Source organism: Panthera leo, chromosome D4 (assembly GCF_018350215.1).
Source record: "Panthera leo isolate Ple1 chromosome D4, P.leo_Ple1_pat1.1, whole genome shotgun sequence".
Classification (NCBI taxonomy): domain Eukaryota; kingdom Metazoa; phylum Chordata; class Mammalia; order Carnivora; family Felidae; genus Panthera; species Panthera leo.
In genome coordinates, this window is record NC_056691.1 from 54,631,282 (window position 1) to 54,753,177 (window position 121,896).

Consider the following 121,896-nt stretch of genomic DNA (forward strand, 5'->3'; position numbering starts at 1 on the left):
TTACACATATGGTAAAATCTCAGCGCCTTCAGAAATCATGAAAGCCTCTTAGTTTTCTCGTTTCCCACAGAAGAACAGCATCACCTGCCCTATCTCCCTCAAAGAACTATCAGAAAAGCTGAATCAAATATATATTCATGCACAGTGTCAATTTTTATGTAAGCTGAGAGACCAGCAGAACACAAGTGACTGCGGATCATAAGGGGACCCGTATGTGACAGCAATGAGAGACTCTCATAACATAGTTAATTTATTATATTGTGAATTCCAAGTCAGCAAGTGTCTATATTTTGCAGGCTCTATCTTGAAAGCATTCGCTGTGATTTTGGTACCAAGAGATACCAGATACTGAGAACAATGGCGTGTAAGTGATGCACTCCTATGCACGTGTGTGACTAAACCTTCTGGTAAGTCATTAACTGAAACAAAGACAAGTCTCCAAAACATCAGCTTTCCTCTGTTGAGATATCATCATCCCTCCTTATTGTAGTTTTGATGTAATGACTCACATTTTCATTTTTCACTTACCTAGATGACCTTTATACTGTGGGGATTCACCACTAGTTTCTATAGGTACTTGGTCTTTTTCTTCAGGACTAAAAACCATGGAGAATCACAGAGAGAGTCAGATTTTCCCTGCTCCTCCTACCTCATGTGCATCAAGACCAAAGAAAAACACATCTGCTCTGAAACTTACTGCCAACTACAAAGAACTAATGAAAACCAGAGCCTCTGAACAGTACAATGCTAGTTACAGTCTGTATCTATCAAGCAATTCCTGGATGTGCAATGACCCATATGCTGAAACCTTCACATGGCCAGATGGGCGCTGCCCAAATTCAGAGAACCACTGAGGATCATTCAAAATCTCCATAACTAGTACCCTTGACATTTACCAAACCAGAAACTAAACCTGGCCCATGTGAAAAGTGATTAAGTGAAAATCATGAACACAGCTTTAATATTTCATAAGAAGCCTCTAATTCAAGGACAGCCTTTTGTTTCAACAGTAAACCAAAATGATCAGAAACCCATATGCATATGAGCATGATGAATGTTTTATTAATAACAAGTGGCCCAAATTGAGATCCAAACATAGCTATCTGTAAATGTCAGATGAACTAGTGGGAGGCCCAAAGGAACTAATTTGCATGAATCTGTTTGTAAGTGACTAGGGTTTTTGGGGTTGTGGGGTTTTTTGCCTTGTCTTGTTTTTTGGTTTGGACTAATCAAAGACGGAGGTTCTGTGTGGCACTTTAAAGAAATCTGAGAAACGGACAAGAGAATATAGTACATGCCTCTCCCCTTTGCCACCGGACCCATGAGCACAGGCGGAACCAGCTTGTGAAGCACAGGGATATATCAGAGCATAAAGACCATAGCTTTGATTCCAAGCGACAGAATGAAACCTTAAAACATACAGTCTCCCTGGCAATCAGAAACTGTGTTCAATAGCTTTTGTTGCTGTTACACTAACCCTTTAACTGTGTGCCTGGTCTATTTGCTCTGGTTCAGTGATCCTAGACAACAGACTTTAATGTGAAAAACAGGTAAATAGCTCAGCAATACTAGCTGAACACTGTAACAGTTTCTCCGAGGTTTGAGGGCATTCTTTGCAACCTGCATTTTCTCATAATAATAGCCAATCAAGGGAGTGGAGGAAATGAAGGAAGAAAGGTGAGAGAAAGAGAATGAGAGAGACTGAGCGGGATCTAAGAACTCAAAATTCTTTAAGTACTGTTTTTCAGTTAGTCTTCCTGATTTTTTTTCATTTCTGTTGTTTTCCTTTTTTAAACACTGATAAAATCCTACATAATTTTCTTTTTATGTAATTGCTCTCTTCCTAACCATAACAATGCCTGTGCTTCTGGTTTGGGTCACTACACCTCAGACACACACAGGCGCATCCTTCTCTTGGTCTTTTCAGGACTGCGGCACTGACCCAGGAGCCCTCTCCCGCCCAAGAGATGTGCATATTCTCAGCAGATCAACCGCCCGGAAGTGAGGAGGGCAAGGTCATGCCCCTCAGTGTCATGGGCCCTTGGAAAATGTGGACATTCCCACTGCAACCTGCAGTCTGATCCAGACAGACTGACCCTTGTAACACAGGAACCAGGAGCTCCCGGAGACACTCAGTTCCACAGCAGGTTAGTCTGGAATAAAGGCTCAAACTTTCAACAACAAACTGCAGAGAGGAAGAAGACCACCGGACACAGTTAAGGCAGGCACTGCTTTGTTCTCCAGGGGAGTTTTCAGTAGGATGTATACACATCGCACTTGCAACCATTTATAAAACTTGTAGCACAGCTGCCTTGGTGGTCAGAAGTCTGTAGTCACGGACTTGTTGCTTTAATTATGTTTTGTCACTGACATCACTCATCTGTTACACACCAGTATAATTCCAAACTCTACTGCAAACCGCCACTCCCAGGACTATGAGATGTGGTAAAATCCTCAGGTCAGCCTCCACAGGCTGAACCATTTCAAGGCAGATGCCACTTGTTTCTTCTTTTTTTTTTCTTTTAATTTTTATTTTGATGTTATTACTTATTTTTGAGACAGAAAGAAAGCACGAGCTGGGGAGGGGCAGGGAAAGAGGCAAACAAGAACCAAAGTGGGCTCCTCGCCAACATTACAGAGCCCGACGCAGGGCTCAAACTCACAAGCCATGACATCATGGCCTGAGCCAAAGCCGAACCCTTAGCCGACTGAGCCACCCGGGTGCCTCTCACTTGTCTCTTCTTAGTGAGGGAGCTTGTAGTTGTCTCCCATGTGTTTCTGAATAATGTTCCTCCTGACACCTCCCTGAATCCTCCATTCAACTGCCGCTGGCACTCAGGGAAAGTGATGCTTGGTGCCATCCATGGAATGTCTTTTCCACCAAAGGTGAGTAAAAGAGACCGATGTTCTCCATACCTTACCCCTGCCATAATTCCCTGTATTCTGCTTTATCTACTTTAATACCACCCTCTGAAAAACAAAATCTCCTAAATATGACAATCTTTGTCCTAGGTTTATGTCTTTTTTTTAATTAAATGTACATCTTGCCTCCCATGTTTTAGTATTCTAGTACCCTTGAGTAGCAAGGGTCATAAATTATAGCCAATAACATTAGAGAAGCTGGGCTCTAGTCTGGGCCCTGCCACCTTCCAGGTGGGTGATACTGGGCAATAATTTCTATCTCAAGGTGCTCACCTATATGGGGTAATTATCCTACCTCAAAGGCAGTTGTCAGATTATCTGTTATATTGTCAAATTCCCTCAGACCCTACGGAAGTCCTCTAATTGAACACATCTGGGACTAGAAGTTCATAGGTTAATCAAAAAAAGCCATAAATATGGAGAAATCTTATGAATTAATAATACATACTGTGGTAAGCAGAACAGTTGGCCTCCCAAAGATGTTCGCATCCTAATTTCCAGAACTTGTAAGTATGTTGTTATGTGACCAAGAGGAATCAAGATGGCAGAAGGAATTAAGATTGTTAATCAGATGATCTTAACATGGGAAGATTATCCTGGATTATCCCAGTGGACCCAATGTAATCACAAGCGTCCTTAAAAGTGGGAGTGGGAAGAGTGCCTAGGTGGCTCAGTTGGTTGAGTGTCCAACTTCAGCTCAGGTCATGATCTCATGGTCCGTGAGTTCAAGACCCACGTCAGGCTCTGTGCTGACAGCTCAGAGCCTGAAGCGTGCTTCAGATTCTATGTCCCTCTCTCTCTGTCTCTCTCTGCCCTCCCCTTCTTGCGCTCTCTCTCACTCTCAAAAAAATAGAATAAACATTAAAAAAAAAAAAAAAGTGGGAGTGGGAAGCAAAAGAGGAAAACCAAAGAGGTGAAAGCACGAGAAGGATTCAGCCTCGCATTCCTGTCTTTGAAGATGGCCACAAGCCCAGTAGTATAGAAGTCCCATAAAAGATGTAAAAGGAAGAGAAATGGATTCTCCCCTAGACCTTCCACAAGGAAGGCACCCCTGCTGACACTTTGATTTCAGCCCAGTGAGACACATTTTGGATGTGTCAGTCACAGACCTTTAAGATAATATATTTGTGCTGTTTCAAGTCTCTATGTTGTGTACTTTGTCACAGCAGCAAAAAGAAACTAATACATATTAGTAACATTTCAGATTAAAACATGTAATTGTTCATTCACCTGCCAATCTTTTGATTTGACTATATATCAGAGATAAGAGTTACACAAAGTCCTTTTTTATTAAATAACATTCATATATTTGGCTACAATTTCCATTTTGGTTTCTTAAAATGAAGCAGGTATCTGCTAAAAGACTGTATCCAAATATAAAACTAACTCTTACAACTCATTCAGATGATAAAAAACAAACCAACAGAAAAAAGGCAAAAAAGTAGACATTTCACAAAAGAAGTTATAGGAGTAACCAAAGAGCATGGGACAAGATGCTCGACATCATTAGTCATCAGAAAAATGCAAATTAAAATCACAGTGAGATAAACTGCATACCACTAAAATAACTAAAATTTAAAATATTAAGTACTGTCAAGGAGTAGAGTTTCCATTACACTGCATTTTTATTTTTATTTTTATCTTTAGCTTTTTAAAAATTTCTTTTTAAATAGCTTTTTAAAAAGTAGGGGGCTCCTGGGTGGCTCAGTTGGTTAAGTGTATGACTTCAGCTCAAGTCATGATCTCACAGTTTGTGACTTTGAGCCCCGTGTCAGGCTGTGTGCTGACAGCTCAGAGCCTGGGGCCTGCTTCCAGAATCTGTGACTCCCACACTCTCTCTGCCCCTCCCCTACTCATGCTGTCTGTCTGTGTCTCTCAAAAAATAAATAAACGTTAAAAAAAATTTTTTTTTAATTTTTTAAGTAGGCTCTAGGCCCATCGTGGGGCTTGAACTCATGACCCCAAGATCGAGAGTCACACCCTCCATCCAGGACCCCCTCTGCAGCATTTTTTTTTTAATTTTTTTTTTTAATGTTTTTTATTTATTTTTGAGACAGAGAGAGACAGAGCATGAATGGGGGAGGAGCAGAGAGAGAGGGAGACACAGAATCGGAAGCAGGCTCCAGGCTCTGAGCCATCAGCCCAGAGCCCGACGCGGGGCTCGAACTCACGGACCGCGAGATCGTGACCTGAGCTGAAGTCGGCCGCTCAACCGACTGAGCCACCCAGGCGCCCCAGCAGCATTTTAAATAATATATTTTGTTATCTATTCTTAGAAGTTTCAGCAATGGTTCAGCTGACTCTACAACTTACTCAAGAAGCAAACTGATGGATTTTCCAAGAGAAAATTGATACATATTTTTAAGACTAAAGTTATCTTTAAGATGTATATTCAAAGTAGGGCGCCTGGGTGGCCCAGTCAGTTAAGCATCTGACTTCAGCTCAGGTCATGATCTCCAGGCTCTGTGCTGACAGCTCAGAGCCTGGAGCCTGCTTCAGATTCTGTGTCTCCTTTTCTCTCTGCCCCTCCTCTGCTCATGCTCTGTCTTGCTCTGTCTCTCAAAAATAAATAAATGTTTAAAAAAAAATGTTTTTTTAAAAATATGTATATTCAAATAAAAATAGATCCGATGAGCATGAGATTTCTTTCCCATAATAGTATTTCAGGAAACAAAGTAGCAATATCAATAGAGTCTCAAGGAAAGAATATTGTGACCCAGAATTACTGTTCATGTGAAAGGGAAAAAAAGAAACCAGTGAAGAAATGGTAGTGAGCCATGTAACAGGAAGGAAGAGGACGAAGAAGAAGGGGAGGAGGAGGAGGTAAGAGAGGGAGGGAGGAGAGAAAGCAATGAAGGAAGGAAAAAGTGAGGGAAGAAGGGAAGGCGGAAAAGGACATGTATCAAAAATAATCCTTGAGAAAAGGAAATGTGACCAAAAATTAAGTAATAATTACGTGGATCTAAAATATTATAGGGGTACCTGGGTGGCTCAGTTGGTTAAGTGCCTGACTCTTGATTTCAGCTCAGGTCATGATCTCACAGTTCGTGAGATCAAGCCCCACATTGGGCTCTGTTGCTGACGGCACGGAGCCTGCCTGGGATTCTCTCTCTCCCTCTCTCTTCCCCTCCCCCCACTCTCTTTCTTTCCCTCTCTCTCATAATAATTAAACATTAAAAAAAATAAAAATAAATAAAATACTACATATGTTTTAGGGGCATCTGGGTGGCTCAGTTGGTTAAGCTTCCGACTCTTGATTCCAGCTCAGGTCATGATCTCGTGGTTCATAGTTCATAGTCTCAAGCCCCACGTTGGGCTCTGCACTGAGAGCACAGAGCCTGGTTGGGTTTCTCTCTGTCTCTCTCTGCCCCTCCCCTGCTTACATGCATTCTCTCTTCTTCTCTCTCAAAATAAATAAACTTAAAAAAATTAAATAAAATAAAATAGTACATAGTTTTCATATCTTAGGATATAATTAACGATGTGAGAGGAGAAAGTAAAAGCACACTAAAAGTTCTCAGCTTTTACTCTCTGTCATATGTGAAATGTTATAAAATTTCCAAAAATTGAGGACTTTGATACAATGATATGTTATATAGTCATTAAAAGTATGTAGTTCTGATTAAAGATAGCACAATAAACCCATTTCCCTCAGGTCACATGGACCAGACATGGTTCCCATGCCCAAACCTGGGCCCATTTGCAAAGACCAATCGTGAGGCATTCTGGGTTGGGAGTGAGGCTGACCTTCTTGGAGAACAAGAGGGCTTTACTAGCCCCACGTCATGGTTCTGTTTTCAGGAAAGAAAAGATGGAAGGATTGGCTGTTTAGAAACCAGTGGTTAGTGTCAATGTCCTCCAGCCCAAGATCACAAGGAACACACCCAAAGCTGAATGAGCTAAGTTTAGCACTCATTGCAGTGAGGGAGAAGGCACGGCATAGGGGACCGCGGGGCATCTCAGTAAGAAAGAGTGAGAAAGGACTAATTACAGAAGTTAGCCAAGGGCTAGGTGATTTGGGGGAGGGCTAAAGGCAGCAGGGTTCACAATGGATTGGATGCTACCAGGAAACGAGGGCAACTCTAGCCTTGTTGTCCTAGTAAATCTGACCTATCAGGCAAGCGATATAAACCAAAGCCAGAGCTGTGATAGCCACTCATATTAGCCAGGAAAGGAGGATGTTCAGTACTTTTGTGGTTTGTTTTTGTCTGTACTTGGAAAATGATCAAGTTCTCTCATGTATGTTTTCTCTCATTTCACCGTGGTCACAGAATTCCCTTGTGTGACGTGGATAGATGTTCGGTGAGGTCATTTGTGTCCAACAGGAGAACACTGTGGCCTCATTGTTCAGTGTCCTGCCAGTCCCTGAATGTCAGGAGTGCCTTGCCTCCTTTTCCACAGTTTTATCCAAATGGCGGGGTTGAGGGGAAAGCTAATCCTGATGCCATTATTTGTACCTATTACTTTTGGTGCTGTTCCATATGCCCAGTAAGAGGCACAAATGTGGCAAGATTTCAGTAACAACTATTTCAGTTTACATAGTTTGTGTGTAAACTAATGAAACAGTTCATTTTCTCTGTGTGGGAAAATGACCCCCTCCCACCCCTCGGTTCCCCTAGAGCACCACTAGGGTGTTTCTGTTTGCAATAAACATATCGGGTTTTATTTACTTGGTCCTCCCTAACACTCACAAATATTGATTTATATCAGTTGGTTTATTTAACCGGCAAGCAAAAGAAAGCTTCCCCAAATGAACATCTCTAAGCCAAGTTTCTGGCCGGAGGGAATATGCTTCCCTTTCAGTTATAATTCTCTCCCAACAAGGTACTATCAGGGGAAGCCTAAGAAACAGCATGTGCCACTCAGCTCATTGTGGCTTTAGATCAAGCCTCAGCTGTAACCAGAGCTGAGTTACAAAATACAGATACCAATGGAAACAAAAGGTTCCATTTCCACTGGAAAGAGTAGCTTCCAGATCTCGGTGGGCAACAAAGAGAAAAGAATACTTCTCAGAAATTGAACATGAGGCTTTTTCTCTCTCCGGTTTACCTTCAGAGCGCTGCCATTCTGAGTTTTCCACCCATTTGAACCTTCTCAGCTCAAGGAAGACAAAATAAGACTAAACTGGCAATCGTTGAGTCAGACAAATAAATCGGGCAACTATCTTCTACAGTCTCCTAAGTGGGACACAAAAGACAGCCAGAGACACAAGTCAGGCTAGCGTGCCTCCGGGGAGCTAGAGAGCCCCAAAACCAGGAAAGAGTTGGATCTCGGCTGTGCCTGCCCACCCAAAAGAGCAGAGACAGCCAGTAGGCAAAGCTCACTTGTCTGAGGATGTGTTTTGTGGAACAAGCGAAAGTTGGAGAAATCACTCTCCTCAGATTTCCATCCTTTTCCCATTCCCTGCCACCTGCACTATCATAGGCTTCTCTAACCCGGGTCAGTTGGTCAGAGAGGCCCTTCCTTCTGGTTTCCAGGACAGGATTCCATGACAGAGCCTTCCAGGAGAAACTTCACAAGAGGTTGAGCCCCGCTTTGTTTGTCAGCAGGAATCCCACCACCTCCCCCCCACCCCCACCAGCCCCTGACAACAGGAATACCTGATGACCCATTTACAACCCTGGGTCTAATGCAGCAGGGGTCTAATGAAGAAAACACATGACTCTTCATCTCAGGGTCATGAGTTCAAACCCTACATTGGGCCTAGAGCTTACTCTAAACAAAAACAAAAACAAAACAAAACAAAAATTGCTACAAATCTCAAGGTGGTGCCTGATCCTGACCCTGTCACCCAGGCACTTAGGATCTGCCCTGGGCCAGGTGGTAGACCCCGTAGTCACAGCTTCCCTTTCTGTCCTCTCTACCCCACCCCATCCCTTGCCCTGTGTAGGGACCAAGGGCAGTACCCCAAAGGCCACTTTGGCATGATTATTTTGAATTAAAAGCAATCAAAAGCCAACAAATTCAGAAGAAGCTCTTTATCTCCCCTTCAACTAACAAAAAAGAATTTAGACAGAAGACATTCCTGAGGAAGAGAACTATCACTATAGACAACTATATTATAATATGAACTAGGTATAGTAGACAGGGAGGAACCTAGTGAGGCTTGTTTCATCAAAGTCCTCTGTGTCCTGTCATTTCCGAGCAGCCCAGCAAACACTTGGTTACCATTTATTCTTTTTCATCTTCCTGTGAGTTGCATTCCTTCCCTTTGAAGTCTCAGACCCCTATCCCCTTCTCCTTAGTTCAGAATGACATAAATACCTCATTTTGCCTGCCTTTCTAATTTCATGTCTGTGTGGCTTCCTCATATATACAAAATTAAATTTTATTTTCTCCTGTTAATCTGTCTCATGTTAATTTGATTGTTAGTCCAGCTAAAAGGACCTTCACAGACAGAGGAAATTCTTCCTCTCAACACCTGAAGCATTGATCCAGACTCTGGGACATGACTTTTTCCTTGATTTTCCTGCCTTACACTCCCACTGTTCCCTAAGGCCACCTGAGCCCAAGGAAGCCTGATTAAGACCCAAAGATCATGCCAGCCTCTTCTGGGAGACTGGGTACTATCTCAGCTCCCTGCCTCTGGCTAAGCACCTAGTTTAAACTGACCTTTCCTTACCCCTTCCAAAGCCAAACCTGTCACATTTATTCTGACCTGAACCTGAGGTCTCACACCCCTCTATTCTTCATAATATTCTGTACTGATTGGTAAACAATAAAAATCAGATTCACAGTCTCAGCTATACAAACCTCAAACTAATGAGGTGATATAATCATGTCACAGTGAAAAAAGGATACGGGGTACATGTAAGAAGAAATCATTTGCTGTAACAAGTCTGAGCCCAGTTTCTACCCAATGTTGGTTGTGTAGGTGGCCCTTGACAAACGGGGAGCACATACACATAAAATCAAATGCCTGCCTGGAAAATATCTGCATGTCAATCATGTGATTAATCAACTCCGCATCACGGCCACATTATATATGTCATTTTATATGTTAAAGTTTAAAAAATGCGGACCCTTCTAATGTGCAGTCTCTCCCATCCTCTGCTGAGTGGTAAATCATGGTTCCAGGAGCTTGCACTTCCTCTCCCTCCCCCTTTCTCCTGGAGGGTTCTGAGGGTTACGCATTTGCCCTTCAGCAGTGATGAATGGAGTGTTGTGCTAATGCTGGGCGCCACCATTATTCATGTCCCCATCCTCTGTCCAGGCCTTTAATTGCAGCATGGTGCAAGTAGAAGCAAAAACTGTATTACAGAGGAAAACTTTCATCTTCCTGATTATAATAGCTGACAAAAGGCAGGCTCTTCTATTAATCTTGGGCACCTTCCACCAGAGGGGCATCCATTCACTCACCAGATTCATGCAGGACCCATATCGAGCCAGCATCACACGGAAACAGAAGATGTGGCTCTTGGGACCCATAACTTCAGCCAGAAGAAGCTGAGCTGATAATCATATCACTCTGTGGTCACATCCTTAATCGGCCTATTATGGGGCATAAATTAAGAATTTTACCGGAGAGAATCTAGGTCTCAGAATTCCTGACTGCAGGGACCCAGATGAGCTCTGCTGAATAAAAAGTTTTCCAGCATATTCTAGCTCTCTCACTGCAGCCTATTATAATCCAGTTCACGCTTATTCAGAAATGCCCTGGATTCGTCAGAGTCCTCTCTTTCCTCCCTTTTTAGTTCTTAAAGCAATATTCAAAAGACGGTATTCAGCTACACAAATCATATCTAAAGGATATTGGCCAAAGATCTATTGTTCCATATGTATAATTATAGTGATTTTTTGTCATAATTAACAAAGAGACAGACAAGTGGCAAGCCCATCAGACCACAATAAAAGCATCAATTTGGGGGGCGCCTGGGTGGCTCAGTCAGTCAGTTAAGCATTGGACTTCGGCTCAGGTCATGATCTCACCTTTCATGAGTTCGAACCCCACATAGGGCTCTGCTGACAGCTCGGAGCCTCAAGCCTGCTTCAGATTCTGTGTCTCCCACACTCTCTCTGCCCCTCCCCTGCTCATGCTCTCTCTCTCTCTCTCTCTCTCTCTCTCTGTTGAAAATAAGTAAACATTAAAAAAAAATTTCAAAAATGAATAAATGTTAAAAAAGTTTTTAATAAAAATGAAAAGCATCAATTTGGGTTACAAGACAGTCCATTACTGTAGTTGATCATGGTTTCTATGAAGTCTTGGAGCCACAAAGGTTGTAGTGTCAGGAACTGACCATTTTCAGACAACAAGCCCCCTTTTCTCAAGAGCTAAAGATAAATCTTTTCCTTTGGTATCTGGGACAAAATTGGCTATGCCACCTCAAGGTGGGACACAAAAAGAGGCAGTCAGAAGAGGTGTCCAGGGGCTCCTGGGTGGCTCAGTAGGTCGAGCGTCTGACTTCGGCTCAGGTCATGATCTTATGGTTCGTGGGTTCAAGCACCATGTCAGGCTTTGCACTGACAAGCAGAGAGGCTGCTTTGGATTCTGTGTCTCCCTCTCCCTCTACCCCTCTCCACTCTCTCGCTCTTTCTCTCAAAAATAAATAAACATTAAAAAATTTTTAAAAGGGGCACCTGGGTGGCTCAATCGGTTAAGCATCCGACTTCAGCTCAGGTCATGATCTCATAGTTTGTGAGTTCCAGCACCGCATCAGGCTCTGTGCTGACAGCTCAGAGCCTGGAGCCTGCTTCAGATACTGTGTCTCCCTCTCTCTCTGCCCCTCCTCCTCCTCCTCTCTCTCTCTCTCTCTCTCCAAAAATAAACATTAAAATTTTTTTAAAAGATTAAAAAAAAAAAGAAGGGGTGCCCGTTGGTGGAAAGTGCCAATTTTGAACACTTTGAACAGTGGCTTCTTATTCTATCCTTCCAATCTCCTTTTTTATAGAAGCTATAGCACGTGCCTGCATGCGTGCGTGTGTGTGTGTGTGTGTGTGTGTGTGTGTGTAGAGAGACAGAGAAAAAAAGTTAAAACAAACTTTAGAGAGTTTCTATCCCTTGCCAAGCATCTCACAGTCTAGCCAAGGAGATGGACAAAAATTGCACTAATTGCGAAACAGCATGTTACACTTTACGATGGAAAGGTCGTGCGGGCACCAAGGAGGGAGTGGTAAACGCTGTCAGGTGAAGGCAGAGAAGACTTCATGGAAAAGGTGATGAATAAACTGACTCCTGAAGAATGAGTAGGAATTTCCAGATTCCTTATGGGGTTAAGGCCATTTCTGCTTAGCTTGGGTGAGCAGTTCTCAAACTTTAGTCTGCAAGTTTATTAAAGCACAGATGGCTGAGCCTCACCAGCAGAGTTTCTGATTGAATAGGTCTGAAGTGGGCTCACAAATTTGCATTTCTAACAAGCTCACAAGTGATGCTAATGCTGAGAACTGGGGCTTAGGTGCAGGGTGAGGAGCAGAAGTGGAGAAAGATACGCTGGAAAATAGGCATGGCCTGGATCATAAGGGACCCTGGGGTCCACAGGGAGACCAATCACTCTCTGGACAGTAAAGACCCACTGACACGTGTTAAGCCACAGACTGGAGTAACTGTAATTGTGTTTTCAGAGGTCACCTTTGGTGCAGGTGTACAGGAACAGGGTGGTTATAACTGGGTCTCACTCAGGAAATGAAGTTAGAACAAAAGCCCCAGGGAGTGATAGGAACATCTAGGAAGGATGTGAGGTTACTTTATGTGAAAATGAGAACACTCGCCTGGTCTCCTGAGCTCTCCTCTCAAAGCAGGGAAATAAATCAACTGTCTCCTTTGCCTCTAGAAACTCTTATTCGTTTTCATCCCTTATTAAAATATGCATGATGTATCTTCTGGGAATGGACACACAGGTTTCAGTATCATTTACTTACCTGCCATAGTTTGTTAATTCTTTTTTTCCAAGAAATAAAAGGAAACATCCTTGTTTACTGAAGTCAGAGTATCCTGGTGGGTCTTTCACATGCACCTCTGTTACCTACAAAGCCCTGGGTTAAGGGTGCCTGGGAGATGAAAAGGGTAGGGTTAGGGGAGCCTTTGTGTTTCCAGTTTGGGCAGAAGATGACCAGAAAAGGTTGGAGCAGCACAGACTAGCCATGTAGAGGAGGCGGGTGTGGGGGCCGGTGGCAGTGGCAGAAATATCAAAGGTTGGTGCACCTGCAGGGAATAAAATGAGGGTTTCTAGGAAGCCCCAGAAGTATTTGGTAGGCGACTGACTTTCTTCTAGAATATGTTGGATGGAGGAAATATACAATATTAGCAGTAACATTAAAAAAGCTAACATTTATTGATGCTTACTGTCTTAGCCTGGGTTCCCCCTAAAGCAGAGCATGAAACAAAGGCTCACCTGATGGTGGTTTGGGAATTGGGATATGAGAAAGCAGGGGTGCAGCACAGGGAAGTAGCTTGGGAGTAGAAAAAGCCAGTCCCAGCTTCGGATAGAACTGACCCCTGCCGTGGGCCGCCGCTCACTTGACTCACAGGACCTCCTGAGAAGATTTTTTTTTTAATTTTTTTAACACTTATTCATTTTTGAGAGACAGAGTATGAGTCGGGGAGGGGCAGAGAGACACAGAATCAGAAGCAGGCTCTAGGCTCTGAGCTGTCAGCACAAGGCCCAACGCAGGCTCGAACTCACGAACTGGGAGATCATGACCTGAGCTGAAGTCGGATGCTCAACCGACTGAGCCACCCAAGCTCCCCTAAACCTCCCAATAAGCTTTATGAAATGCTTATCAAATGTCTGTCCAGGCAAGAAAAGGGGCAGGTTTCATTCAGACATTGGCCACCTTCCCCCAGTGGTCAAGGGCTGGCCTGCAAGACATTATTAAACCCCTTGAACTTCTGAGTCACACACACAGGAGCACCCACAGCAAGTATCAGAGAAGACTGGGCAGAAAGTGGGAGTGCTGAGGGGCTGTCAGCCTGCACCTGCACCCAGTGGGTGAGGCCTATGTGGAGCTGGTCACCACACAGCAGCATCGGGGGTGAGGCTGAGAGCCTACGTGATGGAACGTGAGTGTCCAGTACACTGGTGATGGGCCAGGTCCAGGGCTAAGGGCCTCACATGCATTCTTTCATTTAACCCATAAAACAACGCTGTAAGGCAGGCATTGCTATCCCCACAGTACAGATGAGGAAATGAGGGTTAGAGACTCAAGACGGTTAGCAAAGTTAGTTAGGCGCGAACTCAAATCTACTTCTGGCTTCAGAGGTCATGCTTTCCCACAATATTAGGCTGTATCCAACACATTCAGCTGGATGGTAACTCAGAAGGTCAGTTTAGGAAGCCATATCAACAATCTTTAAAATGCTTATTAATTGCATTTCTATCCTAGAAATACGACTTAAGGAAATCATCAGAAATGTGCACAAAGAATGATGTTTACCCCAGTCTTATTTATAATGAGATAGGTACATGTATGTATATGTATATATATGAGTATCATGCAATTATTTAAAATGACTATGAAAAAATATAATCCAGTAAAGAGAAAAAATATAGCCCACAGAACATATGTAATGAGCTTAACAACATAGAAAACATAAAAATATAGAGAAAAAACAGAAAGGAAAAGTAAAAAAATGTGAAAGTAGGTAGTAAGATCATGTTAAAACTTTTTTCTTTCTACTTCTCAATAGTTTTTAAGTTTTCCACCAAAAAACAAAACAAAAACAAAAACAAAAACCTATTATTTTGCATTGAGGAGGGCACTTGTTGGGATGAGCACTGGGTGTTGTATGTAAGCGATGAATCATGGGAATCTACTCCCAAAACCAAGAGCACACTATATACACTGTATATTAGCTAACTTGACAATACATTAAATAATTAAAAAAACCCTATTACCTTTGGGATAATTGGCATTTTTTATTTTATTTTAATAGGCAGTGGGGGGAGTGACTGCTACCCACCAGTGGCTCACCCCCAGGGGCTCTAGGTCACCTTCCAGGACCAGCGGGGTTGGGTTGTCTGTCCATCCTGCAAGTTTGCTGTCCCTGAGGAAGAAAGGGTCCTTTGTAGCTGAGAGAAGGTTTTGTGTGCTTTACAAATAATCTCCTTCAAAACCTTCTGCTTGGAGCCTAGACCTGTATCTCCACTCCCGGGCTCCAGAGATATCTCTGTCACCCAAGGCTGGGCACCACCGCAGCCTGGGCTCTGCTCTAATAAGTCGTGGAATGCTTGTGTCCGAGATCTTAACTGGGGGCAGCCCTGCTGAAATGAGCTCTGTCCCAGGTGAGGACAGAACTGTTTCTGTGGCATTCCCTGAAGTCCAGGAGTCCTCCTGGTGGAAGAAGATGGGAATGTGGGACGGGAAAAGGGCACGGGATCTGCACCTTCCTACCCTTTACTAATATCTCTAGTGCTAGTTTTACTTTCACACCCTGGCCAGCCCAGTCTCCCTCACTCCCAATGGAGAGAGAGATTCTTACACCAATACGATTTCCCACTTCTGAGTCTGCCAATTAAGTCCCTCCCTTCTCTTTGCTTTTTTTAGGGATACAGGTGACCCTTGCTACATTTTACTCATAATTGCCATGTGGCCACTTCCATTATTATTTTGTTTGTGGAGTCTTATTCCCTCTGCTTACCTCCTAGAAATAAGTCCTGGAGACCCAAAACTAGAAGACTACATGCTCAGAATGGTCATGGCCCAGTGCTTCACAGTGATGTCTCAAAAGCCCACATGGTTCCCTTTTGTTCTTTACTAAATAATCTGGGCTATTTCAGGGAAAACAGTTGCTTGGTCAGGTGTCCAATGGAGGAGACAAGGCTGTAAATTCTGGCTATCACCCGAAGCATATCTGTAGTTCTATCTTTCTCTACATTATCAGACATCAAAAGATACTTTGACAAGAGAATCATTTGGAAGAAATCTTGAAACCAATCATTTGCTAGTTCAGTGGAGGTACAGCATATTTTAAACAGCATTTCTGTGTCTACAGGATTTCACACATTATGAGGCCCATGTTCCCCAAGGAGATGTGAGATCAATCTACCCAGCATCCTTTCCAGTAATATGATGGTAAATATTTCACAATTAGTTTTCCAGGGGGGGGGCAAAAAGCCCTGATTTGTATCACTTGCCAATTTTCAGGGTGTAAATACTCCTAGTAAGGCCATTTCAAATCACCAATAATTTTAAAACTGGCCCATAAAAATCCTTGAGACTTAACATTCAGCTCTCAGAAGCTGGTTTGAGCCACTTCAACAGACCACTGGACAGGCACATGACTTAGACCCTGTAAACAGATGCACCTGCATGAAATGAGCTTTGAAGAGAAAAATACTAGGAAGCAGTCTCCACATGGACTCTATCTTTTTGCAATGTGGCAGAGGAAGTGCCCTGTTGTGGAGTGTGGAAGCCTGGTTGTGGTGTCCAGTCCGAGCACCAGCAGTGTGAGCTGCTGTGTCTGTTCCCATGGCACCGGCCCTAGGGTCGGCCCTGGAGCAGACCTGAGGTGCACCTGAGTGTTGTTCCTGACTTCATGGCCTCCTGGCTCACCTACAGGTTCTGTGAACTTGCTCATCTCCTTTAATAAATCTCTTTTGTGGTTTGCCTGAATAGAGTGAATTCTCGTATTTGCAAATATGAGCCCTAGCTGCTTCTGTTTGAGGCAGAGATAGATTCTTGGAAGCGTAATTAAATATTGCTTCCATTACATCTGTCTTCAGAGTTTATGATTTTCCCCGTCGGGGTGAATTCAGGTTTCATTCGATCCCCTGCACTCCCATTGATGGCAATCGTGGACAGAAACCTCAAACTCGGATTACTCAACAGCTCCTGATGCAGGAAGGGTTCGGCTTTACTGTGCAATGAAGCATCTAATAAGAAGGCCTTGCTCTCCCAGAAAGCCTCAGGGAGAGGGAGGGATAATTCCTTTGACCTCAGCAGTGCCAGCTCTCACATTCACCAAAGACACTGTGGAAAACTCTCTGAAGAGCAACACAGGAACCATGCAATTATCCACTACGTACATTTTGATAACCGCTCCCAAATCATTGATTCATCAAACTTTACCTTAGATATTATTCTAGCACTTTAGGAACCTCCCACCCGCAAGGCACCTTCAATTCTTGCTAAAAATTATATATGCCTTGCCAGACCTCCTGAAGACCAGGAATTTACATTTTCAACTTGTCCTTAAAATTTCTGAGAGCCAAACTTATTTATGATCAATATCACACAAAAAAAGGGCAACTCCCCCCCCAAAAAAAGAAAAAAAAAAAAAAAAAAAAATATATATATATATATATATATATATATATATATTTAAAAGTTTAACAGAAATTCCTAGGTATACAATACAGATTACATCTTTAGACATTCACGCATAACATTATCATGAAATGATTAATAAATAAATTTTAACCCATAGTTTCAGGCCAATAAAGTTCTCCAAAATGCCTCACGTGGGTGAAGAGAAGCTGAGTGGAACCCAGTGCATTTCCTGGAAGTCACCACCCTCCCCCAACTTTTTCTCCGTATCTACAGACCTTCTGTCTCCCGTGGTAGTTTCCAAAAGAGAACTCTACCCAGCAGTTTTGAAATTCTGCTGCTTCTCATCATGCCTGAAAGATATGGTGGAGTTAAAAATAACAACAGCTGAGCTTGAAGGTCTGTTTAAAAAACACCAGGCTAAGCACTTTGAATGGATTATTTCATTTAATCCTCACAGCTCTGTGGTGTAGGCACAGTCATTATCCTCATTATATAGATGAGGAAACTAGACACAAGGAAATTGTCCAAGTTCTCAGGAAGGTAATGGCAAAGGGAGGATATGAACTGTGGGAATCTAACTCCAGAGTCTATACTCTTTTTTTTATTATTATTTATTTTCAATGTTTATTTATTTTTGAGAGAGAGAGACGGTGCAAGCTGGGGAGGAGCAGAGAGACAGAGGCAGAGGATCCAAAGCAGGCTCTGCACTGTCAGCAAAGAGCCCAACACGGGGCTCAAACCCATGAAATGCGAGATCACGACCTGAGCTGAAGTCAAATGCCTAACCAACTGAGCCACCCAGGCGCCCCTGGAGTCAATATTCTTAAGGACTGCACCACACTGATAGTAGCTGACAGTGGTCAGATCAAAGACAAGCCAAAGCAGTCTTAAGAAAAAAGAACAAAGCAGGAGATATCACGCTCCCTGGTTTCAAACTATACTATAAAACTATAGTACTCAAAACAGTGTAGTACTGGCATAAAAATAGATACAAAGATCAACAGAATAGAATACAGAATCCAGAAATAAACCCAGCTTATGTGGCCAATTAATCTTCAACAAAGGAGGTAAGAATATACAGTGGGGAAAAGACAGTCTCTTCATTAAATAGTGTTGGAAAAACTGGACAACTATACTCAAAAGAATGAAACTGGACCATCTTCTTACACTGTACACAAAATAATGTAAGTAAATGTAAGACTAGAAACCATAAAAATCCTAGAAGTAAACATAGGCAGTAAGCCCTTTGACATCTAAGCAGTATTATTCTGGATCTGTCTCCTCAAACAAAGGAAACAAAGGACTACAGCTAGGTGTATCAACTAGGACTACATCAAACTAAAAAGCTTTTGCACAGCAAAGGAAACCATCAACAACACAAAAAGGCAAACTACTGAATGGGAGAAGATATTTGTAAATGATATAATCAATAAGGGGTTAATAACCAAAATGCATAAAGAACTCACATAAGTCAATATCAAAAAAACAAACAATCCAGGCACCTGGGTGGCTCCATCAGTTAAGCATTTGGCTCTTTACATTTCGACTCAGGTCATGATCCCAGGGTTGTGGGATCAAGCCCCATGTCAGGCTCCATGCTCAGCATGGGATTCTCTTTCTCCCTCTCTCTGTGCCCCTACCCTGATCATATGCACACACTCTCTCTTTCAAAATAACCTTTTAAAAAAATAATCCAATTAAAAAATGCTCAGAGGACCCAAATAAACATTTTTTCCAAAGAAGACACACAGATATCCAACAGACATATGAAAAGATGCTCAACATCACTCATCATCAGGGAAATACAAATCAAACCACAATGAGATATCACCTTATATCTATCAGAGTATTCTGGCTATTATCAAAAATATAAGAAATAACAATTGCTGGCGAGGATGTGAAGAAAAAGGAACCCTCCAGCACTGTTGGTGGAAATGCAAAATGAGGGCAGCAACTATGGAAAACAGTATGGAGATTCCTCAAAAAATTAAATATAGAACTACCATATAACCCAGCAATTCTACTTCTGGGTATTTGTCAAAAGAAAGTGAAAAATTCTAATTCAGAAAGATATATGCACCCTTATGTTTACTGCAGCAATATTTACAATAGTCAAAATATGGAAACAACCTAAGTGTCCATCTATAGAAGAATGGATAAGGAAGATAAAATATACACACACACGTGCACACACACACACACATACACACAGGAATATTACTCAACCATAAAAAGGAATGAAATCTTACCATTTGCAACAACATAGATAGACCTAGTAGGTATTATGATCAGTGAAATAAAGGCAGAGAAAGACAAATACCATATGATTTCACTTATATGTAGACTCTAAAAAAACAAACAAATGAACAAACAAAACAGAAGCAGACTCATAGATACAGAGAATAATCTGATAGTTGCCAGAGAGGAGGGGGTAGGAAGATGGGTGAAATAGAAGAAGGGGATTAAAAGGCACAAACTTCCAGTTATAACATAAATAAGACACAGGGATACAATGTACAGCTTTGAGAATATAGGTAACAATTGGCAGCTTTATACAGCGATGGATGGCAGCTAAGTTCACCATGTTGATCACTTCATAATGTATCTGAATGCTGAGCCACTATGTTGTATATCTGAAACTAATATAATATTGGGGCTTTTTTAGTTTCAAGTTTTTATTTAAATTCCCATTATTTCACAAAAACAAATATTACATGTCAACTACACTTCAATAAAAAAAGAAAGAAAGAAAAAGACAGAGGTGGGACGCTGGGGAATGACAAGTGCTGCAAGGAAGCTGCTTAATGTACACAAAAGGACCTCCCAGAATGTCCAAGGCTTGCAGAAAATCTTGGAGGGTTTTACAGGGGCTGGGTGTCCTCATTAGCTAGTGAGGACTAGTCTGTGACACAGGGATGGGAGCAGCAATTGTGACCCCACTCACAGTTTGTGGCCCGAAGAGTCAGTAAAGTGGCTACAGTTCTTGCTACAGAGAACAGATTCTGTCATTGTCATCTGATCCATTTGTTGTCTTTGTTATAAAAGCCAGGTGTAAGAATACTTTCTAGGGTTTCTGCTGAAAAGCGTTGACCCGGGGTGCTCACTGAAGCAGTCCCAGACTCAATTCCACCTCCTCCACTGTCTTGCTTTTCAGGTTTCACAGGAACTAAAACCGTTCCCTTGAATCAGGGCAGCACAGACCTGGGCTCAAATCCTAACTCTACCACACAAGGTCCGAAACCTCGGGCAAGTTAATTGACCTCTCTGAACCTGGTTTTTCATCTGTAAGAAATTGATGAACATTCTTAACTCACGGGAATGAGCATGAGAATTAAATGAAAACAGCATTTAGCAAAGGTCCTGGCTACGAGCAAACGTTCAATAAATAGTAATTACTTGGACCATCACACAAGCGCACACTTCTTCCCAAATCATTTATTCATTAATTCCTTTATACACAAGTCCCTTCAACAAACACTTCTGAATTCTGTACTTTTGCTTTGTGTACACACATATCAACGGGACGTGGATAGATGGAGGGTGTGGGTATGTGTCATCAGGCCTGTGCTTACTTCCTTTGCAAAAGCAGTATCTGGAAGGTATAACGCCCACAGTGCAGTCTGTGTTCAGACAGACATGGACTGCAGTCAGGCCTAGGGCATCCAGGGAAGCAAGCTATCTCTTCTTCTGCATTCCCTACCTTTTCTCTCCAAACAGCAAGAACAGGGTTTCTTTTCACATGGGAATAAATGAAATGCAGAAAGTTTTGCTTCCATTCACAGCCTCCCTCCCATCCCTCTGCCATCTGAGCACTGACTGCCTGGCTCTCTGTGTGTCTCCACACTGTGCTATATTGAGACCCTGCCTGTAATAAAGAGAAGTAAATCAAGTCCATATTCAAAAGCCACACTGAAGAGCAAAACAAACTCAGACACAAGACTGTGCCCATTCTAATGAACGAGGACTGCCAGCCTGGTGGGTGAAGGTAAGACTGAATGATGCCTGTACATAGATTTCATTTTCTGCCTTTCCCCCAGGGCCTCTTAGCTTGGCGTTTTTCATGTATATTTTTGACATTTATTCATAGGGATAAATGGACTGTTTGATCTTTCTGGATTTCCCTTTCAGTGACTAACCAAGACAGGAAAATATAGAAATACATAATTTCGAGCCCTCAAACCACTGGTTGTATCTGCAAAGACGCAGATAAGAAATGAATACTCTCTTCTTTGACCAATATTTATCATGTCTTCTACAGCTTGCTGCAAGCTCCCTGCCCTCAGATTTCATGGACTACAGCAGGGCTTTGCAGCCTCAGTACTATTTGGGGAGGGATCATTCTTTGCTGTGGAGAACTGTCCTGTGCATCGCACGATCTGGGCAATATCTATAGTCTCTACTACTCACTGACGCCATAGCACTCTCGACCAGAGCTGTGCCAACCGAACTATCTGCAAACGTTGCCAAAATGTCTCCTGGGGGACAAACCCCCCCTCACCCCGGTTGAGAACCACAGGACCAGAGAGACATGTAAATGAATACCTATCATGAAATGAGAAGGCGGTGACTGGCAGAAACGTGTCAAGTGCTACAGAAAGAGAAACTCCTTCCACCAGGAAAAATAAGGAAAACAGGAGACGACAGCTGAAGCTGAGCTTAGAGCTTTCGTTGTCAGAAGTAACTCCCCATTTTGAACTCAGATTCGCCTTCTGACACCACTACCATCCTTTGGTCTAGTTCTCTCATTCGATACAAAAACGATTTGCCTATACAAGTATTTGCCAGCTCGCATGATACTGTCTGGGTTTGCTACTCTGGTATTAAAGGAGAATTCCCAGGAATGGGGTGGAAAATCACCGGTGGAGCCTCAGCCATGGTCCATGAAGACAGGAGGGCAAAGAAGAATGCAGATCCTGGGAGACAACCTGAGGAAACAAAAGCGTATCATCTATCACTAAGCATAAGCATCTATGTTTACTATAAAAACAAAAGTCCGGACAAGAACTTCAATGATCCTTTGCAACTACGTGGATGGAACTGGAGGGTATTATGCTAGATGAAATCAGTCAGAGAAAGACAAATATCATGACTTCATTTATATGAGAACTTTAAGAGACAAAACAGATGAACATAAGGGAAGGGAAGCAAAAATCATATAAAAACAGGGAGGGGGACAAACATAAGAGACTGTTAAATATAGAGAACAAACAGAGGGTTACTGGAGGGGTTGTGGGAGGGGGGATGGGCTAAATGGGTAAGGGGCACTAAGGAATCCACTCCTGAAATCACTGTTGCACACTATATGCTAACTACCTTGGATATAAATTTTAAAAAACAGTAATAATAAAAATTTTTAAAAAGAACTTCAATGATCCGATACATTTCTCTACTATGAAATGAAACAAAAGTGAGCTCTAGCTATTGAGTTTTCTGAAACATCATGAGTTTAAGCTAGTGAATTCAACACTCAGAAACCCTACGCATGTGGCCAGTGCTGCTTGCAGTGGTGTTCCCTTTGCTCTCCTTCCATGTTGTAACTGTTTGCTCCTCTTGAAGCTAAAAGAAGTTCCAGATGAAATGGCAGGTGCTTAGACACTCACTGCCAGACGCCATTCACAGCAAGCAGCCCCACAGCCACATTGTCCCATGTGAGCAAATTTGTGTGGGTGCACAGGAGCCCATTTAATTGACTTTTAATGCTGATAAATCCACAAAGTAAACATGGAGGGACTGGAGGGAGGCACTCCAAATAATGGAGCATGAACCTCTAAAGATCCACTCATGTCAAAATTCACTTTTTCAGAACTCCACAAATCAAAGGCTCACAATGATCCAAGAAGTATTTATTGAAGTACTGAATCTGGGTAAAAAGGGTGAGCTTCATGGTATTTGAACTTGTCCTATCACAACCCTATTTTGAATCAGAAAGTTTGCACCGTTATTTGTTGAACAAATGGATGCAGTTTGCTCTGGCTGATTAAGCATCAGTTGGGCTATAAGATGGCTGAAAAATCTGCATTAACAGCAAAGCGACAATTTCACCATCCACAAACCCAGCTTTGGCAGTTACGTTTCCTTCCACTAAGAGAACTGACACAGCAATTTTTCTTGTGGCCTAATGGAGCTCACGTAGATCCTAGGAGATGACTTTAATAAGGAGATAATCTGAGGGGCGCCTGGGTGGCGCAGTCGGTTAAGCGTCCGACTTCAGCCAGGTCACGATCTCGCGGTCCGTGAGTTCGAGCCCCGCGTCAGGCTCTGGGCTGATGGCTCGGAGCCTGGAGCCTGTTTCCGATTCTGTGTCTCCCTCTCTCTCTGCCCCTCCCCCGTTCATGCTCTGTCTCTCTCTGTCCCAAAAATAAATAAAAAACGTTGAAAAAAAAAATTTAAAAAAAAAATAAAAAAAAAAAAAATAAGGAGATAATCTGAGGGGCACCTGGGTGGCTCAGTCAGCTATGCATCTGACTGCGGCTCAGGTCATGATATTGCGGTTTGTGAGTTCAAGCCCCACGTTGGGCTCTGGGCTGACAGCTCTGGAGCCTGGATCCTGCTTCGGATTCTGTGTTTCCCTCTCTCTCTGCCTCCCCCCTGCTCACACTCTGTCTCTCTCTCTCTCTCAAAAATGAACATTAAATTTTTTTTAAAAAAATAATGTGATAATCTGAAAGCTTAAGGTTAACACCACACGTACTGACTGCTTTGTAAATTCTTGACGTGCTATCATCACTAGTTTCACTAGAAAATGTGTCCATGGGCTTTTGACTGGGCTTCTGCCACTGAGCTTAGAATTATAAAATAAGAGTTGCAGGGGAAGCAACAAATAACTCTCCTCTGTAACTACTACTCCTGCTGGGATGTAAACCCTACACCCGAATGAAAAAAACAAACGTTAAATTGCCTACAACTGTTAGTTGTAGTGATTCAGGACTTTTCACACCTTTCTTTTTTCTTTTTTTTTTTTTTCCAATTCTTTTGCCAAGAGTATAAGTCCCTCTTACATTATCTCTGACTACATTGGTTGCCATGGTTTTCTAGCTTTCACTACTTCTGGAAATAAATAACCCATTAGATGTATGTCATTGTTAATTTGTCTCTTTGTATCACACAGATAGGTGATTTGTAGCCTGGACATCAGCACTAGTTATCCTGAGTCTCTCTTAGTGAAAAGTTGGCGCCAGAATGTTTTAGCAAAATATATAATACCCCGACTTCCGTTTAGGAGATCTGTCCTCATGAAAAGGTGAGTATTGTTTCTTAGTAGTGAGTCAATCTTACTTGCTTCTATTGTTACTAAAGATAATTTATTTTATTAATAACGTTTTGTACATTTTCTGTACTATCTTATGTCCAGGCCCCCTTTTTTATAGACACTGTAAAAATTAAAATTAGCCTCAACTGTTTCAAAACATCACAAATTCCAAAGTGATAGACTCCAAAGGAATGTTTAAAAAAAAAATTACATGAAAATGGTTATTACAGAATATCTGGGTGGTTTTTTTTGTACCTTCTGAACTGTTTTTACTCATGACACTTCTGACATCAAATATATGGGTTTGTTTTTTTTTTTTTCCCCACACCAACCAACTCTCCAAATCTCCAGACACTAACTGGTTGCCTACAACTCAATTCAGTCTTGACATGGTCTGGAGTCCACTCCTGTCTGGAATTAGAAGAGATCCCACAGGCGAAGGGTTCAGCCCCATAAGACTACCCCCCACTTCAAATGCCAATCACAAGAAATGCCAGGGCCTTCCTATACTTTTGACTGACCAGCTATAAATCAGAGGTCCCCATGACCCCCTCATCAGTGTCAAAGATGATTTGCTAGAACAGCTCACAAAACTCAGGAAAACAGTTTACTATTACTGGTTTATGATTTTCAAAATGCAACTCTGAAACGGCCAAATGGAAGACATGCATAGGACAAGGTATGGGGTGAGCAGCGCAGAGCCCCCTCCAGGCATACTGCCACCCTCCCAACACCTCCAATGTGTTCACTAACCCAGAAGTTCTCTGAACCTCGTGTTTTGGAGGTGTTTATGGAGGTTTTATTAAGCTGGCATGACTGACGAAATCACTGGCCATTGCTGAGCCCCTGTCTCCTTCCCAGAGGTCAGGGGATGAGTATGAAATTTCCAACACTCACCACGCCTTGGTCTTTCTGGCAACCAACCTCCATCCCGAAGCTATCTTGGGAGCCCAGCCATCAGCCATCTCATCAGCATACAAAAAAGACACTCTTATCACACCAAAGATTCCAAGGGTCTTAGAAGTTCTTGTGTCAGGAAGGAGGGAATAAGACAAACATATAACATAAGATGTTTTTATCATCCCTATCACTCAAGAAATTCTAAGTTTTAGGAGCTCTGTACCAGAAACTGGGGACAAAGACAGATGTATCTATCTATCTATCTATCTATCTATCTATCTATCTATCTATGTAGAGAGAGAGAGAGAGAGAGAGAGAGAGAGAGGGAGAGATCTTATTATTTCATGGTATCACAGAGGTACATCAATTCTTTCAAGTTGCAGAGATAATCAGTCTACAATTTGGTGGGTATGAGTCTCCCAAATGACCTCAGCCCCACGCAGTCCAGGATCCAAAGAGAATTCAGCATGAAAAAATACGGTTTTGTACCCACTAGCAAGAAAGGAAGATGGGGCAAAAGTTAATCTCCCAAGGGGCTAGATCCTATTTCTTGTCAAAAGTATCTCAGAAGCTCCTAAATCAAGACCATATTCCCTTTTGGTGTCATGAAGAACTTTGCACAAAACCTTGATGTTGGGACTTCCCATACATCCACCCACCCCACCTACACCATCTCTAGCTCAGTGGCACCCTTGACACATAATACTTGTTAGTGGCTTTAGGCCCTCATCCTTGCACTATCAGCACATACCACAGAAAGCTCTCAATTGTGTTGAAATAAACAGGACTGAAGTTATTTGTTAAATGAGCTGTTTATGCACAAGCCTGTAATCATAACAACTTGAATGCAAAGTGAGACATCTGAGGGAACAATAGGTCATTGTGCCTGTCCCAGGCTAAACCCAGTCAGTCTGACAAAAAAAAAAAAAAAAAAAAAAAAGAATAGCAGAGCTGAGGGGAATGGCCAAGAATCAGAACCTTCAGGGAGGTCACATACACCTAGGCCACTGGCCAATCCAGAGAGAGTTCAAGAGGCAACAACACACATTAAGATTATTTGCCTTCCCCATTGGCTTGGGACATAGCCTTGACTTCCAATGTTCCCTGAATCTGTTTATTCTTTGATTCAACATTCAGCAAGTCCATATGCAAAACCGCCTTCTGAGAGATACAGGGATAACTAAGGCTTTCTAGAGCCCACAGAGATCCTCTGGAGATGGACATAAGTAGCCACAACACAAAATCAAATGGGCAGAGGTCATAAGAGGGACACAAATGAAGTTCTCCTTGATAAGAGATCTGTTAATAACCATCTTCCAACCTGATTTTCATGAAAGAAGTTCTTTCTCACTTGTGACTTTCTGAATATATCTGCACAGAAGAAAGGAATTATGAAGGCTGCTCAGACTGGTCCCTCCCCAGTCAACTCCACTCATCATTAGGTCTCAACTTATAAGTCACTTCCTCCAAAATATCTTCTTCGATCCTTCCTAGGTCCCTGCTACATTCTCCAAGGTCCATAGGATTTTCCTAATCAGATACTTAATATTCTGCTTAATTATTTGCTTAATTTTCTGTCCCTATAATTAGATTAAATTCCATGAAAGGAGAGCTGCGCCCTGTATCTCTGCTCAGGGTTTGGTGCACAGTAGGCATGCAGTGAACATTTTATACACATTTATCAATCAGTCAACACATAGCACATTTAAAAAGCCTCAGCAAAAATCAAAGGGGAGGAACACTGAGCAGCAAAACTGCTCAGCAATCTAACTGGACATGAAAATGGATTAATGCAAACTTTTAACACAAAATATAGAATTATAGACTATAGGCCCTGCCCCTCATGCATGGAAAGAGGTTCAATGGTGCTGGCAATAAATCACAGATCGTTTGAAACCCAAAATTATTCAACATTTTTTTTATCCCTACCTACCATTAGTTTCCCCCCCCCCCACACACACACACACACAATACTTTTTAATAGAACCACTAATAAATTAGGAGGAGAAACCATGCTCTGACTTTCATCTCCTCCTTCTTCTGCCTTCCACCTTCTGGGAGGCTTGAGAGAGAGACAATAGCCAGAAGAAGAAGGAATAAAGAGAATGAATAATCCCTGTGCTTCAGCTTTTAGCTGTCAGTCTCTCACTAAGGATCAGAATCCTGCCCAAGATCTGAAGAACCTGGGGTTCTGGCATTCAGGGTTCTGTATCCCCAGTCCTGGACCCTCTGCTCAGGAAGCTTCCACATAAAGGCTGCCTCTCCACCTAAGAACAAGGCTGCCAGGGGATGTCAGGTCCAGCCAGCATCCATCAGCATCACTGAGTGTCATACATACCTGGACAGCCACTGAACATGACCCTGAGCAGGCAAATTAGCACTGGGATGCAAAAAAAAAAAACAACCTGTGCTGCACTTTTCAATGAAAATGCTCCCGTTTGATCTCTATCAGGAACAGTGCTTTTCTACAAGCCTGTCACTGCATGTGATGCCTCTATTACATACACAGCCTCTGGCAACATGGACAAGGCTGAATCCCTGCCCAAAATCAAAATGTGCCAAGGCAGATCAAAACATGAAGCAGTGCTTAAGTTGAGGTGAAGAGCAATTCACGAGCACAGACATCTAACTCTTAACTCTTTCTTTGCTTCTATCCTTAGTTTCCAGTTGGACTGTGGATACCACAATACCACCCTCCTCCCTGCTCCTCAAACCCATATCACCACCAAAAATCACCCAGATTCCACAACATCATACAATGCATTCATTGGATTCTAGCAGAGAGGCAATGGAAACACAACATGACATCTTCCATTTCCAAACAGAGCCCAAGGAAAGCATTGCCCCATTGACAAATGCTTGCTTTCAGGCGCTCCCGCTATCCCCAGGTGGTTCATATGCACACCCAGTGGGAGACCGGCACTTTCCAGTCTAGAACAGCTGTTCCACTGAGCCACCCCCAGAAGGATGCCTCAACCAAAAGCCAATTTTTTATGGCAATGCCCACTGATTAATAAAGCATGTGCAAAGAGACAGCCCTCCAAATAATTAGCCTTCCTTTTGCAGATCTTGGGAAGTCATGCCCGATCCAAGCCTGCCTGCAATTCTGGCTCCTTAACCAGCACAGTTGTGAGCAAATAAGAGCTTTTGTTATAAACTTCAGGTGTCTTTGCTAAAGCACAGGTGAGAAATGTAGGACAGAGTAACTTCCAGCTCTTACCAGAATGCAAACATGCTTCTCTCTTGAAGCTGGAAGGTACCAGTGGGGTGGCCATAATGCTCCTAACTAAAATGAAACCACATTTGGGGAGGAGTGAGAACAAGGACTGATGTTAGACCTTCCTGAATCTATATTTGAGGAGACATGAGAAAAAGGACTGACAATGAACCTTGTTGGGATTGATTCTTGCAGACGTTTAAGGAATAATGGGATTTTTTTACTACAAAAGGAATTAATGTTCACTGTAGAAATACAGACAAGCATGGGAAGAAAAATAAATTAGTGATAATCCACTTTCTAAAAGTAATCACTATTAAGATTTTACTGTAATTCCTTTCTTCCACGCATGAGTGTATGTGTGTATGTGTATTTTTTGTTGTGAGTACTATTTTGTAACTGGTGTTTTTACTTAATAAAAACTACTATGTTAATTTTTTGCACAATTTTTAAATGTTGTTCTATTTATTTATTTTTGAAAAAGAGCATGAGTGGGGGAGAGGTAGAGAGAGGAGAGGAGGACAGAGGATCTGAGGCAGGCTCTGTGCTGACAGCAGTGAGCTGTATGTGGGGCTCGAACTCATGAACCATTAGATCATGACCTGAGCCGAAGTCAGACACTCAACCAATTGACCCACTCAGGTGCCCTGTTCGTTTTTTAAAGACCACATTTATGGGTACTAAAAATAGCTCACATTTATTAAACCAGGAACACTACTGTATTATCTCTTGCTAAAAGACAAACTGAGGCATATTAAAAATTTTAAGAGTTTATTTGAGCAAAAAATCAGTTCAAATTGAACAGCACCAAGCAGAAAGTGGACAGGAGTTCTCCACCAACAGGAGCCAAAGGAAAGACTTATATGCATAGAGAAAATGCAGAAACAAAGTAAAGGAGTTATTGATTGGCTACACCTTGAAGCCTGGCTGGCTATTTGGGACTGGTTGTCCTCAGCATTTTGATTTCATAACTGAGGCATTTACAGACTTAGATTTTGGTTTGCTTGCAGAGGGTTAGAACCACATCAGTCTAATGGTCTCCTTGTTTATTTAACCTAACATTCTTAATCTTCACAAGGACTCTCTGAGTTGGATACTATTAGATTTTGCCATTTTTTTAGAAGTTTTATTTATTTGTTTTGTAAGGGAGCATGCATGAGCAGGAGAGGGGCAGAGAGAGGGGGAAAGGGAGAATTCCAAGCAGGCTCAGGTTGTTAGTGCATAGCCCGACTCAGGGCTCGATCCCACGAACCATGAGATCATGACCTGAGCTGAAAGCAGGAGCTGGACGCTTAACTGACTGAGCCAGTCAGGCACCCCAGATTTTACCATTTTTCAATGAGGATACAGAGATGTAGAAATAAGACAGGTGGTGTCTCTTGTCTGCTCCTCCTTTCCTTCTCCTCTTGCCCTTATTCCATCCTCACATCAAGAGACAGAGACAGCTTCCGGTGCCTTCTCACAGCTCCACAAAACCAGCTAGATGAGGCCATGTGGAAACAGGTCACCAGAGAGATCTTCCAGGACCATCTCTGCCAGGGCAAAGCAGACCTCCAGGAAACTCAGCCGTCAGACTTCCAATGACAGCTTCCTGAAGGCTCTCTGCCCTGCTTCCACCCAGTGTGGGACCTGGACTCAGTTTAATACAAGCGGGGAAGACACACAGCACCAATTTCTATGCGTGCTCTTTCTGGCTTTTTAGCTCTTGTTTTGAATTATTTTATCTCTTGTTTTGATTTCTTTGTCTTCTGTTTCTCTTCTCTTTCACTCTATTTTCATTAGCGCTTATGTCTTTGAAAGACAACTTTTGTTTCCTTTGTTCACTGCACCTCTCCCCCAGCTCACCCCAGTCCCCTCCACCAAGCAAGGGTTTCTCAGCTTCAGTTTCTATAGATCTCACTCTGGTCTAAGAGGTCCCCTTCCTTTTTCCCTTGGTTTAGCATGCTCAGTCAAGGCTGCTTCTAGTACCTGCTTCTGGAGAAGCCAATGACACCAAAATGGACAGATCACTGTTCCAGTGTAATAAAGAGATGGTGGGAAATTATCCCACCAGGAAGAAACTGCTAGATGCGCGCACACACACACACACACACACACACAAGCACACACTCCCCTTACCAAGTGAAAGCTGTTTCCCTTACTTTGAATTTATCTGCATCTTTCCAGCTCTCATTTGTTCCGATGCAACCCAACCCAATGTGATGTTATTACACTAAAGGGTCTTTCCTAGAGCCTCTCAGTCAGCATTTTGCTTCACAACAGGTTATATTTCACAAATGCAAATATAAGTAATGTGTGCAGAAAGATTACAATGCACCCTACAGGTACCATCTGGAGTCTGTTCTGCTTAGCTTCCCAACAAAGGCCGAGGTATTCTAAGACATTTCACTGCAGTCCAACCTGCTACCTAGAAACCAGGCTGCCTAATTTCACTTGTCACCAATAACTCAGGTTTAGGAGTCAGAGCACTGCAAGCAGTTTAGAGTGAGGGGAGGGGGGCAGTCTAAATGCAATTCATTTTCCTTTCTGGGCTGACTCTCCAGCCAAGCATTAGGGAGCACTTGTTTTTCACTTTGATTATATTCCCTTACCATTCCAGGGTCTTCAGCTCCTCCCATCCCTTCTCTGTGCCCTGCCGCCCCCCCCCCATTTTACATATGCATACACACACACACACACACACACACACACACACATACACACACACACACACACACACACACACACACACGAAAATCTACACCTAAGATTCCAAGGACTTTCAAAATGTACTCACTGATAGGAACCAAGTGCTGCTTATAATGGGTTTTTTGTTGTTGTTGTTGATGTTGTTGTTATTTTTACTATAATAGAAAACAGAGAAGAGAATTAAAGACAGATAGAGCTTATAATAAGGACAAATCCCTACGTAGCTGCTGAGACTTGACCACTGAAAATCTCCTAAGAGGCCTGGCAGCCTCCATGGGACTCATCTCAAAGGTTTGATGCATTAGGGTCCTGAATTATTGGCAGCATCTCCTGAAAATAATGAAGGATCCAAGAATGCAGATTGTGCTATTCACTGGGTCTGCTTTCTAGAAGTATATCCAATCCTGACCTATCCTCTAATGCTAACGTTGGGGAGCTATTTCATAGACATTAGTGTTGCAGTGAACAGTGAAGAGGCTCCCGTCTGAATAATGTCAGATCAAAATTGTGTTGCTGCTTCACCTCAACACACAGTCTCCAACTCCAGACAAAATGATAGTGGCACAACTCTGCTTTGCGTTGAGCTAGGAAAGAATCTGCATGATTTTTTCAAGGATGACAGAAACATCCAGAATACGTCAGGACACAAATATCTCACTGAAGACAGAGTGCACAGGATTAAGACAAAGTCTACAGAGAAATCAGAAGAATCATTGATTTGGGAAGCTTTCAAGCAGGTAGGAGCAAGAGGCAAGGCTTTAAATAGCTACTGCTGGCTATAAAAATAAGTGAACTGTAAATTCTTCTGACTGGAGGTTTCCTAAAACAGCAGAAATAGAAGTATTCCTAAAATCCTAATACAGGGAAAGTCACTCAAAGAAATACTTCTTAAGGGAATTGATGCATTAAGAGGAAGCATTTGCAGACTAAAAGCCACATAATACACAGGGGTTGCATCCTGACAGGATACTTGTTAAAAGAATCCATTTGCGGCTCCAATATTGAGGGTCAGTAATTTCTCGGAAAAAGGTTAATGGAAACAAAACAGAATTCAGGGCGCATTCTCCCAATCAGTGTGCAGAAGTATAAGCAAAAGTACACCCTTAGCATACCCTCAGGCTATAGAAAGCAAAATTATTGCAACATTCTATTTTGTAGAATGTGCAATCAATACCATGAAGAAGAGAGGGAGGCCAGATGTAGGGGGACACTTGTGTGTGTGATTAGGCAGGTGGACAAAATCACCCTGTCACTTCCAGAGAGGCTGCAGTGATGCCCTTTTTGAAGGCAGAGAGAACGAATGTGAATAAACCAAGTGGTGACTGGATGGAGCTAAAGAAACTTTCTCAAACCAGCTTCCAGCCCCAGAAGCTACTCCGAAAAATTTATAAACATGTCACAGATGAACAGAGATTAGGGAAAGCTGATGGAGAATGAAGACATGAAACCTAATGGCTGTGGTCCATATCTTCCCTCCTGGAAAGAAAGGGAAACGTGATCTGAGCCACAGTATTCTAGAAAGGTTGGGACGGGGGAGTCTGGCTTGGCTTTCATGGTATAAAGCAGCAGTGTTCTTCTCTGGAACATCACAAACAACGAAAGTACCAACAGAACAAGAGAAGGATCAAGCTAGAGAAGATGCGAAGAGAGTCTAGAATCACCAACAGGACACAGGAACAACGAACACAGAGGTTTGGAACAGGATGAATAAGCAAATATGAGGCTAGAGGGAACCCTTCCAGAAGGGGATATCAAAGTTAACCCGTGTCCAAGGACTTTTGAAAAAGACACCACTGCATTCAAGAGGCCATATGGATATCCACACAAGTCAGCCACAGCAGATAATCTGTGTCCTTTGGCTAAGGGTGGTGCAGGTGCAGGCTGACCATGCATGGCTTTCACCACCTGCTAGGCTCAGGGCCAAGTGTTCTGCATGCAACATGTTATTCAGTCTTCCCAGCAGTCTCCCACCCTCATCAAACCCCTCAGTCAGAGAAATAACATCCACAGAGAATTGATGGATTCTGAATTGTATCCTTCTGTTAAACTAAACAATCAGAAAGCTACACTACAAGGGATGTTTTGGGATACGTGGTGCTCACCCTCCACCTTCCACCTCAAATTCCTTTAATTAAATCATGCTGTGGGACTACCCATCAGCTGACACTGTAAGCAGTAGTCCTGTGAAAAATATCACTGGGTTAATGTAAGGGTATTACCTATTGGATTACACAGTATCCCCTTCATGAGTCCCCAAGAAACACAACTCCTGACCTTAGTATTAAGGATTATTATAGTTTCCCTAGCACAGGGCATGCTTTTACTTTATAGACACTGGGCCATGCAACTAATCCTGTTTGCTGACTTGCATGGGCTGCTAGGAAGCTCCAGGCCAGATTTGTGGCTCAACTCAAGGCATGCTATTACTCTAACTTCATTCCATTCTTTCTTGCTCCACTTTTCAAATATTTATGCTTATCTTTTTATCCTATAAAATTATATACATTTTTTAAAACCCAGTTTGTACAAGATCAGGTATAAACACATACATACATACATACATACATACATACATACATACATTCACATGTACAGATCTAAAAGTGCTATGGCCAAATTGCAAAAACAGTGCAAGTACTATGAGGTTCATGTACATATAATTGAAATTAGAGAAAATCCTGTCCCCTGCTAAAAGTATTTCTTATTAAAATTTATAAGTAACCCAGTTCTCCTGCTTCACATTTTTATTGAGCAAATCCATTTTCAACTTGCCAGAAACCTGAATTTCTTTAGTCATCATAGAGGAGCCAAGCCTTCTGATTTATATGGAACAATCTCTCCATCTATTGGCACAATTTAATATTGCAGATGATATCTTGAAATCAAACGTTCCCTTATTACTTTATGTAGATTTTGTTTCCTTCATTAAGTCTCTCAAAAAGTTTCCACTGTCAATAATTAAATTCATCTCCCCTGAATTAAGCTCTTTGCCTGCCGGAATTAATAAACCTATAGAAATTAAAATCACAGCATTATCACTGAGCTGAGAGGCTTCCTGGATCACAATCTTCAACTCCTAAAGGAGGTCAGGCCAAATTTTCCAAAATAAGATATAAAAGAATGAAGAAGTATTATGCATATATTTAATATAAACCATTTTAGGATGTGATCATCATTTTAAAGTCATGTTTAATGGTTGAGTGAAAGGTTGGACATGCCAACATTTTAATCCTCATTTGGAATAGCTCATAAGAGACCAAACATATGGGCATCCAAATGTGCCGATCAGATTTAAAAGTCTGTATCATAGACTGATATTGACTTGAGACAGAACCAGTCTCACCATTCCTCGCCCACCAGCGAATACCTACCTTTGAGTAAATCCCTTCACCTGACAAGGCAATCCCACTCGTTAACAAAATACATCACCCTTGAAGTGTTTTTAAAGCATAAAATGTTCTCAAAAGTCTCTGTAATATTGCAATCTCTCTATGACTCTATATATCTGCAGTGAATTTATTTTTATGTACATCTCTCGTATTACTACCCTACAGATCTAAGCTTAAAACCCAGTCTTCCACTTATACAAAGCATGTAGCCTTGAGTTAGTTTAACCTCCATAACCTTCTTTCCTTATGTATATGCGAATATAATACTAATTACCTTATGGTGAGGATTAAAAAAGATAATTTAAAAAAATATATGTGGCATTCAGCAGACACTAAATAAATGGTAGATTTTAGTAGTTGTTGCAGGGAGAAGAAAGGGCTTTGTCACATTTTTCCCCTAAGTCCCTTAACAATTCAGTACTTTTCAAATTGAATCTCTGGCCTGAAGAAACAACTTTAAGAGGATCTGAAAGCAGAGAGGTTCACCAACAGCAAGAAATAAGGGCCTTAATGAAAACTCTGAAGGAAGGAAGAAGCAAATGGAAGCAGAATGAAAAATAAGAGCAGAAATCAGTAAAACAGCACACAGGAAATCAATAGAGAAAATCAGCAAAACCCAAAGTTGGCTCTTGGAAAAAAATTCAAAAAAATTGATAAGTCTCTAGCCAAGGTAACTAAGCAAAAAAAGAGAGAAGAGACAAATTACTAATATCAGAAATGGAAGATGGGACATCACTCTAGATCTCACAGAAATTGAAAAGAGGTCTCACAGACCTAAATGTAAAATCAAAACTATAAAACTCCTAAAAGATAACATAGGAGAAAACCTAGATGCCCTTAGGGATGGCAATGATTTTTAAAATACAAAACCAAAGACTTGCTCAATGAAATTAAGAATTGATAAACTGGACTTGATTAAAATTAAAAACTTCTGTTCTGTAAAAGACAATCTCAAGAGAATGAGAATACACACCACAAACTAGGAGAAAATATTTGCAAAAGACACAATTTATAGAGGTCTTGTTATTCAAAATATACAAAGAACACTTAAAACTCAATGATAAAACTCAATAAACAATCTGATTAAAAATGAGCAAGACCTAAGAGACACTTCACCAAAGAAGAAATACAAATTGACAAGTAAGCACAGGAAAGATGTTCAATATCATATGTTATTGGGGAAATGCACATTTGCACAACAATGAGATAACAATACTTATCTATTAAAATGACTAAAAGCCAGAACAGTGACAACACCAAATGCTGGAGAGGATATGGAGCGAGAGGAATTCTCATTCATTACTGATGGGAATGCAAAATAGCACAGCCACTTTGGAAGACAGTTTGCAATTTCTTACAAAACTAAATATATATTCTTTCACAAAATCTAGTAGCTGCACTGCTTGGTGTTTACCCAAATGAAATGAAAACTTATGTCCACACAAAAACCTGCATACAGATGTTTAAAGCAGCTTTATTCATAACTGCCAAAACTTAGAAGCAACCAACTTGTCCTTCAATAGGAGAATGATGAATTAAACTGTGGTACATCCAGAGAGTGGAATACTACTCAGCACTAAAAGGAAAAGAGCTACCAAGCCATGAAATGACATGGAGGAAACTTAAATGCATATTACTTCATGAAAGAAGCTGATCTCAAAAGGCTGTATGATTTCAAATACATAGCATTCACAGAAAGGCAAAACTCTGGACACAGTTAAAGAATCAGTGGTTGCCAGGGATTAGGGGAGAGAGAGTGATGAATAGGCATAGCACAGAAAACTTTTCATTTGCCTTTCCATATAAATTTTAGAATCGGCTTATTAATTTGTACAAAAAAAAATCCTGCTGGATTTTATTGGTTTTGCATTGGATCTCTAGTTCAATTTGAATAGAATTGACATTTTAACAAGTATGAGATTTCAAATCCTTGAACATAGTATTGTTGCCCATTTATTCAGCTCTTTCCTTGATTATATTCATCAGTGTTTGGTAGTTTTAGCATATAGATCCTATCCATATTTTTTGAGATTTATACCTACGTTTTGTATAATTTTTGTGCTATTGCATATAGTACTCATCTTTAATTTCAACTTCCAATTGTTCATTGTTAATACATAAAAATGTAATTGAATTTTATATATTTACCTTCTATTCTAAAATCCTGCTAAACTGGGGTGCCTGGGTAGCTCATTCAGTTGAATGTTCGACTCTTGATTTCAGGCCAGGTCATGATCCCAGGGTCATGGGATCAAATACTCTGTCAGGCTCCATGCTGAGCATGCAGCCTGCCTAAGATTCTCTCTCTCCCTCTGCCCCTCTCCCCCACTCATGCACTTTCTCCCTAAATAAAATATTTAAAATAATAATAATAAAAATACAATCCTGCTAAACTTGTTAGTTCTAGTAATCTTTTTGCAGACTCTTTGAGATTTTCTATATAGTTGTTCATATCAGCTGCAAACAGATTATAGTTTTATTTAACTTTCCGGTTTGTATGCCCTTTATCTTTTTGGACCCAGAACAAAACTGAATGGAAGTAATGACAGGGGACACTCTTGCCTTTTTTCTGACCTTACAGGGAAAGCATTCAGTCTTTCACCATTAAGTGTGATGTTTCACTCAGCATAATATTTCAAGATTTGTCCATGGTGTAGCATGTATCAGTATTTCATTCTCCAAACAAATGGATTTATGGATTGGAAGAATCGACATTGTTAAAATAGCCATATTACTGAAAGTGATCTATGAACTCAATGTAATCCCTACCAAAATTCCAATGGCATTTTTCACAGAAATAGAAAAAGCAATCTTAAAATTCATATGGAACCACACAAAAAAAACTCCAAATAGCCAAAGCAGTCTTGAAAAAGAACAACAATGTTGGCAGTATTACACTTCCTCATTTGAAACTACATTACAAAGCTAGAGTAATAATAACAGCATAGTACTAGCTAATCTGACACTTTAAAAATATCAGATTTTCAGCTTTTGCCCTTATCTCCTTAACAGCATATAATGACTATCTCAGTGCTTTATACTTTCAGACCATCCATGCCAGCAATTTTTTTTTTCTTTCCTGCTACTGAAATGTGTGGCACCCGGTTTCAACTATAATTTTGATCAAGGCTAAATCAGGAATATTTTGGTCTTATATTTACAAATTAATATTCAAGAATATACACTTTTAATGAATATCAATTTCTCCCATTAAGTTAACAAAAAAAAAATTATTGGTAGTATCCAGCATTGTGATGGATCCCAAAAGACAGTTATTCTGTCTCAGCCAGTGGAAATTTGACCTAATACAAGTTCTCTAAAGAATGATTTGGGGGCACCTGGGTGGCTCAGTCAGTTAAGCATCCGACTTCATTCAGCTCAGGTCAGGATCTCATGGTCCGTGAGTTCGAGCCCCGCATCGGGCTCTGTGCTGACAGCTCAGAGCCTGGAGCCTGCTTCCGATTCTGTGTCTCCCTCTCTCTCTCTGACCCTCCCCCGTTCATGCTCTGTCTCTCTCTGTCTCAAAAATAAATAAACGTTAAAAAAAATATTTTAAAAAAAAAGAATGATTTGGGAACATATTTTAAAAGTTTTCAAAGTGTGCAAACCTTCAACCCAGCAATTCTTCTTATAGGAATTTGTGCTAAGAAAATAATTAGATATTTAGTCAACATTTTATGCATAAAAATGTTCATCTGTTCATAAGGGAAAATAAGAAATTTTTTAAATCGCTAAACATGGGAAATGGTCAAGGGTTAAATAAAATACAATCTATTTGTGTGCTATAATATTATGCAATACAAAAATCATGCTTTCAATTCAGTTTCAATGACCTGAGAAAAGTTTCTAATGTTATGTTTTGAAAAAAAAAATGCAACATATAAAAAACAGCTACTATGCACTCCCTACTTATTGAGGTAAGCCGGAGACTGATAAAATGAAACATATTAACAGTGATAACTCATCATGGGTGATAGGATTACAGGCAGTTTTTAATGGAGTGTGTGTGTTTGTGTTTGTGTGTGTGTGTGTGTGTGTGTGTGTGTACGCACACATCTAAGTATATTTTCAAAGTTTTTGGCTGTGAACATGTTTTACTTTTATACGATGGTGAAAGTGATGTACAGAAGTGTTCTTAATTTGACCTCTGTTTAAACCACTTCTTTATTTTACTGCACAGCGATAAATGTCTCCTTCAATAATACCTCATTTTGTTTTCTCCAAAAGTTGCAAAAACAACTTAGATAATGAGCAGTTTATTTGCAGTAATAATGTATTGGCACTACTTAGGGAACTAGTTCACAGAACTTTTCCCTATGGCAAAACAAAAATGTCATACACAGAGGTATTACAGTGTTTATGCTAACTCTGGCATTTTATACGCTTGAGCTCATTATTATTCTCATTAATTTTGTGATTGTTAATAGCACTGCTATTTATATGATGACTTAACCTTTACAAATTTATATCAAAGATTTCAAAATTCAATGGAGAATGTGTCTAGAATGTAAGAGGATGTATCTCTGAATGATTTTCCCCAGTGGGGAGCATATTTTGATCCTTAATGTATTTAAATAATTGGGACGCCTAACTACAGAAAAATTGAGAAACACTATTTTATCAGTAAAAGTATGAAAATTGGAAATGATTAACTGGCTTTCATAAAAATACGTATGAATGTCAAAAATATATATGAAATGAAAACAACCCAAGGGAGTATTTTCTACATGTTCCCTTTTGTGAAGGTGATTTTCAAATAAGCAAAGAATATGAACCTTTTAACAAAGAGCCCTTATTTTAAAGCAAAAGCTATCCTAGGGTTAAATCTGAGCAAGACAAACTGAAAAATTCAACAGGATAAAAATAGGGAAGATCCTCTATTTTAATTGTTAGGAATGCAGTGAGGACCCCGCTGTTCACTTTTGCCAACAGATGGTTTAGGCAGTCTTGCAGTCATTTTATCCCTGGTCACAGAGTTGTTCTGTGTCAGCTGTGTTTCTGTACAGTTGTCAAGTGTTTTACAAGCATTGTTAAAGCCATTGTATATGATGAGCATAAAAGCAGTAGGAACCATTATATCTTCCATCTTTTTCTATACTTTAGAAGAGTTCATAAAGCATGATAATTACCTGTTGTTGAAAAGTAGAATCTGAAGGCAAAAATGTAAAGTCTAACAAAATACCAGATCTGTTGCTGAGCCCATGGGGAAACAGGGCCTCTGTGGGAGAAATGCATAACGGGGCCTCCACACCTACAGACAGTTGACCAGCAGAGATTATAACCTTGCTGTCTCTCAGTTCCTCTCTTACTCTGCTCGCTGATGCTGGGCCAGGCTTCTCAAGCCACCTTTCAGGCTCGAAGTCAGGATGTATGGCTGGGGGCACCAGAGGGAGTCTGAGAGGCTGGAGGAGGAGGCTGGAAGGGACTGGCTCCTTCCTGCCTGTATCTGGGGGGCTTCCTGTTTGCTTGCAGTTCCCAGGAGACTGCGCTGTGATGCTTTCCACCCTGACAGCACCAGTACCTTCCCAAGTGGCAACCAAATACAGTTTTCAGTCTTCCCCATAGTTGCAAACTCCTATCTCCCAAAGAAACATCAGAATCAGGGGCACCTGGGTGGCTCAGTCGGTTGAGCGTCATGATCTCACAGGTCATGATCTCACAGCTCGTGAGTTCGAGCCCCGTGTCGGGCTCTTTGCTGACAGCTCAGAGCCTGGAGCCTGCTTCAGATTCTGTGCCTCCCTCCCTGTCTGCCCCAACCTACTCACATTCTGTCTCCGTCTCTCTCAAAAATAAATAAACATTAAAAAAATAATAATAATAAAAAAAAGAAACATCAGAATCAGCTGGCTACCGCCTTCTTCAAGATCCGGGCCCTGTTTCAAACTCAGAACCACAGCACCAGGGAAGCAGCACCACCTCCACAGAGGTCTGAGTTGCCATTCCATGGGATCCCTCCTCAAAGTTTCCTCAGCCGTGGGCTAGTACAGGCTTCCAACATCTGCTGCCTTTTTGATTCCCTGAAGTTTTCTTTTTACCCTTTCAGCGATTTAATTAACCCCATACCTAGTGAACAGTTCTTTATATTAAATTCCATCGGTTGAAATAACTGATGTGGTTTGTTTCCACACTTGACCTCATCTTTGAGTCAGTTTGGGCTCTATAGCAAGTTACCATAGACTAAGTGGTTTAAACAACAAGCATTTAGCTCTCACAGTTCTAGATCCTGGAAGTCCAAGATGAAGTCAGTCGGTCCTGAGGAGGACCTCCTTCTAGGCTGCAGTCTGCTGACACTGCATCCTCGAGTGACAGAGAGAGCTCAAGCTACCTCTCCAGCTCCACCCTCTCCAGTCACCTCCCAAAGGCCCACTTCCAACTACCATCACATTTGGTGGGGAGGCCAGGGGTCATCAAGATTTCAACATATGAATTTGGAAGGACACATTCAGTCCACTGCACACCCTAACTCACACAGTCAAGAGTTTGGCAATATGTAGAAAATTGACATGGACTCACCCTTTGACCCATCAATACCACGACTGGTTCTCCAAGCAAAAAGACACAGGGTCTAGGATTTTCTTTGAAGTGCTATTTGTAACAGCAAAGATTGGAAACAAAAATGTCTATCAATGGTACATGCACATAACAGAGTATTATAAAGTCATAAAAAGGAATGGGAAAAGTCTCCATATACTGCTACAGGGTCATTTCCATGAGAAGTGGTTAGGCAAAAAAAAAAAAAAAAAATTTGTTTTAAAAAACTATGGAGGAGAGGAGAGAGGCACCTGGCTGGCTCAGTCAGTTAAGCATCTGACTCTTGATTTCATGATTTCATGATTCGTGAGATCGAGCCCCATGTCAGGCTCTGAGCTGACAGCACTGAGCCTGCTTGGGATTCTCCTGCTCTTCCTCTCTCTCTGCCCCTCCCCAGTGCACATACTCTCCCTCTCCCTCTCTCTCTCTCTCAAAATAAATAAATAAACTTAAAATGGGGAGAAAATATGCATAGGACACTTCTATTTACCTATAAAAGAAAAATATAAAAGCATATTCACCCATTTGCTTTTGTTAAATTAGGGACACCTGGGTGGCTCAGTTGGTTGGGTGACCAACTTCGGCTCAGGTCATGATCTCGCAGTTTGTGAGTTCGAGCCCTGCATGGGGCTCTGTGCTGACAGCTCAGAGCCTGGAGCCTGCTTCGGATTCTGTGTCTCCTCCTCTCTCTACCCCTCCCCTGCTCACAGTCTGTGTCTGTCTCTCAATAATAAATAAACATTAAAAAAAAAAAGGAAAAAAAAAAAGAATGTAGGGGCACCTGGGTGGCTCAGTCAGTTAACCATCTGACTTCAGCTCAGGTCATGATCTCACAGTTCATGAGTTCAAGCCCCGCATCTGCCTCTGTGCTGACTGCTCAGAGCCTGGAGCCTGATTCAGATTCTGCATCCACCTCTCTCTGTTCCTCCCCCACTCGTGCTCTGTCTCTGTCTCTCTCTCTCAAAAATAAACAAACATTGAAAAAAAATGTTTTTTAACAATGTAATAGACACCACTTACTCCCCCTCAGGTTTCTCTCAGGAATTTGACAAAAGACCTGACTTAAAACAAGTAGAACATAAAACGTATGACCCACAAGGAAAGGTATGGCCCCCTCATACAATGGAAACAAGCCAGTCAAAAAGAAATGACTAGGCAATAGAGTTACCTAGCCACTAAGGGTCAGATCTGAGAAGGAGGGAAGGAAAGGGACAGACCAAAACCCTGTAAAACAAAGTCCCTTGCTTATAGTCGTTGACATTCACTTTGGAATGCCCCCTCTCTGTAAAGAGAGCTTTCCTACTATTCTTACTTTCTGATCTTACATTCTAATAAACTTTTGCCTGCTGCTCATTTTATTTTGTGTCCACCCTTTCATTCTTCGAAGCAGCAAGACAAGGAATCCCAGGCATTAAGGTAAAAAAAATCCTCCAACGGTAGGAAAGAATAGGTTGAAGAAGATTGAGATAGAAGCTAGACTTCTCAAAATACACCTTGTTTTATAGATTTGACTTTGAAAGGTTCTGGTACCAATTCCAACATGGGTGTGGGTGTGTGTGTGTGTGTGTGTGTGTGTGTGTGTGTGTGTGTGTGTGGTAGTTGGGGAGGGGTTTCCCACACCATTAAGCAATTCTCAGACAGCACCTGGGTGTCCCACAATTTAACTCGATTCTGACACTAACAACCCGGAGATAGCATCAAATCTCACAGGTTAAGGGCTCAGTCCTACAACACTTCCCCCACCCCACCCCCATTTCAGAGGCCAGTCACAAGTCCAGGTTGTGACCTGTGCTTCTGACTGACTGGTCATATGTACTGGAGGTTCCAACAACCCCCTTCTTAGATTCAATTAATTTGCCAGAGCACACAGAACTCAGAGAAACATTTTACTTTCTAGATCACCAATTGATTACAAAAGGATATAACTCAAGAAGAGCCAGATGCAATAAAGCATAGAGCAAGGTATGGGGAAAGGGTGCAAAAGCTTCCATGCTCTCTCCAGATGCACCACTCTCCTCAAATCTCCACATGTTCACCGAGTCTGAAGCTCTCCAAACCTTGTCCTTTGGAGTGTGAGTTTTACAGAGGCTACATTACATAGACACTGCTGATTAAATCACTGGTGACAATTGATTCAACCTCCAGTCCCTCCCTTCCCAGGCCTGAAAGTTCCAACCCTAATCACATGGTTGGCTCCTCTGGCAACCAGCCCCCATCCTGAGATGCTTTCCAAAAGCTGCCTCGTTAATGTAACAAAAGACACCTTTATTGCTCTTATCATTCAGTAAATTCCAAGGGTTTTAGTTGCTCTGTGCCAAAACTGAACAAGGACCAAATGCATATTCCTCATCTCAAATCACAATATTACAACTTTGAAACAAAAAATAATTTGCATAATCATAAATCATACTCTTAACTAAAATTGACATTTTTTAATGATGTATTTTATAAACAAACAAAAACGCCATCCACTGAAAAGGCATTGTTTCTACAATGCCAACCCCACAGCCAGAAGCACCCATAGGGTGCAGATTATGTCTCTAAATACCATTTTCCAGTAACAGGTACAAGGTTCTAGATCTGAAACAGAAAATATACAAAGTGAATGAGGAATCTCCTATTATACCAGAAAGCAAGAAAGATATCAAACACAGCTAGGTTATGTCAAAAAGACTCAGGAGCCAACTTGAAGATATTCTATTAGAACTTCTTCAATTCCAACCCCTAATGATTAATGAGTCTAGGAAATGATCATCAAGACCTACTAACATCATAAAAAACAAAAAAGAGAGACAACCAGATGTTACGTACTTCCTAATAAAAGTATACAATATCATCTATGAAGTATTCTTGTGCAAAACACACAAGCATAATGTAATCAAGCTTCAATATACATGTACCTATGTGCAGGAGATAGAAGAACATATTAAATGACACAGTGGAGATGCAATTAGCAAAATCCAGGTGGTAGAACACCACAGGACAATTATTTCAACAAACAAATTGCAAGAAGAAAAGAGAATGTGTAAATTAACAGAAAAGATAGCAGGTGAAACTTAAACAAACAAATTGTTTTTATAAGACAATTGGGGAAATATGAATACAGGCGGCATATTATATATTTTGGGATTATTTTACTGTTTACTATGTTAATATAATAATATTGTGGTTACATTTTTAAAACAATTTATGATTCAAGAATGAAATTGTATAAGGTCAGGTATTTGCTTCCAAATTATCAGGTGTGGGGAAGAATTGGGTGAGGATACAGTAAAAACAATATTGTCCAAGGGGTACCTGGATTGCTCAGTTGGTTGAACATCTGACTCTTGATTTTGGTTCAGCTAATGATCCCAGGGTCATGGGATCCAGCCTTGCATCAGGCTCCACACTCAGCGTGGAGCCTGCTTGAGATTCTCTCTCTCTCTCTCTCTCTCTCTGCCCCTCTCCCCCACTTGCATGCTATCTCTCTCTCTAAAATAAAAACACAAAACCAAAAAAAAATCCAATATTGCCCAGGACTTTATAATTGTAGGGTCTGGGACATAGGTATATGGGGGTTCATTACATAATTCTTTTTACTTTTTCATATGTTTATATTTTCCATAATAAAAAGTCTACTTAAAATGCAAAATCATCTGAGTTAACATTTTCGGATGTAATTCTTTGATAACTTTTCCTATTACTTGCATTTTCATTTCTTCTAGAGTCAACTTTTGGTAGTTTATAAGTAATGCTGTGAACAAAAAAATTATTCATTAGCATTTTTCTTAGAGAATAAAATAAATAGATACATTCTTTAGAGTGTAAGACTATAGGCAAACCGGACTATGGGAAGAACAATCGTGCCCGATTAAAAAGAAAAAAAAAAAAGTTGAGGAATTTCTTGGTTACATCTGAAAGAAATGAGGGGAGAGAGAAGAAAGAGAGTAGCAATAGGAAGGAGAAAGGCAGCAGACGGCTATGCAAGGTGTGATTAAATCCAATGAACACAAATATAGTCTTGATAATAACATCGAACGTGCAGTGAGCATTCACAATGTGCCACTTTTCTAAGCACGGTACACATATTAGCGCATTCAATTTTCATTACAACTCGATGAAGTAAGAATTGTTATTACCACTGCTTTCAAAATGAGGAAACTGAGGCCCAGAGAAGGTCAAGCTTTTCCCCACGTTGACAGAACTAGTAAACACTGGAGTCAGGATTAAAACCCAGAACGAAAGGCAATATGGCTACCGGGCCTGCACTCTTTAGCCATTATTCTTCAGGGCAGAGTTGAGAAAACTGCCCACAGGCCAAGCACAACCAGTAGCCTGTTTCTGTACCTTTTTTTTCCCCCAGGGGGCTGCCCTGCTTAGGGTCCCCGCAGGCCGGCTGCAGGGGTGAGAGTGGCAGCCGCAGGTGCCCGCCGAGCCCTCCGCGCCTGGCCGGGGGCTCACCTGCGACAGGGAGACCATCCGCTCGACCGCTGGTAGCCTTCGAAGCTCTAGGTGGCTGTCAGCTGCCGGTAGGCCCCGGAAGCCAGAGGTTGCACCGCCCAGAAGGACCAGGAGAAAACCGCGGGAAGGTAGGCCCCGCCCTGTGCCGCCAGCCGCCCCGCCCACCGTAATCCGGCCCGGGGCGCAGGGCAGGTAACTCTCACAAATGAGGAGAGGGCGCTTCTCTGGCATCCAGAATCTCGTCTCCCAGAGCAGCCATGAGCACAGCCTCCCCCTCTCCCCGCCACATACATCTTGAGAGCTAAATGTTTTGGGGGTTTTAAAAGGTTGTAAGACAAGAAAAGAAGGATGAGAAGGAGTAGTGTATGTGTTCACAGAGACTAAAATATTTGCTATCTAACCCATTACAGAAAAACTGACCAATCCTTTCTGTGCTCTCAGCGGTTTCCGTGAGCACACATGGAAAGGGGGTTATATTGCCCCCTGTTAGATGTTGCTGGGAAAATAAGGACAGCCCCCGTGGATGCAGGAGTGTGGATACTTAGAAAACTATGAAGCAGCCACAAAATCTCAAAGCATGAGCAGGTTCTGGGATTGTCACAAGCAAACAGAAGTGGCATTTGAACGAAAGTCAACCAAAATCTCTGAGGGGGGGACGGTACAACTGATATAGATTGTATATACATTGGCCAGAAACTTTCTCTTTATGAGTTTCAAAATTATTTGCATAGAATACTTTATGTATTGTATTAAATTATTTTAACATCTATATTTGTAGTTATGTATCTCAATAAGTATTTACACATTTTACCTCATTTGTTAATTTGTCAGAGATTAGTATATTTTATTTATTTTGGTGCAGTTCTCACAAGTAGTCAATTACATATATTAAATAATTCATTAATATTTTATGTTACTAATTTATATTTTCTTTAGTTCTTTTTCCTAATTTCTTTTTTTGTTTTAATAACTACAGAACTGAAGATTTATTTGCCACTATATAGAGCTTTAGTTACATTCAAAATATTTCGGGGGTGGGGGAGAGAGAGACTTGTGATGCTTTTTTAAAAATTATTATTAATGGAGGAGCATCTGGGTGGCTCATTCAGTTAAGTGTCCAACTCTTGATTTGGGCTCAGGTCATGATCTCACAGTTCATGAGCTCGAACTCCACATGGGGCTCTGTTGTGTCAGCACAGAGTCTGCTTGGGAATTCTCTCTCTCTCTCTCTCTCTTTCTCTCAAAATAAATAAGTAAACCTTAAAAAAATTATTATTAATGGAGCAATATTTTCTCAAAATAGCTCTTTAGAAGTATAAATAAAACAAATATACTAGACCATAAAACAAAGCAGATTCCAGCAATGATTTTAAAACAGATTATATTACAAATGAAATTCTATAATTGTATATATGTGCTGCAGAGTAATTGGGAATGGGAGGCAGATATAGAAGTAACAAGATCAGCCATGAGTCGATCATTGTTGAAGCCAAGTGATGTCTATATGGGGGCTCATTATACCAGTCTCTCTAATTTTGTAAATGGCTGACATTATTCATAATTTTAGATATTTAAAATAAAGCTTAAAAAGGGACTACATAGAGAAGTTCCAAATTTCAAGCTTGGCAAAATTTGGGGCAGTTGCAAGACAAGTTTAACAAACTGATTTTTTTTCTCAATGTGAAAACAAAGCTACACAACTAAATTTGTGCCTGGTGATTTCAATCAAACATCAAAGCATCCCCCACTCCCCACAAAACAATATAGATACTGTCAGGGTCTGGGATTTTACTCCTACTTACAAGGTACTAAGATCCTGTTACCATTTTATAAATACTGGAAAAAGACACAAGACTCGTAAATCACAGAAGAGGACTTTATTACTCATGACACAACAAGCAGCATGAGCCTTATCCCAGATCCCATGGGGGTAACATAGAGGGGCCCAGAAGGATATAATACATACAATGAGTTTGTATTGCTAACAAGGAACACACTTGGGAATCTACTATTTTTATAATAAGTGGTAAGAAAGCCTGTACTTTGAACCCACATGTACCTATGACCCAGCCTCAACAATTACAAATTTTTAGATGATATGGTTCACCTACACTCTCACTCAATTCTTCACACACACACCCAATAATTTAGAAGCAAACATATGACTTGATATAACTTCAACCCTCACAGTGTTCACTATAAACACAACCCAGAGAAATGACATTAGGAAAGAATAGTCAGGAAGGAACTTGAATTCTTGGCATAGCTAGCAAAAATGTGCAGGGATGTTCAGGACCTGTGGAAGATTGTTTTCCCCATCAATCCACCTGTTGCCCCTACCTGTCTTGGCTTCTAGCAAACTGTCACAAAAGTATGTCACTCTGTTGGCCATTCTGATTACTTTAACCAACAGAGGCTAGAACTAAATTTCTCACACAAGGCTACTATCATCGGGACTCCAAACAACAAGATGAAATTAACCTCAAGTATTGACCTCAAATATGCCTTCCAGAGTCCTGGACCCAGGTGACTATCCCAGGGAAGACCAGAGGACTCTATTTCAGACAGTCAGGATGTAGTCTAGCCTAAGGCCCATCCATTATTCATTTCACTAACCTGCTGATCTTTGGTGTCATTGCCAATAATTACAGGAGGCAATAGATGAGCCAAAAAACAACCTCTATCCCTAATGGAGAGAGATTCCTTGGCCCATTTCTAGCCACATACAAGCATATAACCCAAGTAGGCACAGGTCACTCCTAACAGGATTTGTCATTAAACTTGATTTGGATCAACATTGCTACATTAGCTTGGTTAAGTCACACGGGCAGTGTCACTGAATGGTTGTAATTTCCTTTTCTATATGTGGCATATCCCTCTCAAGCATCAGAGAAGCACGTGATTTTGTAACAGAATGAAGTGAGGTTGTGCCAGTCCATGTGTTTGTACCTGTCTGCAGGGGCTCCATGTTGAGAGCTGCTATTGACGCACAGGCACAGCAGTATCATTTATGATCAGCTACATGCACAACCTGTCAACTGCATTTGCTGTTTGACTTGAGTGATGGTGTTCGATCTAGGCAACAAAGAGAATATTTATGGCCTCTTCCCTTGTATATCTGTAGTCTCAGATGTTCCTACCACAGGTGCCAGGGGTGTTTAATCCATCAGTCTATAGTCTTCCAAGGGGTGGACCAGATAACAGACCAGGCCACTAAATCATGGCTACTATCCCAAGAGTCAGTAAAAAATATGTTTCATCATAGGGAATATTGGCCAGAGTTATGAAAATGGCCTTGAGTTCTATGCAGTGAGTGAATAACAATGCCAATTTTCAGTATGGCATATACGGAGCAGCAGTTGAACAGCTCCAGCCTCCCTCTCCCCTAACAGGTTTGAACTTAGCCAGACCATCATTGAACCAGGCCCCAGGATTAAGGTGCACCTCTGTGAACTAAGGACACCATTGAGCCAGTGGCTTTACTTCAGGTGGTATCATGTGAGTAGTTTCCCCAAAGCAACAGCTACCACTTTTTCATATAAACTGAGATGCTGCTAGGGCCAGGCTACTTGGTCCTTAAATACCCAATTTCCAAGTGCGGAAAAACTTTCCAATTTGACAAGTGAGATATATTCGGCCTTTTCCTTATTGGTTGTCAAGCGTGAGTTAACCCACCCAAAATGGAGACCTCAGGCTGCAGAGTCACAGGTCTTTATAGGTCTTTTTTTTTCTTTTTTTTAAATATAATTTATTGTCAAATTGGCTTACATACAACACCCAGTGCTCATTCAGTTTCTCAAGATCCACATATGAGTGAAAACATACGACATCTGTCCTTCTCTGACTTATTTCACTCAGCATAATACCTTCCAGTTCCTTCCACATTGCTGCAAGCAGCAGGATTTCATTCTTTCTCGTTGCCAAGTAGTATTCCACTGTATATATAAACCACAATTTCTTTATCCATTCATCAGCTGATGGACATTTAGGCTCTTTCCATAATTTGGCTATTGTTGAAAGAGCTTCTATAAACACTGGGGTACACATGCCCCTATGCATCAGCACTCCTGTATCCCTCGGGTAAATTCCCAGCAGTGCTATTACTGGGTCGTAGGTAGTTCTGTTTTTAATTTTTTTGAGGCCCCTCCACACTTTTTTCCAGAGCAGCTACACCAGTTTGCATTCCCACCAACAGTGCAGGAGGGTTCCTGTTTCTTTTTCGACAAGAGCTCGGCAACAGGTCAACAGCTGCATCTGCTTCCCAAACCCCAGCTTTTTTAAAAGAGGTGCACTTGGTGCCTGGGTCGGCAGGTGGCGATGTTGTACTAGGGAATTGCTTTTCTGACTTGTGCAATAGCGGTCTAAAGCTGTGATTTCCTTTTCTTCTTAGATTTTATATTCTTTTTGCTAGACCGCCAGTAAGAAGACAGAGATTACCTCTCTACCACAGTCTTCGAATAGAAGAATCCCTTCTGGACTTCATAAGTATTCACAATGCAAGCACGTACAACATAAATATCAGTTATACGTTCAGCAATGAAAGACAGTAGTACATTGAATCAGCCCAAAAAGCCCGCCCTACCAGGTCACTTTAATTTTCCTTCTTCACAGAAAAAGTTGCCCAAACCCCATCAGTTGATTTTTGGATGCTCCCCCCACCCCCAGCCCCCAGTAAGGATCCCAATCTTGGCAGTACTAACGTTTTGGGTAGGATCATTGTTTGGGGAAGGCATCCTGTGCACTGTAGGATATTTACGGCATCCCTGCTCCTATCCACTAAATGCCAGTAGAACACACCCTTCCCTCTTTTAGTCGTGACAATCAAAGATATCTCTAGACATTGTCAAATGTCTTAGGGTCGGAAGGGGGGACTAAATCACCCTGGCTGAGGACCACTACACTATGGGAACATGGACCAATGGATTAAGAAGCCTAATAGGCATATAAAGGGAAGTCCAGAAGGTAAGGGGATGCAGATGGGAGAGGAGGAAGACAGGCTTTGGAGGATGGCTTTTTTTTAAATCCTTGGTCTCCTCAAGACAGGCTTGGTACCAGTTTCCTTGCTCATATTATGCAGCTTCCTCCACAGTCCTCAGTGCCTTCAGCTACCCTTGCATCCAGCACCCCAACCCCCTCCACTAACTGAGCAGAATTGTAACCTGGGCAATTATGCACAACAGAGCTAAAAATATTTGAGCTTCCCCCTTCTTGAAGTTCCCCAAGCATACTCAGCTTTTTCCTGAAAGCAGCTGAAGTTGGGAAATGGGGGAGGGGAAGGGTCAGGAGGTGCAGAGGGACAGAGCAATTCATTGTCCATAAACAAGGCCTTGCATCAACTTCCAGTTTCAAGCCTACAGCTTGGGCTCATCCAAATCAACACTTGTTTTTGATCCACTTAAGTTTCTATCTCCATATTGTTGACAGCATTTATTTAAACTTTGGGGATTCCTTGACTCAGCAGCTACAGCCACTTTTGGCCACCCCACTGTCATATAACATCCCTTTCTCATTCTACTCTCGAGGAGAGTGAGCACAACCAAAACATCGTTTGGGTAAATTGTTTCAAGCCTGTTTCTTATCACTTAGCTTCTAAATATACATTAACAGGACGTCAGTGGAGGACACTTACTGTGCCCCTTGATCACCACTTGGGTAAAAGCATTTGCTACTAGATCCTGGAAGTCCTCTCTTGCCCACTAACATAACCCATAGGGTCTTCCAGAAAGGATTGTCTCTGCCAGCATTCCATCACGTCACCAAAAGTGTCAGCAACTAAGATTTTACCGTACACAAGCTAATAAATAAGCCTCTTACTGTTGCATGGATGTTGGCAGAAGACACAAGATTCTTGGGTCAGAGATAAAGTATTTTATTACTCATACACAGCAAGTAGCATGAAAATAATGTCACATTGGTTCCCTGTGGGGACAACAGGTAGAGGGCCCAGGTGGATGCTATGCATACAGTGAGTCTGCTTTGTAGCTTAGGAAAAATGAGTTTGGGGAATGCACTGCTTTTATAGTGACTATAAGACAGGTCAAAAAGAAATACCCCGAATGAAGGACAAAGTGACTAATGGGTGGAAAAGAATGAAGAGAGCACAAGGGCATAGGGGCTGTAATAAGATTTTTAAATAGTAGTTAATCTAACCCATGAAAGCAGTCTCCTCATAAACTGGAAACAGAAATGAGCCCAACTAGTGACAAATATGCTGTTTTTCTAACTCTCATTTGTTGATGTTACCAAACCATTTTCTTGGGGGAAAAAAAAAATCAAGTCAGGAGCAGCAGCCTCAGAACAATGACATTACTGCCCCCAACTTCCAATATTTCCTTCCCCCAGGATGAGGAGCATCTTTACCGATGTGTACCTAAACTACAGGGCTGCATCAGGGGTTTTTTATACTATGATTAGGGAGAAGAAGCCCTGAAAATAAGTGAATAAGGAATTCTAGACGGTGATAGACCAAAGTTCTCTTCTAGAACACTGATGTTCCTCTTCTTTTCTGCAGAGAATAAATGATTTATAGCCTCAGAATATCCCATGATTTCACTTAAATAAAATTCTACATCATTGCATCGAGGTTAAAAGCACCAGCTCTGGAGTTATATCACCCTTAGTTCAAACCCCAGCATCACCATTTGCCAGTTGAAGTGTTAGAATCATCCTGAATCTCACTTTCCTTATCTGTGGAATGGTAAGAATGTCACCAGCCTCAAAGGGTTGTTGTGAAGATTCAATGGGACATTTGATCACGTTTGGCTTTTATCACTATTTAGGTTGGGGGGGGTGGTGGCAGTGTTAACTGTAAAACAGATGGCCAGCGGGTCTGGGGAAAGCAGCTCAAGGATTCAGGCACTTGGGTGGTAAGAAAAGAAGCACAAACATTAAGTACAGGAGAGGCATGGAAGGGGGTACCAGTTGGATACTTGGGAGGGAGGGCGAAGATGAAGTTAAGCACTGACTTTCCTTATTATCAATATATAGCATTTTTTAAAGGAACAGAAAACATTTATTTCAAACTTCCTCTAGTATGAGGAAGACACATTCAGCAATGAACGTAGGGATTCTAGAGTCCCCTCAAGCATTTCAGGAAGGACCACCTTATGCTTCACTCATTGCCAGATGTTCCCCTCTGTACTGTGCTAGAGAACACTGAACAGAGTGTAATGGAGGAGGGGGGCAGAAAGAAAGTGACAGTAAGAAAGAGTCAAGAAACTCATACTGAGCACCTGCCATGTGCCAGGTTCCAGGTTAGGGGTGATGAACAAAGTGACGTGGTCTCGCCCTATGCAGCATGTATCTCCAGGTAGCAGCTCCCTGGTGCCAATCTGTGGGCCTGCTGGAGCTGCATCACCTGTAGAATTTAAATTCCTCAGACTCTGAGCACAGATCCTACCCCTCACCTAATTAATCAGACATTCTAGGAGGTGGGGGACACCAGAGGCAGTATTCTTAATAGGTGCTCTCTGTGATTCCAAGAAACACTCAGTTTGGAACCACCACTAGTGTTTCTCAAAAGGTGGTCAGACTGTCAAACTCAGTCTCTCCAGGAGAACAGCATATGAATGTGCTCTCAGACCGCCTTTCTCTGACACCATTTCTTTTTTCTTAAATAATATGTGTGCAAGGGGCACCTGGGTGGCTCAGTCGGTTGAGCATCCGAGTTCGGCTCAGGTCATGATCTCACAGTTCATGAGTTCAAGCCCCACGTTGGGCTCTGTGCTGACAGCTCAGAGGCTGGAGTCTGCTTCGGATTCTGTGTCTCCCTCTCTCTGCCCCTTCCCTGCTCACGCTCTGTCTCTCTGTCTCTCAAAAAATGAATAAACGTTAAAAAATTTTTTTTTAAATAATATGTGTGTGAGTGCATTATAAATTGGAAAGCGTGATACAAAGTTAATTGGGTACAGTTTTTAGGACCTTTCTATACCAAGGAAGTCCAGTTTATACAAGTAACTGAAGTCAGTGTGGACTACAATAAGGCATTCCTCGGAGCATAACAGGTCTCTGACCACATCTTCATGGTTCTACTTATAGTAGCAGAAACTTCTGGCAGTGAGGCTACTAGAATAGTGCAGTCACCTCAACTGAAGGTCCTTCTGCCACTGGCCCCTGGAGTGATCTGCGGTGCCTGAGCAGCTCCACAGCTGGCTGGCTGGCTTCCTCTCACAAGGTCCATAAGGTTTATACATTCCTCTAGACCTCTCGCAGAGTCTTTTGTACCATGGCAGAAATGTTTATCAGGTGGGCCCTGTATAAGCATAGTAATATGGTTCTAAAGCCCTTAAATGTTTAGCTTTTGCAACACACCATAAGACCCAAATTCAAGATGTGAGATTCAGAGTGAGGAAGAAACTGGATGGGAAGGAGGGGATAGACTGATGGTTAGAAAAGATGACGAATTCTCATTTTAGATGTGAAGAATGGCAGGTGTCTTTGGAATATCCAGGTATGAGACTCCACAAGTGGCTGGAAATAAAGCATGTGGAGACCTGAAGAGAGTTAAGAACAGTGACAGAGACCTAGCAGGCTTCAGCTACAGGTGACAGGGAGTCTGTACAGAGAAAATAAATGAAGAAAAGCTCATCAGCCTATGGAATCACATGTAAAGGGAGAGGAGAAAAAGTATAGTGAAAGAGCCTAAGAAAGAGAGATCAAAGACTGAGAGGTGATGAGAGCAGAGGGCTCTAAAGCCAAAAGGAGGTTAAAATTTCAAGGAAAGACTAGTCACCAGTGTTGAGTAACACAGAGCAGTCAGTGAGGACAAGAACAGAGGGCAGGCCAGTGGATTTGCAATCTGCATGTCACTGGTGACTTTCTAGAGGGGAACAAAGCTGAGTGATGTGGGTACTACAGGTTTCTCATGCTTTCTCAAAGTAGAGTGTTCCTATGAAACCAAAATGGCAGAAAGCAAAGAAGCAATTACCATTAATTTCTGTGGAAAAGTTTTTCAGCACTCCCAGACCCAAAATACAGCTTCTCTTAGGCTTTTCCAATACCTTAGGACACATCTTACTAATGAATGCACCAAATAAATCCAGATACAAGCACAGATGCTCACAGACACAGTCCAAAGCTACAGCGGCTTGATGCTGAGGTGCTGAGCGTAGTTCGCAGGCAAGGAGCTTGATGGGGCCCCTCTCATCTGGAACAGCTTGCTGCAAAATAAACACTGAATGTTATTTTCACTTTTCATCTTTTTTGTAACAGCAAAAATCCTCTTCAGATTTCTTTCAGTTAGCGAAAACAGGTACTAAGGTAGGTCTTTCATAAAATCAAAGTGGCAGAACACCAACTCTTAAATGTGTTTCCTTCATGGTTTTGACCAGTGTTTATTAATAAATTCAAGTTCCCTTTAGAGTTTTGATTTCATTATTTTCTGCCAAGGATTATCAGTTATTGGGTTATATGCCTGTTATCATTGAACATTATCACCTAACTTCCAAAGGAATTCTATGATTATTATTTTTCAGAGTTTGTGGTGAACCTCTGGCATGGGATAGACACTCAAGGAAAATTTGTTCAAAGAATGTGCAAAGGAAGAATGAATGAATGTGAATTTAGAAAGTGTGTGGAAAGAAAGTCTTTTCCCATATTGGAAATATAGTAAATATCTCATTTTTCAAAGTTAAATACAACCCTTTATATTTAAAAACTAGATATAATTAAGGATAGCTTGTACCCTAGAATAGTATAATGAGAAAAGTATGGACTTGGGAAACAGACAAGCATGAGGACTGAATCCCAGCTATAGCATTTCGTATCTGCAAAAAGGGGTAATATTTTTCACTTCACAGGACAGATGGCAGAGTTGATTAAGATATTGAAAGATCCAATCATACGGCCCTACACAGAAGAACAGAATCGTAACTAACTGGTACCAATGGGAATTAGTATTAGCTATTAGCTATTCATCTTATAAGCTGTTTATTCAGATACTCAATATAGAAAACTACAGTAGTTTTCCATATAAATCGGCAGGAAAACCTCACCACCTTGGATCTAGAAAGATTGAATCACTTCTTTCTAGTCAGCTTTGCTAGAGAGGGTGCAACTCGAATCACCCAACAAAAGCAGGTCTGGTGAAGAAGGTCCATTCAGCGTCAACTCTCGGCCATTTCTCTCATTTCTAACCGGTGAACAGCCTGCATTATAAATCGTTGTCACACGTTAAAAAAAATTTTTTTTTTACACCAGAAACTGCATTCATAACCATGGAAACGTCGAAGTCCTATTATATTTCAGCGTGGTTCCGAGGCCCACTTGGCACGCTTTGCAAGGAATTAAGGCGGGAGTAGAGGTCGGGGGTGGGCACAAGGGGGTGAGAGGGGCGTGGCGGTGGGGACAGGGGCCAAGTGACCACACGTACTGGAGCAGCTGAAGAACGAAAACTCTCCCTTTATGGCCAAATCATTTTTTAAAGCAAAAAAGAAAAACAACTACATTTCTTCCCCACCCCTTCCTGGCGCGAGCCGGACAGTCACACCCTATACCTCAAAGCGAGCGAAAGTCACTCTGCTCCCAGGACGGGGCCCGCCGAAGTGGTACGGGCCCGAGCACGCGTCCGCCTGCTTCCTGCGGCTGGGCCCTTAGCCTCCGCCCCTCCCGCCAGGGGCGAAGTCTCTCCAGCCGGGCGGGGCGGGGCAGCCGGGAGAGACTCCGCCCCACCTCTCGGGCCGCTACCCCGCCGCGCCCGGGCCCCGCGCCCCCCGCCCCGCCCCTGCTCCGCCCATCAGCGGGTGGCCCCGGGGGACGCAGGGGGAGGGGCGCGGAGGTGGCTGCCCCTAGATCCACGCAGCGCTCGGGAGCGTGCCCCGCACTTGACGCCTGCCCACGCTCAGATCCCGGCCGTGCACTTAGCGGTGAGTACCGGCCCGGAGGGACGGATGTCCCGGGGAAGGAGCGCCGGCCCCCCTCTTCCCGGAGGCAGACGGCGCGAGCCTCTTCCGAGGCGCGTGGAGCGGCCACGGGCTGGGTAGAGGCCGGGGAAGGCCCGGGGGAGAATCGGGGACGGACTGGCTCCTGGGGACTGACCTCTCCGCCTTGTCTGCAGCCTGTGCCGCGCGGGGGACAGGGTTCAGGGACTGGAAATGGCTCTCCTCGTCTCTCTGCCTCGGCTGTGCACGCCGCTGGAGAGTCCTCACAGAGGTTGTGCGGGCCTCGCTGGGAGTCCTCATCCAGGCTCTAAGGCCGGCCGAACTGGAGAATCCTCACCCCAAGGAGGGTGTGCGTTCCTCACTGGGGAGTCCTAACCCCAAGAAGGGTGTGCGGGTCTCACCAGAGAGTTCTCACCGCGCCCGGGCTTGCAGGATAGGGAAATCCACAGCTGGCAGATTGGGGAATCCACACCAAGTAATAAGGGGAAAATGGGGTGAGATGGAAGGGTTCGGCACAGAGCCTGCCCTAATGAATTCAGAGATCCAGGAAGGAGAATGGGCTGCCTTTCTTAATTCAGCCAGATATCTGAACGGCACGTCTTTCCTGCAACGTACTTAACATACATAACCCTCCTCACAAGCCTGAGGACGAGGGGTGGGCGGGGGATGGGCAGCCTCTTGGACAGCTGTTCTCAAACTTTTGAGGGGGCTCAAAAACCCCTTTACACTTAAAAACTAGCATACTAAGCTTTTGTTTATGTGGGTTATATCTTTTGATATTTACTATATATATAAAACAGAAAGTTTTACTATGTTTAATTGATTTTTTTTAAATAGTGGACCTATTTATATTAACAGAATTTTATTTTCTAAAATAGAATGTTACTGATAAGAGTGGCATTGTTTTATAGTTTTGCAGTCTCTTTAATGTCAGGTTTAATAGAAGTCAGCTGGATTCTTATATCCGCTTCTGCACTCAAGTCTGGTGCACTGTCACATCTTGTAGCCTCTGGAAAACTCCACTGTATACTCCTGAACACGTGACAGAGGAAAAGGCCAATTGCCTTTTGGTATTATTATGAAAGTTGTTTTGACCTTGTGGATTCCTAGAGTTCCTGCACCACACTTTGAGAGCCACTGGTGTAGGAAATGCTCTGGAGGCTTTAATCATTGGTCCTGCTTCTTGTTTGGCACGTTTGCTCTAAATGGAAACACATACAGCACCCCATGCATGGACAGTGTTAACCTCTGGTATTTGGGACCAAGCTTGACCTCAGTGTGGCAATTTTTAGTAGTAGGTCTCCGCATAAGAGATGATGAGTCCCAGTGGCCTCCTGAAAATGCAGCAAGGTTCACAGATGGCTAGTTGTTCCTGTGCCCCAAGAGCTGATTTGTCTGTGCATCCAGATTGCGGCAGTGATGTGGCAAACAGGACCTGTGGGTTCAGCCAAATGCCCATGGGGAGCCCGTGCCAAGTGTGTAGGGGTTTGTGTGAGAGTTACCAAGTAGTCAAAAAGTCATTTCCAGAGAACACTGCCTTCCTTTCCGCCATGTTCACTGCTGTTTTTAGCTGTGTAGCCTTATTGGAATATCATGATAACCCAGTCGTGGCATTCGTTCACTTTCCACTTTCAGAGATGTGCCACCTTGAGTGGCCCTTCCTCAGCTCCTACCAGAAAGCAATGTCCTGCATCGTGGTGTGTGGTAGGTGGGATCCCTCACTGGATTTTTCCTTGGCTTTATGCTCTGTCAGAACAAGTTCCAGATAGAAATTACATGCATATATACATCAAAGGAAGACAGTTCTCTAACTCTGTCCTCCCTTTTGCTCCTCCATCCACAGAGCTTCTCCTGCTCTGATGAAGCAGCTTGGATACTGCAGCTGATAGTTTAGAAATGTTGCAAGCAGGGACGCTTGGGTGGCTCAGCCGGTTAATCGTCTGGCTCTTGGTTTCAGCTCAGGTCATGATCTCATGGTTTCTGGGTTCGAACCCCACATTGGGCTCTGCAGACAGCGTGGAGCCTGCTTGGGATTCTCCGTCTCCCTCTTTCCCTGCTTGCTCTCTATCTCAATCTCAAAAAAATAAACTAAAAAAGAAATGTTGCAAGCATACGAGCATGTTTCATCTCTTGTTGCCCTGGCCACAGATGGGAGAAGGGAATGGAATCTAACCTCTGCATACCTGCCATGTTCTTGGAGTAAAGCTCCACTTTGATGGTGGGGTGTCATTCCTTTATCCCTTGAGCACATATTTATGGACTGTCTACTTACCAAGTGCCCAGCTCTATACTGGACACTGGGGAAAATAGCACAAACAGGCAGTCCCTCTCTTTCTGGAGTTTACAGTCTGGTAGCCTCAGCATCTGCTGGTTAATTGAGACAGGCCACTGTCAAGTGTTCGCATGAAACCTGGTCTTGTGTGAAGAACACTACCTCTCCCTGATGTGAGCTTCAAAGCACATGCTGAAGAAGCCTGAGCCCCAAATTGTGAAGATAATGATAAAAACCAACATTTATTACCATGGGCCTGGCAAAGAACTTCCTTTGCCTTCCTTCCTCTACTCTTCCTTTTATGAAGGACATAACTCCCTGTGAAGCAGCCAGACTCTACTGGGAAATGATTTCCAGCCTGGTTCCAGTCCCTGGGCCAACCTTGGGCAAGACACTCTCTCTGGGCCTCAGTGTCTTCATCTTTAAAGTAGGCGGTTGAGGGGTGCCTGGGTGGCTCAGTCGATTAAGTGTCCGACTTCAGCTCAAGCACATCATGATCTTACAGTTCGTGGGTTCGAGCCCCGCATCAGGCTCTGTGCTGACAGCTCAGAGTCTGGAGCCTGCTTCAGATTCTGTGTGTGTCTCTCTCTGCCCCTCCACAACTCTCTCTCTCTCTCTCAAAAATAAATAAACATTAAAAATTTAAATAAAAAAATAAAGTACGTTTGGGCCACTGATGTCCTGAGGAACCAGTCGTTTGCTGGAGCTAGTTTGCACTAACATTTGTGGCCATCTCTTCCCAATTCTGTGTTCAGTGACATCACATTTTTTAGCTTGAGGTAAGCCATTATGGAACTATTGACACCATGGAGATCAGCAAATGGTATAATCCAGGGCTCCCCTGTGGCCGAGAGCAAGTGATTAAACGTTTACCAGCACACCATTGCTACTGTCAGAGCCAGGGCGCTTTTTGTTTGTTTGTACAGTTGACCCTTGAACAACATGGAGGTTAGGGGGACTGACCCCTCCTACGCAGTAGAAAATCCAAGTAAAACTTTTAACTCCCCAAACACTTAACTATTAATAGCCTAGTGCTGACCAGAAGCCTTACCAATAGCATAAATAATTAATGCATAATTTTGTGTGTTACATTAATTATGTGCTGTATTCTTATAATAAAGCTAGAGAAAAAAAATGTTAAGAAAACCGTAAGGAAAATGCATATATTTTACTGAGAACATTTACTTTATTGAGAACAATTTGTAGATAAGTGGACCCATGCAGTTCAAACCCTTGTTGTTCAAGGGTCATCTGTATTTAAAAAAAAAACAAAAAACTCTTCAGCCTGGACAAAGACACTGAATATGGAGTATGTGATTCAATTCCTCCAGAACTTTTGGTAGGGAAAAAACAATCTGTTTTTTACCCTATTCTAGAATGTGAGTCAGCAAACGTTTCTGTAAGGAGGCAGAGTATTTTAGGTTTTGTGGGTTCTACAGTCTCTTACTACTCAGCTCTGCTGTTGTAATGTGAAACAGCTGAAGACAGTATGCAAACAAATGGGCACAGCTGGGTTCCAATAAAACTTTACTCACAAATACAGGTACTAGGCCATAGTTTGCAGACCCATCTCAGAATGTCAGAACAGGAACCATGCTTCAAGGAGGTAATTTCATGGAAAAGGATATTCTTTAGGACTATATCCATGAAGAGCAGAGACTTGATACTCTAAGACAAATATAGCTGGAAGTGGCAACTGCAAAGGATTTGGAATCAATCGAGAAAGAATCCATAGTAGGTTGTTTAAAGCCAAGTATGTTCACGTTTTGAGGACACAGCCATGTATGGTGAGTAGGGGAAGGTGTTTTTATTCCCAACTGCCATTCAGAAGCTGTCTCAGTCTAAGCCAGCATGTGAATTTTGGGTGGTGTTATGCAAAAATCAGTAGTGCATCTAATAGCTATTCTGATTCCAGGGAGAAGAACAAAAGTAATGTTTAAAAAAAGGAAGGAAAATCCTCATTATATGTGTTTATATTTTATATACTGTATATATACATTATATATATGTATACCTACATATATGCATATTTGTATGTCTGTATACCTAAGGTATGTGGCTGTGCTATTACTTTTCCATGTATTTTTTAAATGCTAATTTTTGAGAAGGCAAGCATGCATGCATATGTTGGGGAGGGGGAGATGGGTAGACAGAGATGGGGAGGGAGAATCCCAAGCAGCCTCCGTGTTGTCAGCACAAAGCCCGACGTGGGGCTCGAACCAACAAACCATGACCTCATGACCTGAGCTGAAGTCGAAAGTCCAACTGACTGAACCACCCAGGTGCCCCTGCTCGTCCATGTATTTAAAATAGGTAATGTTTGGAAGTACCTGTAGCTAGTTCTTGGCAGTGAAATGGGGTAGAAGAAAGCTGGGAACTTTTACTTATTACTCTTTGTAATACTATGTGTATGCCTACCCTTCAACATTCATGTATGTATTCATGCCTTTCCAACCTAAAAATAAAACAAAAAAACTAAGATCCCAAAACCTATATTTTTTAAAGGAAAACAGGATTAAATCTCTGGTGACCATGTTACTACCACCCTTTCTCCCCCAATAAAACAAATTATTTTGGGGCACCTGGGTGGCTCAGTTGGTTGAGCCTCCGATTTCAGCTTAGGTCTTGATCTCATGGTTCTTGGGTTAGAGCCCCGCATCAGACTTGCTGCTCTCAGCGCAGAGCCTGCTCCAGATCTTCTGCCCTGCCCCCCCTGCTCACCCTCACTCTCAAAAATAAAACATTAAAAAAAATTGTTAACATATTATTTTAATTGTCACATCATAATTCTGAACTAGTATATATACTAGTGTATATTAGTTCAAAATAATATTGGGAAAGAGGACTTTCAGAGCAAAACATTTTATTAAATGGTATTTTTTTTAACCCCCTGTCCAAGGTTACAAGTACCAGTGTTCCTTAGTGGACTCTTACGCAGCCCTTAAACTAGTGCTGTAAAATGTTGTTTCATGAGATGCCATGAAGTACAGTTTTTACATTTAAAACCGTGTTACCCACGAATATTTTCCTGTGATCCTGTTTTTATGAGGAGAGAAAGCAGGTGCACGTATACGTGGGTGAACACACCCACGGACAAAGGCAAAGGGTTTGCCAAATGCTGAGTAGTTTTCTCTTGGTGATGGGGTACCACTGATTTTTTACTTTTCTTCACTTTGCTTATCAGTATTTTCTAGCAAGTATTAAACAGGTATTAAATTTTAAAAATTTTTTAATTTTTTTTTTATTTTTGAGAGAGAGAGAGAACATGAGCATGGAAGGAGCAGAGAGAGAGGGAGACAAAGAATCCAAAGCAGGCTCCACACTCTGAGCTGTCAGCACAGAGCCCGACTCAGGGCTCAAACTTACAAACTGTGAGATCATGACCTGAGCTGAGGTCGGAGGCTTAACCCAGGTGCCTTAAGTATTAAATTTGATATAAGCATTAAAATTGAACAACCGTTACATTTGATATGACCAAAAATAATCACCCAGTTACTTAATACAAAGGGACAACACAGTTGCCTTCATTTTTCTTAGACTGAGTTACTCCTTACTTGCCTAGCAGCAGCTGCCTCTCCCTTTCTGCCAGTGAGAAGTAGAGGAACAAGTATGGAGCAAAAGGTGTGGAGAACCAAAAAAGGGTAGCTGATAGACCTTAGTCACATGGTGCCTTGTCTGCTTCCCTGGGGAGCAGCTCCAACCTCAGCCCTTTCTTCTCCCTCCAGCTGACCCAGAGGTCAGAAAGGTCATAGGAATCTCACCGTCACCTGAAAAGCCATCAGCTGACCATTTCCCTAGGTTGATCGGCTTGCATTTCTTGCTTAGCTGTTTTTCAATGCAACATGTCAAACATAGACCTGGAGAGTATAAATCCCCAGCTTCAACAGTTATGAACATTAACATTTGGCCTATCTTTCCCCCAAATTCACTTCCTTTTTTTCCCTATTCCAGGAGATAGCATCTTATTTTCAACTGTATAAATTACCAAAAAATTATTCTTTGTTGGGTCTTTTTAGTAAAAAGCATGCACTGGTGCTGTAGCAAAAATCTCTACATTCTGCCCTGTCAGCCCAACTGAACAACTGTGCAGTCCTTGAACGCTTGCTGTGTTGTCCTGCTTCACTGCTTTTGCATTTGATCTCCTCTCTGCCTACGAGTCTACATCAGCCTTCCCTCATTCCTTCTCCCAATTCTCTATAAAGCCTTTCTTGATTCCCCTGGTTATAGCTGTGTCTTTTCTGTGACCTTCCTTATAACCCTTATCATGTTACTGTTACTTGTGTGCTTATCTTAGTCTCCTTGTTAGATAGTACTCATCTTATAAAACCCTTCTAAAACAGGGAGTGTTTTCCTTATCTCCCTTTCTTCTGTGGTACTTAGCAAAGCTTAATGCAGAGAAGTTGCTCAGAAATACATATGCTAAGTTAATTTGAATTGAGTTCATTAAAGAAAATTTTTTATTATAAAAGAGATGCACCACATTCAAAGGAAAATGTTCAGAGATGGCCTAGGACCGAGAACATTTCATCTCACCTCCAAGGATTTTAAAAGAGTTTAAAGAATTGTGATGAAAAGAATCCTCCATTTGAACCAATATGAAAAGGCAACTTTTTATGAGGAAAATAATTTTTCTTTGTAATCTGTTGTCATTTTTTTTTCACATAAATATCTGGAGGCTGTAGCTCTTCTCTGATTTTATTTTATTAATGTTTGTTTCTTTTTGAGAGAGAGCATGCATGAGTGGGGGAGGGGCAGAGAGATAGGGACAGAGGATCCAAAGTGGGCTCTATGCTTAAAGCAGATGCGGGGCTTGATGTCACAAACCATGAAATCATGACCTGAGCAGAAGTCCGACATTCAACTGAGCCACCCAGGAGCCCCTCTTCTCTGATTTTAGAATGCTTTTTTACCCCACTAATTAAGAGTGAGTCTGATTATGTTTTAGAATATCCATTGTGTTTTAAGATACAGATTTAAGGAGCCCACAGGTGGCTTAGCTGATTTGGCTCAGGTCATGATCTCATGGCTCACCTTGTGAGTTTGAGCTCAGAGCCTGATCTGTCTCCATCTTTCTCTGCCCCTCTCCCGCTTGGGTTTTCTCTCTCTCTCTCTCTCTCTCTCTCTCTCTCTCTCAAAATATAGATAAACATTAAAAAAAGAAGATGTAGATTTAAACCTTCAGTAAAAGAAATGGGCTACTTTTAGGACCCACACGCCCCGTGAAGTAAGTTGATAGCAATCTCATGAATAATGGTAGCTCACAGGTATAGAGTTCCAATGTACACTGTGCTTTCACCTATTCCCTTGTTTTATTATCACAGCAGCCCTCTTGAACTGGGCACAGCAGTGCAGGGCAGGTATTATTACCTTAAATCTGCAAAGAAGTAAACTCCGGTTTAGGGAGATGGAGTGAATCTTGCCTGTGGTAAAAAGTGGTGACTCTGATTTTAAATGTGTATTGGAAACCATAGGACTTTGGGATTGGGTGCTTCAAACATGCAAAAGTAAGAAACTGTCTTTTTCAGTACTATATGTCTTTGGGGGACAGACCAAGTTTTGGAGGTTAAGTATGGATCCCTTAATGCCATAGAACCAACAGAGTGATCTCATACTTTCGGAACCAATCATTTCTCAGATTCCTCTTCTGCCTTAGTCGTTTGTTGTAAAAGTCAATCCACCTTCTATTGAATTAGCGCGGCTGTTGTGCGTGAATGCTGGTGTGGTTTTCATTCCCTTTTCTTGACTTGAAGAGAGCTCTGGACAAGCCCATATTTGGATAGTGTGACTTGCCTGGGCTGTTGCTCAAATAAACGTGTATGGAGGACTTATTCCTTATCCTCATCATCCTTTTACAACCATTATTGTAAAATTACAAAGCACCGTACACACTGTAGCGTAGTTCATGAAGAAGGGGTGCCGGTCTAAGATTGTCCTCCTGCACGATCAAGGAAAAACAAGAAGTGAATACATCATTGCTGACGGTCTGTTATATGCAAGAGCTGTGCTAGAACAGTCATGCCAGAAGTACAGTTCTGTACTCGTGGTGGCATAAAGACCAGCCGCGGGTTTGGTTTTAAGGGTGGTATGTTTCATAAAACCCCTTATTTGCTCAGTTAAGAATCAGTTGCGTTTTAAATGCTGGTTTGGCTGTGTTACTGACATCAACGTATCCTTTCAAAGTTACCTATCATGCAGATTTTGCCAAAATCAGGGATATTTTAGGGGAAATAGAGGTTGACTAGTCTTAACATATGTACCTTCGAGTGTGAAATTTGTTTTAATACAAGATTACATTTTTTAAATCCAGTTGGTTAATTTGGGTTTTTGTATAAGGAGTGACTGTAAGTTCTATCACCTATGCTGCCTACTGGGAGGAGACATGGAGCTAGAATCAGCCCTGGCATCACAGGGCCTGAGTTGAACTCCCAGCTTGGCCACTGACCAAGCCACAAGGCCTCGGCAGGTTACTTAACCCCTCCAACCCTCAATCTTCCCAACTGTAAAATGGGATGGTGATGCCTTTCTCACAGGGTTGCTGATGGACCACATTAGACAACATGGCTGAGGTGCCTGGTACCCCACAGGCACTCTGCACATGTCACTGGGCTGTAGTGCTCATGGATTGATGTAGCATTCATGGCACGATGCCTACACATTGCTGCCGTTCTTCTGAACTCTTGTCCCAGCCCCGAGCTCCTGAGCTGCAGATCCACCTATGCAACTGCTTGCTGGATGTCTTCATCCCAAGGTCACTGTAGCCAAAACCAGCATCTTGGCTCCAGTCTTGGTCATTGGCTCTGCCATTTTGTCCAAATGAGGCACATAGGAGCTATCCTAGACCCCTTCTTCATTTCTCACCCTCAGTCAATTCTGTTTTTTTTTTTGAAATGGTAGAACAGTGTTTATTTGTAGATGCCATGCTTACCTCAGTTGAAAATCATACAGAATCCACACAAACTATCAGAACTAATGAGGATAGCAAAATTTCAGGATAAGGGCCAAATAAAAATAATTCAGTTGTATTTCTGTATGCTAACGACAAACAACCAGAAATTGAAAAATATTTATTTATTTTTTGTGTTTTTAAATATTTATTTATTTTGAGAGAGAGAGTACACATGAGCATGAGTGGGGGCAGAGCAGAGAGAGAATCTCAAGCACATTCCAGGCATTATGACCTGAGTCAAAAACCCAGGTGCCCCTTAAGTTGTGTTTTTTTTTTCTTTTTTTAAAATTTTTTAATGTTTTTTTTTTGAAACCATTTTATTTAATTTATTTTTTAAATTTACATCCAAGTTAGCATATAATGCAACAGTGATTTCAGGAGTAGATTCCTTAGTGCCCCTTACCCATTTAGCCCATCCCCCCTTCCACAACCCCTCCAATAACCTTCTGTTTGTTTCCATGTTTAAGAGTCTTTTATGTTCTTTCCCCCTCCCTGTTTTTATATTATTTTTGCTTTCCTTCTGTTCATCTGTTTTGTATCTTAAAGTCCTTGTATGAGTGAAGTCATGTATTTGTCTTTCTCTGACTAATTTCGCTTAGCATAATACCTTCTAGTTCCATCCACGTAGTTGTAAATGGCAAGATTTCATTCTTTTTGATTGCCGAGTAATACTCCATTGTATATGTATACCACATCTTTATCCATTCATCCATTGATGGACATTTGGACTCTTTCCACACTTTGGCTACTGTCGATAGTGCTGCTATAAACATTGGGGTGCATGTGCCCCTTCAAAACAGCACACCTGTATCCCTTGGATAAATGCCTAGTAGTGCAATTGCTGGGTCGTAGGGTAGTTCTATTTTTAGTTTTTGAGGAACCTCCATGCTGTTTTCAAGAGTGGCTGCACCAGTTTGCATTCCCGCCAGCACTGCAAAAGAGAGCCTCTTTCTCTGCGTCCTCACCAACATCTGTTGTTGCCTGAGTTGTTAATGTTAGCCATTCTGACAGGTGTGAGGTGGTATCTCATTGTGGTTTTGATTTGTATTTCCCTGACGATGAGTGATGTTGAGCGTTTTTTTCATGTGTCATTTGGCCATCTGGATGTCTTCTTTGGAGAAGTGTCTATTCATGTCTTTTGCCCATTTCTTCACTGGAGTATTTGTTTTTTGGGTGTTGAGTTTGGTAAGTTCTGTATAGATTTTGGATACTAACCCTTTATCTGACATGTTGTTTCCAAATATCTTCTCCCATTCCATTGGTTGCCTTTTAGTTTTGCTGATTATTTCCTTCACCGTGCAGAAGCATTTTATTTTGATGAGGTCCCCATAGTTCATTTTTTGCTACTTTTTTTTTTTTCAATGTTTTTTTATTTATTTTGGGGACAGAGAGAGACAGAGCATGAACGGGGGAGGGGCAGAGAGAGAGGGAGACACAGAATCGGAAACAGGCTCCAGGCTCCGAGCCATCAGCCCAGAGCCTGACGCGGGGCTCGAACTCACGGACCGCGAGATCGTGACCTGGCCGAAGTCGGACGCTTAACCGACTGCGCCACCCAGGCGCCCCCCCATAGTTCATTTTTGCTTTTGTTTCCCTTGCCTCTGGAGACGTGTTAAGAAGTTGCTGCAGCCAGGGTCACAGAGGTTTTTGCCTGCTTTCTCCTTGAGGATTTTGATGACTTCCTGTCTTATGTTTAGGTTTTTCATCCATTTTGAGTTTATTTTTGTGTATGGTATAGGAAAGTGGTCCAGGTTCATTTTTCGGCATGTCACTGTCCAGTTTTCCCAGCACCATTTGCTGAAGAGACCGTGTTTATTCCATTGGATATTCTTTCCTGCCTTGTCAAAGATTAGTTGGCCATACGTTTGTGGGCCCATTTCTGGGTTCTCTATTCTGTTCCATTGACCTAAGTGTCTGTTTTTGTGCCAGTACCATACTGTCTTCATGGTAACAGCTTTGTAATACAGTTTGAATTCCGTCCATTCTGCTTTCTTAATTCTCACTGAGATATATTGCCTCTGACCTCTCTTTCTGACTATAACCTGCCTCCCCAACACCAGTCCAGCATCCTTCTCCTGAGGCAGTCCCCCAGACTACCAGAGTGATCTCAGAAAATCAAATCAGGTCTTGAAGCATCCAGACTAGAATCCTTTAATGGTGCCCCTGTCTTCAGGATAAATCTGAACCTTTTTGTGAAGCCCCTTGTGGTAGGGACCCTGCCCCCTTCCTTTCCCTCCTCACTTAGCTCTGCCCACATACCTCCTGTACTTCATCCACCTGGGCCTGCTTTATGATTTCCACAGGGTCACACTTCCATGCCTTTGTGTGCTGTGTTCTCTGCCCCAAATATACTTTCATTGACTCCCTCCATTCGTGAAGTTCTGGTTTTGCCTGTCCCTGGAGGTCTTCATGCCCCGCCTCCCAGGCTGGATTAGCTGTTCTCCCAAGAGGTTTCTTTATCACCATTCACCACTGCTGTAGCATGGATCTCATGATATTGTCATTAATTCCTCCTGTCCAGTCTATGTGTGACTGAAGAGCAATGGGGACTGTGTTCCTTTATCCCAGTTGCCTATAAATGTCAAATGTATGGGGGCGCCTGGGTGGCTCAGTCGGTTAAGCGTCCAACTTCAGCTCAGGTCACGATCTCGCGGTCCATGAGTTCAAGCCCCGCGTCGGGCTCTGGGCTGATGGCTCAGAGCCTGGAGCCTGCTTCCGATTCTGTGCCTCCCTTTCTCTCTGCCCCTCTCCCGTTCATGCTCTGTCTCTCTCTGTCTCAAAAATAAATAAACGTTAAAAAAAATTAAAAAAAAAAATGTCAAATGTATGAATGAATTTACATCCTGTCTCTTAGACAATCCAGAGAGGCCCAGGTGCCAAATATGTCTAATGCTATTTTATTACTTGTTATGTCTTTGATGCCATGAAAGGGCATTTGCATATAGATGCCATGCCACTCTCTGGGCCACTGAGATAGGGTGAAGGCTTAGCTGCTTAAGAGGTAGGCTTTAGAGTGTGATGGACTTGATTTTGAGTTCCAGCTCCCCCTTTCAATACACCTGATATTTAGCTTCGGTTTCCAGCTCTGAACCACATCACTGAACTGCTCTGGGGAAAGAATGTGATGGTCAGAAAACAGGAGCATCGGGTCATCCTGACAGTTGTCTTTCTTTTGGAAAATCAATAAATACATGGGTTTATACCTCAAGCTTCTGAGAACTCTGTTAGCATGAGTCATCATTCTTAAGTCCAGTTCTGAGGTGAGTGAGGGTTGATGACCTCAGAAACTTGGGAAATTCATGGAGATAAATGCTGCCCTCTGAGACCCTGGCAGCCTGACACCCTGCCTCTTGTAGCGACACTCTTTCTAGTTCCTAAAATTTGAGTTAGAAAAGTTCATTACCAAACATCTATACAATTTGTTCAGAAGCTTGAGGAAATCATGCAGCTTTTCTTAAAGAATGGATATCAACTAGGCCTGCCCCATAATGCTTTTAAAAACACAGTGGTCTGCCCCTACCCCGCTCCTCTCGCCTCAAAAGTTAGATGCAATAGGGGGTCGCCTGGGTGGCTCAGTCAGTTAAGCGTCCGACTTAGGCTCAGGTCATGATCTCATGGTTTGAGCCCCAAGTCCGGCTCTGTGCTGACAACTCAGAGCCTGGAGCCTGCTTCGGATTCTGTGTCTTCCTTTCTCTCTCTGCTCCTCCCTCACTCATGCTCATTTGCTCGCCCTCTCTCTCTCTCTCTTTCTCTCAAAAATAAATAAACCTTAAAAAAAATTTTTTGTAAGTTAGATGCTATAGGACTTGGTTATGCAAAATGTCACTTTTGGGGTGTCTGCAGGTGTCATTTTTGAAGCCCCACTGATAACTGTGGGTTACTGCAGGGTAGGAGACCCACATTCCAAGAAGAGGCTGAAGACTGACCTTTATGAGGAGAGGATGAGATCAGGAGCAGACGGCTGGGTCAGGACGCCTGGGGGGCCCTGCCCTGCTTCTTCCTTTCTGACCAAATGTTTTATGACCCCACGATGACTTTCCTGGAAGTATAAATTCTGAAGTTGACAAGCCCTTTTGTGAAACTGCTTCTATTAGACCACAGTGATATCAAAAATTAAAACTATTTCTGTTCTTTTGAGTTTGTGCTACTGCAGTTAATTTAAAATGAACTTAAAGAATGTGTCAGGTAAGTCTTCCTCCTTGGGAATTACATATGATGTTGTGCTGTCTTCACCAGCAAGCCTAGAACTGGGAGTCTTGACAAGGCACAGGGGCTATTCCCTCAGACAGTGCAGTGGCCATGGCCCCTGTCCCCCAAATCCTGTCTGTTGCCTTTGGCAGTGGTTGTGTATGTCTGCTGAGTGAGTCATGATCATCTTAATGATACATCCTAAAAATTTCCAGTGTTACTTAATAATGAAGTTCAAGGAAACAGAAGGGTTAGATTTCAGGAAGCTAGCTACTTTTTAAATGTAATCTAGTATTTTCACATTATGACTTAATTTCATATCAGACTTTAACAAATTCCAGTGTTGGGAATCTACAGTTAATTTAAACCAAGTGTAAAGCTAGGACAGTACTTTGTAGTTTGTCTTCAGTCACGGTCCCTACAGTGGCCAAGTCTGCTGCCTCCCCACCATGTCTCCTTCTGCCCTCATTCACCTTGCCCTGGCCTCCTTGCCTTCCTCAGACCCGCCTCAGGGCCTTTGCACATCCTGCCTATCCACAGAGCTGGTCACCATCTGACATTCTGTTTGTATATCATTTAGCTGTGTACTCTGTCTCCCTCCTCATGGAAGCACCACACAGGCAGGGCCTTTGTCAGTTTTTTACTGGGTGTATCCCCAGTGCCTAAAACAGTTCCTGGCACATATTAGATGGTTAATATAAATGTGTGTTGAATACATGAATAATGAAGCATAGAATTTTTTTCACTCAGAAGGGACTTTTTAGGATCATCAACTAAACTTATGTTACAGGTTAGGAAACTGAGTCACAGAAAGGTTATATGGCTCATTCAAAATGGAACTCAATCATTTCAAAACTGTGACAGCTCTTTTTAAAAATCTAGGAATATATGTGGAGCCTTCTGGGCAGTTGTCCAGGATGAGATGGAAGAATAAGTGAAAATAGACTGCTTATTTAAAAATTTGGCAAAAACAGGGGCACCTGGGTGGTTCAGTCAGTCGAGTATCTAACTTCGGCTCAAGTCATGATCTGCAGTTCATGAGTTCAAAACCCACGTCGGGCCCTGTGCTGACAGCTCAGAGCCTGGAGCCTGCTTTGGATTCTGTGTCTCCCTTTCTCTGTCCCTCTCCACTAGCACTCTGTCTCTATCTCTCTATCTCTCTCAAAAAATAAACGTTGAAAAAATTTTTTAATTTAGTAAGGAAATAAAAATAAAAAAGACAAGCAAATTGTGTGATGGCAAAACTTTCTGATACAGAAGCAGTCTTATTCATGTTTACAGACAAGGGTGCACATTGCATATAATTATTGCTCAAGAAAAATGGGTTGATGGATTTGGTTATATTGTTGCACAACAATTCCTTTCTGCAAGACCCTCCTTCTGCACTACCTCTTTCTTTGTTTACATTCTGTCCCAAAATAGATTGTTGCTCTTAGGGCTTCTTATTCAAAATTCTTTCCAAGTACCCCATTTAAGAGATTTCTATGGGTAGTTTTTGTTTTTGTTTTTTTAGGTGACCTGGTCTCTGGGAAAATCCGGAGATATTTAGTTATTCCAGTTGTCCAGATGTAGTTACATCAAAGAAAGCAAAGAGCTAATCTTTCTAGTTCTCTACTTTGTGAAAAAATCCACTTGACAAGCCATGGTGGTTTGCTGGCCTGGGTGGTTCTGACCTCAGTCTTATTTATGCTTACATAGACATCCTTGGAATCTCGCTTTTGACAAAAAGTTGTTTATAAGTAGCATGATATTTAGATACACAACAGTCAGTTTGGGAGTGGGACCAATTAATTTCTCTTTAAACAGAAAATAAATGAAGCATTGCTAATCCTTATAGTGAACTGAAATGAACTCTAGAGATGCAGTGACTTGACTTTGACTTCAGAGTTGGGACCCGTGAAAATTCAGAATGGGTGTATTTAGGAAAATGTGAGGAGGGGAGAGATGGGAAAACCACATGAAATACAGAAGAAACCTCTTTCTGTTGTCTGGATGGATTTTAAAAGCCCACCCCTGTGTGCCTTTAGATATCCTAAATAATGTGGAGCGTGTGTTGTCTGTACTTTATCCATCACTCTCCACTAATCTCTTGGAAACTCTTTGAAACTATACAAGCTCTCCTGGAAACTGATAGGCACACTCCCCACCCTCCAGAACTAAACAAAACCTCTGTCCTCCCCACCTCATTACTGGCAGGGGTCCCGCTGCTCAGGCTCACTCCTCTCCCCTGCTGGTTGATTGTGGGGCCCATTCATACTGCCCCTCTTTCCCTATCCTAAAACAACCTAAAAAGATTCAACTCTGATAACAGAAGCAGCTAAATCTTGGATTTCTATACTCCAGAGTCTGGAAAGTGACTTGAAGAGGTGAATCTTACTGGATCTGATCACTGGCATTTAGCTAAAGTCAGTCGACCTCTTCGCGCATTTCTGCAAATCTGGCTGTGCCGAATGAGCATCACGGTGTGGTGTTCTGCAGGGTGTATGGTCCGAGATGTTCCTCTGGCAAGAGTGATGGGTCAGCAGTGTGCTGCCTGTGCTCTGTGTTCAGTGTTCCAAAACCCACTTGCAAGATTGCTGCCTGGGCTTTGGAAGTTCAGTCTGGGAAACAGAGAGCAAAGCTCACTGAACCAAATGGGGGTTTGCCCATGATTTAAGCTAATGGGGCCTCTTACCTTGCTATAACCAGCTAGGTTCAGGATGCACCTCGGCATGGGGTCAGACTGTACATCAGACCTTAGAGCTGCCCAAAGATTTTAGGGGTCCCAGAGCCAAGTCTCATCCACACTAAGAGCTCAGTGAAGTCCTCCTCCAAGGAGAACATTTGGTCACCAAAGGCCATCTGGGTATCACTCAGTTTGGTCTGTGTCTGGCAGACTGACACTTTACAAAAGAAGAAATTCAGATGTCAAAGAGACAGATGAAAAAGTGTCCACCTTCACTGGCAATTAAAGATACGCCCAAGATTAGCTTTTTAATCTTTCCATTTGGCAAAGAATTATGTTGCCTAGTTGAGGCACCTCCATTCACTGCCTCAGAGAAGGGTCATAAATTGGCACGGCCTTTCCCAGGCCACGTGGTGATGTTTAACACAATGGAGACATGCAAATCCTTTCACTCAGCTGTCCTACTTCTAGGGACCAGAAGCTAGGAATTTATATTAAGGAAATGGATTGAGGACCTACTCAAAGAAGTGTGTACAAAGGTTGCAGCATTGTTTGCCTGTTAATACCTGGAAACTAAGTATTTTACTAATGGGAGATTTAAGTAAATTGTTGTATATCTAAATGATAGATTTTTATGGTGTAATTAAAAATGATATAAAATATCACCTGATAGCCCGATAAAGATATATTGCTGAGTGAGAAAAGGCAATTTGCAAAACACTGTGAGGTCTAATCCATTTTTTAAAGAAATCTAAATACATTTATTTATTTTTTTTCCAATATTTTTTAATGTTTATTTTGAGAGAGAGACAGAGTGCGAGTGGGGGAGGGGCAGAGAGAGGGATACACAGAATCTGAAGGAGGTTCCAGGCTCTGAGCTGTCAGCACAGAGCCCATCGTGGGGCTCGAACTCACAAACCATGAGATGGTGACCTGAGGCAAAGTCGGACGCTCAACTGACTGAGCCACCCAGGCGCCCCAAAATCCAAATACCTTTAAAAGTCATGTTAGATGAAACTCCAAACCATGGTATTACAGGTGACTTTTATTTTCTTCTTTTTGTTTACCTGCACTTTGTAATATTTCTGCAATGATCATCTTTTACTTAGTGTAATATTTTTGAAGTTCTCACCAGCCTAGAAGATATGGTTCTGCAGCAAGTTTGGTCTCCTGCTGGGATTGCAGGACAGTAGGGTGATGGGGAGAAGGGGGGCTGGAGGAGGGCTGAGGAGGGTGGTGAGAAGGAAGGGGTCCAGCTTGGATTCATACTTGTGACCTGTATGACATATGCACCTGATCTGTCTGATGTTAAATGTGAACCATTTACAAATTCTTGAGTGAACCGTTTCACTGCATCATTGGACAACAAGGACGTAGTTTGGAGGAGCAGAGTGGGTTTATCTAAAGAGTAATAGTCACAAATTTACTTTTAAATAAATCCTCATCAGACATTATTAAAGAAAGAACCGTATGTTGTGGTTTCAGGAACTTTATGAAGTGTTCTAGCTTCCTTTCAAAAGATAGTTTCTACTTAAACATTTATCTACTTAAGGATAATCAATGTTGACTTTATTTTAGATCTTTTTCTATTCATTTCTATATATGATGGTATGTGTGTGTGTGAATGAATATATACTAATAGTCTTGAAGTTTTTAAATTAGATTCTCGTATATATGTAATTCAACTTTTTCTATTTCATTTCTATTAATGTGAGTCTTTGCTCACATTTCTTATGTTGAATCTGAGTAAGGAATTGTATGTTTGATATTTATATCAATAAAATTTATTTGCCCTTACTTGTCTGCCTCTCTTAGAAAAAAAAAAACTAGTTACCCAGGGTAGTATGAAAAACTTAACTCTAAGTTGTTTTCCCAAAGTTCAGCTGCCAGTCAGTTCTCTGGTATTTTGCACCACATGGACGGCTCAGTCAGTGATTAGAGAACTAACTCACAAAAGTGCCAGAAGACTGTGATATGCCTAAGTGGTACTTTTTTAAACTTTACTTTTGGAGGATTTTGAGCATACTTTTTATCCCTGCCAGAAATTTGCATTTCATTGGAGAGAAAATCAGCTGTATCTTCTTCCTTGGTCTACCACTCATAAATCTAGTGATCCCACTTTGCTTCTGGGGACCTCTGTCTCCTGGTCAGGAAAATGCTATGGCATCTCTAAGTTCTCTCCAGAAGGCTCAACATTCTCTGATTCTGTCTCATCACCTGCATAGCATCTAGGGCCAGGTGTCCCAAGGGCATGGTGGGGGATGGGTTAATGCCACGCCACATATGCACAAAAAGGTGGTGCCTCTCTGAGTCCCCTGCAGGTGTCCAAAATTGAGACCAAAGGTGGGTTGGCAGCAAGACTGTGGTTGGGGAGGAACCCCAGCTCTGAACTGCCTGCACCTATTTTGCCAAGAGCATGGTTCATTTGTTAAATTAGATCTGTCTGCCTATGCCTAATGTTTAGTGTTTTTAGTAATTTGCTTTAAAAATCTGGTGTTCAGTACTCTTTCCCCAACCTCTCCTGTCCCGGCACAAGATGTACCTGAGGGGATCATGACAATGTACAAGTCACCCAGCTGGTATTTCAGGATGGGTTAGCTTTGAAACACACTGTTTCTCAACTGAATAATTCTCTTCATTTTAAGAGTGTGAGCTAAGTGTAGAGAAGGGTTTCAAGTACAGTGCAAGTGTCTGTCTTTAAATTCCTTTTGTATAAGAACTGTTCATGCGTCCTACTTGATTCACACGCCGGGGCCAATGTTCAGCGGTCCTACAGTCCTGAACACAAGGTTCATGAAGCACAAGTTCTGAATGAGCTCTAACATCACTGCTTAAAAGATATCATTTCCCTTTCTTAACTTTCTTTTTCTTCTTTTTAATTTGTTTTCTCTTTTCCTCTATGCAATACTATCTTACTCTGTGGAGCAGAAAAGGTAGCACCCATGCTTATTTCCATGACAGTAACCCTCACCCTTCCAAAAAGAAAAAAACTAGGATAACACTCCACCCACTCCCCAAAAAAATCCACAACAACTCTCTCTGTTCACTCCTCCCTTTTATTAGTATTGAATGGGAATTAGGTGAAACAGAAAAAAGGCAGGAACAAAACAGAGGGAAGGGAGGATGGCAGATATGAAAAGAAGGGAGTTGAAATGGTGGGGGTCTGTGCTTCCTGTGCATGTGGGAAGTAGGCAGCGCTCCCTGGCCAGCTGATGGGGTTTCTAGATGAAACCCAGACCTCGGGGAGTCTGCAGGATTTGCAGTAATACTTGAGGTTTGAGGATGGGATACGAGTCTGGCCAGGGGAAGGCAGACCTAGGAGGCATTTATGATGCCTAGATTCTACTTTGGATCTGGACTGTTCCCAAGCCAAAGGTCTTTCCCTTCTACCCTCCTTGGAACACAGTTGTTTTTGGCTTTCTCTTGGGACTGCTAAAGCATTGGGAGCTCCTATAAAGTGATTTTAAGACAGGAGTAATAGCATGAGTGAAACCTGGAAGGGATTTCCAGAGCCCTCCAGCTTTTTGAAAGGACAGTTTCCCAGAAGCAAAACCAGTTTTGGGTTGCTGCTATTGCTTGTCACTGACCTGTGACTTAGTAAAAGTGGCAAGGGGCATGTGACAATGCCCAGCTCAGACTAACGTGCTGGGTGACCCCGGAAAGAAGGAAAAGCAACTCCAGTATTCCAAACTGAGTCTCAGCAGGAGGGTTTCTCAGGCCCATGAATCTCTCCTGTTTTGTTTTTTTGGGTTTTTTTGTTTGTTTGTTTGTTTGTTTGTTTGTTTTAGCTTTGGGGTTGGTCTGTGACCTCTACACAGCACCACCTTCAGAACCGAAGTTGCTGCTCCTGGGGTGGAGGAAGTCGCTTGAGGGTGGGGTGGGAAGAGCCAGGATTTCAAACCTGGCTCTGCCTCTAACTAGGTGTATGTCCTTAGGCAAATTGTTGTATCTCTCTGAGCTGCAGTTTCCTCGGCTGTAAAATGGAAATAATGATATGCTTTAGCTTACAGAGGTGTTGCCAAAATTAGAGAAGATGGTGTAAAGCATTGGGTATATTTAGGTACCGGTACCTGTGTACTTATGTGTTGGTACTTAGTAACTGGTGACCGATTTCTTTCTCTTTTAGCTTCTGCAAGTAGAATTTGGTTCATTGATTAGTGAAATTAGACAATTGTCTAGTTGGTTTTTGCATGCGTACAAGTTAGGGAGTGACAGAGAAAGAGGGAGACAGAGGACCCAAAGCTGGTCCTGTGCTGACAGCAGAGAGCCCGACACGGGGCTTAAACTCACTTGATCATGACCTGAGCTGAAGTCAGACGCTTAATCGACTGAGCCACCCAGGCACCCTGACAATTTTCTAGTTTTTAAGGAAAAGGGGAGGCAGACGGTAGAGCACTTTTTACACAAGCCATTTTCCCTAAGAGCTCTGTCGGTCACCATATCTGTCCTGAAATACTGGTAGGCTTCATAGGGTGGTGGGAACAGCAGAAATTGTATAAGGTTTTCAGAGTTCTGCCAGAGTTACGGGGCATTCGTAAGCTATAGGGAAGTAAATTGACACATTTCATCCTCTGCGTCATGGCAAACGGGTACAACTTACAGTTGGTTTAATCGTAGACTTTTGGCCAATTTGAGGCACCTGTCCCCATTAGGGTTTGACACAGAGATAGGGAAGAGTCAAAGACTCCAGGCTTTTTAAAGATGTGAATGACTCACCCTGCCCTATTCTGCAAGGGCCTCCCACCACTTCCTCTGGCTGGAGAGATTCTCAAATGTCCCACAGCCTCTGTGGAGAGGTTCTTTCTGACCCATTTCCCAGGCAGGCCAAACAGCAGTTTCACTGTTGCAGTTGCTACTGTGTGGGGTAAAAAAGTTACATCTAGGGGCAATGGAATCGGTAACAAGTCAAAGGGAGAATAGGATTATTATTGCCTTTTTCAATTTACGTCCTCAAAATTCCAATCAGTGGAATTATTAGTCTTGTTTTCTGAGCCCACCAATTTGTAAACTTCTACCGACAAGCCAGCGTATTTCTTACTAAACAGTATATTTATAGGTTTTTTTTTTTCCTCCTGACTGGCTCCTCATTTAGTGGGGATGAACAATGAGTATCTTACATCTGTGTAGCACTTTAAGAAATGTGCTCTGTCCTCCGGGACACATGGGTGGCCCAGTTGATTAAGCATCCAACTTTGCCCCAGGTCGTGATCTCATGGTTCATTGGGCTCTGTGCTGACAGTGCAGAGGCTACTAGGGATTCTCTCTCTCTTGCCTGCCCCTCCCCCATTCATGCTTTCTCTGTCTCAAAATAAATAAAGATAAAGAAATGTACTCTGTCTTCAAAGCCACAGTGTTCCTTCCCAAAGCAGTCCTAAGATCCTCCAGCCTTCCACACGTAGGGTTCAGTTGTATTTCTTCTGCCCCATGATTCAGTGATTCTCTCCGTGGCTGTTTTCTCTAGCTTTTGCCTCTTCTTTCCATCCACCACTTTTCCACGTCAGCTGCCGCCATCCAGTTGCCCACGCAGGTTACTTCTCACCTCCTTTCTCTCTGTAGTTGCCTACCTGAGTTTTCTCTCTCGATTACCCTGCCATTCTCCAGTCTGAGACATCTGCCGGGGGGGGCTGGGACACATGTCACGGGCTGGCAGTCCAGTGGTCACATAGAGCCCACAGGCGTGTTCGGTTTAGCCGTCATGCTACAGACTCACACGGTATTTTAGAAACATTTAGTTACCAACATTTCTAAATCAAGAGAGTTCACGTAGAAATCCCGACTGCCAGACTTGCTTGAAAAATTGGATGATCTGTCAACAGTGGGCTGGGCATTCCTGCATCAGCTCTAGGCTGGAGCCAAATGGCCACTGCCCCCCTTAGACGGCACATTCCACCCAGGCCTGCTCCCTCCTCCCACCTCCCCCATCAATTCTGATTCAGTAGCTTAGGGGTGAGACTCAGGAATCTATCTGTATTTTTAACCAGAACTATCCCTGGGTAGTTCTAACTCAGATGGTCTAGGGGCATATGCTTTTATAAACACCGTTTCCCTTGCTGGCCTTTCTTTAGTTTTGGTTCCAGAATTCCCAGAGAAGGAAGTGGATTGGCCCAGATTAGGGCAGATAGCTTTCCCTCTCCCTGACAAAATGGCAGCCCCTGCAAAACCACGTGGAACTCGGGGAAAGAAGTCATTGCCGGCACAGAGATGCTGGCAGACAACCTCACTCTGTCCTCTGCATTCTCTAGTGCTCCTGACAGGTGTCTGGCTTGTCCTGTGGCCTCCAGCACTGCTAACTCCAGGAAGGCAGGGGCTGCTTCTCAGTCCACTGCCTCTCCCCAGAATTCCCTAGCCCTGGACTTTAGACAGAGGATATACACAAATATCTATTTCTTTTAAACTTTCGGTTAGTTTTCAAAAAGTTATATGGGTAAAAATACAACATGGGGACATGGGTAAAAACACAAACAAAATGAAAGGATGTGTAGTGGAAACTGAGTCTTACTCCTAATCTTGACTTCGAGGCCCCTGCCCTTCTTAAAGGAGCCAGTCGCTTTGGTGTTTTCATGAAGCTATGGGCCTGTCTAGGGAGAAAAGAACCTCTTGTAACTTTTTATCCCCCCAAACCGTCATTTCCTGTTACAGACACACCACATTTTATTGTGCTTTGCAGATACTGCATTTTTTGTAGATGGAAGGTTTGTAGCAACCCTGCTTTGAGCAAGTCTGTTGGTATCATTTTCCCAGCAGCATTTCTTCACTTACTGTCTCTGTGTCACATTTTGACAATTTTCACAATATAGCAAACTTACTCGTTATCATTAGATTTGGTATAGTTGTCTACAATCAGTGATTATGACTCCCTAAAAGCTCAGATGATGGTTAGCATTTTTTAGCAATAAAGTATTTTTTACTTAAAAAATTTTTTTAATGTTTATTTTTGAGAGAGAGAGAGAGAGAGAGAGAGAGACAGAGTACGAGAGGGAGACACAGAATCTGAAACAGGCTCCAGACTCTGAGCTGTCAGCACAGAGCTCGACGTGGGGCTTGAACTCATAAACCGCAAGATCATGACTTGAGCTAAATTTGGATGCTTAACTGACTGAGCCACCCTCCTGCCCCAGCAATAAAGTGTTTTTTAATTAAAGTATATACATTGTTTTTAAATAGATTAATGTATAGTGTAAACATAACTTTTATATGCATTGGGAAACCAAAACATTCTTTTGACCCACATTATTGCAATACTTGTCTTATTGTGGTGGTATGAACTGAACCCATATGTCCAGAGTTTGCACATATTGTTTTTTCATTTTACAGTAATATGTTGATCATTCCATATTAGTCATCCTCAAATATGTTGAATATTTAAGTATTCATAAAACCCCTGAATTAATTGGGGAAATGTTAGTATTCTTGTGTTTTGTTTTTGTTTTTTTAAGATTTTAGTTTTAAGTGATCTCTACATGCCTCAGAAATGTTACTATTCTTTTTAATTTTTAATGTTTTTATGTATTTTTGAGAGAGAGAGAAAGAGAGAGAGCATGAGCAGGGGGAAGGGCAGAGAGAGAGAGAGAGAGAGAAAGCCAGGGAGGAACAGAGAGAGGGAGGCAGAGGATCCAAAGCAGGCTCTGCTCCAACAGCAGAGACTCCAAACCGGGGCTCGAACTCATAAACCATGACATCATGATCTGAGCCGAGGTCAGACGCTGAACCGACTGAGCCACCCAGGCGCCCCGGAACATTACTATTCTTATCTCAAAATTGGGAAATGGATTGGTTGAAGGATTTTTGCCCCAGGGGTAGGACTAGAAAGCAAGTTTTCTTATTCCTTCTCTACTTGCTATTCCTACTGTGTTTTTCTCTGAGTCGTACATTTATGTTATTTGAAATTGCTATTTATCTGTGTGGTGGAGGCCAGGAACAATTACTTCCCTGGTTCACTGCTTATAATCCTGCCTGGAGCTGGGGTAGAGGGTCTCCTCCACACTCACTTGGGAAGTAAGTTTAGGCCTTTACACCCCACTGCAGTAACAGAGATTCCTTGATGTGAACACTTTGTTGCCACCTTGTGCAAAGTGAATCAGGAAGACTTCAAACTACCATGTTTCTTTCAAATGGCTGCAGAGACTGTTACAACAGGAAATAGTGCTTTCAAGCCCCCACTTCCGAAGTTCAAGTTTTATACAAGTCCATGTCATCTGCTATGACCTTTTACCTCCTGTCAGGCAAGACATGAGTCCAGCTCAAAGGGCCGGTTTGTATCTTCAGGATTTATCATAAGACACAGTATATCTTATTAGTGGAAGAATGTTGGAAAGTTGTAGACATAAGACAAAAGTGTGGGATTTTATGGTCTCTCAAGAGGTGAATGCTAGCTTTCACGATACCTTCACAGAAGCCCATTTTATTTGCTAAGAATATAATTCTTGTAGTCGTTTATGTCCTGCCTTCCTCCTGTGAAAAGATGAGTGATGTCTTGAAGTGATATCTACCGTGATTGTCAAAATAAATGAGGTCCAGTTTTGACAGTTAGAAATTAAATGTTCCCTTTTCTTTTCAGGGACACGTGGCCTTCAGGAATCATGAGCAACCCATTTGCACACCTTGTTGAGCCTTTAGATCCTGCACAACCAGGAAAGAAATTCTTCAATTTGAATAAACTGAAGGATTCAAGATATGGTAGGTGCATGGCTCTATGATGTTAATTGTTCTGACAGCAGTTTGAGTCTCGTTTGCATAGTAATTAAGCTATGTAATTAATTAGCCTTTAGGAGATTTGAAGGAGGGAGTAGCAGAAATGGCTGAATGGTCTTGAATTAAGCACACAAACTCACACACCTTTTCTTACGTTGCTCATTTTTATGTTAGTAATGATTATATACATGTGACATTTATATAACACTTTATAGTATATAGAGGGTTTATACATATATATTACATCATTTGGTCTGCATAACAACCCCTTGAGGTCATGTTTATAAAATGTTAGAAGTCCTGAGGAAGCTGAGACCCAGAGAGGGTCAATGACATGATCAAGAAACAACAATGTGGGTAAGAGCAGAGGACAAAAACATGTCTTTTTTATCCCAAATCCTCTGCTTTTCTACCTTTGCACTCTTGTCTTTTCCAAATAATATTGGTGAATAGTTTTCATAGATCAGGAATGAACATTTCTTTTATAAATAAACAGTTTTTCTTCTGAACTGTTGTTGTATCCTTGAACCCACTACCAGTAGCCATTCTGCATGGCATGTGGGCTTATATTTCCTTTGAAAGGTGTATGTGACCAAACTTTGGTCTTAATTACATTAGTTGTAAAGAAGTTATTTTCTCATTTCTTGAACACTAGTGTTCATAAGAAATATTACTGTGTGTGTGTGTGTGTGTGTGTGTGTGTGTGTGTGTGTTACTTGCCAGCACATAATATGGTAAATATCTAGGCTAACTTCTTTCATGATGACTTAACAGAAACTATTAATGGAATCCAAGGTAAGGCAATCATTTATTGTGAAAGAATTAACTTTTTCTATTACTGAATGTCTCTTCAACCCATTCAGTATTCTTACATATCGAACTGTTGAAATCAATTTAAATTTACCCTCTTTCCCTGTTGGAAAAATAGTCTGATGCTTCATATCAGGTTTATATGGGGACTGGCTTTAAAATAGCTCTTATAATAATGTGTCTCATGACTTGTGTTTATTTTGTTATACTTTTTTCTTTTTTTCTAGAACGCTTACCATTTTCTATCAGAGTTCTCCTGGAGGCAGCCATTCGGAACTGTGATCAATTTTTGGTGAAGAAAAATGACATTGAAAATATCCTAAATTGGAATGTCATGCAGCATAAGAACATAGAAGTGCCGTTTAAGCCTGCCCGTGTCATCCTGCAAGACTTTACGTGAGCCTAATGTCACTTCACTTCCCTGTTCACTGCCTCCCTTGCCAGCCTTTAAGGAAAGCTTGAATCACACACACACACGCACACATGCTATGACTGTATAATTTATCACCCATTATCCAGACACTTTTGAAAACGAAAGAGGTCTGTTATCCTGGACAGCTAGAGATTGTCTCCGACAAGTGGGATGTGTAGTCACTCCACTTCTTCCAGTGGCAAAGGTCATTGTTTTTGGAGATCCTAACCTTAAGTATACTAACAAAAAGTGGAAGAAATAGCATGGAGTAGGGCTATCTTGGAATCTTCTCTCCCTCACATCCTGTCACCCAGATAGCCAGGTTTGAAACAGCTGTCCTTAGAATATCAATATGCTGTGTCCTGAGGGGAGACTTGTAGTTCACACGGCCTGACCTGTTGCCCTTAAACCTCAGTTCACATCCTGCTATTCCTGGGAGTCTTTATTCCCCATCATGGCCTGTTTTCTGAGATCTTGCCTTTCCATTTTTAAGTGATGTTATTTTATTCCTTATAGAGACGAAATTTTACTTTACCAAAGGACAGTCTAGAGGACAAATTTTATACTCAAAATAATAAAAAGGAAGGATTCACAGCATTCTTCTCTGAATCACATCCATTTCTTTAAATTTGGTTGGAGGTTGGAGGTTGGAGGTGAAATCCGTGTATCTTCTATAGGCCTTTGTCACCCACCCCCCCACGTGAATGGGAATCAGCCATGGCAGTAACAGCCCCAGTGTTAAGTGCACATTTTACCACAGTCTCTATTGTGTTGTTTACCACAGACCGTATGTGTTGTTAACTTTAATGCAAAATTGCATGTAGAGATACCACTCAGTCATGGCACTTACTACCAATTTCTGCTCAAGGAAGTGTGTTTAGAAACTTCCACTTTTCTAAGGCATCTATTGTTAGCCCCACTGATGAGTTTGTCTCGTGGCCAGTATTGTCACTGGAGGCAAAAGGTGAAAAATCTAAGTATACTTGTTTAACAGTTTTGTTTTCTGTTTAATTCTCTCTTTTCTTAGGGGTGTGCCAGCTGTGGTTGACTTTGCGGCAATGCGCGATGCTGTGAAAAAGTTAGGAGGAGATCCAGAGAAAATAAACCCTGTTTGTCCTGCTGATCTTGTAATTGATCACTCCATCCAGGTTGATTTCAACAGAAGGTGAGAGATTAGGATGAATACTTGGGTTTTCTGTTTTGTGCAGAATCTTGGAGATCAAGTCTTCTTTGTGTGTGTAAGTAAACAAAAGAAGAAAATCTTTAAAATATGTATTCAGAAAAACTCAAACTTAATACAGATTTTCCAGTGAAGATTTTGGGGTGGGGGGTGGGGGGTTACTATGTGTGGGTTTTTTTCTATTCACTTCTTTTGGGGCCCAGGCTGAAGGAGAAAGCACCTGGTGATCACAGAGGCTCAAGAGGGCAAGTGGGAACCCACAATATCTCTTGAGGCTTAGATTAGGGCTGGCAGATTAGAATGCTGTCTATTTGCAATAATATTAATCAAAGCAAGACACACAGTCAAGCCCTAACTCCGTAGTGGGAAGTACACTCCATCTGTTGTAAAAGTAAGTGCAAGATTATACAGCCAGGGTTTGGATACAAGCAGGGCAACCAGGTACTGCTAAAAGCCTGATATCTTAACCTAGAAGAATAACTAAATATAGTTATCATCAACTATGAGTGCAGAAGAAAGAACTATACCACATTCAATGCTGGGAAAATTAGTTACTTGATAGAGCAGGTCCTATGAATTAAAGCACTAATATTTTTTAAATTAAATCATCAAAAACTTTAAAAGAAATATAAGTATGTATATGTCTTGATGAGAAAGATCTTTCTAAATTTAAAAGCAGTAAATGAAGCAAACAAGGAACTATAGATTTAATGGCTTCAAAGTTAACGGTAAATATCTTTAAAATATTTGCAACAAATACAACAAAGGGCTAATATCTTTAATATATAAACCTTGTGTATAATCCATTAAAAAATCGTAAAACCCAGCAGATAAATGGGTAAAGGAAAGTGGATGTTTCATAATAAAAGGAAAAACAAATGGTAAACACGACATAAATCCTTTTCAACTTTACAAGTAATAAAAAAGTAGATTAAATCCTTGAGATATCATTTTCTCCTATCAGTAAAGATTAGAAAATAAACGTTAATTATAAAGGTGTCATGAGGGAGACACTTTTATGTGCTGCTGATCACACTGAATTAGAAATGATGAAGGCAGCGTGTATTAAGATTATTAGAAATCACCATACCTTTCATCCTGGAATTTCCACTTCTGAGCATATCCTTCACAGATACCTGAAATTCAGAAATAGCTTAATGACTACATAGTGTTCATTAAAGCATGATTTTTAATAGTGAAAACCTAGAAGCATCCTAAACGTCCAACAAAGGAGAATGATTAAATTAAGGTATGTCCTTGAAGTAAATTATTAGGTAACATTTGCTGTTACAATTATAAAGCGTTTAATAACACTTGGAACATGCTCGTGTCTTAGCTCAATGAGCCAAATATAAATTGCTTGTATAGCGTGATTTCAGCTAGATGAAGAACTATACAGAGATTAAAAGATTGGAAAAAGAGATGCCAAACTGCTAGATGATTTATCTCTGGGATTGTAACTGTTCTTCATTTTCACAATAAGAAGCTATTGGTTTGGTTTATTTATTATTTTTATTTTTAGAGGCAGAGCGTGAGCAGGGGAGGGGCAGAGAGAGAGACAGAGGATCCAAAGCAGGTTCCATGGTGACAGCACAGAGCCCGACGTGGGGTTCAAACCCACAAACCACGAGATCACGACCTGAGCTCAAGTTGGACACTTAACTAACTGAGCCACCAGGAGCCCCGGAAGCTATTGTTTTTAAATTAAAAAGTCACTTAAGATAGGAAACAAACCACTCAAAGAGAGAGACAGAAAACTTTATTTGCTTCCTTGGGGACTTAAGTGGGTTCCATACAGCCTCAAGGGAACTGTAGTAGCTGGTCATTCTCAAGTTAATGTCAATATCCAAGCCAGATAAATTCAGGATAAAAAGACATCGGCTTTGTCCCCTGAATTGATGGTTCTTGGAACAGACTGGAGATTCGGCAGCTGTTCCCTTTCCTTTGGACTCTAAACTCATCCTTAGGCAATTTGTCTTTTCTTTTTTTCCCTCCGTGAATCACATGAGCTCAATTTAATAGTTTGGTGTCAAAGGGAAGAATAAGAAGTACATGGATAGAATGTTACTCTATTTGAGGGTAAGGATATTTCCTAACACCCCACTTCAGAAGTTATAAAAGTAGCCTCGCAAAATCATTGGCAACTTTATCTTTCTTGAAGATTCTCACTGATGTTGATAATTTACCTTTATTTCACTGCCTGCAAGGGGAAAGTACTGGTGGAGATAGAATTGTAATTGTTTTAATGTCTGAAGTCTTTTGACTGAAAATTCAAAGAGCTCCTGGCTATTATTAAGCAGTTAATGAATCTGAGTCATCACCAAGTTCACTGTGATTTTTTTTTTCCTTGAGACCCATCAACTCTGATTTCAATTTTTTATGGACCCTTCACATTTATACCGTAGTACTGAAAACATTATTATAAAAACAGCAAAGTCCAGGGGGGAGCTTTGATCCAAATTGATATCCAAATCTGGCAAACACTTTTTTTTTTCTTTTTTGTAATTAAAGAGAACATTTCTGTTAGAAGTATTTTCATTGGTGGTGTTTTGTTTTTATTGCTTGAGTTTGGTTTTGCAATTTGACCTCCCAGGCTCTTTCCTCATTTTTGTAAGGAATTAAATGTGATATGTCTCAACTTCTGTGGAACTGTGTGCTGTGGGCTTATTTCCAGCTATTTCCAGAAATGAACTCAAAAAAACTGTGGCAGGGTGCTGGGATGATAAAGGTTCTCGTTTAAATATTTCCGAGCTCTTTGCCTTGCTTGAATAATAATAATTGGCCACACACCATTTTTAGGAATGGAGGGTCTAGCTAACTCATTATTGTAAAATTACAATAATCATTCAAAGTTACCTCAAAAATAACCTTTTCTTTTTAAAATCCCAACAAGAATATCAAAACAACTTCTGACCAGATTTCATGAGTGTGGAAGCTCTCTCCTCTGTAAATAACTATAAATAACTCTGTAAATAAGTTTGTGAATTTCTGGAGTACCATTAAACGTAATAGAAACTTTGATATACGTCCAAATCTGAATTCAAATTACATAACTAGGGAGAAATTTCCTCTTTAGTCATATTCAGAAACTTTATTAAAAGCTCAGTAGATTGGTGAATTCAGGGAACTTCTGAGTTCAAATTCAAATTCTAGGTCTGTTCATTCATCCCAGTAACTAGAAGTGTTCATTGAGCCAAGGTTAGAATAAAAAAAGTTTTGTTTTAAATAGTAAATAGGTTTTTACCTAGAGTTAACCTATCTTAAAACAGCCTGAGCATGTCTGGCTTCTGCTTGTCCTGTGAATATGTCGTTTCCAGAATTCTCTGGGGTGAACGTTCCCCTCCCAACCCTGCTTCAGCTGTGAGAGGCTCTGTTGTCCTTCCGCTGCTGGAGGCATGAGGGGGAGGAACCCTGACTGGGTGTCCACAAGTGCTCCGAGTAGAAGAGCCACGGGCACCAGACACAGGGCCACACAGGGAGTCTGGAGGGTTCGGCCAGCGGTATCACTTGATCCAGGGTGCGGACCAGGGAGGGAAGAGCTGGAAAAGGCACAGAGAGAATACAGGAGAGAATAGAGGGTGCAAAGGCATGAGGGAAGTGAGGTTTGGGAGAACATGAGGGCTTCAGCATGGCTGAAGTTAAAGTTTGAGCCAGGCGATAGAAGAGGGCTTATAAAGGAAGTTTGAGAGGTGGCTGGGTGGCTCAGTAATTTAAGTGTCCTTACTCTTAATTTTGGCCCAGGTCATGATCTCACAGTTAGTGGGTTCCAGCCCCTCATCAGGCCGTGTGCTGACAGTGTGGAGCCTGCTAGGGATTCTCTCTCTCTCTCTCTCTCTCTCTCTCTCTCTCTGCCCTTCCTCTGCTCTCTCTCAGTCTTTCAAGTAAATAAATAAAAGTTTTTTAAACAAGGAAATTTGAGGTTACACTGAAAAACTTCATTTTTTTTAAATTTTCTTTTTAATGTTTATTTATTTATTGAGAGAGAGAGCAAGCCAGGGAAGGAAACAGAGAGAGAGAGAGAGAGAGAGAGAGAGCGAGCGCATCCCAAGCCAGCTCCAGGCTGTCGGCACAGAGCCGGATGCGGGGCTCAAACTCACGAACTGTGAGATAATGACCTGAGCCAAAACCAAGAGTCAGACATTTAGCTAACTGAGCCACTCAGACGCCCTTGAAGAACTTTTGTGTTTTATTTAGGGAAGAGATTTGTACTTTACTGAGAAATGGGAGGCCATTGGCAGGTTCAAGAAGGGTCATGATAATCTATGTTTTAGAAAATGGATGCTGGCAACGGTATAAAGGTAGGTTGAAGAGACTGACAGAGGAGCCAGTTAGGCCTTTTCTGGAGTAAATGCTTGGATAGTTGTAGATACTAAGTAGCAGGAGGGGAAGTCAGTCGCTAGATGATACAGACAGATGGGGACGGGGATGAGGTTCAGGAAGCAAGCTCATGTGTTAGGGTGTGACCCGTTGAGTATGTGGTGCCTGAGGTGTTCCTGATGCCGATAGATGCCTGGGATACATTGGAAATGTGGACCCGGACCTGAAGAGACAGGTGGGAGTCAGAGGGATGGAGCCCTCAGTGTACTGGTAAGAAGGTGGAAACGAGTGCCTAAAGGAGTAGCTGTACTGATCCAGAGGATCCAGAGGCTCTGTCCTTCCAGGGGTAGCACACTTGTCCTGCCTCGTTCCCCTACATCACCATCTCCTTTCTCTATTTCTACCTTCTGCTTTTCTCTCATGCATACACACACTCACAGACATTCATACAGTACATCAGGGATCACCTTTTTTTGTAAAGGGCCAGTAGTAAATATTTTAGGTTTTGCTGCCTACACACTGTTTCTACTCACATATCCTTTTGTTTTCAACCTTTAAAAATGTAAAAATTATTGCTTGCTTCAGGGCAAAACCTGTACAGACACTGGGCTGGATTTGGCCCGCGGAGTTTGTGGACCCCTGCTCTAAAGCACCCTCAGGAATTGATTCTCTTAAAGCAACTGACACTTAACCTTGGAGAATATTCACATCAGGAGAAAGAAGTCAGTGTCGTAACTGAGTGTGTAAATGTGTAAACTGAGTAAATGCTGAGTGCTTGCAGCCCTTTTCTTCCCAAGGAGCACCTACCTGTCTTTATCTGGCTGACTCTTCTTCATCCTTCAGACTGGATCGGTGTCATCTTCCTCTCGAAGGCATTCCGGACCCCCAGTCTGAGTGTGTGACCCTATCTGAGTGTTCCCCTGGCACTCTGTACTTCCTGTATCATGGCATGATGGTCACACTCCCATAATTGCCTGGTTGTTTCTCTGTATCGCTCACCAGGCTCTGGGCACCAAGTGGGCAGTGCATTGGCCGCTGTTGCATGCTCGTATTCCCAGCGAGTGGCAAGGATGGGCTCTGTGGATCACGAATGAGTGAGGAAGAGGGTGGAGGAGAAGTAGAGCACGGCGGTTAGGGGAGAGGCCCCAAGGTTGTCAGACCTGGGCTCAGATGATGGCTCTGCCAGTGTCCGATGTCTGGCCTTGGACAATTTAGCTAACCTTTCTGCACTTTGGCTCCTGCTGTTACTACGATTGTGGTGGTGGTGGTGCTGACCACTACCACCACTGCTGCTGCAGTCTCTACCACTCCAGGAAGGCCGCATGGCGTAGGGATTCAGAGGCCGCCAGTTCATTTCCAGCTCCACCATTTACTAGCTGTGTGGTCTTGAGCAAGTTTCTTAACTTCTCTGGTCTCAGTTTCCTCTTTTGAAAGATGTGGCTGATCCATCTAACTCAAAGGGTTAGACTGTGGAGACTGAGAAAATAAATTTTAAGTTTAAAATTTTTTTTTTTAACATTTTATTTATTTTTGAGACAGGGAGAGACAGAGCATGAACAGGGGAGGGTCAGAGAGAGAGGGAGACACAGACTGAAACAGGCTCCAGGCTCTGAGCTGTCAGCACAGAGCCTGATGCGGGGCTCGAACTCACGGACCGTGAGATCATGACCTGAGCCAAAGTCGGACGCTTAACCGACTGAGCCACCCAGGCGCCCCATAAATTTTAAGTTTAGAAGAGTGGTGGCTTCCTAGTAAAGTCAGTAGGTGTTTACTATTAATGAATGAAGTCTGACTTGGGTCTTAGCTATTAATTTTACCGCCCTTTCCTGGGTTCACTCAATCCATGATATACAGTTTATGAGTGCCTTCTGTGCTCAAACCTGCGAAGTTGTAACTATGAGTTGTTCTACTTTGACTCAAGACGTATGTAATTTGATTATAAAAATCCTGGAAGAGCTTCTTGATTCCCTGCTCTGCCTGTGTCTTTCCTATTGGACTGAATGACTTTGAGTAAACTCCAGCATATAATATGTGCTTTATAGATACTCTTGGGTGGCACCATCCTCCTCAGAAACCTCTCTGGGAGCTAGGAGACTGATTTTATAAAGGCCTGTGCCTCCTGGCATCGCTGTTTCGCTGTCTCCCAACATAAACAGATGAAAATGCCAGCCCGGACCAGGCTCAGCTCAGAGAGGTGTCATAACAAGGTCAGGCAGGACGAAGTACAGAGACCAAGGTTCTTTAAATCTCTAAGCTGCTGTTGTCGTCATAAATGTCCAGACACTGTTCCTAAAAGTCAGGCTGTGTGACTAGACTAGCTATAACTTGAATTCACTTAATGTTTGTTACTCACCATGTTTAAAGGTATTATAGAGATCACTTGAACCAAATAATAATTACTCTTTTTACTTTTTCTGATTACCTCTCGTTTCCCATGTAAATAAACACAATCGGTATCACCCAGCAAGGCCACAGATGAAATTGCCAGTTGGTTTCTTTATCACTGAGAAGTCTGACCGGTAACATTTTAAGCCTTAAAATTTGTACATTCAGCTTTTCTCTCTGACAGGGCAGACAGTTTACAGAAGAATCAAGACCTGGAATTTGAAAGAAATAGAGAACGGTTTGAATTTTTAAAGGTATGGGCGGAGTTTGCTTCCATTGGCTGGTTGTTTATAAACGCGGGTACGAGGGGGAGGTACCAAGGAGCTGGGCTGCATGGAAGTGCATCGGATACTCATTGCGTTCTTTCCGGTCCTTCCTAGTGGGGTTCTCAGGCTTTTCGCAACATGCGGATTATACCCCCTGGCTCAGGAATCATCCACCAGGTGAATCTGGAGTATTTGGCAAGAGTGGTATTTGATCACGATGGCTTTTATTACCCGGACAGCCTTGTGGGCACGGATTCGCACACTACCATGATTGATGGTTTGGGAGTTCTCGGCTGGGGTGAGTATTGTTCCAGGTTCCTCTTCCACACACGCTGTTCTGTAGTGTGTAGCCTAATTCACACTGATCCCGTTATAACATCCCAGTAGCACGACTTTGTGTGACCACACATATCAGAGAGACGTTTTTGTCTGCTTTATTTACTGCTGGATTTCCACCTCACAGGTACTCAATAATAATGTTTGGAAGAACGAACTGGAGCTGTTTGTTAAAAATGGAGACTCCAGAACCCCACTTTCCAGTTGGTATAGAACCAAAGGGATTGTGATACTGCTGTTTTGGGGACCACACTCTGAGAAGTGCTTATAAAAATTCTGTAGAGGGAAATAGAAAAAGATAACTACTCATTACAGGATCCAAATCTACACTAGGAAGACATTGTAATGGGGTTGAATTATGCCTGAGGGATATACTAAGGCATGCTGAAAGCATTCTTCTGCCCTGCCTTCCTTGCAGGAGTGGGTGGTATCGAAGCAGAGGCAGTCATGCTGGGTCAGCCAATCAGTATGGTGCTTCCCCAGGTGATCGGCTACAGGCTGATGGGAAATCCCCACCCTCTGGTGACATCCACTGACATTGTGCTCACCATTACCAAGGTAACAACTTGCCCCCTCTTCCATGGTCTTGGGCAGTCACAGTGACCGGAGGAAATACAGGCTGGCATCCATCTTGGTTTCTCTGTGCACTAGGAAACAGTATGTTGATGATTTTTAAAAAGAGATGAGATGAGGAGAGGGTTCTTTGTTAAGTTTTAGATAATTATGTTCATTTTACTCTTCCATGGCTGCATGGATCCTTTTCTTTAAAAGGGTACTTTGAAATTGTGAAATAGTTCAGACACACAGAAGTTGACATTGGCATGCACCACCACCCAGAACTAACAGTTGGTAACATTTTGCCACCTTTGCTTCAGAGCCCTCTCTGTATGTATACTTTTTATGAGATAAAATGGGATATTTATGGCTAAAGCCATCCTCCACATTCTTAGAAATAATGGCTATCCTAACGTTCCAAGATTCATTCCCAAGCATGTGTTTATACTGTGACTACATTTTCTCACATGGTTCTTCTTTATATGTAAATAGCAAACTGCTCCTATGACTTTAATGTCTAACTTGTTTAATTCCCTTCTATGTATTCTAAATTACAACAGATGTTTCTCCAAGCTGGAAATACTCCTTTTTTTTTTTTTTTTCTTTTTCCTTAGCTTTTGCAAGAAATAATGTTTTTGGGTTTTTTTTTTTTTTTTGGTGATTTGCTTGCTTTGCAAAAAGAAGGCCATTTCATTTTGAAAGATTATTGGAAAAGTGATGGTTTTTTATTATCACAGACATTTTTTTCTGGTTGTACAGTTTGGAGGCTTGGAGTGTTAGGGATGGCCACTATCCTGTTAAAGGCCAAAGATGTTTCTCTTTAATCTTTATGGAATTTGGAATCACGTTTATTTGAACCCTGTAGCTTTTTTGAGAAGTCTGTGCATTATTCTTTAAATGTAGAATAATGTAGGTCTTGCCCACAGAATTTGGCAGAATCCCACATAACCAAAAGAGCCTGACGGTTGTCCACACAGTTCATGAAACTGGCTTCGTGCAGGGCCACGTCAGTCACTGAGGCCCCAGCCCTGGCTGATGGCGTGTATGGAAAATATATGGGAGTCAGACTGTCTAGATCTTTTGGTTACATTTGACTTGTACCTCTGTTCAGGAAATTTGTTCATTATACCCTTGAAAATAATCCATTTATCTATCCGCTTAAACTAGTGCAAGACCGTTTAGGTTGAAAGAATTTATTTAATTTTTAGCACTTCCAGTGATCTCCTTAGAGAGAAAAAGCCCTTCTCATTTTAGAAAACTTTTATTAATGTTGATATTTGTGATTTGGGCGTTAACTTTTTCTTTTCTTTTCTTTTTATAATAATTATTTTGATGTCATTTTATTTTTTTATTTAATTATTTTTTAAATTTACATCCAAGTTAGCTAGCATATAGTGCAACAGTGATTTCAGGAGTAGATTCCTCAACGCCCCTTACCCATTTAACCCCTCCCCCCCCCCAAAACCCCTCCAGTAACCCTCTGGTTGTTCTCCATATTTAAGCGTCTCATATGTTTTGTCTCCCTCCCTGTCTTTATATTATTTTTGCTTCCCTTTCCTTGTGTTCATCTGTTCTGTGTCTTAAAATCCTTATATGCGTGAAGTCATATGATATTTGTCTTTCTCGGACTAATTTCACTTAGCATAATACCCTCTAGTTCCATCCACGTAGTCACAAATGGCAAGACTTCATTCTTTTTGATTGCTGAGTAATACTCCATTGTATATATATATATATATATATACCACATCACCTTTATCCATTCATCTATCAGTGGGCATTTGGGCTCTTTCCATACTTTGGCTATTGTTGATAGTGCTGCTATAAACATTGGGGTTCATGTGTCCCCTCGAAACAACACACCTGTATCCCATGGATAAATGCCTAGTAGTGCAATTGCTGGGTCGTAGGGTAGTTCTATTTTTAATTTTTTGAGGAACCTCCACACTGTTTTCCAGAGTGGCTGCACAGTTTGCATTCCCACCAACAATGCAAAAGAGATCCTTTCTCTCCACATCCTCACCAACATCTGTTGTTGCCTGAGTTAATGTTAGCCATTCTGACAGGTATGAGGTGGTATCTCATTGTGGTTTTGATTTGTATTTCCCTGATGATGAGTGATGCTGAGCATTTTTTCATGTGTCATTTGGCCATCTGGATGTCTTCTTTGGAAAACTGTCTATTCATGTCTCTTGCCCATTTCTTCACTGGATTATTTGTTTTTTGGGTGTTGATTTTGATAAGTTCTTTATGGATTTTGGATACTAACCCTTTATCTAATATGTCATTTGCAAGTATCTTCTCCCGTTCTGTTGGTTGCCTTTTAGTTTTGCTGATTGTTTCCTTCACTGTACAGAAGCTTTTTATTTTGATGAGGTCCCAATAGTTCATTTTTGCTTTTGTTCCCCTTGCCTCTGGAGACGTGTTGAGTAAGAAGTTGCTGCAGCCAGGGTCAAAGAGGTTTTTGCCTGCTTTCTCCTCGAGGATTTTGATGGCTTCCTGTCTTACGTTTAGGTCTTTCATCCATTTTGAGTTTATTTTTGTGAATGGTGTAAGAAAGTGGTCCAGGTTCATTCTTTTGCATGTCGCTGTCCAATTTTCCCAGCACCACTTGCTAAAGAGACTGTCTTTCCTGCTTTGTCAAAGATTAGTTGGCCATGGGTTTGTGGGTCCATTTCTGGGTTCTCTATTCTGTTCCATTGATCTGAGTGTCTGTTTTTGTGCCAGTACCATACTGTCTTGATTACAGCTTTGTAATACAACTTGAAGTCTGGGATTTTGATGCCTCCAGCTTTGGTTTTCTTTTTCAAGATTGCTTTGGCTATTCGGGGTCTTTTCTAGTTCCATACAAATTTTAGGATTGTTTGTTCTAGCTCTGTGAAGAATGCTGGTGTTATTTTGATAGGGATTACATTGAATATGTAGATTGCTTTGGGTAGTATTGACATTTTAACAATATCTGTTCTTCCTATCCAGGAGCATGGAATATTTTTCCATTTTTTTGTGTCTTCTTCAATCTCTTTCATAAGCTTGCTATAGTTTTCAGTGTAGACATCATTTAGATTTACAGGAGAGTTGATGTAAAGAATACAGGGAGTTTCTGTTACCTTTCTTCCAACTGCCCCAGATGTTAACATCTCACATAACCACGGTACATGAAATCAAAATGAAGAATGTGGGTCCAACACTGCTAATGAAACAAGTAACTTCACCAGTGTTTTCAGTAATGACCCTTTTCTGTTCCAGGATTCAATCCAAGATTCCACACTGTATATAGTTAACATTACTTTTTAAATTTTATTTCTTAGAGTAATCAAAAATGTGTTGGGCCACTTCATTGTTTGTGTTTACGTACCAGGCTAGTTTATAAGAATTGTAAGGAGCTAGTTCTGCATTTTAAATGTGGGCTGTCAAGTCTCAGACTTTTCTATTGTTTTGCTGCCTAGCACCTGCGTCAGGTTGGGGTAGTGGGCAAATTTGTCGAGTTCTTCGGGCCGGGAGTAGCCCAATTGTCCATTGCCGACCGAGCTACTATTGCGAACATGTGTCCAGAGTACGGGGCGACTGCTGCGTTTTTCCCAGTTGATGAAGTTAGTATAAAGTACCTGGTGCAGACAGGTAAGTGCAGAACCGCGAAGGCAGAAGCCCTTCGTAAAGTTTCATAGAACTCTGGGGATTGGAGAACTGCCTTATGCCTCTGTCCCTTGGAGTGCACAGGGTCAGACTTACGGTGTTTCTCCTTTTCTCTGTAGAGTCAGAATGGTTGTTGGGATTTCAGAAGATATGAGACAGACACTGTATGGCCAGTAGAAAGAGCTCAGGTGTTCTGGAATCCAAGTTATGCATGCTGGTCTCTACTTCTAGTTATTTGACAGGAAATAAGGGATCTTAGTAATGAGAACAGCTGTCGTGTGCTGGGCACTTGCTATGTATTTGCTCTCACCCTCTTCACAGATCTGGGGTAGATTGATAGATGAGTTCATTAAACTAATCGGAGAGAAGACTGAGGATCAGAGAGAGATGTAGGGTATATATCCAAAGCCAATAAGTAATGGAGCTAGAATCCAAAGCTGAGGCTCCAAACAGGACAGCATTCCAGGACACCTCTGTCTGGGCTGTCCCAAAGGTAAAATGAAAGACTGCATGTGAGGGCATCTTGAAATGTTGGCGGTTTCTTGACTCTGTATGTATTTGTTTAGAGATTTGACTTGAACTTGGAGAAAGGTTTTTTGTTTTTTTTTTAATTTTTCAAATTTATTTTTAAAATATTCAGTCATTTATTTAACACATTATCAACATCTGATCTAGGTGTCAGAGATACAGCAGTGACCAACATAATGTCTCTGCCCTGGTGGAGTTTCCATTCCAGTGAGGGAGACAGGCGTGAACAAATAAATAAATGCATACATATGTATATAAGAGAATGAGGAAGAAGGCAGGGGAGGTGGTTGGAGTAGCTGAAGGGTGCTCATTTATATATCGGAAGGTCAGCCAGGGCTCCTGAAAGCAGTTTGAAGAGATGCTTAAGTGAAGTGGGGGACAAGCAGTGGGAAGTGGTGGAGGAGGCATTTTCCAGACAGAGGAACCCAAGTACAGCAACTCAAGACAGGACGGTCTCCGTGTGTTCAGACAACAGCCGAGAGAGTGGGGGGGCCTTTGCGGCTGGAGCCCAGGGTGAAGGCCATGGGAGGGGAGGTCAGGGACCAGATCCACTCAGGGGCTTGCAGGCCATAGTGGACAGTTAGAAATTTATTTTAAATTCTAAATGTTCTAGGAAGCCACCGGGTCATTTTGAGCAAGAAGATCACATGAAACAATTTTATTTTTGATGGCTCATCCTATGTGGCAGAGGTGGAAGGGACCTTTTGTTTTCCAAATGGCTTTTTTTTTTTTTTAAACATTTTTTAGTGTTTGTTTATTTTTGAGAGAGACAGAGAGAGCACGAGCCGGGGAGGGGCAGAGAGAGAAGGAGACACAGAATCCAAAGCAGGCTCCAGGCTCTGAGCTGTCAGCACAGAGCCCGATGCAGGGCTCGAACCCACAAACCATGAGATCATGACCTGAGCTGAAGTCAGACGCCTTAACCGACTGAGCCATCCAGGCACCCCCCAAATGACTTTTAAAATTACAACTGAGTTATTAAGGAGAAAAGAACAGACAGACTTGGGCCTTCTCATCAGTATCCAGTGTTTACTATTGAAAGGTTCTAATGGCTGATGTTCCTTTTGAGATATCAGGAACAGCAGGCATCAAAGGTAAAGGCTAGTCAAGGTAAAGGCAAACGCAAGGACGGGGCAAATGCACACACACCTCATCACGAGGGTTTGTGAGATGTTTACAGACTTCAAGTTTCATCCAGGTCTTCTCCCTGATTGTCCTGAGGAAAACCCTCTGGAAGTAGTTAATATTGTGATAAAAAGTGGTCTTTTTAAAATGTTTTTATTACATATAACTGTATTGAAATTGATTGAGATCTCCCTTACTCCCCAAAAAGTTGAAGTGAAAAAGAGGTAGAAATAAAAGAACAGAAGAAATGGTTGAGGGGATTGACCGAGAGAAGGGGAGGGTTGACGGGGAGGAAAAAGAGGGGAAAGCTGCAAAATACACCCAGAGATCAGATTCATTTCTGTGGCTGTAGAGGTGGCCACCAAGCTGCTTAGTGATCTGGCACCAAATTTGCCACATCTAGTGCATTGAAACAAACATACTGCTTCAGAGAAGTAGAGCCCTTTCTCACGCTGAAAGCTAAGAGAATTTTCTTCTGTGCATCTTCGGAAGAGGATGGCTGGGTTGTACCAAACGTGATAGATACATACATTAATGAAGCTCAGCCATCTTTTAAGAGGTCCAGGCTGAAAGCGGGTAACTTTTACAATCCAGCTAAAACAAACAGGCAAATAAACAGGCTCATCTGTCATGGTCCAAGAATCAAGCTCTCAAACAGTCTTACTTAACTGTCAGAGAAATGAGTGGAATGTGTGCCCATTGGGTATTGCTCCGTGAATATTGTCATCTACAGTCAGGATCTAGATAAAACAGCAGAGAGGCACCTGGCTGGCTCATCGGTAGAGCATGTGACTCTTGATCTCGGGGTTGTAAGTTGGAGCCCCATGTTGGGTGTAGAGATTACTTGAAAATAAAATGTTAAAAAAAAAAAGAAAAGAAAAAAAGATACAGCTGAGCATTGAGGGTCATATTCCATTAGGAGTTAAGACTTGGGACTTTGGAGTCTTGAGCCACTATTTCCTTATCTAGAACTTGTCTCATTAGAGATGGAGATGATACATTTAAAATGTTTAGCACATAGTGCTGGGCAGATGCGAAGTGCTCAGAGCTGGTGGCAGCTTGAGAGGATTGCCATTTTCACAAGAATAATGTGGAGTGCTGAGTCTGGTCACTTGAAGGCAGAGGCTTCGGTGTGCTTTAACAGTTAACTAAGCCTTAGGTCCTCTGAATGAAGGACAGTGACCAAAGAGAGGAGAGTACTTACAGATAGGACTAGAATCTTCTTCAGCACATAGTCCAGATCAGTTCATGGCCCCTGATAAACAGCAGCATCACCCAGAGAGTCAAAACGTTAGACTGAATGTTGAAATTGAAGCAAAGCTTTTGGGTGTGTGTGTGTGTGTGTGTGTGTGTGTGTGTGTGTGTGTGTGTGTGTGTGTGTTGCACCTGACTTCTCTAATTGCTGGCGGAGGCTTTAGTTTCACCAGGAAATATTAACACCTGTTACTTGTTATTTCTTAAAATGCCCACTTAGGTCGTGATGAAGAAAAAGTAAAGCAAATGAAAAAGTATCTTCAAGCTGTAGGAATGTTTCGGGATTTCAGTAACCTCTCTCAAGACCCAGAGTTTGCCCAGGTATGAGAGCACCTTTCACCAAGTGTGTGTTTCCTCTTCCTTGAGCCTGTGATTTCAGTCGTGTGTGTTTTTTTCTTAGGAGGTGTACTTGTAGGATATTAGTCACTGCCAAGTCATCACAGAAGAACATGTTAAAAGGCTGAAAAAAATCAAAAAGATAAGGAATTGTAAACATAAAATAACTTCTTCCATTAGGCTGAGTGTGCGCCCCCTTTCTGACCTACCCATTTACTCCTCTAAGGTGGAAAACCTTTGAAGAAGGCCTTTGCCAGAGGGAGTAAGGCTGTTTAAAGGCTAAGCTCATTGTTATTATAGATGGAAAAGAAATGGAGGTCAAGTGTAGCAATTAGTTCTGATTTATCCATTCATTTTCTTCATTCATTTTCTCAGGTGCAAACCGATTCCCAATTTTTCTTTTCAAGAAAGCCCGGAGGGTAACCTGGATACAGGCCCCTGGTTTTGTTTCATAGTACACTGAGAGAAGGAAATATGCACTTAGACCAAGGCCCATTTCCTGGCATTGATGACTGAGTGGCCGCATCCTACCAATTCATTTTAGCAAAAAGCACAATGGTGTATGTATCATTTTAGAATAAACCCATCTCAAACTAAGCTAAGCCTTAAAAAGAGTGTAGGAGCTGCTTTGGAAAGGTGGATGCATAAAAGACGCCAGCCAGCAGCTACAGCGCCCACCCTGGTCATCCTGAGAGGTGACAAGTCTTCCCGCCTGTCCCGCACCACTTACGTGTCCATCTTGATCTTCGGAAACTCATTCTTTAAGTATTAAAAAGAACATTGACTCCTTGCTTATGAATGTGGTGGTTTAGTTTGTTTGGTTTTGTAGCTGTGGTGTTATAAATTGTCTGACACAACCGGAGTGTTTTCTCTGAGGTACAGCGTCCGCGCCTGAGTCCCTTCTCTTTTGGGTGGACAGGTTGTAGAATTGAACTTGAGAACAGTTGTGCCTTGCTGCAGTGGACCAAAAAGGCCTCAGGACAAAGTCGCTGTGACGGACATGAAAAAGGACTTTGAGAGCTGCCTTGGAGCCAAGGTAGGGTCCGGGAAGGCAGGTGGAAGTCTCCCCAACCCTGCCCCGTGCCCGATCTCTTAGTGCCCATGCTGCTTTTCACCCTCTAATGAGGAAGCTTCCTGAAGCCTGACTCTGAGGACGTTCCTTCTCCATCCTGAAGTCCTCAGTGCCTCTCCCATTAGCCAAGAGCCACACAACTTCCTAAGAGCACTTGACCACCTGTGAACACAACTCATCCCGCCTTTTTAAAAGCATATCTGCTTTTCATATGACTCTCACGACACTGTCTACTCGACTTACCCAAGCTTTTCTGGCCATTTTACTTCTTGTTCATGCCCTGCCTCCACCCACATGCATCCGTCTTCACCCTCTGTGCATGTCCTAATCTATCAGCCCCTCCATAGCATGGCCTCACATCCCATAGCAGAAAGTCATCATTTGAACTTCTGGCACTTGGTCTGAGATGGCATCCATGTTCTTAAACCTACATTGCTGGTCCTTTACATTTCCCTTATTGGATGTCCCTTGTTGGACTGTATGTTTTGAGTATAGGATTTGTGTCAGAATCACCTTTGTATCCCACAAAGTACCCAGCATAACATCTTGTATGCAGATTTTCAATGAACATCTCCCCACATGATGATTACGGTATGTGGTGGGTTTTATCCTTGAGCCACCAGCATTAAACCAAATGTTCAGCTGTACTTTATTTGCCTTATTGATCATGATTAGTTGAATCTGACCAAAATGTATATATATATATACACACAGTGAAAAGTTCTCACTTTAGAAGAAAAAGAAATACTTTGGTAACCATAATTTTAAAAGCAATTTTTAACAAAACATAAGTATGTCAGCTAGTGAACTCTGAAATGCTAGAGAAAAATTAAAGTTCTCTTTATTGTTTTTAAATATTTATAAAAGGCAGTCATAATTTCTGAATCTTGATCTACTTTGAAGTCCTATTAATATTTACTTCCTTCTCATCTCAAAAATGGAAATGCTAAAGCTACAAATTTAGTTTCAAGTTCGTCTGATTAACTCAATGACATTATTGTAGAGTTTAATGGATAGGAACCAAGGCCACTGATTCTAATATGATGGAAACTTAGAACTTCTTTTTTTTTTTTCTCTCTCTCCCCATAGCAAGGGTTTAAAGGATTCCAGGTTGCTCTGGACCATCATAATGACCATAAGACATTTATATATAATAATAGTGAATTCACCCTCACTCATGGTTCCGTGGTCATTGCTGCCATTACTAGCTGCACAAACACCAGTAATCCATCGGTGATGTTGGGGGCAGGTGAGTGCATTTGAATTGGTCCCCATGGTCCTGTGGACGTGTGGGTGGAAATCTTTCAAGACACGACCCAGGGGCTTAACAGTTCTACATGTCCAAACATTGTCTTTTACCAAGGCAGAGATTTATTGGCCCAAAAGTGTTTACACAGTAACTAGTGTCCAAAGCCAAGTATTTAAAGTAGAATACATAATGCATACTAGTCTTTAGGATTAACACAGAAAATAAGTAGAAGAAAGCCAAAAAAAAAAAAAAAAGATGAATTTTTGGTAAAGCTTAGAATCTTGTGTTAGATTCTAGAAGGAAAAACAAAAACAAAACCTGTTTTCATATCAATATTACAGACTATTCTCTGTAAAACCCCTATTGGGCCTTTTCATACAGTAGACTTCGTCTGTCTTTGAAGTGCTGTCAGGTGCATCTGACTTAGGGCACAGGGCACTGGTTGATAAAACTTCCTGGTCTGTTAGGCAATTCTGGTTAAGCAGTTAATAGTGACATACAGAGTTTAATTAATAGAAGGCTCTTTAGTGGGAATGCAAGCTGGTGTAGCCACTCTGGAAAACAGTATGGAGGTTCCTCAGAAAACTAAAAATAGAACTACCCTACGACCCAGCAATTGCACTATTAGGTATTTGTCCAAGGGATACAGGTGTGCTGTTTCGAGGGGACACATGCACCCCAATGTTTATAGCAGCACTCTCAACAATAGCCAAAGTATGGAAAGAGCCCAAATGTCCACTGATGGATGAATGGATAAAGAAGATACGGTTTATATACACAATGGAGTATTACTCAGCAATCAAAAAATGAAGTCTTGCCATTTGTGACTACGTGGATGGAACTGGAGGGTATTATGCTAAGTGAAATTAGAGAAAGACAAATATCATATGACTTCACTCATATGAGGACTTTAAGAGACAAAACAGATGAACATAAGGGAAGGGAAGCAAAAATAATATAAAAACAAGGAGGGGGACAAAACAGAAGAGACTCATAAATATGGAGAACAAACTCAGGGTTACTGGAGGAGTTGAAATCATTGTTGCACTCCTGAAATCATTGTTGCACTATATGCTAACTAATTTGGATGTAAATTTTTAAAAATAATAAAACTTTTTTTTTTTTTTAAAAAAAGGAAAGCTCTTTAGTTTCCAGTTGTTTTTTATCATTCCCAAGAGTTCCTGTTGTGTCCAAAGACCAAGGTCATCACAGAGTTCTTTCTTTTTAAAGTGCACAAGTACGTAAGGAAAACCTTTGTCCAAGAATTCTTCTCTTGACACCTAAGCCTTTGTTGTCTGGATCGAACAAATTTCCTTAAGACAAGTCACCACTTGTCTGTAGCTTTTTGTGTCTTTTGACCCCCACTCCTCATTTCTTTCCAAATTCTATGAGATGTTCCTAAGAAAGCACCCAGTGCCCCAGTAATGATCTCTGTTACTTGCCAAAAATCCAGGGGCCTAGAGCTGGTGATTTTCTGCTTTAAAAAAAAAAAAAATCTGAGGACTAGATTTTTACTCTAGACTGTATTCCTCACCTACCAGTACACAATTCATATCCCTTTAAAGAGGGCCCTTCCAATTATAATTTTCATCCAAATAAAACGTAATTAGAAGGATTACTTTCCCTCCAAAAGTTAAAAACTTATTCTGTAATATATTCCTGAAAGTTTTTAAGTTTACTTCTTTAAAAAAAAAAAAAAGCCCATCTCTTTCTTCGTTTTCATGACTAATTTTGAGTTTACTGCATACGTGTAAATGACTTTGGGCCAGTGAGCTTTTGATTTCTGCTAGGCAGCAGAACTAGAAAGCACCATGAATGGGGCTTTGTCAGGCGGTGGCAGGAAATGCAGACGGAAGGACCAGTCTCCTTGCTGAACTGTCCCTGGCAGCTAGGCTAGGTTGCCACCCTACCCGATGTTGGTGTTCACTATTTCACAGGATTGTTAGCAAAGAAAGCTGTGAATGCCGGTCTGCACGTGAAGCCTTACATCAAAACTAGCCTGTCTCCTGGAAGCGGTGTGGTCACCTACTACCTGAGAGAAAGTGGTGTCATGCCTTACCTGTCACAGCTTGGGTGAGGAAGAATTTTCTTTTACACGTTGCTTTTGTTGTATTTTGTTCCACATGTATCTTACGGTGTCACCTTGTAACACACGTCAGCCTATCTGATGGTATCTAATTAGTCTTGTCAGATGGTGAGTAGACTTCAGCCCTTACATTCCAACAGAGTAGGGCCCTCGTGTGGACACTTGTGCTGGTTGTTCATCATACAAGGGTGCCTATAAGGGCAAAGCAGGACTGAAATCAAGCCTGTGGCTTTGCTATGACACTGCATCCTTCTAGAGGAGAGGCTGCCATTTCTCAATTGACAGAGGTATGCTGTGGGCTAACATTGGCTCTGCACCTGAGAGACTGCCCTTAGGTATGAAAATACTTAATTACCAGGACTAAAAATGTTTTAATTCCTTGGTGTAAACTAGTCATTTGTTACCAAATACAATTCCTCCAGTTTGCCCACTGTTCCTAATTTGGATAAGAAAGATTTTATCCATGTATCTCATTAAAGTCAAAGTCCTTGGGATTATACAGAGTAGTAAATACAGAAATTAAATGGCATATGTGATTTCAACTTTTAAAAAATCTAGATCATTCTCTCATGGTTCATGGTTTTGAACCCCATGTCAGGGTCTGTGCTGACAGCTCAGAGCCTGGAGCCTGCTTCAGATTGTGTGTCTCCCTCTCTCTCTGCCCCTCCCCCACTCATGCTCTGTCTCTCTCTCTCTCTCTCTCTCTCAAAAACAAATAAACATTTTTTTAAAAAAAGTCTAGATCATTCAGTTGAACTCCTTTTTACAATTTACTCGAAAAAGAATTTATTTTATCTTAGTTTTATTTATTTGAGAGAGAAAGAAAGAGCAAGCAGGGGGCGGGGGGAGAGAGAGCAACAAGGAATCCCGAGGAAGCTCTGTGATGTCAGCACAGAGCCTAACATGGGGCATGATGCCATAAACTGTGAGATCGTGTGACCTGAGCTGAAATCAAGAGTCAGATGCTCGACCAACTGAGCCCCCCAGGAGCCCCTCAAAAAAGACTTTAATTCAATGATCTCGAATGGATGAATAGTATATTAAAACGCTCTACCTGGTTGGTCAGTCGCATGTTGACTCTTAATCTTGGGGTCATGTTCGAGCCCCGTGTTGGGGGGTTAGATTGTGCTTAAGATTAAAACAAAAACAAAAACACCTTTAAAATGCTCCTGAGAGGGGCGCCTGGGTGGCTCAGTCGGTTAACCATCCGACTTTGGCTCAGGTCATGATCTCGCGGTCCGTAAGTTCAAGCCCCGCATCAAGCTCTGTGCTGACAGCTCAGAGCCTGGAGCCTGCTTCACATTCTGTGTCTCCCTCTCTCTCTGACCCTCCCCCATTCATGCTGTCTCTCCCTGTCTCAAAAATAAATAAACGTTAAAAAAAAATTTTTTTGTAAATAAAATGCTCCTGAGAATGAAAGCTTTCTAGAGACAGTGCTAAACTTACTCCATGTGCTGCTGTTCTCCTTAAATCAGTAGTCTCTAGACCTGTCATCGGCAGAGAGGCTTGCTGAGAATCATTGCGCACCCGTGCTTCTCTCCCGGCACCTAGGTTTGATGTGGTCGGCTACGGTTGCATGACCTGCATTGGCAATAGTGGGCCCTTACCCGAAGCTGTGGTAGACGCCATCACCCAGGTAAGTGCAGAGGAGCCTGTGGGGCTTCAGAGTTGTTGTCTCCTTTCATAAGATGTGCGACCAAAATGCCGGTCGTCTCAGGAAGGTCCGGGGAAGCAGGGAATGGATGCCGTTGCACGTACGGTCTTCGGGGGCAAGCCAGCCTTACCAGCTGTCTACCTTGTGCGGCACATTTCTCAGCCGTAAATTGAAGATGATAATAGTACGTGCTGCGAGCACGGAGGTGATAATGGACATGCCGGACTTTGAGTGGTGCCGGCACACAAGTGCCCGGTCGGTGCTGGTGTTGACTGCAGACAGCTCCAGAACTGTGTGTTCCTGGTAATCTGAAAACTGGCTCGGAGTCAGGGCTCCATGCAAACAAATCAAAACTAAGTTGCATTGGTTTGATTTTTGTTCTGTAAATTCTGTAGCTTTGAGAAACACTATTTGGTTTGCTTTGCAAACATAGGTCAGTGTGGCTTCCTTGAGCTTTCAGCTGTTACAGACTTTCCCTCCTGTTCTCAGGCCCCAGGCGGCAAAGTAACCAGGATGCTGCCTTCTGACTGACCTGGGAGTTTCTCATGACCAGAAACCATGTCTCTCTGTGTCTTTTGACCCAGAGTGTCTCCCCAGGGACAGCCGTGCATGTTCTTTTCCCCGCACCCAGGGGACCAAGTGAAAGAAGGGTTTAAGGAGCCTCCTCCATTGATGGGAAACTTTAGCAGGTGGTCTGAGACAAAAAGTCCAGGCAACCTCTTCTCTGCGTGAACTGATTTTTCTCTTCCGGACACAGGGAGACCTTGTAGCTGTTGGAGTACTATCTGGGAACAGGAATTTTGAAGGTCGAGTCCACCCCAATACCCGGGCCAACTACTTAGCCTCTCCGCCCTTAGTGATAGCATATGCAATTGCTGGGACCATCAGGATCAACTTTGAGAAAGAGCCACTGGGTAAGATTTCGTTTGTGTGGTTACATTTGTTTGTTTGATTTTTTTCCCAGTGAATCTGAAAATCTTATTGGAGGAAAATAACTGCTTTCATTAATAATTAATGAGGCAAAGAACTAACAAAGATGAGAAGGAGTCTTTTCTTTATTCCCTCACACACAGGGAAGACCTACCTGAAATACACAAGAATTAACTGAAGGACAGAGATAACAAAAGGAAAGAAATAAGGGGCACCTGGGTGGCTCAGTCGGTTAAGCAGCCAACTTTTGATTTTGGCTCAGGTCAAGATCTCGGGTTCATGAGTTACACACGGGCTCCGTGCTAACACTGCAGAGCCTGCTTAGGATTTTCTCTCTCTCCGTCTCTCTCTCTCTGCCCTTCTTCTGCTCATTCACTCTCCCTCTCTGTCTACCTCTCAAAATAAATAGATAAATAAAACTTTAAAAAAAAAAAAAAAAAGGGCTCCTGGGTGGCTCAGTCAGTTGAGCATCCGACTTCGGCTCAAGTCATGATCTCGCAATTCGTGAGGTTAAGCCCCTGTCGGGCTCTGTGCTGACAGCTGGAAGCCTGGAGCCTGCTTCAGATTCGGTGTCTCCCTTTCTCTCTGCCCCTCCCCTGCTCGCACTCTGTCTCTCAAAAAACATAACATTAAAAAATAATTTAAAAAAATAAAAAATAAAACAAAAATTTTAAAAGGAAAGAAATACAAAAAGGCATAGAGAGCATGCTATTCTGGCTTCTTCCCTAGTTCTTCTCTTTCTAGCTCCTGCTTTTATCTAACGATAGGCACTGTTTTAACATATACTCTGTGGAAACACATCTCACACAGTTCACCTTCCCCAAATTCGGACAAATGATGCTGTGTTTCCTTTCCTCTGGTGGTTTTGCTGTGCCTTCCCCAATCTGTTCTGAGTAGATTAAATAATGTGAAAACAGTGCCCCTTAAATTAACTTTTTGGAAATCAAAACTAGAGCTATAATTGATCCTCATTATATGGTAGATTTGATATTGCAGATTTGCTTATTCACCAAAATGTATTTTAACCCCCAAATCAATACTCACCTTGCCTCCAAGGTCATTTGCAGACACGCACAGAGGGGTGACAGCTTTGAGTCACTCAACGAGCGTGTTCTCAGCTGCATCCAAACTAGGCAGGGTTCCACCTTCTTGTTTCAGCACTCCTACTGTCAGCAAGTATCCTGTTCATGCTCTGTGTAGTGCCATGTTTTCCCACATTTTTGTGGTTTTGGTGATTGCACTTTTAAAAATAGTCCCCAAGCGTAGTGCCGAAGTGCTGTCTAGTATACGTAAGCCCGAGAAGGCTGGGGTGTGCCTCGTGGGAGGTAGACTTAGTTCAGGCAAGAGTTATCGTGTTGCTGGCTGTGACTTCAGTGTAAACGCATCAACAAAATATATTAGATAGGGTGTCTTTAAGCAGAAGCACATGTAAAGCAAGATTATGTATTGATCGTTGCCAAAAACGTTAGGCTCGAGGCCCTCAGGGGCCTAACCCGCATCCCCTGGGGGCAGCGACTGAGTCTTCACTACTCAGTGTTTGCATGGATTTTACAGAATATTGCTACCACGGAGAACGGGATTTGACTGTATGTGATAATGAAAATGGGGTATTAAATTCAGTTTTTCTCTAATAAACTTTTTTTCCCCCAGGAGTAAATGCAAAGGGACAACAGGTATTTCTGAAAGACATCTGGCCAACCAGAGACGAGATCCAGGCGGTGGAGCGTCAGTACGTAATCCCTGGGATGTTTAAGGAGGTCTACCAGAAAATAGAGGTGAGGTCCCCCCCACCCTGCCCCTACACGTTTAGGGGAAAGCCGTTCCTTTGTGGCCTCTCTGCAGACCTTGAGGCTGATGGGGTGGAAGCTTTGGAGAGTAACATTTACTTCTAAAGATAACCAGGGGAGTGGTTCTCAGTCGTTTCTCCTGAGACTCACATTTTTACAAAACCGCACACTCCCCAGATGTTCCCAGATTTGCTCAAGGCCCCAGCTTTGGCAGTAGCCTCGGGAAGAGAGGCCTTAGGTTGTGTGTGATTCCTAGCCAGCTTGCCCGAACCCACCCCCTCCTCAGACACCCTGGGTATTGTGTCAACTGTGGTTGAGGATCCGTGATGTCTACTAGAGTTTGTCACTGAGGTAGAGGTGTAATGCACCCTCAGAATTATTTGGATGCTTAAAAAAATTTTTTAAACCCATTCAGTAAAAAGCCCCAAACTACCAAACTACTGAAATAAATAAAACTTTTTGTGCAGTTTACAAACAGGGAGAAAATGTGTGGGGCTCAGTATCGTTTTCGGAGACCTTTGGATGTTATTCTTTCTCTGCTTTCTGTGGTTGGGTGCCTTAGGGAGTGCTGACTGGGGCTTGGGTTTGAAATAACAGAGCAGACTGTCTGGGGAGAAGGGTCAAATGGGGGGTCATATTCACGCACCGTGCCCTCCCACGAGTTGCACATTGGGAAGTGGTTATGAGCAAGTTTGTTGGGCGTTGGGTTGAACGCATTTCTCCAAAGGCTGAGGTAATGACCCTGTGGAGACATTCAAGTTGATTTTAATGCATAGCAGCTGTCATTTGCTATCCAGTGTCCATGTGACCTGGATGTCCACTTCCCCAAATTTTCAGAGAGTAAATAATTTCCCCTTTGGTACAGTCTGAATTATTGCTTCTTAAGTTAATACTTTGTATATGGATTAGTTTTCTGTTGCTGCCCAACAATTTATCCTAAAACTTAGTGGGTTAAAACAGCATTTATTATCTTACAGTTTCTGTGGATCAGAAATCCAAGTGTGGCTTAGCCGAGTGCCTCTGCCTTCACAAGGCTCCAGCCAAGGTGTCATCTGGGGCTGAGCTCATCTGAAGGCTCAGCTGGGGGAAGACCCCCTTCTAAGGCCACTCACATGGTTGTGGGAGGATAATGTGCCTCACAGGCTGTTGGGCTGAGGGCCTCAGGTCCCTGCCTACAGTTAGCTGGAGGCCCCCCTCATTGCCTTGCCGGTGGGTCTCTTCACAGCTCACAGCATGGTACTGACTTCCATCAGAGCAAGCAAGAAAGGGAGAGAGAGACAGAAGGCCGAGTCTCTTTATAACCCAATCTTGGAAATTAGTCACTAGGTTCAGCCCACACTCAGCAGGAGGGGATGGCTTAAGGGTGTGAATGCCAGAAAGGTGGGGGCAAGTCCTTGGAGCCATCTTAGGGGCTTCCTGTCACAGTGCATATGTATTTTTAAGTTATTTGCCATGACATTGTCTTAGTATAAAGGAACTCTTTTGTATGGCTGGAATAAGAACTGTTTTGGGGTTTGTTGTATCGAAGTGGAGTTGACACACAATTACGTTAGTTTCAGGCCCCGTACATCTCATTGCTCACCACAAGTGTAGCTACCCTGCATCCCCGTTCATCACTGTTACGATACCACTATGTTCCCCGTGCTGTGCCTTTCATCCCCATGGCTCATGCATTCCATGACTTGGAGCCTATACCCCCCAACCCCTTTCACCCCTTTCTGCCCATCCTTTCACCTCCCCTCCCCTCCGGCAACCATCAGTTATTTCTCTGTGTGTATCAGTCTGCTTCTGCTTTTTCTGTTGGTTTGTTCATTTGATTTGTTTTTTAGGTGCCACGTACAAGTGAAACCATGGTATTTATCTTTCTCTGATGTATTTCACTTGGTGTACTCAGTGTTATGCTAAGGATGGTTTTTATTATACTCTTAGAACATTCATTTTTTGCTTACATGTTAAATATTCCTTAGAATGGAATGTGATTCGATTTGCTTTTCTTTCATCTTTTTGTATTTTTTTAAAGACTGTGAATGAAAGCTGGAATGCCTTAGCAGCCCCCTCGGATAAGCTATATTGCTGGAATCCCAAATCAACGTACATTAAGTCACCACCGTTCTTTGAAAACCTGGTATGGCTTTTTTTTTAATGTTTAACAAAATCAGTTTTCCAAATGGTTTCCTTATAAAGTCTACTTTATTACCCTGTGCCTTGCTTTGTCCACCCATTCCATTGAAACCTGTACAAAGCCGAACGGATGATGCTGGGAGAATCTTGAGAAGCTGGGATATTTGGCTCTAGTGAGCCTACAGCTTCTGTGTCTGGGGCTTCTGTGTGGCTGTTAGAGACACCCTGGGGCTCCAGTGCCACCTGGATGTAGACTCAGAAAAGTCTGCGGAACTGACTGTTCCGGGAAGACATCCCCAGGCCTGTTCTATTTAAACCTTATACTCAGAAATCAAGGGAGATCTTCTCTACAACTGATGAACCAGGAGCCTGTGACCCCCTGGGTGGGGAGAGGGTGGGAGGAGAAGTCGGGATTCTCGTGTCCTCAGCTTCTGAGCTCCGTGGATGTGGACACAAAGAATGCCACCTATGGCTGCATCCCTGTTGGTTTTGACAGAATAGCGCCCAACTTTGCCTCCCTTCAAGGGTGGGATGTGAGTGTTCTGAGTAAATTCACCTTACTTTTCTAAGTACCCCTGACAAAACTAGGACCCCTAGTTCAGGTCCACAGACCATTGTTGTGACTGTTGAGACTCCCTTGGTGACTTGTTGGAGCAAACCTGGGCCAACACTGACTTGCTGTATGCTTTGCTAGACTTCAGATATCCAGCCGCCTAAGTCTATAGTGGATGCGTATGTGCTGTTAAATTTGGGGGATTCGGTAACAACTGACCACATTTCTCCGGCTGGAAATATTGCAAGAAACAGCCCCGCTGCTCGCTACTTAACTAACAGAGGGTAAGTGTGAGTGAGGGAAAAAAAGACTAAAAGACAGAAATGGAATGAATGAAGCCAGTATTTCTCTTTTGAATCAGAGTCTGGTTTTCACTGAACGCTGAGGCTTGAAAAACAGTCACCCTTTCTGTTTGCTGCTTCCAAGCTTCCTTGGGAGATTCCATCAGCAAGGGAGGGGACCTTCCTTCTAATGTCCCCATGAGACCCAGCTGTCGTTCCCGCCCCAGCTTGGCTGCCGTGAGGGTATGGGCTCTGCTCTCCGCCTGTGTCGCACTCGGCAGGGATGTCACCTGAGGTGCGTAGCCAGGTCCTGGTTGAGAGGAGGAATTTCTGAGAACAGTGGCTGACACATCCATTTGCCAATCCTTCAGTCTAGACTGATTTTAACAGCTATTATGCCAGTATTATCTCTTGTCACCTAATACACCGATAGTAATTGGAGTCGTTCCCAGATCTGACTTTCCATAAGAATCATCTGGGGAGATAAAAATTCCGGTTCCTCTCTGCACCTCCTGAATCAGCTTCTTCAGGGATGAAGCCCAGAGCTGATCTGAAGAACAAAATCCAGCACCTTCTTCTTCCTTCCCTTTCCTTGCCCTTCCCTTTGCTTTCTTTTCCCTTTCTCTTTCCTTTCCCTTGCCCTTCCCCTTCCCTTTCTTTCCCTTTCTCTTGCCCTTCCCTTTCTCTTTCCTTTCTTTCTTTTCCCTTTCTCTTTCCTTTCCCTTGCCCTGCCCTTCCCCTTCCCTTTCCCTTTCCTTTCCCTTTCTCTTGCCCTTCCCTTTCTCTTTCCTTTCTTTCTTTTCCCTTTCTCTTTCCTTCTTCTTCCCTTCCCCTTCCCCTTATCTTCCTCTTCCCCTTCCCTTCCTTTCTCTTTCCTTCCCCCTCCTTTTCCCTTCCCTTTCTCTTCCCTTTCCCTTCCCTTTCCCTTCCTTCTTGTGTTTTGTTTTGTCAGTGGGAGAGGAAAACTGCCTTGCCCTCACCGCACTTGCCTGGTAGCTGACCTGTTTTCTTCATACATCCCCCTCCTACTGTGCTCCACTCAGTCTCTGCCTTCTCCTAGTGCATCCTATGGGACAGTCATGTGCAGAGCAAGACTATTCCATGTTCCCCAGAAATGTGAGTGTTGAAGGTTTAAGAAGATAGCCCACCTCTAGCGGAGGTGATATACAGGAGTCTATGTCAAGATTTTTTTTTTTAATGTGGGGCAACTACTGTATTAAATGTACAGGAACTTTCTATGCACAGACGCATATGGTAAGGTTTTAAAGGGATATGATTGTACTTTGAATGGGAGACAAGCGTCCATCAGCAAGCAGAGACAGGCAGGTGATATTCAAGAGGTGTCAGCGAATCCCTGCCCTTCCCCCTCATCCGTGCAGCTCAGTCTACACTGGCGATTGCCTTGTTTATCAAATGTTCCAGGCAAAGCCAAACGCCTTTCTGCCTGATGGTTTGAGCTGGCTGTTTTTTCCTCTTGGATCCTCTTCCCCCAAATAATCTGCCTGGTTAACTCCATTGCCAATTCAAGTCTTTCTCCATGAGGTTACCCTGCCCATGCTCTTGTTCTCTTTGCTTTGATCTACTTTTTTTTTTTCCCTCAGTTATTAACCACATTCTAGTAACACTAATAAACAGTGCTCTTTTTTTTATTATGATTTCTTTGTCTCCACCTTTTAGAATGTAAGCCCTGCGAAGGCGCAGATCTTAATCTGTTTGGTTCATCAGTGTACCTTAGGCCCTTTGAATAGTTCTTGGCCCATAACTGGTGGTCAGTAAATGTTGAGTGAATGAATGAATGGGAGAAAAGAATTCAACAGCAAACAGAGAAACAGAGATTGAAGCTGAATACAGAAACTAAGGAAACAAGCCGTGACCAATACTTTTTTTGATTGGTGATTGTTGACAATCTTTTGAGAATGGGAATCGTAGGGAAATGAATGAAGGGAAATACAGTACATTCCCAGAAAAATGCACATATCCCCAGCATTCCAGATACAATTTCAGGAGTTTGTAGATATGCTCACCTACTCCTAAAGCCCATTCACACCTTCTCTCAATCTTCAAATTACATCTCATCATGAGATCAGATCACCATCAGATACACTTCCTAGCATTTTCAGAAACAGCCAGGGAGCTGATCGCTGTGTTAATTGTAAGCTGTTGTCCCTGCCGTCACAAAGTGTCCTTTCACTGGGGCCCACAGACAGGATTTTTCTTTGATTTCAGGACAAGGAATAGCTGTTCTGCCTCTTCAGCATTGCTCTGATTTTTATCTTATGAAAATCGTAAACCACGTTGCCAGTTGTGTGTCTGCCCAGCACATTGAGTTCGTGAGAAGTAGATCTCCTTCCTGTTAGTTTACAGAATGTACCTTGTGTTTCCCTCATTCTTGGCTCCACCTGACTGGCCTATACTGATTATTCTTTCTGTTTTCTTTTTCTTACCTATTTTTAGTGTTTTATCTTTTGTGAAGTTCCCTAGGCTACCCTAATGAATAAATAAAATAAATACTCAATAGAGTTCCTCCTGGTTTTTTACCCAGATTTATGAGACTACAAGTTAACCTGAGGAGAATGTTGATTTCTGCCTTTCAGTGCCCCACTTCTGACATCTGCCTCTACTGTCCTCAGCAGATGTTAGGAATAGCTTTCCTGCCTTGAAGAGCAAGGCTTATTAGATTAGAGAGCTATCTAGGTCTGTGGTTTTTCTCTTGTCTTGATGTAAGTTAAGTTTCACCTTTGTTCCGTTCACTAAGCCAGCTCCTCTCCTGCTTGCATTATTAGCTTGACTCCACGAGAATTCAACTCCTACGGCTCCCGCCGAGGTAACGATGCCATCATGGCACGGGGGACATTTGCCAACATTCGCTTATTAAACAAATTTCTGAACAAGCAGGCACCACAGACTATACATCTGCCTTCTGGAGAAATTGTAAGTATTGTGTCTTCTGCTTGGTTGAGAGGCCGGCATTTGTCAGGCTCTGACTGAAATTTCATCGGTTCAGGTATTTGAGGAGGGAAATTCCAGGTTAAGGTCTCCAGAGCTCTTTATCAACAAGCACTGTTGTATGACTTTATTAGCATTTAATTTCACTCACCACACCACTAGAAAAAAAAGGGCCCTCGGAGGCCTGCTAGGGTCCTAATGGGAGCCATTTGGAGTTGGCCCTGTTACAGCGGGACTTGTTGAGCCACAGATGGGAGGCATGTGAGAGGTAGAGAAAGTCTACATTTTGAATCGGACATACCAGCTGTGGAGCGTTCATTCAGCAAGTTATTTTCCTCTCTGAGCCTCATTTTTCTGACCTGCAAAGTAGAATGGTACTTGCCTTGTCCGGCTCTGAGGCTTACATTTAAATGGAATGACACATATAATGTGGCAGATACTCTCTGACACATGCAGTCCGTCCTCGGCATCCAGCAGATACTGCAAAGCTGCTTGAACACTGTTTAAGTTACTTGAGAAATAGCCCTTCCGACTTACTTAACAATAATAGTAGCTAGTATTTATATGGAACTTACTACATCCAGGTACTCTTCTGAGCTCTTTGTATATATTGATCTATTAATCCTCATAACAACCCTCTGAGGTAGGTACCATGATTGTCCGTGTTTTAAGATCCCAAAAGTGGATATTAAAACCTAGAGAGTCTGGCTCCGAAGTCAGTGTGGTCTACCGCCACCCATATGCCCCACTTGTAACAGATGATATTTTAGTAAAGCAGACTCTTCACAGATAATCACTAGTCACCAGGACCCAACACAAAGTCAGTGCCCAGTAGATACTTGTTCAGTGAAGAACAGGGACGATAAACTATTCAATGAAAAAAATACAATTAAATGGTCGAATGCCCAAGAGACCAAGGGGAAAAGGCGTGCAGTTATAGACACTGGGAGGCCTCCGGGATACGGCCGTCACAGTGAACCCCTCTTATTTTTACAAGTCCTGCCGTGGCGTAGAACTTCTGGTCAGATGTTCAGTGCCTCATCTGAAATAAGGAGACCGAGATGAACCGACATTTGAGCCAAGCCTTGAACCTGAAAGATAGACATACACAAAGAACAGGGTGTGGGGAGGGAAAGAAGATAACAGAGATAATGCAGGGAGCAGAAGAAAACTGCAAGAAAAATACTGTCTTCTCAGAGTGCTGAAATGATTTTCTGTTGGTGGTATAAGGTAATCAGAGGACAAAAAGGACTTTTCATAAAAAATAATAATAATAGATATGGGCTCTTTTAATAATTAAAAAAAAGCCCCTAAAAAATTTCACAGGAAAAGTTGGTTAGTTGAGAGAATCTCTCAGAATATAGAACAGAAAGACAAAGGAAAAGTTAGAGAGAAAATATAAGAAAATTCAAGACGGAGATGAGGAGGCTCGGCATCGGACTCAACAGAGAGGCTGAAAAGAGAAGAGAGGAAAATATTCAAGAAGTAACACAAGGAAAATTCCCCAACTGCAAGATCCGACTCCAGATTACACCCACTGGATGCCCACATGGTTACGGGAGAACAGCTCCAAGTCGCATCATTGGGAAGTTAAGTGCAGCAGAGATAAGAAGAAGATCTACAAACTTCAAAAGCAAGAAGAACAGCTTATGTGTAACGTTCTGGGGATCAGAAGTGCTCAGAGCAACACTGGAAACAGACTGGTTTGCACCCCAGGATTCCATGTCCTATGTTAAAATAATAACATATTCAGATTCAAAAACTTTAAAAATACCCCTCAATCCCTGTCTCAGGAAATGACTTGGTGAATGCGTTTTACCAAAATGAGGGAATGAGCCAAAAAGGGAAGATGTAGGATCCAGGAAAAGAAAATGCGAGGGATCCCCAGGACGTTGGTGAAGGAAGATTCTTCCATAACATCAGTGCACCACATCTAGAGAAGAATCCGTCTGAATTGGAATAGGACTGAAGCTTGAGGAGTTATCCCTCCATGGAAAGGATGTTTTCATCTTTATTTTTTAAAATGTTTATTTCTTTATTTTGAGAGAAGAGAGTACGTATGTGTGAGCGCACACACGCAAGCAGGGGAGGGGCAGAGAGAGGAGGAGAGAGAATCCCGAGCGGGCTCCGCACTGTTAGCACAAGGCTAACAGTGGGGCTTGATCCCATGAACTGTGAGATCATGACCTGAGCCAAAACCAAAAGTTGATGCTTAACCAACTGAGCCATCCACAAATCTCATGGTTGGTGAGTTTGAGCCCCACATCAGGTCAGCCTGCTGTCCTTCTCTCTCTGTCCCTCCCCTGTTTGCTGTCTCTCTCAAAAATAAAAAATAAACATTTAAAAAATAAACAAAAATAAAAACAAATGACATACTTCCTGATACATTTGAATGTCCTTAGAGAAGATTTGTACTTTAGGCAGAGTGTTTGAGGATTCATTGATGGGTAGGGACATAGAAATAGATGAGTGTGTGTGCACGCACATACACACACACACACACACACACACACACACACAATACCAGTGGGGATTTTTTTTTTAACTGCCAAGAAAAGGAAATCATAGTATATTACATGACTCAGCTATAAATAACATTCACATAGTCAAAGTAATGCAAATACCAAATACTGACTTACCCAAAATGTCTGACATAATTCTATTGGGAGGTTGGGGAGAGGGGACCCTAGGGGAATGGTAGTTAGCCAAATCCCCATTGAAGCAGGAAATTGGTAGATAACAAAATGGAGAAATGAAGAACTGGTGGTTTCAATATAACACTAGAGCCATAGAGGAGCAATAGAAGAAAACAACAAAATTTTATGTCCTCTTCTTTAGAAGAGAGGGAGAGTGCAGGGAGCTGTTGCTGTGTAAGCTCCCCAGATTCCCAGAGGGCCATGTAGAACTAACCAGAGGCGCCAGCAGCCCGCCAAAATAGTAATTTGTGAAAGCTTACTTCGGAGTTTGATTATACACCTTTCTAGAGCTTCTTTTGAAGGAAACACTCTTCTGAGGGATTTTTTTTTTTCCCTTAAGTAGCCAGGAGAAACAATTGTTTCATTACTTAATCACGAGGAACGATATCACGTCTTCCTGAAGTCTTGGCTCCGCAGAACATTCAGAGTTCTTGTGAAAAACACATGAAATTGTTTGTGTTAGATGTTTCTCATGTACACTAAAATATTAGTCCTCTCCTGTCCTTTATTGATGGAGGCTTCTACTTCCTACTGTCTCTGCCTTGACTTCCATGTAGAAAGGTGGCTAATAAAAATTTGCATTTTTTATGATTTTAGAACATGTTGCCTTCTTTGTGTTTAGCTACCCTTCCCAAGGGACCGTGACTGAGTCTCTGAGTCAAATCCCAGGTTTAGCTGAGATTCTCTGTTTTTTAAGCTTTAAAATAGTTTAATCAGGGGTGCCTGGGTGTCTCAGTCGGTTAAGTGTCCGACTTCAGTTCAGGTCACGATCTCGCAGTCCGTAAGTTCAAGCCCCACGTTGGGCTCTGTGCTGACAGCTCAGAGCCTGGAGCCTGGTTGGGACTCTGTGTCTCCCTCTTTCTCTGCTCCTCCCCTGCTCGCACTCTGTCTCTTTCTCAAAATAATAAACATTCAAAAAAATTTTTTTTTAATTGTTTAATCAATGGAAGAGGGGAAGAAAAGTCTGATCTTTCCCTTTTTTTCCCTTGGTGCCTTAAGATTAGAATTGTTTTTCTAAAATGAGGACAACAACCAGGCATTTCAGTTAAAAGAATATACAATTCACCGGTAGGGGTAAATAGATGGAGTTAATTGGAAATTTGTAAATCAGACAACTGATTGGTTGAGTTTCTGTTGGCTTTGTGTTGACATGGGCCACTGAAGACCCTTCTGACCCTGCAGTTACCAGGTGCCACTGCCTGTGTCCACACTCTGTGCTTTTACCGCATCTGTAAAACCTTCCTTTTCTCTTCCTCAGCTTGATGTGTTCGATGCCGCGGAGCAGTACCAGCAGGCTGGCCTTCCCCTGATCGTGCTGGCTGGCAAAGAGTATGGCTCGGGCAGCTCCCGGGACTGGGCGGCCAAGGGCCCTTTCCTCCTGGTGAGTATGATGGAGAGAGATCCCAGCAGGCGAGCTCAGGAAAGCGTGTGATGTTTGTGCAACTGCTTCATGGTGGACCTGGCTTTACCTCACTCAGTGAAGGGCGACCTAGAGTTGAACTGGTTCCTTAGATCGGTTATTCATTTTCGGGAGACCATGGATCTTTGGGGTGTCTGTAGAGCAGTTGGGACGAGGGTCTGTGAAGTCTCTGAAATTCTGTTGAAAAGGGTATATGTATGTCTTTGTTTTGTAGGGAAGAATTTCATGGTTTTCATAATATTCAGTTTGAGGATCAGAAATGTATCTCAGGCGGTTGTCCCAGGAGCGCAGTAAGCCCGGGCGGCCCATCCTGTGTTGTCGGTCAGGAGGTTCACAGAAGGGGAAAGTAAGGAGCCTGCGCTTTGGACACACACGGGAGCGCACGTTTTTACAGTCGCTTCTCACTGCCCGTGAATCAGCTTGTAGACTCCCGAGGGAAAAGGCAGCGCTCTCTGGATGTAGACAGGCAGCTCTTTAGAACCTTCTCCCATTTCGGGGCCTGACCCTCTGGCAGCGTCCCCATGGAGGGGCCATGCAGGGAGCAGGCAGCTTTTACCTCCTGAGCATTTGCTGGAAGAGCCTTGCAGCTCAGCTTTAATTCTCAGGGTTGGGTGAAACGCCATAGCCAGTGTCAATCCAAATGATTTATGGCTCCAGCAAATTAAGCCTTGGGAAGCACTAAGTAAGTTGACATCTACTAAATAAGTTGATGTCTACAGTAAAGAATGTGGTGTCTGGCAGGCTGCCCTCCAGAAGTCCAGGATAATGTGTTTGAACATCACACCTACTGTGTTTTTCTTTTCTTTTTTTTTTTTTTAATCCATCCTTTTGCTCTGGCACGGGGTGGGGGTGGGGGGAGGATGTTCTCTGATTACTTGGTAATATATCAAAAGCCTGCCTTTTTGAGAAGCTGCTAGAAAGAACCGGAGAAATGACAGAAGAGGAAAGGGTTTTAGGAAGAAGGCTGGGAGCTGGTGGTAGAAATGAGACCCGGTGCAGCACGCAGCCAGAGAGGGAACCGTAAGAGCTGGCGGAGGGTAAGAGAACCGGCACGCAAGGGGCTCCTAGGAGCCTAGACCTCTGTACAGAACGGCTCCAGGTTCGGGCAGCCCAAGCCGGGCTGCTCAGCAGTGCTGGGCTGTGCTCCTGGCTGAGGGGGACTGACGACTGCGGTCTGCGGTGCCGCGCGGCCTTTGCCGGGAGCTAGGCACGTGCACAGGACCACCCGCCTCCTAGTGAATACGTGTATGTAAATCCAGACGGAATATCTGCTGCTCTGAAGAACCTGTTCTTCCGCTATACACTTATTTTTAAATGTGGAAACGCTTGTGGGATTTTTAAAAATACCTATGCCAGGATCTCATGCCCAAAGATTCTGGTTTAGTTGCTAAGGAGAAAGGCCTGCATGTGGGCATTGTAAAAGCCTGCCCGGGTGATGTGAATATGTGGCAAAGTTTGAGAACCAGTGCTTTGTGTCTACGGCTCCCGCATCTTACAAGAATCACTAGCTTCCTCCCCTCCATGCTCCCTGCAAGAGGTCCTGATCTGGGGTAATGCCTAAAGAACCTACATTTTTAACAAGTTCCCAGAATGATCCTCATGCAGGGGGGCTTAAAAGTATACCCTAAAGGGGCACCAGGGTGGCTCAGTGAGGTAAGCGTTCGACTCTTGATTTCGGCTCAGGTCATGATCTCACGGTCGTGAGACAGCCCTGAGTCGGGCTCTGCACTGGGTGTGGAGCCTGCTTGAGACTCTCTTTCCCTCTCCTACAGCCCCTCCCCCCTCAAAAAAAGTGCACTCTATGTATCAAGAGCCCGTTTAGGGGTATCTTAATATTATATTACAATTAACTAATATTTAAGAGTGGGGTGTTCTAGTTAATCAAGGATCCTGGCTTTTTGAGCACTGCTGTATATTGCCACTTCTAGTTCACCAATACAATGTACTTTACAGGAAGTCTTAATATCAAGACTGTATTCAGTGCAATTCGGTCCTTGAAACAGGAATTGTAAAAGCAGCACATCATTTACTTTCTCGATAGTATGTTCTGGAAGTTGCTTTTTTGGTTAAATCTTTTGTGTCTACACCTATAGTAGCAAAATCCCAGGGAAATAGAAATGATTATGGTGTTTTGTGGTGTAGAATCCAGATAACAATGAAAGTTTGCTAAGAGATGTTGTATCACAAAGCAGCTAAGTGTGTGGTCAAACTACATGGGTTCCAATACCAGTTACTCCACTGACTGCGTGGGTAAAGGGGGGACAATAATGGCCTCTACCTCCCAGAGCTGGCGGAGGGTGGATTGAGAAAATCCATTCACGTGCTTGCACGTGGCCTGTACCTATAGGCAGTCAGTTCAGACTATCTACTGTGTTATTTATTATTAGAGAGCAACTTTATTGTAAACAACCAGTTGGTACTTAGAAAGAATTTAGGTGTGAGAAGACTTAAGAAGCCTTTTGTAAAGTTTCCTTGTAGCTAAAGAAAACTGGAACTGTGTCCAAAGTACTGTCTTGGCTCCTCAGGGAATCAAAGCTGTCCTGGCGGAGAGTTACGAGCGCATTCACCGCAGTAATTTGGTGGGAATGGGGGTGATTCCCCTCGAATATCTTCCTGGGGAGACTGCAGACATCCTGGGACTCACAGGGCGGGAACGATACACCATCATCATTCCAGAAAACCTCAAACCACGAATGAAAGTGCAGGTCAAGGTAAGCTGAGCCTCTCCGCACCGGGCCCAAGTAAACAGGGCTGTGTGTTTATAATCAATCCCGTCAGAAGGAAAGGAGTAGAGTTTGGAAGGAAGAAAATCACTCAGTAGGACTGCAGGGAGGATGGCAGCTGTTGACTGATCACTTACTGCTTGTTTATGCGTGTGGTCACCATCACTTCCTTTCTTACCCTCCAACCAGCCCCGCTGTCTCCGCTGTGGCCCAGTCTCCCTTAGCCCAGAGAGGGGTGGGGGAAGCTCAAAGACCGCACATTGTCACATTACCCAAAAAATACCTTTTTATTATCAAAATGTGGACACACCCCATCCCTGAGCCTCACCCCAGGCCCCAGATTTTGATTAGCCCAGAGGTAAAAATGACAGCTCCCTGTGTGAGGTGAGGCCAAGTGCCCCGCACTGCCTATGGGACCACCTTAATGAGACTTCTCTTGACCCGCAGCTCCTAGAGAGGGTTAGAAAATACCATGCAGGGGCACCTGGGTAGCTCCATCTGGTAAGTGTCCAGGTTGGGCTCAGGTCATGATCTTGGGGTTTGTGAGTTCCAGCCCCACACTGAATGCTTGGGATTCTTTCTCTCCCTCTCTCTCTGCCCCTGCCCCCACATTGAGGTGCGCGCATGCTCTCTCTCTCTCCCTCTCAAAGTAAATAGAGAAAACGCCATCCCGAACATCGTTAGTTGCTGCTACCCCAGGAGACCTGGTTCTCTGTTGCCTGTCACCGCCATCACTCATACGCCATGATGCTTCCCTGTGCAGAGAAGTCCACTGGGGTCTCGTCCAAATGCAGCTTCTGATTTCCTGGGTCTGGGCTGGAGGCCGGGACTGCACGCGGCAGCCCTGAGGACAGGGTGAGTGGGCGCCCCTCCCTGCCTAGCCTCCTCCCTCACGGATTCTCCTCTGCTTCTTTGTCATCACAGCTTGACACCGGGAAGACCTTCCAGGCCGTCATGAGGTTCGACACCGACGTGGAGCTTGCTTATTTCCACAACGGGGGCATCCTCAACTACATGGTTCGCAAGATGGCCAAGTAGGTCACCTGCACCTGGAGCTGCACCAGGAGGGAGCGAAGTGCCACCGGCCGGCCGGGCCCTTGGTGCAGAGCACCCCCCTCCACGTGCGGGCCTCCCCCCAGGGGTGCCGCCTTGCACACATGCACGTGAGCACGGACGTGTTCTGGTGCCATCCCTCCAGGCACAAAACGAGCAGTTTCTGCATTCTCTATTTTTGTGAATCTTTGGCTCTCTCTCTGGAATTTGGAAGCTCAAGTGGTGGCAATGTCAGTAGTGCCAGAAAAGGAAAACTGAGCTTGTCTTTAAGGAAACTGATTACAGGATGTTGATTTTTTTCACTGTCAGCCTGTTAAGTCTTCTCAGAAGGTGTTGCCTGTCCTCTTTCCTGTTTGGCTCTGCTCCCCTCTTTTCGGTGAAACCTTTCCCTTGAGACTCCCTGGCCTATGCATAGTATGCCAGAGTTAACTGACATGGATAGATGAGAACTTTCTCCCACTTCAGATCACAGTAGTGATTGTGACTCCCCTGCCCCCTTCTTCCTTCAGAGTGAATGATCCAGACAGCTCAGATCAGACACTGACATTTTTTGATTATGTACCTTTGGATGGATCAACACTAAAGAAATTGTGACATTTTTCTTTTGCTGTCTTCGAAAATCGTCCCCAGAAAATTTTTCAGTTAAGAGGAGGACTTTGGAGGTGGTTTTGGAGAGAGACTTAGAACATTTGTAATTTGAAGAAGATTAAATCTATTTTCAAGCAAACCTTTTTGACTTTGGAATTGAATTCTGTGGTATGTGAGGCTTCAGTCTGGGCCTGTTTAGAGCAGAGCGAGTCTCAGGCTACCAGCATCCTGAAGCCTGGGTGACGTTTAACCTCTCCTGCTTTTACAACCACATCCATGCTATACAGGTGAAATGGAAGAGTTGGGGAACCAGGATTTCTCTGCCCTGGTTGGGAGCAGACAAGAAGTTAGTAGGAGCAATAATGTAAGTGTGGTGAGCAGATCATCATTTTTTTATTTTCGTGTCCTATAGTTTAC

The 121,896-nt window shown here is 42.4% G+C and overlaps 1 protein-coding gene across 1 annotated transcript; it reads left to right on the forward strand.

Moving 5' to 3' along the window:
* The first annotated feature begins 56,285 nt into the window (after positions 1-56,285).
* ACO1 (aconitase 1) lies at positions 56,286-121,618 on the forward strand. The gene is made up of 21 exons (XM_042913447.1): positions 56,286-56,406; positions 81,050-81,168; positions 82,221-82,389; positions 83,433-83,570; positions 90,472-90,541; positions 90,668-90,851; positions 91,308-91,447; positions 94,891-95,062; positions 98,205-98,305; positions 99,240-99,356; positions 100,482-100,641; positions 102,579-102,714; positions 104,279-104,363; positions 105,139-105,295; positions 106,962-107,086; positions 109,119-109,223; positions 109,914-110,056; positions 112,837-112,984; positions 116,954-117,076; positions 119,641-119,826; positions 120,763-121,618. The coding sequence occupies exons 2-21, from the start codon at positions 81,072-81,074 to the stop codon at positions 120,874-120,876; spliced, it is 2,670 nt and encodes an 889-aa protein (XP_042769381.1). The 5' UTR covers positions 56,286-56,406; positions 81,050-81,071; the 3' UTR covers positions 120,877-121,618.
* The last annotated feature ends 278 nt before the right edge of the window (positions 121,619-121,896 follow it).

Coding starts and splice junctions, on each gene's coding strand:
- ACO1 (XM_042913447.1), top strand. CDS start 81,072: ATGAGCAACCCATTTGCACACCTTGTTGAGCCTTTAGATCCTGCACAA. Junction 95,063..98,204: donor AAAGTACCTGGTGCAGACAG/GTAAGTGCAGAA, acceptor ATGCCCACTTAG/GTCGTGATGAAGAAAAAGTA. Junction 109,224..109,913: donor CACCGTTCTTTGAAAACCTG/GTATGGCTTTTT, acceptor ATGCTTTGCTAG/ACTTCAGATATCCAGCCGCC.